Source organism: Amblyomma mixtum, chromosome 4 (assembly GCF_055824585.1).
Source record: "Amblyomma mixtum isolate Tamu chromosome 4, ASM5582458v1, whole genome shotgun sequence".
Classification (NCBI taxonomy): Eukaryota; Metazoa; Arthropoda; class Arachnida; order Ixodida; family Ixodidae; genus Amblyomma; species Amblyomma mixtum.
Genome location: NC_143015.1, coordinates 11073980 through 11197471, shown reverse-complemented (window position 1 = coordinate 11197471; position 123492 = coordinate 11073980). Strand labels below are relative to the sequence as shown.

General features: G+C 48.7%; 1 protein-coding gene across 6 annotated transcripts; it reads left to right on the top strand.

The window, feature by feature from the left end:
* Positions 1 to 8623: 8623 nt before the first annotated feature.
* On the top strand, positions 8624 to 117763 carry LOC149345690 (protein 5NUC-like). Of its 6 annotated transcripts, XM_089586195.1 has the most exons (11): positions 8624 to 8939; positions 9329 to 9405; positions 27979 to 28304; positions 49562 to 49699; positions 83666 to 83891; positions 93888 to 94073; positions 96528 to 96728; positions 97988 to 98248; positions 101428 to 101586; positions 110451 to 110648; positions 117513 to 117763. In XM_089586195.1, the coding sequence occupies exons 3-11, from the start codon at positions 28080 to 28082 to the stop codon at positions 117713 to 117715; spliced, it is 1797 nt and encodes a 598-aa protein (XP_089442321.1). In that variant the 5' UTR covers positions 8624 to 8939; positions 9329 to 9405; positions 27979 to 28079; the 3' UTR covers positions 117716 to 117763. The 6 variants fall into 6 exon arrangements, with proteins under 6 accessions (XP_089442321.1, XP_089442320.1, XP_089442319.1 ...); XM_089586194.1 differs by lacking the exon at positions 9329 to 9405 and having other exon boundaries at positions 27984 to 28304; XM_089586193.1 differs by lacking the exon at positions 9329 to 9405.
* The last annotated feature ends 5729 nt before the right edge of the window (positions 117764 to 123492 follow it).

Genomic DNA, 123492 nt, shown 5'->3' with positions numbered 1-123492 from the left:
TGGCTACTGGGTGCGGCCCATCTTCTTCAGTGACCACTGTATGGTGTCTCTTCAGATAGGGAGGTACACTCGGCATGTACTTTACCCTCGATGGGAGTTGCTGAAGATGAATAACTGTCTGCTCTCAGACGAAATCTTTCAGCGTGCTGTACCTACTTGTTTGAAGGACGTATGGTCACGCCGTGATCTGTCCGTTTTTCAAAAGTGGGACTTGTTTAAACAGGAGATCAAAAACTTGGCAATTGAGGCCTCAGCAAGAATCGCTTTCCTGAAGAGACACCACCTTCGTGAGCTTGGGCGCACCCTAACGGAGCTACATGAGCTAGAGAGGATAAGCCCGGGTGCCTATCTCGAAGAGATTAATAACGTAAATGCAGAGCTTCAACAATTTGCGACAGAAAGATATAAGGGGGCCTTGATACGATCTAGGTCCCGAAGGTTTCTTGATGAGTAACCTTCTCGTCGGGCCCTGAGTGATGAAAGAGAGAACGCTCTTGCAAAGGAAATATTGGAAATTCAGTATGGTGATTGCACATACAGCGATGCGCCTGGTATTCTTGCTGCTTTCTTCGACTATTATCGGAAGCTGTTTGGCAGTTGCGAAGATCCAAATCAGGGTTTCGATTACAGTTCCTTACTCGGAAACTTCCCTCGACTTGACGATGAGAAGTGAAGGGACCTATCACTTTGGATGAAATTCAATCAGCCATTTCTGCTCTGCAGAGCCAGAAATCTCCTGGGCCAGATGGTATTACTAGCGAATTCTATAAAACATTTTCGCCTTGCCTAGTGCCTGTTTTGATGGAAGTTGTCCAAGCATCTTATGATGTGGGTGTCCTGCCTCGCACTTTCTATTCTGGGCACACAATATTAATTCCCAAAAGCAAAGATACTAATCGGTCGAAAACTGTTCAGGGATATCGTCCAATTTCCCTCTGCAATGTTGATTACAAAATTTTTGCCAAGGTTCTTAGCAGTCGTCTGCAGCTCGTCATTATGGACTTGATAGGTTCGCATCAGGTCTGTGGTATTAGAGGCCGCAGTATTCAAACACATATACATATTGCAGGTTCAGTATTAGAGACAGTATCAGATGAGACAGGCCAAGTAGCTCTGATTCAAATTAACTTGGCGAAGGCGTTTGATAAAGTTCGGCACGATTTCTTGTTCGCGGTCTTGGAGTATGCAAATATTGGTGACGTCTTGCTCAAAGGCATAAGGCTGTGCTATAAGAACTCCTATACAAGGGTTATTGTTAATCAGGAGCTAACGAAACCAATACCACTAGAAGCATCTGTTCGTCAAGGATGTCCACTGTCTCCATTGTTGTTTGCCCTATATCTGGAACCCCTCTGTCTCAGTATTATTAACAGCGCAGCTGTCCGCGGTTTCTCTCTGGCTCAATGTGAAGTTAAAGTTTTAGCCTACGCTGATGATGTCGCCCTCTTTTGTTCTGACAAAAAGAGTGTACTTGACTAAACAGTTCTCTAAACTTGACTAAACAGTTCTGCGATGTATCAGGCGCGGCTCTTAATTTAGAGAAATCCAAAGGCTTTTGGTTGGGTTATTGGGGAACTAGGCCAAGCCATTTCGGTGGCATATGCTGGGGCTGTAGCCCTCTTGAGTACCAAGGCGTTCCGCTGCACCAAGTTCGCAACAGTACAGCCTACTGGGATTCACAAATTGTAACTCTACGGCGGCAAACACAGGCTTGGATGGGTAGGGAACTCTCAGTGTTTGCGAGGGCACAGGTCTGTAACATATTTTTGTTTGCAAAGCTCGCGTATGTCCTTCAAGTCCTGCATTGTGCGAGGAGGAAGGTGGAAGCAATACACAGAATATTTGCAACATTCGTTTGGCGCTCTCAATGGGAGCCCATGAGGCGTGACAACTTGTTCCTTCCCTTTGTTACGTCTGGCCTTCGTCGTGGGGAAGACAACGACATGGCAGCAGCGAAACGCCGACAAACCCCGAGACGCGCGTTGGGTGAACGCCTGGATTGCCACGGAAGCCGCGTCCGTCTGCCCGGTTGAGGGAGCGTTTCCCGTACACCGAGTGTGAACGCGCGTTCGAAATGCGCGCGAACGCCGCTCATGGACATTTCGGCGTCTGCGCTACGTGGTTGGCATCGTTCCCCTCTCCCAGCGCGTGACAACGGCGTGATCTCTCGGGAGTGAGTGAGTGCGTGCGTGTCTGTGATTGGTGCCAGTGAAACCCGGCCCCCATCTAGGGACCCTAGGGAAGAGAACTCTTAAAAAGCCGGCAGCGGCACGGCCGAAGAGCTTTTTGTCATCATGGTCTCCTGTTGAGCTGTCGTGATGCAGCGTTCCTGCAGCTCACTTGTAAATATTCCTGTATAAAGTCCTCTAATTGTCTTTTCCCAGCGGCCTCGTCTCAGACGTCCCTCATTCACTCTCCGGCACAGCGCCATGCTACCCCGTCCTTAACAAACTGGTGGCAGCGGTGGGGTGCTGCTACCTCGTCCCTAACAAACTGGTTGGCAGCGGTGGGACGCGAAACATCGGACGCCGGCGGAGAGTTGCGGACAACGGGACGCTGAGCAGCAGAACGGCGAGTCGGGGGCAGTGCAACAGCCCTTTGTGATGACTGGTTGCCTGCAGCGGACCGACTGCGCTGGATTCTTGGCTGCGAGGTTTGGTGAGTGCGGGACTTTCTTCTGCTGAGTTTTGCCAGGCTTTTGTTAGTGTCAGGAACAGAGCTGGTAATTGGGTTGTCGTTGCTGCTGGGTTAGTTGCAGCAAGACAATAGCGGGCAGTAGAGAAGCAGCACTCGGAGCAGCCATGGATTTGAAGACGCTGCGCAAACCAAAGTTACTGGAGCTTGCGAAAGAGTTGGGTCTGGAGGTATCAGACAAACTCAGAAAACCAGAACTGCTGAAGGCTATTCTTGCGTTAGAGGCTGAAGATGACGAGCTTGCGGAATGCCTTGAGACCATTGAGGAGAGGGAATTGGCAAAAAGAGAACAAGAGGAACGCGAACGTAAAGAAAAACAAGAGAAAGAGGAACGCGAGCGTCAATACGCTATGGAAATGGAGCGTCTCGACATAGAGATGGAACGCGAAAGAAAGCTGCGGGAACAGGAATACGAAAGAGAGATGCAGGAACTCACGCGTGAACTTAACACGCTCAGAAGTATTAGAACGCGATCTCGCTTAAGTGTTTTCAGAAAAGGCGAAAATTTCAAAACTTTTCTGGAAAATTTTGAAAGAATTTGCATGGAGGAGCAGCTAGACGAGGATTATTGGCCACTTGTGTTGATGGGATTCCTCCCATGTGAACCTTGTAATGTCTGGGCGAGGTTGTCTGACGAGGATGCCCACAACTATGCAATAACCAAAAGTGCGCTCCTCCGATACTTTCGTATTCCCGCGGAGGCAGATTTGGAAGGCCAAATTGACGGTGGTAAGCTACACCGCGATAGTGTCAGGGACCGAGTTAGAAGCTCCGCTCAGTCGCCGGATGACACGCGTGCTGTGCAGAAGTGGCGGCATAGGACAGGTTTGGTCCAGGAAAGAAAGGCCACTTCGGCAGCGAGGACCGAGGAGTTCGGTCAAGCAGCTAGCGAAGAGTGCAGATCCATAAGCCGCGAGGGCTCGGGGGATAATGTATGCACTAAGGCTAGCAATGAGGAAGAGTGCAGATCCGCCAGCCGTGAGGGCTCGGGCGATAATGTAGGCACTGCTAAAAATAAGGAAAGGGGCAATGCGTTGGTTTTGAGCCCAGAGAAGCACGCACTTTCCGGGACGGAGGCGGATTCCTGTGGTCGGGAGGGTAATACCCAGGAGAAAGACGCCGAAGGTCTCCGTGACCAGGGAAAAGTAGTCCTTGGGTTATTTGAGGAAAGTCATGATGAAAGTTCTGTGAAGGCCGAGTTTAATGGGAATGAAGAGCAAACTGTGAGTTGCAGGATTCCCACCGAAAACAAAGCCGAGCGATCTGCTTCGTTAGTGAGCACAGACAACGCTAATAAGGGAGAAGCGACCGTCTCTAGCCCTGAGGCAAAACCTGCTTTGACAAGCGAGATTGATGCTTCTGCTCAGGAAGAAACTAGTGAGCTTGCGGGCCAGAGCAGTCAAGGAATCAAGGGAGACCCTCCTTCGATGCGGCTGGCGAACCTTAGTAGCCAAGTTTTGGACACAGCGCTTTGCTGTAAGGAGAGCGGCTGCGAGTCACCCGAGTGCACCGCTAAAACCCAAGGGCAGATCGCAACCATCGAGTGTGGTTTAGATCAAGTTGCAGGCCAGGGAGTTAGGGTCGCAGGGTCGATTAGCAAGCCTCGGGAGAGCAAGTTATGCTCAGCAGGAGATAAAGTGCTGTCGGAACAGCTGGCTACTGCGACCTGCGGTGACTCACCGAAAGCACGAGCCGATAATTCGAACTTAAGGGGGAAATACGGCTCGGTGCTGCGTCAGCGAGAAGATGCGGAGGGTGAGGACACAGCGAGAAAGGGAGGCGCGCAGGGCCGTTCTGCGAAGGCAGTTTTTGGAAAGCGGCCGCGCTCAGAGAGAGCCAAGCCAAGGGGTAGACCGCGGAAAAAGGACGAAGGAAGGGCCCAAAACATTGTAGGGGTTTTAAGGCCGGTCAACAACGTAATCGTCGGATACTGCCACCGCGGTACTCCAGATGCGATAGGCGCCGAAAAAGGGCCAGGGTAACTAGACGCGTTCAGACAAAGCGGAAGCTACCTGACCCATCGCGGCGACCCCGCGGTAGTTCTTGCAGGACGGGGGAACCTCACAGCGGGTCGCAGAGAAGCACGCCCAGCTACCGCATGAAAGAAAGCCGCAATACGGGCTCCAGTCGAAGAACATTGCTGAATCGAGAAAGGAGTTCTCGTGGGCGTTTCTTTCATACGCGACCGTCAACCCCTCGCATACAAATGTTCAGACGCTGCTCGGGTGTTGATGACGCGCGGCCGTGGCGCGGAACAAATCGTAGTTGCATGGCGTCTGAGGCTCGCAGGTGTCGAAGAGCAGTTGATTTTTGTCGATTGTCGGCTGCTAAAGCCACTGTTGGTGTGCGACCGCGCAGGGCGCGGTTGAAGAATAGGCGACCCCTTTGAGCCGCGGCGCGGCTCGTTAGCAGCGGATTCCGAGGATGTCTCTGCTGTTTTAAACCATTCCTGCAGAAAAAGCGTTTTGCAGAAAAAAAAAAAGTGAAAAAAAGAAGTTTTGAGCAGGAATAGGTTTCGGACGCGTTGGTTACATTGGAAGCGTTCCTTTTGGACAAAGATTGTTTCGAAAAATGCACTAGTGGTGCCCATGTGTAGCAGCGTCCGTTAAAACGCGAAGTGCTAGCCAGACGGGCCATTTAGGCCACTAGCATAAGCGCCTGGAGTCGCTTGATTTTTTTTTGGAATTTGGGAAATTAAGGTGACTTTGGCTCCGATGTTGAGCGAATCTTTGCGGGGATATACAAGGTGACGGTAGTATGCTGCTATGCAGAATGAATTGTCGGGGTCATTACGAATCGGAATACATCACAAAAAGGGGAGTCTCAAAGGTAATGCCGATAGCTTAAGTTGAGGTCCCTAGCGCAAGAATCAGCATCATAGTTGCGGTTTGCTGGTCTTTTTCTTCCTGATGTAGGATTTTGAACCGATTGGTTTTGTTTGTTTTTAAAATTGAGATGCGCTTTGTGGTGTAATGTGCCGATTTGTGGGCATTTTCACAGTGCTGCGGAACTACTCCCAGGGATTGATTGGGTTTGTAAGAGGGAAAGAGCCTGGCATCGCTTAGTGGGGATTGTGTCGTGCTTGCGGACTGAGCGGTCGGGTTTTCGGCGTGGTTCTAACGCTAGCGGAGCACGAGTCACTTTGCAGTGCCCTTTGGGAACCTGCACCTGCAAAGGAAGACTTCGGGGTGCGCTGAGCTCCAGAACCGCCGAGAGAGAACCGACTCCGGTTGAGACCAGCCTCAAGCGACATCCCTCCGGACAGCGGATGCTGTCCCCTGTCCATCGGGATCTCCTTCCCCCGGCGGGGCAGTCTGTTACGTCTGGCCTTCGTCGTGGGGAAGACAACGACATGGCAGCAGCGAAACGCCGACAAACCCCGAGACGCGCGTTGGGTGAACGCCTGAATTGCCACGGAAGCCGCGTCCGTCTGCCCGGTTGAGCGAGCGTTTCCCGTACACCGAGTGTGAACGCGCGTTCGAAATGCGCGCGAACGCCGCTCATGGACATTTCGGCGTCTGCGCTACGTGGTTGGCATCGTTCCCCTCTCCCAGCGCGTGACAACGGCGTGATCTCTCGGGAGTGAGTGAGTGCGTGCGTGTCTGTGATTGGTGCCAGTGAAACCCGGCCCCCATCTAGGGACCCTAGGGAAGAGAACTCTTAAAAAGCCGGCAGCGGCACGGCCGAAGAGCTTTTTGTCATCATGGTCTCCTGTTGAGCTCTCGTGATGCAGCGTTCCTGCAGCTCACTTGTAAATATTCCTGTATAAAGTCCTCTAATTGTCTTTTCCCAGCGGCCTCGTCTCAGACGTCCCTCATTCACTCTCCGGCACAGCGCCATGCTACCCCGTCCTTAACAAACTGGTGGCAGCGGTGGGGTGCTGCTACCTCGTTTCTAACACCTTAGAGGGTGGTGGAGTGGGCCTTGTTCATCTGTTCGTGCATCAACTTGTTTCCCGTTTTTTCTTTTTCAAATCGGCAAACCACCCGTTTCTGGTAGCTGTGCTCATTAGGCGGCTTAGTTTTCATTTGCCTTTCTTATTCGCACCGACTGTGCAGGCTCGTGAGGGGACTTTATGGGGATTCCTTAAGGAGGTTGCTGACACTTTCAATTTCCTCACTGTGCGCTTCTCTTTAGATTACCTGTATAGCCTCTCGAGAAAACAGATGACCCAGGCTCTCACTGAGTCTTTGTTCCCTACACCATTGTATCGGCAGCCTTATCTGGGGTCTTTGGACATCAGTGTTCTAAAGCGTGTCAGGCGGATGTGCATTCAGGCAGCCGCTAAAACGTTCTTTTTCAAACTACACACAGCGACGCTGCCTGTCAAAACATTTCTTAATTACAAGGGGATGTTTGTACCCTGGAATGTGAATTGCCGTCTGTGTAACGTGCCTGAGACAATTGATCATTGCTTCATCCTGTGCCGTGATGCCATGTTCTTTTGGGACATACTACAACGAACTCTTAAAAAGGACATTGAAATTACACCATACACTATTAGATTTCTGCCTGTTGACAAAAACTCTGTTGTGCCTTATGATCTGTTTATGTTGATGGGACTATTCAGTCTTTGGAAAAGCCGTATGATGGACAGACATGCCGAGCCACCAAGATCGTCCAAATCTGTGTTTCGTGAACAGTGTGCTTTGGTGAGGAGTGTATATGCTGCACGCGAAGAACCTCCACGCTGGCTGCCGTGCCTAGATGCATGTGTGTGCCTCCCTGGATTTTGATGTTTTGATGGGTGGGAATGCAGTGTTGAGTTAGGGCTATGGCGGGCTCCTATTAAGCAGCCCGGTAACTTGAGACGCGAACCAGTCTGATTGAAGTTTTCCTCCTTTCTACGGCAGTTCTTCCATGCAATAAAGAAAAAAAGAGCCTTCGTGGCGGAGTGGTAGCGTCTCCACTTCAAGGCCCTGGCTCGATTGCCAGCCTCGACGTAGTTTTTTTTTTTTAAGGAGTGACGCCGAAACGCGGACACATTTGCTAACATTCCTTGGTCACGACAGTATGAGGCATTAAAGGCTTTCGTCTTAAAATGAAAGCCGCAGAACCAAAAGCAGTCGCGCGGCTGTGGGCCGGGCGAGGCGACGGCGACGGCGACGGCTATTGGTCGGTTCAGGCCGTGTTCGCGTTTCGAAGGCATTCCAAAGTCTGAATTGTCTCCTCGGACCTCCGTCAACTGGAATGTCATCTGAGCCCAATGCCGTTGAAAAACTTCGTGTAGCAGTGTAAGCCCGACAGTCGAGTCGAATGACATTCAGTTGGAAGGCATTCGAAATGCCCTTGTAGCTGAGGCATAAAGCTCCTTGCCAGGATGGCAACACACTTCCTGCGCAGACGCACAGCGTTGATGCGAGGTCGCTGCATTCGAGAAAACGAAAGTAAAACAAGACATATGTAATGAACGAGCCGGCTGCCTCTACAAATTCTTTGCATAAAAACAGCGCAGCAGACGCAGCGCCCGTGTTTGTGTCTTCTTTTCTTGGTCCCGTCTGCTGCACTGTTTTTATGCAAAGAATGTGCCAACAAGGCCGGCTTATTCCTCTCTACAAATTCGTCTGGGCCTCGCGCTGAATAGCAAACAAACGGTACGTGCGACGCAGCACAGCGCTTAGCCAAGAGGCTCCGAGATCAACACCTCATGAAAGCAAGAGCAAAAACCTCGAGTACACGCATGCGCACACGATGATCTCAGAAACCCTCGGCTTGCAATGTGCGCAACACCTGTTCCATTTTGCTATCTGGCCGGGACGTGCCGGATATTCAGACATTGTTTACGATCGCTTCATGACCCCCTACATTTCCGCAGTTTATCCTTTTTCTTGCAGAGTGAGAAAAAAAAGAAAACTTTTCAAAAATACCAACTGCCATGAGATATACGTATTGAGCGTTGTTCTGCTGCACTGGCACAATCCAATGCTTGCCAGCGTATGTGTCTAGTCGCAAAATTGATTGCGTTTTTGTATTTAGGATCCAGCGAGTGAAAAAAAGCCATAGCTGATACGGCGTACGCTGCAGCGCTGTCAACACTTCGTACGCTGGTCGGCATGCGGATTGAAGGGCGGGCGCTACTCAGTATTATCCGGCACCCAGGCTGAGCTCCATCGTTAGTACAGACGGGAAGACTTCCAATTGGAACAAAAATAGGCTGAGACGACCGGCAGACTAACATGTGCGGCCGGATGCCTTCAGTTTGACGTTGGTACTCAACTACATCACCATCATTGTCGTCAAGCCTGGTATGTACGCTGCTGGACAACAGCCTCCCATTTCTCGTCAGCTGCCCTGTCCTGAGCCAGGTGCGGCCACCCTATCCCCGCAAACTTCTTAGCCTCATCTACACACCGAACTTTCTGTCACGCCTTGCTGCGCTTGCCTTCTGCTGGAATCCACTCGGTTAGCTTTAAGGACCCGTGGTTATTTTCCCTTTGCATTACATGCCCTGCCCATGCATATTTATTCTTCTTGGTTTCAGCTAGAATATCCTGAAATACCATTCCTTCCCTCACCCAGTCTGCCCGCTTCCGGTCCCTCAACGCCACGCCTATAATTTCCCTTTTCATAGCTCGCTGCGTTGTCCTTAACTTGCATCATCCTTTTCATTAGGCTCCATCTTTCTGTCTCACAGGTGAGTGCCTGCAAGATACAGCTGTTGTATACTTTCCTCTCGAAGGATATCGGTGGACTGCTGTTCATCAACTGAGGGTACGCTCTACCCCATTCATATTTTACTCCTCAATCGACTCCGGCGGTTCGGACCTGCGGTCACTACATATGACCTGGATACATACCCAGCCAGCGCCACACTTGTGTAGAACAGCAGTACATGTATAGCAGGCAATGAAAAGCGAAATTAGATGGTTCTTAGCGAAACCTTACTTTTGTCCTCCTGGCTTTTATGTGTGGCTTTCATGCAAGCATTGCCTCTAGAAACTTCCAGCTGCACAGGACTCTCGCTTTCTATGTAAGGAAGCGCGCCTTACAAGTGTAACTTAGTCACTACGTCTTTACAAACTGCTGCTCCTTTCACAGACTGTGTAGCATTAACTTTATTCAACTAATTTCAAATCCCATCTGTATCCTTTTAGTATCTAGATTCTGACACATGCGCAGCGATTTCTCCTCTGAGTTATTAGCAGAGTGATGTCATCAACGAATCGCAGATTACTAAGTTGTTCTTCATGAGCAATGGACGCAAGGTAATCGGTTTATAATTTCCTAAGTCTAACATCTTTTTTATTGTGCACAATATATTAGTTTTCGAGCGCAATAACTTCTCATCGCTCATTTTCTTTTGCGCTATAAAAGTGCTGTTAAGGTCACGTGCTCAATATGCAACCATCTGCAACGAGTGTTTTTTCTTCTAAAAGTTTTGCTTTGAAGTGGACCATTCATAACTGCCTTTTATGTCATATACCTTCTCAGCAGCGTAGTATAGGGGAACGCTTGATTCAGCCGTGTAAGACTTCATTTGTGTATTTGACAGTGCATAAAAAACCGAAACACATACGAATGAACAGCTGGCAGTCTGCACGCTTTTACTGAGGAGATTTTTTTTTTCTAAGCAGGAATAATTTATACAGGAAAGCCAAAATTAAAACAATGAGGCCAAAGGAAGCAGTAGCACATTAGAGATTGTTCATGCAGAGCTAACAGCCGCAGCAAGCGATTAAGAAAATCCAATTAATCTCATAACATGACATGACGGAGGACTGACTAGGAAAGCAGCGTGCATTCCAAGCTCCAGATTATGCGCTATGCTGCCTCTGCGTGGATCGGAACTTGATGAAGGAGGTTAAATAAGTTAAATATCGAGCTGCGAAAATCCAAATCTGCCTGCCAATCACGTTACCTCGATAGCAGTAAGGGCCGGAAAGTATTTCGTAAACATTTAAATTATTTGTTCCTTAATAAGAGCAAGAATCCGCGATCGGGTCAGATTGTGACGGAGGGCTTTCCCTATTCTTGTTCTGTTCTGGAAGATAAATTCAGCGATTTTTTTTTACAACCTTTAGAGCCAGTGGTTGCCTCGGTGAAGCTCTTGGTCCCGTTCCGAACACAGGGTTGGAAACTTCTGCTTTCCATTTATCGGACTCTGAGGAAGTTTTAATGTCAAAATGGGCCTACAATCAATACGTGTTTTTGTTTTTGAAGGCTTACAAATAAACCAGTTAACATTGTTGCGGATTTTAGCGCCATTTTTAAGCAATATCTTTAACCTATCAGCCACATCGGGTATTGTTCCTGCAAACATAAAAGAATAAAACATAAAGAAGTGCCCGTTATTTTCAAAGGAAGGAACAAGTTGACAAGTTATGGACCGACGGATATTCTATGTTTTCAAAGGCTCTCAAGAAAGCAATGATGGGTTTTTCTTCAAATATTCATCATTAACTGAAACTCAGTTGGTGTTTAGAAACGGGAAGTCTTCTTAATCAGATTTAGTCTTGCTAAAGAAAATTTTCATGAAGCAAAATGCTATACACTCTTATGTTAACCCCATCCCTTATGTAATCCCCAGAAAAAGGAAGTCTTTAAGAAAATTTAACAAAACTTCTGTTTGGGCTAGATGGTGCATAGCTTATTTTGAAATGAATTCAAGCGCACAACAACACGCACTCAAGAGAGGAAAGACACAGGACAGGCGCTAACTTCATCCGATTTATTCGCAGGTAAGAGAGCAAACATATACATAAATGGAGACATGCGCAGTAAAGAAACACATCGTCAGTTCACAATGCGGGCTCGAGATACCTGTACTCTGCGTGCAAAAGATTAACAGACGTGTCACTCACACAGTCATGCCCCCTCTTCCTGATGTGAAATGCTTCTAATAGTTCACGTGCCGTCTTATCACCGCCTCTGCCAAGTATCTTTATCTCTTTCAGCCGCGGATCGCACGCTCTGCAGTTCGCACAATGCTCTGCCAAATGTGTCCCTCCGCTCCTTAAAGCCCGCAAATGTTCCCCCGCCCGGTCTGGCCTATGTAAGCCCTCCCGCAGGTCAACGGTATCTCGTAAACGACACCGGTACAGCAGTCGACATACTTCTTTGAGTGCTTCTTCCTGCAGCCACTCTTCTTTTCCGCGCACGAAATACGTGAGCAAAGTTGGGCAAGTTTCTTCGGTGCGGAGAGCACCACAGGAACGCCGTGTCGGCCTGCCACTTTTTTCACATGATGGGCAACCTTGTGAATATACGGTACCACTACCGGTTTAACCGAGTGCCTTTCCAGTGTTTTCGCTCTGCCGAACATGACCTGCTTGGTTTTCCTACTTCGGAAAACCGATAGTGGTACCGTGTATTCACAATGTTGCCCATCATGTTAACCGTGTTAACTAAACCGTGCATTCAGTTCTGTGTTCACGCAAGAACCTGCTAACAATTTACCAGATTTTCCCCATTACGATCACACTGTTATGCCTGAGATCACTTTTAATCCTCCCGGTATTGTGAAAATCATGGACTCATTAAGGCTTTCATCTTCTGCAGGTGTCGATGGCATTAACACCAAGGTACTAAAACATACGAAAGACACTGTCAGTGTGATTTTATGCCATATTTTTGAGCAATCATTGTCATCAGGAGTGGTGCCGGAAGACTGGAAAGTAGGCAAGGTTGTTCCAGTCCCGAAAAAAGGCCCTCCATCTTTATGTTCTAGTTATCGTCCCATTTCACTAACTAGTGTTTGTTCAAAACTAATCGAGCATGTGCTTTACTCTCACATAGTAAAATTCCTGATATCTGTCACTTTTTTTCATCCTAATCAGCATGGGTTTCGCAAAGGGCTATCATGTGATACTCAACTAGCTTTATTCCTTAACGACATAAGCTCTAATCTCCTTTTAAACATTCCGGTGGACGCTCTCTTTTTGGATTTTGAAAAGGCATTCGACAAGGTTCCCCATCAAAGACTCCTACTTAAACTTTCAAGCTTACACATTAACCCCCTTGTATTAGATTGGATACGCAATTTTCTCACTAACCGGAAACAATTTGTGTATGCTAATAAACTTTCGTCATCTTGCTCCCCGGTCCTTTCCGGTGTCCCCCAAGGCACTGTGCTTGTACCTTTGCTTTTTCTAATCTATATTAACGACCTGCTCAATAATATCACTTCTCATATCCGCCTATTTGCAGACGACTGTGTAATCTACCGCCCCATCCATAACACCTCTGACTCTCGCTTACTTCAAGACGACCTTAAACGTGTTGAAGCATGGTGCAACACTTGGTTAATGTCCTTAAACACTAATAAAACGTCATTGCTTTCTTTCCATCGGCGCCAAAACTATCAACCCTTCAAGTATGAAAAAAGTGCATCTGAAATAGCATCTGTCCAATCGTATAAATATCTCGGTATAACATTTTCTAACACACTTAATTAATCAGCGCACATAACAAACATAACAAACGAAGCCAATCGCACTCTTGGCTTCCTCCGTAGGAACCTACGACTCGCTTCTGCTCCAATTAAAACATTAACATACCTCACATTTGTCCGGCCAAAGTTGGAGTACGCATGCTCAGTCTGGGACCCTCATCAATCTAACCTTTCGAACACCCTCGAATCAGTTCAGAATCGCGCAGGTAGATTTATTTTTTCGGACTACTCGTATCACACCAGCGTCACTGCACTTAAATCTAAGGCTAATCTTACTAATCTGGAGTCCAGACGTTGCATCTTTAGGCTCTGCCTCTTTCATAAATTTTACCACAGCCAACTTGATGTTTCAGCTATCTTGCCAGCTCATCGCTTATCAAGCCGTACCAACCATCCCAAAGCAGTCTACCCTCCCCCAGCACAGACTACAGCTCATCTTCGCTCATTCTTCGTGCAAACTGGTCGAGACTGGAACGGCCTGCCAATCGACTCCGTGCACCACTCCGATCCACTGCACTTCAAGGTTGCCATCCAATCTCTCATTAGTGCAACATTCAGCCCATCCCTCATGTAATACCCCATTCCTGGGGCATTTGAGGTATTGATAATAAATAGATAATAAATAAATAAAAAAGTGACAGGCCGACACGGCGTTCCTGTGGTGCTCTCCGCACCGAAGAAACTTGCCCAACTATGCTCACGTATTTCGTGCGCGTAAAAGTAGAGTGGCTGCAGGAAGAAGCACTCAAAGAAGTATGTCGACTGCTGTACCGGTGTCGTTTACGAGATACCGTTGACCTGCGGGAGGGCTTACATAGGCCAGACCGGGCGGGGGAACATTTGCGGGCTTTAAGGAGCGGAGGGACACATTTGGCAGAGCATTGTGCGAACTGCAGAGTGTGCGATCCGCGGCTGAAAGAGATAAAGATACTTGGCAGAGGCGGTGATAAGACGGCACGTGAACTATTAGAAGCATTTCACATCAGGAAGAGGGGGCATGACTGTGTGAGTGACACGTCTGTTAATCTTTTGCACGCAGAGTACAGGTATCTCGAGCACGTATTGTGAACTGACGATGTGTTTCTTTACTGCGCATGTCTCCATTTATGTATATGTTTGCTCTCTTACCTGCGAATAAATCGGATGAAGTTAGCGCCTGTCCTGTGTCTTTCCTCTCTTGTGTGCGTGTAGTTGTGCGCTTGAATTCATTTCAAAATAAGTCTTTAAGAAAATAAAAATGAAAATGACATGAAGTTATTTTAGGGAATATTGAAGTTCCAAACTTGACGCTCGGTATTTTCGTCGATTTTACCGAAAAGCTTTCTAAATCTGTAGGCTTCCTCTCTAGATGTCGCAATAAGTTTTCCCCGATGCATAAGCTTGCAATTCACCTCGCATTATTTCAATCGTACATAATTTACTGTCACCTCGTTTGGGGCACTATATTTAAAACAAACCTAAATATAATACTCGCCCTCCAAAAAAGAAAGCAATTAGACTTATCACTTATTTCAACAGTATGTGTACATATACTATACATGTCGCGTACATGTCACGTTTGAGTATCGCTTACTGCATTGCCTTCGGTTCTCGCCGCAATGCATATCCGACTTTATGAAGATTCTTGCTATACGTAAGCTTAAAGAAAAACACTTCTTCACCGCAAGCAGACACGAATGGGACGTTTCTAGAGTGCGGACAACATACGGCCCCCAGAGCCTTCTGTTCACTTTACCATCCGCGCTAAATAAGCATTGTTAAGCAACGCAATCATTTTTACAGCAGCCATAGAGGACTTTAATTTGTATTTCTTTCATGCAGCTCTGTATTTCTTTTCTTTGCATAGGGGAGCATTACGTTGAGTACTCAATTTCCCAAGGTTTATGTCACGAAGTTTTGCATACTGTTCGACAGTCTTTGGTGGCTTACTACTTTCCTTGTTTTTGATTTCCTTGTTTCCTGAGCGGAAATTTCGTGACTCTGTACTATGTAACGACGCGCTTGATGTATTTGTCTGTGTGTTGGTGAGCCCATGCTCTGCGTTTTTATTTTTTTAACTTGCCCTACTGGGTCTCAGACACCTCTCAAGCTTCTTTCGTAGCTCTTCGTCCGAGGCCATTCCCTCTATTTCACTCAAAATCAATTCAATTCAATTTAATAGATCGGGTATCGGCTTTGATGGACGCATCTGCCTATTTGGCCTGATCACTTTGTCATGATGGCCTGACTACTTCCTTTAATTGAGCTAGGTAGAATGAATCAGGTTTTGACGTTTTGTTCGCTTCATCCTAGTATTCTTTCTGAGAAACTTCGGTATTTCCTACGTTTTGTAGCTGTCAGGTACGATGCGCAGTATGAGTTCAATTTGAGAGAACAATTGCCGTTGTGGTACATTAAGCATTCGAAGTATTTTTGGGGCAATATACTGACGCTAGCGCTACAGAAGACGACGACGTGAGGACTGTAAGAGAGAGGACAACGAAGTTCTTCTCCGTCGGTGTCGGCCGTGGACGTTCTTGGAAGCCTTCCCAGCCACCTAGTGCGTTAGTGCGTCTTCACACCGATGTGACATCTGGTGGAGGTACGGTGTAGATCTTTCGTGTACCGGACGCCCCCATCAAGTCGCGATTCAAGCATAGGTCGACCACCCCAAGTCGACACGCCTGTTCACCAGGACAGCCGCCGACTACAAGGCCTATCTCCTGAGTTCGGGCTGCTCCCCAACCTCAAGTCAACACAATGAATCCTCCAGCATCAACGGCGCCAGTCCTTCTAGACCACCAACGGGATCCGCCGCGTTTCCACAGCCTACCTCATGAGGACGCCGAGGACTGGCTGGACCAGTTCGACCGGGTGGCCACATTCAATTCTTTGGACGGGGACTCAAAGATGCGCCATGTCTATTTTGCTCTGGAAGACTCTGCAAGGACAGGGTACGTAAACCATGAATCTGGCCTCCGAACTTGGGAGATATTCAAAACAGAATTTCTCCAGGCGTTCACCAATGCGTTTCGCAAGGAGAAGGCCGACCTTCTTCGGCAGAATCGCATCCATCTTCCGAACGAGAGCGTGATGGTGTACGTGGAAGAGATGACACGCCTCTTCCGTCGCGCAGACCCAAGCATGTCGGAGGAAAAGAAGGTGTGGTTGCTGACGAAGCGTGTAAAGGAGTAGCTTTTTGCAGGCCTGGTTCGAAGTCCACCCGCAACAGTAAATGACTTCGTGAAGGAAGCAACATCTACCAAGAAATCGCTCGACATGCGGGCACGGCAGTACGAGTGCACCAACGTATCGATGCTCTGCGCCCGTGCTCAGGGAACCTCTATAACCTCAGCAGAATCACTGCGTGAGGTCATTCGAGCCAGTGTACGGAAAGAGCTGGCGAAGACTTTGCGGCAGACGCCTGTTAAGCCGCAGATTGCTTCATTTACGGATGTCATTCGCGAGGAGGTCCAACAAGCATTTGGTACGTCGCAGCTTCCGGCAGCCACTCCACCGCCGCCACGAACATTAAATTATGCTGCCGCCGCAAGCCTTTCATTCCGGCCTCGACCCCATGATACGAAGCCCCTAAGCCGGCCGCTCCTCAGCTTCCACCGTCCCAGTCGAACATTGTCCAGTGACCTAGGCCTCGCAGAACTGACGTCTGGAGAACCCCGGACCACCGACCGTTGTGCTACCATTGCGGGGAACCTGGGCACATCTGGCGCCGCTGTCCATACAAGAAGATGGGTCTTCGAGGGTTCTCCTTCTTCTCCCCGTCCGCTGCTTGGAGAGCGACCACGGGAGATCGCAGATTACATCTTCCACTTGGACTCCGGCCAGCGCCGAATTTCCCGATCACCATCTCCGCGCCGCTACAGTTCTCCGGGATCCAGCGATCAGGGCCAGTCTAGAAGTCCCCGTAGGGGAAACCAGACGCGGCAGCCTCTGGAGGTGCGGCTGCTCGACGACAAGAACAAGACCCTCCAACGCCGCCAGACACATCGCCAATGCCGTGCAACACACCGTCCTCCACGACCCACGAACGACAGCGTGTTAAGACAAGCCGACAACCCGCCGCACTTCTTCGTAACCATGACGCTTCTCTTAGACGCCGCATCCCTTCGACGCACCAAAGCCGCGATCGGACTCCTCGACTGTGCCGCAAGACGCCACCACCGGCCGATTTAGACGTTTCAGTAGACGGCACCACCGTACCTGCTTTAGTTGACACTGGCGCCAATTATTCTGTACTCAGTAGACAATTCGCCGCTGTGCTCAGCAGGTTTATGACAGCTTGGGACGGCCCGCAACGTACCGCTGGAGGACATTTGATTACGCCGATAGGAACGTGCACGGCGAGGGTCACGCTACAAGGGCAAACCTTCCCAGCAAAGTTTGTTGTCCTAGCTGCTTGCTTTCGTGATGTTCTGCTGGGTATGGACTTCCTAATGGACAACGGCGCCATCATCGACCTGCAGTCCCAGTCCATCCAGTTTTCGACGGAGAATGCCGTTGACACCACAGATGCCCTCCCATCGGCGCTCCATTTTCTTGACGAGCAAGTGACCGTGCCTCCCCGCTCCAGTATACTGGTGACTGTCGGTTCACATACCATTCCAGACACTGAAGGTATAGTCGAGGGTAAACAGCTTTTGCTTCTCGACCGGGGTATTGCAGTACCTCGGGTGGTAGTGTCTCTGGAAGACGGCGAAGTTGATGTACTCCTGACTAATTTCAGCAATGAGCACCAGCACCTGAACAAGAAGACGACTCTCGCTTGCATAGATTCCGTCACTGATACTAAGTGCGCACAAAGCTTGACTCGTGCTTCACGAACAGAACCAGAGGACATCGTTGACGTCAAGTACGGCATTAATCAGACATTGCCGCAACAACAACAAGGCATGCTGCGCGACCTGCTCAGTCGCTACAGACACACATTTGCATTGTCTCCGCGTGTCGGCAGGACACACCTTGCTACATATCGCATTATTACGGACGACAAGGCGCAACCACTGCAACAGTCACACTACCGTGTTTCCTCCAGAGAACGCACCGCCATCAGCCCTCAAGTAAAGGAAATGCTTGATAACGACGACATTCGACCGTCTCAGAGCCCATGGGCCGCACCTGTCGTGCTCGTAAAGAAAAAGGACGGAACATTGCGGTTCTGCGTTGATTACCAGCGACTGAATAACATCACTAAAAAGGACGTTTACACTCTACCCAGAATCGACGACGCTTTGGATCGTTTATGCAACGCCAAGTATTTCTCCACCATGGATTTGAAGTCTGGGTACTGGCAAATAGAGGTTGACGAGAGGGACCGCGAGAAGACGGCATTCATCACTCCAGACGGGTTGTACGAGTTCTAGGTCATGCCATTTGGTCTTTGCTCCGCCCCAGCGACCTTTCAGAGGCGCTTATGGACACAGTACTCGTGGACCTGAAATGGCACACTTGCCTCGTATACCTGGACGGTGTGATCGTATTCGCCCCAACTTTTGACGTGGCAATACATGGAAAAACAAGCGACTTCCAAATTTTGGCACAGAGGAAGGTGGAAAAAAACATTGAGGCCAGCACTAAGCCCTATTGAGGAAGAGCGCTTTCTCCGCCAAGGCCCGCTGATGATCTGCCAAGCCCGAGTGAAGCCAAGCACGCCAGAAAGGATGGGGGAGGGTAAGGGAAATAAGAAGAATTAATGATAGTGTTATATCGGCGGAGAATGTTTTCTGTGTCTGCCTTGATTTCTGGAGAGTTGGGACAGTGAACTGTGTCAAGCCAACCGAAGCTGTATAGCATTAGTGGGGTGCGCTTCGTTTTGAATTACGTGTGAAGTTGGTGTAAAATTGTGCGATTTTCTCTGGTGTTCTGGTTCTGTTCAGATATCCGTCGTTTTTATGTTGCCCACTGACGTTGGATATGGCCAGGAGATCGAAGGCGACGGAAGCTCCCATAAGCAGAGGAAGCTTTTTCTTTTGTGGCTTTTTTTCCACGTCAAGTAACAAGCGTGGCCTCCAGAACGTTGGAATAGTGAAGTCAACCAGAAAGAATAATATTACAACAAAGTAGACAACAAGTTAAGAGGAACAAAAATGTTGCAGAAACGACTATGTTGGTTGTCTATTAAGTGCGAGACAATTCGTTACGATACTTACGACAGCGCGCAATGTCAACTCCACGACGGAGTTTGTTGATTTTGAGTAAATTTTATTCGCCCGCACTTTCGACATAGTCTTAGCGGCTTCGCGAGATTGCCCTGGTCACGTCGCTTCCCGCGTTTCTTGTGGGCGGCGACGTTTTCTTTCGAAGAGCTCCCCTGCTGTGATTGGTGGTCACTGGCGAAATGCATGCTCGTGCGCGCCGCATCACTCGTCTGCCGCGACACTCGAGGGATGAGGCCCACGCTCGGCGAGCCTTGATGGATGGATTCATGCATCGCGAGGTTGAGAAATGATGCGCTTCGATGGATCCAGCTGCGGCGAACGCGCGGCCGCGCACCAACTGACCCCGCGGAAAGCGTTCGGTGAGGGAACTCGTGAATGCAGACATGCATCGCGAAATAGGGGTGAGATCGCCTAAGAATGCTTCGTATTTTTATTCTAATACTAGCACCAGTTATAGGGACGTGTTAACAATGGGAGTAATAATCAACAAAACCTCAAAACCTTACCCACTTCACTGACTGGCTGCTACGGTTGCAAATCCCTGCTGAAAAGTTGTATGATGCAATAAGCTGATTGAGGCTTCATCATAGAATATCATACAATTTGTATGATATATCATATAACTTGTATGATATTCTAGGACATCTCTATGATGACAGAATGATTTTACAGAAATTTATGAGATTTGTATGATAATTTTCTATGATTTTAAATGATGAGTCTACGACATTTGTATGATAAACTGTATGAGTTTATTACATCATACAACTTTTTTCAGCAGGGATGATTTGCACAAATATATGGCTTGCTATGATTTCGCCAGTTTAAGCCTTACTCGTCTGCTGGAGTCCCTAGAAATGTACCGCCGCGTACGTTCAAAGGCGCAGAGTCCCTTCCCTGCGAAACGCGGCGACGTTCACGGGCGGAAACCTACATGATATTGTTACGAGGTAGCAAGCCTAGGAGAAGGACGACATGATGACAGATGCCAATATGGTTTAATGGCTGTGGGCCTAGAGCGAGCGCTCCGTCCCGCGCCACTGCCCTCTTCTTCACAAAGATATCAACGCTCCAGGGACATCTTCTCTGCCGCTCCTCGCACGACCACGTGACCTGCGGGAAGGTGGACTTCCGCTTTCTCTTGCGCAATACCCCCCCACCTTTCTCTGGGCCTACCACATGCTAGCCGTCCCGGTTAGCTCGGTTGGTAGAGTGACTGCCCCGTTGAAGCCGTGGTTACGGGTTCGAACCCCTGCCAAGGACGAATTTTCTTCAGCTCTATGAAGTTTCTGTGGATGCTCTATACCTTTCCTTCGTAGCCGTAAGGATGCGCTTGGCTGGATTTCAGCGCGTAATTACTCCCTCCTTGCAAATTCTGCTCCGCCTTGGTGGGTTCCCCTAAGCGTATGACCAGGGTTTTGAAATGAGGTGCGAAAACGTTACCTCTAGGGCCAGTTGGTGCATGCTGAACTTGAAAAAGGGGCTACCAGCGGAAGGCACAAAGACGCGTACACAAGAGGCGTTTGACACTGACAGACGCTCGACTTTCAACTGTGCTTTATTAAGGCGAAAGCCTTTAATGCCTCATACTGTCGTGACCAAGACGTGTTAGCAAATGTGTCCGCGTTTCGGATGCAGGCCTTATATGGGCATATGTCAATCAATAGCCAATCGACACTTTATCGGGTGAAATCGAAAGACATCGGAACATGATATAAAGGGATTTCGTGATTATTTCATTGTACATAATGAATAATTGGTAATTAGTACTAGTTAAGAAGTGGCATGTGGGACTGTGCACTGCACCTGTTCCTTAACTAACATTAATTAATCAGTGTACTAGTTAAGGTCACGCTAACTAGACGAATAGCTACAGCGGCCGGACAACAACCAAAAACGCGGCACTCTTCAATCACGCACAAGACTTGAACTTAAAGGGGTACAGACACAAAAATTTCGAACGCAAACGAAAGATATAGTTCGATCGTTTCATGGTGGTCTCGTGTGCATCACTTGATCGAGAGTTTCGTGAAGAACACTGCGATCTCAAGGTTTCTCTAAAATATTTCAACACCAAATTCGAGGAAATGACAAGTCATTGCTCGCAATTGACGCAAGACAATCTGGAACTTAAAACCAAAAACGAACTACTCGCATAGGAATGCTCACAGCTGGAAAAAAAAGAACAAGTAAAGGCGAACTGTTCATCATGAACAGTGCTCCCGGAACACAAACTTTGAATTGAAGAATATTTCAGACGCGCGAAATGAAAGCCTAAATGACATCCTTCAAAGCCTAAGCGAGGCAGTACATGAACCCATTACGCCAGGTGATACTGATATGTGTCACCCTGGCCCTTCAAAAAATATTGCCTGTTCCCACACTGTTGTCCAGTGTCATACAAGGTCGAAGCGGGACGCTGTCCTCGCAAAATGCGCTCGACACAAACCGATGTCGGTAAATCCGGCACCAGCCCCGTCTATGTGAATGAGCATCGGTTCCTGAACCTAAAAAAGCTATCATCAATGAACATTGAAAGAAAGGAGAAGAAGGAATGGTGCTATGCGTGCTCTCGAGACGGGAAGGTTTTTGTTCGCAAAACCGAAACTTCTTCTGAACTTCACATAAGGTCGGCCACCGATGTTGACAAGACAGACTAACTTGTCTGACATGTCTAACTTGACTAAAATCGCATTCCTTAAATTGTTGCCGTAAGAGGGATGGTGGTGTCATGCTACTGTAAAGAGATATCCTAGGCTGTGAAGTTGTTGAATCCTTCCCAAAAAGTGCTGCAGATTTTGAAATTTTGAAATACTGACCAAAGAAAGTAACGAGTTCGTCATCTCTGTTATGTATAGACCACCGGGAGGAAAATTTTCTACCTTCTTTTCTTTCCTTGGCTCATATTTTGACTGGATTAATTGGAACCACTACCGTTTAACCCTAGGAGGGGGTTTCAATATAGATCTTTTGAGCGCTAGCCCGCAACGAGATGAACTTTACGAGCTGGTAGAGACTAACGCTATTATAAATGTAATTAACCAAGCGATACACGTACACCTGGCCTCATCGGCATTATCTGACTTTTAATTACAAACTCAAACAACACTCCAGTTGCCTCTGGCGTTTTGCACATTCATATCAGTGACCATTCTCTAATATTTCTGTCGCTTGCTTGCAAAGGCTTTAAATCTCAAGCTCCGCAAATCTTTCTATTAGGCATCAAAACATAAATGATCATACCCTGCAGAACTTTGCTAGTGCAATATCTACAGCACATTGGGAAAATGTGTTGCTCAACGATAGTGCCGATACAGCATGTGAAGCCTTCATTGAAAAGTTTAAAAGCATTTATTTCCGCTGCTTTCCCTACGTAGAACAACGCCTCCTCTGTAAGGCCTGCAAGGCATGGCCTGCAAGGCAGAGCCTTCACAAACGTTAACAAAACAACAAACGCGAAATTGATTAAGCGACCGAAAAAAGCATGTCGCAACCTATCTTCCATTCATGAAACTGTACTCTTTTGCCGTGAACCTGAGAGAACTGTAACGACCGTATGAGGCAGCACCGCACTTCGCTGCAGCCACGCAACACAGCAAATCTGCCAAGACATTGCAACCACTGCAAAGACTGCACCCCTCTGTTCCATAATGTTAGAATCATCGGCCGCGGCAACACGCAGATAGAACGAGAAATCTTAGAAGTCTTCAAAATCAAGCAGTTAGGAACTGAATGCGTCAGCGACAGCTCTGTTAGGTTCACGGCAAAAGAGTAGTTTCATGAATGGGACATAGGCTGCCACATGCTTTCTTCGGTTGCTTAATCAATTTCGTGTTGGTTGTTTTGTTAACGTTTGTGGTTTCTCTCGCGCATGTGCGCCCTGTTCTGATGTTGGCGATTCACCAAGCAAAGAATTTTCAGTTGTGTTTCCAGCGTTGTCCTGTGTACTTTTCCTCCTTGAGAAAGCGTCCTTTCCGCTGGTTTTCTATTTACATCACACAAAGCACACATTTGAAAGTAGTCAGCCTAAGCTATATCCCTGAAAGCATATATGTCAACCATTAAAGCTCTAATTAAGAATGAATCAAAGAAAAACGTCATTACTTCTATATTATGCTAGCTAATGTACCCACACTGATAAGCCAATGTCAATATTTTGATATCGCCGGTAAAGTATGAGAAATTGGCGTATCGCAAGTTAGCCACAATTAGCATGTGCTCCATTTTGAACAGCAAGTGCTAGTTCTGCGAAAGGCCGAATCGTAGACCTATAATCGACTCGAATGCTCAAAATAAGAAGACTAGTTTTTATCGAATAAATGCATGGAGCAAAAGTTGTCAGAAGCTGAGGAAGGCGGTATTGCTGCACGCCAGCTGGAAGTCGCGCACTCGCATCTGCTTGTTCTTCAAACAGCTTGTTCGAAGTATCACCAAGCATTCCGAGCGGAAAGGTCAGCTATGTTAAGAACATGTCGACATGAAAGTACGCATACAAGCTGCATACATGCATGCATGAAAGTATGCATGTAAGGAGTACGAAGCGTGCAAACCGAACGGTATGAATTCGCGACATTCGGCAATAAAGGGGCTCTGAAACATCTTCTGAGGTGAGTACAGGGGCAATAGAAAGAAACGGGAACAAAGCGGAGCCTAGGTGCTAATTATTCACAACAGCGCACGAAACAAAAATAAAAGAGGAGAATGGACAAAACAAGCGCTGTTTACAGCGCTTGTTTTGTATATTCTCCCCTTTTGTCCTGGTTTCATGCGTTGTTGTGAATAGTGAATATGTACCAACTCGCCCAACTTTTTTCACTCATCGAGCTTAGGTGTTCCGCTGTTCACATTTCTTTAAAACACGCGTTTACTTCGATGGCGGCAAAAAGACGCCAGAGTCGTATGTGAAACATTCTATGACGACACTGACGTCTTTTTCTTATCACTCAGTCAAAAGCTTGATGAACGAACGTGTAGGCACCATGTAGCGTGTAAGCACCACGTTGTTCGTGTTTCTTTCCATCGCAGTAGCACATAAATTCGCTAAATTATTGCATTCTGTCGTCACGAAAACTGAGCCAAATAATACATATCTACTTGCAGCAGAAAACCCGTAATAGCGCGGGAAAGTTGGGCGACTTTTTCTTGTTTGTGCCCTCCTCCGTCTCACGCTCATGCTTAGTTCTTTTTAGAGATCGCGATTGCTTCCATTTTTGCAGAGGTCAAGCAGATATTACACTGTTAGAAAAAAACCACCCAAAAGGGAGTAAATGGCTTCTCCTCTAACGCACACCCAAAAGGAGGTTTGTTTTTACTCCATTTGTATGGTGTTTTTTATTTTCTCCCTTATATAAGGGAGAAGCCAACAGCCACAGAAACCAAGGGGCACAGGGGATTTTTTTAATTCATTTATTTATTTTGTGGTGTTGATCAATTTAGAATATTACTGAATATGTCATCGCTTAAAGCAAATTGATTAGAAAAGCAGAAGAAAAAACAACCACATGCCGCCGGTGGGATCCGAACCCACGACCTCCGAATTACGCGTCCGGTGCTCTACCACTGAGCTACGGCGACGGCTGTCAAACCTTCTGCTTTCGGGGGTATTTATGTTTACAAATAACCTAACCTTGGGAGTGTTCACCAGCGCCACCCACGTTCCTAAGCGGCGGACGCAGAACGTCCTGAGTTACCGCAGGTGTGACGTAGAACGTCATCGAACGGAGCGGGTGGAAGCGGTGTGAGAACTCTCTTATGCTTCCTATGGCATCAAGGCTGCCAGAATCGAGGCCCTCGCTAAGCAATTAAGCAAACAAGGAAGGGGAATGAGGGGCTCGTTGTAAATATGACAGAAGCCAACAGCCAGAGAAACCAAGGGGCACAGGGGATTTTTTTTTTAATTCATTTATTTATTTTGTGGTGTTGATCAATTTAGAATATTACTGAATATGTCATCGCTTAAAGCAAATTGATTAGAAAAGCAGAAGAAAAAACAACCACATGCCGCCGGTGGGATCCGAACCCACGACTTCCGAATTACGCGTCCGGTGCTCTACCACTGAGCTACGGCGACGGCTGTCAAACCTTCTGCTTTCGGGGGTATTTATGTTTACAAATAACCTAACCTTGGGAGTGTTCACCAGCGCCACCCACGTTCCTAAGCGGCGGACGCAGAACGTTCTCACACAGCTTCCACCCGCTCCGTTCGATGACGTTCTACGTCACACCTGCGGTAACTCAGGACGTTCTGAACGTTCCCAAGGTTAGACGTGAACACTCCCAAGGTTAGGTTATTTGTAAACATAAATACCCCCGAAAGCAGAAGGTTTGACAGCCGTCGCCGTAGCTCAGTGGTAGAGCACCGGACGCGTAATTCGGAGGTCGTGGGTTCGGATCCCACCGGCGGCATGTGGTTGTTTTTTCTTCTGCTTTTCTAATCAATTTGCTTTAAGCGATGACATATTCAGTAATATTCTAAATTGATCAACACCACAAAATAAATAAATGAATTTAAAAAAAAAATCCCCTGTGCCCCTTAGTTTCTGTGGCTGTTGGCTTCTGTCATATTTACAACGAGCCCCTCATTCCCCTTCCTTGTTTGCTTAATTGCTTAGCGAGGGCCTCGATTCTGGCAGCCTTGATGCCATAGGAAGCATAAGAGGGTTCTCACACAGCTTCCACCCGCTCCGTTCGATGACGTTTACGTCACACCTGCGGTAACTCAGGACGTTCTGCGTCCGCCGCTTAGGAACGTAGGTGGCGCTGGTGAACACTCCCAAGGTTAGGTTATTTGTAAACATAAATACCCCCGAAAGCAGAAGGTTTGACAGCCGTCGCCGTAGCTCAGTGGTAGAGCACCGGACGCGTAATTCGGAGGTCGTGGGTTCGGATCCCACCGGCGGCATGTGGTTGTTTTTTCTTCTGCTTTTCTAATCAATTTGCTTTAAGCGATGACATATTCAGTAATATTCTAAATTGATCAACACCACAAAATAAATAAATGAATTAAAAAAAAATCCCCTGTGCCCCTTGGTTTCTGTGGCGGTTGGGTTCTGTCTTATATAAGGGAGTTATTTTGGAGTATATGGGAGTACATTTTTACTCCCCACTGAAATGGAGCCCAAAAATGGCGTCATGTTTATTTAGTCTCATTCGGGCTCATTTTAACAGCAGTGACAGCGGCGGAAACGGCCAGTAGCTCTGCAGGCCGCCGGCAACCAAACTTGGGAAACTGCACTGGCCTAATGTGACCCCGCGTCGCGCATTCTTTTCGCCTCCACAAACCAAGCTGCGGCGTACGCGGCAGGAGTCGTCTGCTTGTCGTCTCCTTTTGCTGTACGAGCTCGTTTCGTTGGCCATGTTCGTAGATAAAGGGATGTAACATTATAACCAATAGTTCGAAACTGAAAAGGAGACGCTGGGTAGTTTTCACGGTCATGCGCCGCGCTATATTTGACTAAAAACTAGAGCAGAAAAGATTAAAACACCCCTGATAGTATAGTTTGGAATGGCAGAGATTGCCTTCATATTCGCCTCATTAAGGCTTGGCTTTTCAATACGACTGAGGTAATCTGCTGCAACACATCGCGAGAACCACGCTGAAAAAAGCCTGTGAAATTAATCCTAAGCAGGGGCTGTAACGGGGTGGCGACACTCACAAAAGAAGGTCAGGTATGGTTAGAGCACTGGAGGCTTCACAGGAGCAATTCAATTATGTAACGTACTGCAGCGGAAAATGGCGACAAGCCGATGTCTTGTACCGCGGCAGGCGCCCGTGAAGGCGCAGAAGTGAGCAGATCCAGCGACGATGGTAACCAAGCGGTCGTCCCTCACCGCCGTTATCAGACGACTGACCAGAAGCAGACGAGACGCTAGGCGGGGCGGATTGCACAAAATGGTGTTTTTTTTTACTCCGTTGAGGACTTGGGGTGCACTGAGACCAAGAAACTTCAGTTAGAAATGGGAGTTATAAGGAGGAGAATCCTCTTTATACCTCATTACTGAGTGCAGGGAGTAAAATAGGTCATTTAGCACATTTTTACTCCATATTGATGGAGTTAATGTTTCCGTATATGGAGTTTAAAGGTGGACGCCAACCATTTGAACTCCCATTTGTGTTGATTTTTGTTTACAGTGCTCTACACAGCGCGTTCAAAAATTTTTCTTGGAAGCCTATTCTTTAAGTGGTGTCCTTTAACACTTCAGGAATGCAGCACCTTTAGTGAGATCCCCGTTCAGAGCCCCTGAAAGGGTTTAAGCAATTAATGAAAAGTACATTAAATCAGTGCCTAGTGCAGTCAAGCGCAGCATAGTTTCAGTATTCGTCCCCCTAATTTTTATGCCATCGGTATTTTCGTGCAATTTTTTAAAAGTGACAGGACCTTTAACAAATAGACATGGTATTCCTGAAACCACTTTTCTCGGACGGCAAATGAAATGGAGCGTCAGCGACGCGGACAATCGTGCAAGTTGTCGGCGGATCGTCGCGGTGAAAAGGTCAAGTGTCAAAAGTGGATAGCCGGCATGAGTCAGTCGCTGTGAGAAATAAAGAGCCTAGTCGTACTTTATAGATGAGGGCAGGGACGAGCCAACAACAATGACACTGCCCTTCAGAAGTAGCGAGAAGAACTAGGTCTTAATTTTATTTGGAATTTTTTCTAGTCGTATCCAGAAAATATATATTTTATTTTCTTGCATTGCGGTCGCTATTTGAAAGCGTTTTAAATGTCACGCTTTGCGCAGCTTAGGTCTGGCCAATATCGGATAAAAGACGACAGCAGACGACGAAAACTTGGATTTAGTACGTGGCTCTCGCCAGGCCTCTGTTTCATGTGGGCACGATCATGGTGCATCTCGTGTGCATCGCACTTGTTGTCGCCACATGGATGCATCCAAGCAGCGCCGATGGAGTGCAGCCAAGCGACGATGACACTTTCAACATGACCATACTGCACACCAACGACATCCACTCCAGGATCCTCGAGAGTGACAAGAGGGGCTTCGAATGCACCGAAAAAAAGCGCAATGAAAGCAAGTGCTACGGTGGCGTCGCCAGAATTACAGCAGCGGTGAGTTGCATGCGCAGCGCGTGATGCTGTCTATTACTGCCGCATCTGCATATCTAAACATTGCAGTCGAGATTTTTCTGAAAAATTCAAAGAACAAAGAAAGGGAGCTTTCATGCTGCTATGCCCAATAAAATCCAGTGGGCTGTATAGAATTCATCTACACTTTGTGTTGACAAAATAGAACACTAATACATGTATAAGTACGCAACTTTCAGCCAGTAGCCTAAGCAATTGGTAGCCCCGAAAATATAGGTACGCATATCCAGTGATGCGCATATAAAAAAAAACAATAACCTTGTGATTTGCACAATGACATTAGAAAATAGGGGCACCGAAAAAAATCATCATCATCATCATCGCTATCATCAGGCTGACTAAGCCCACTGCAGGGCAAAAGCCTCTCCCATGCCAACCCTGTCCTTTCCCAGTTGCGGCCGCCCTATCCCCGCCTACTTCCTAATCTGACCCGCCCACCTAACTTTCTGCCCCCCCCTGCTACGCCTGCCTTCTCTTGGAATCCACTCCGTTACCCTTAGGGACCAGCGGTTATCCTGCCTTCGCATTACATGCCCTGCCCAAGCCCTTCTTTTCCTCTTGATTTCGACTAGGATGTCATTAACCCGCGTTTGTTCCCTCATCCATTCTGCCCGCTTCCGGTCTCTTAACGTTACATCTATCATTTTCCTTTCCATAGCTCGCTGCGTTGTCCTTAACTTAAGCTGAACCCTTTTTGTGAGCCTTTACGTTTCTGCCCCGTATGCGAGTACGGTATAATCTAATGAAGCTACTTTACAAAGAGAGAACACTTATCGAGGTACGGCTCTCGAATGCATATACCGCAGGTTTTTAATGCACGAGCGTTAGAGGGGACATGTAGCAGAGAAAGTGACGCCCTAGATGAAGCCCTAGGAGTGGACCCTGTCCATCGGATTGTGAGCAAACTGCCCAACGTGGGAAATGGCAGTTAATTTAATGATTGTTCGCGTGAGGTTGCCCGGGAAGAGTAACCTCGATTGCACTATCAACACCTGCTATCGCAAGGCACTGGCACATAGCTTAACCGCTGCACCGCCACACCAAGAATGGTAAGAGGACTCCCAGGGATCCATGAATGTTAGGAAATGACTGACGTATTGGCGTTAAAAGAAGACGAAAACGAATACGCTAAGAACAAAAAGTAAAAGAAATTAAACAGAGTTTGGTGTGTGGTCAATGAGCGCTATTCGTAATGACTACCGCGCAAGCATTTCCGTCGTGTCGCCTAAGCGAGCACCGCTGAGTTTTTTCCGTGCTTAAGAGCATTCTTCTTTATACGCTCATTATTGACTCCAAGTGAGTTAAAATATGGGAGGCCGTTATTCTCGGCAATCCGTGAGGCGGCAACGGAAAAAGAAAAGTGAGTCATATCTGGCACGAAAAGGTTGAAATATGTCCTTGTCTCAAGAAGGATGCCAAGGGCTTGATGCGCATATGCAACGATATTTAGGGCATATAGGTCAGCGTTTACTCTAGAGGTCTTTGCCCTGCAGTGGGCCTAGTTAGGCTGGTGATTACAAAAAACATAACCAAGCAATGGGGACGATGCCAGTAGAAAACACTGCTGCTGATAAATGTTCTTAATTGCTTAACAAGACCTCAGTTTTGGGCATAGGTACATACCTCATGCCATAGGTAGCATAAGAGAGTTGTCGCACAGCTTCCACCCTCACCGTTCGACCCCGTCCCACGTGACATTCACGGTAATGCAGGACGTGCTACATCCGTCGCTGTATACGAGGGTAGCACTGGTGAACACTGCCAAGGTTAGGCTTGGTTTATTGGTTTATTGGGGTTTAACGTCTCAGAGCAACTCAGGCTATGAGGGACGCTGTAATGAAGGGCTCCGGAAATTTCTACCAACTGGGGTTCTTTAACGTGCACTGGCATCGCACAGTACACGGGCCTCTAGAATTTCGCCTTCATCGAAATCCGGCCACCGCGGCCGGGATCGAACCCGCGTCTTTCGGGTCAGCAACCGAGCGCCGTAACCACTGAGCCACCGCGGCAGGTACTGTCAAGGTTAGATTACCCGCAGCGTAAATAACCGCGAAGGTAGAATGGACAGCCGCTGCCGTACGTAGCTGAGTTGGTAGAGCAACGGACGCAAAATTCGGAGGTTGCGGGTTTGGATCCAACCGGCGTCATGTTATTATTTTTTTCTATTCTGCAATAGCATTCAGCGATAAAACAATTACCCTGTTCACTTGCTGTTGATCAACACTACAAATAAGAAAAATAACAGAAAACTTTCCCCTGCGCTCCTTGATTTCGGGGTCTATTGGATTCTTTCATATGCATGTACGTCACGAGTGTATTCCGACGAGTACAACAGCAAGTCTCTGCGACAATGACGAAAAGGCAGCGAAATGCCCCATGCCCGTTTCAACCACCAAAATTTGACACTTGCTCAGAATGCATGTCAAAGCAGAAGCAGCATCAATACAGCACACAAAGCACAGTTCATGAAACATCTTCAACATGTTACTTCAAACAGCACATTACGTGCACCGTAATGTGTGCACCGAAAGCATAAGGCACCGGGAATAAAACACAAACAAATATGCACAAGACAAATTTAATCCTTCATATAACACTATGATAATATTTATACTTGCAACGACCATAAACATCAAAAATTTTAGTCTTAAATCCTGTGGCAGATGTATTTTTTGTAGTAGTTGTCTGAGGTAAGGATGTTTGTTTAACAACTGAGGAATTTGATAAGATGGTCTTTGGACGCCGTAATCTGTTCGCAGTTTTTCTTTCCTACATGTATTATTTCGCAAGTCATGAATGTGGCATTTATCAGTGTATTTCTTCAAGAAGGCTGCAGGGTTAATTTTTCTCTTTTAATGTATTGTGAAGGCTAGTTTTCTATGCAATATACTGCGAATGATTAGGAGGTGATGGTTCCTAAAGAGCGGTGCACTATGACAAAGCCAGGACGGTCGTTCTATAAATCTCAATGCAGTTTTCTGCAGCTTATGGACCCTGTCTAATTGATTTTTGTCGTAGTCCCCCATATAAGCAAGCAGCATTGAATATGTGATTGTACTAATGAGCACTAAAGCTGTTTTTAGCCAAATCAGAATTAATGGCATTAATTTACAAATATACCAAGCGAACCTGATATTTTACTAATGGCATGGTTGCTCTGAATAGACCAATCAATGCTTTCGTGAAAATGAACTCCTAGAAATTTTTAGACATAACTCGATGACAGACTTGTCCTTCAGAGCAAACAGGTTTTTCCATCTGTAATTGCCTTGTTAGGAGGCCGAAAAATAAAATGCTTTCTTTTAGTTGCATTAAACTCCATTTTGTTTGCTCTCAGCCAGTGATGTAAGTTTACCAACCATATTTTCACACAGTTTTGAAGATGATGTAGTTAAGATAAGTTTGTGTCGTCCGCGAACAAGATTATATCTGGTGTGAGTGGTATGCTTGTGATGTCATTAATGCACAGGCTTTGTCAAAAGTAACCAGGCTGCACGTCGTTCTTCTCAGTCGTATATTAAAGCTATTATGCCAGCCCTCAAGCTATAAATCTCTGTATTTATTTATTTATTTGTTTATTGTACCCTCAGGGCCAAAGGCATTAAAGAGGGGAGTGGGTTAATTAGGATAAAGAACAATGAATATAATACAGTGAAAACAGGTAGTACAAAATAAATTTTCTCCAGATTAAAACAAACAACATTAACAAAGCGTAAATAACATAAAATCAATGTACATAACACAGTGGAAACAGATATAACACATGATCAACTTCTTTCAGAATAAAAAATGTTAGCTATTGCGTCGTGAAAGGTTTCGTTATCTGCAATGGCTGCAATATCGGGGGGAAGGCGGTTCCATTCCACAGATGTGCGAGGAAGATATGACTGAAAAGAAGATTTGGTGTGGCATGTTGGGATGCCAACCTTGTGGCGGTGATCGATGCGACGTGAAATGTATTCTGGGGGTGATATGAAATAGTCGTGAAGCGTAGCGTGATGATATAGCTTGTGAAATAGTGTTAGGCGACCAATTTTACGGCGAGATTGTAACGGTGGGAGTGACACGTTAGATTTCATGGCTGTGATGTTTGCCGTACAGTTGTAATTTGAAAGAATGAAGCGAACGGAATTATTTTGGACTAGTTCCAAGGAATATACAAGGTTATCATGTGTAGGTTATCATAGTAAGAACCCCCGTTCTCACCTTCAAATAACTTTTTGATCTTTAGGGAAGCCGTGCGGGCTCTGTTATACGAATGAGAAGCAAACCATGCAGCCTGGTTACTTTTGGCAAAGACTGTACATCAGAAAAGGAAGTGGTGTTATGGAGCCTTGCGGGACGCCGTGCATGATTCCGCTTTTGTAAACGTTTGTGTACTGATGGCGATTTTGCAGGTAGCTCTGTATTAGGTGTCATGGTACTCTATTCTGTATCAGTAAAGTTTTTGAAGTATAATTATAACGTAATCAAAAGCTTTCTTAAAGTCGATGAACACTTATTATAATCAGATTTCGTTCAAAGATTTCAATTATTTTGTCTTTGTTATTGAGTAATTCTATTTCCGTGGACTTTTGCTTTTGAAATTTGTAGTTTACCTTTTTACAGCATCGTGTTTTTGGAAAAAGTTTCTGAATCGCACATTTATAACTTCTTCGACAACCCTGAAAAAATATTGGGAGAACAGACATTGACCTGTAATTATTAAAGTCTTCTGTGTTATCACGTTTCACGATATGGACGAGTGAGGAGCATTCTCTGGATTCCTTAAGGTGCGCTGCTTGGTGTGAAGTATAATTTCTCCTTAGGGGCAACCGATGTTCCCAGAGCCCTTCCTTTAGAAAGCGCCCCGTTTGGCCTACGTAGGATCGGCCACAGCTCAGGGTTGTTTTGTTAACCATGCCTCTTGCGCATAGTAAAAATTTGAAGGCACTTTTTTCGGACATTCTATACTTTTTTAGTGCATTCAGGTTTATCAAATAAGGCACATTCGAGTTCACCTCTGCGCTCAGTGCAGGCAACTTGCAAAGTACCATGAATACAACGTCCATCTTGAACTTGGACGCTATAGGACAGGAGCGCATGCATGCTTCCTTGTCTGGGTGGAAGGCCAAGGACTCCCACCAACACCCAGACAACCCCACATCGTACGTTTAGCGATAGCATACGCAACATAACGGCGACTCGTCCTCGCCTCTTATCTCTGGTTCGCCTTGACGCTTCGCGCGTTCGGGTTCAGGCTTGGGCCGTCGCAACTTGAGGCCTGCCTGTTGGTTCCGCCGCATACGCTCAACGTCCTTCACAGTCGTTGCGGGAACCCACTGTCGAGCTTGGCGTTTTACTGCTAGATCACGTTCATTCAGCGAAGGATTCTCACGAGACCGTCGCTTCCGTACCTTACCCGTCGTGCACTTCTCCGCTAGTGTCAGATCCCGCGACGTATAGTTGTCTCAAGTTCCATGACACGTCCACACGCACCCAAGGTCAGAGGAAGTCTGGCAAGAGCGCGCGTTCCGCGCGCCTATTGGTTCCGAGTGGACCCGACCAGTTTCGTGTGGCTTTGAGCGGCTCCGAGTATGCTCCGAATGGCTCTGAGGGATAACGGCGTTTCGTGACGACACACGTCATGATTTTTTTTTAGACAGAAATGGTAATAGCGCTACAGCAAGACGTACACAAGAAAGACTGACACAGGACGTGCGCTAACTGCTTCTCAGTTTATTAACTGCAAAGCCAGCAAATATATAGAAAATTTGAGGCAAGCGTAAGAAAAACGGTAGCGCACGTCCTGTGTCAGTCTTTCTTGCTGTAGCGCTATTACCATTTCTGCCTCAAGTAATGCACCATCTAGCCCAGATTGACGTTCTTCTAAAAACACCTCATCATGCACACGACGTCACAATCTCTGACACACCACACTCTCCGCGTGCTCCGGCCGCTCCGGCAGCGAGACTTCAAACGGCCGCCAACATCGACGCTGGGCAATTTTTTTTCCGACAGGGAGCTACTAACGCTCTCGCGTCAGAAATGCCCCAGCACACAACCGTCAGGTGGATGCATTTGCTGCTTGGCTTGTCAGAGCAGGAAGACAGGACTGGTTGGTCGTATTAATTCCAATCTATTTTTTCAGTGTAAATTTGGACAGAACATAGCAGAGGCAGGAGATACGCTGAACTTCAACTGAGGGATGGGCGCTTTTTTCGCCATAGTATTGTCAGCAGCATAGCATACGTACATCAGAATACAGCTAAGACGTGCTGGCTAGTACGCTTCTTAACTAAGAATGAATAATTAACTTTTGTAACTATAACCGTTAGGCTCCCTAGTTACAGAGAGGCGTGTGACCCAGCGTAAGTGATATCCATATCAATTTTTAGAATTTCGAAAACGCGGTTACTCTCGCCGCTGTGGCCAGGCAAAGCAATCCCGGCAGTGAACGTAGCTTGTCGATATAGTTAAAATTTGTTTGGCCACAGCACTGACGGTAACCACGTTTTCGAAATTCTGTCCGCTGTAGCGTTTCGCGCAAGATAGAACAATCTTGTATACTTGCAAGGGTGGAAGAGCGGGCTAGTTGGCAGTTCATCTTGGGGAAAAAACACAGCGCACTCCTAAGACAAGGACGAAGAAAGACAAGACGATACAGCGCTGACTTCAACTGAATATTTTATTGTGGAGCGACATATATATATATATATATATCAATGTTTGAAAAGTGGGCGGGAAGAAATGGGTAACAGCTGCTGAGTCTGCACGCGGCCGAAAGATAACATACTAAAATTGAAGACACACATAACGGCAAGGGTGACCCTTGGATGGGAACAAAAAATGAAAACTAAACATGATTAAAAAGACAAGTGGAGGGGCGATAAAAAGGATGACGCGAACAGGCAGTACAGGAAAAACAAAGAGACACTGCGAGATGACAAGTGAACAAAATGAACTAAAAGGCCTAAAAGACCATTAAAAATAGGAAGAAATTTAAAAGCGATAAAAGAACCAAAAGGGGCATTAAAAGTAGAAGACAGAAAACAACCTAGTCCGAAAGATCAAAAAGGGTTAACGGACGTATTTCGGAATCCTACACATTAAAGTTACTCTGTAGACGAAAATCCTGTAGACGACCCCCGTTCTGCAACCGACGAAGCAGGTTTCGTGCTTATCCGTGCTGGCGTTATGGACATATTTATGCCCGTTTATTTTGGGGCAGAGCTGAGCTAGTTTTTCAGTGGCAGAGAACACGACCGATTAGCTACGTGCCGTCAAGTAATAAATGGGATCACCACCCTCGTGTAGCTCTCGGGGAAAAAATTCGGGCCCCAAATAAACGTTTTAACAATCCAATCGGGGGTTACCTCTGCTCTGCCTAATGGGCACCAAGCGATCGCAATAATGGGTCTCTTCAGCGACCCTCATTGGTCGCTGAAGACCAATCGCTGAAGATCGCTTCAGTGGTCCTCATTGTATATCAGTTCGCAGATACGGACACTTTTCTTTATTTTATTTTAATGCATTAGCATTACAGGCGTTAATGCAAACAGAAATTGCGACTGCCGTGACACGCGGCTACGTTTCCGTCACGCGTTGCCAACTCGGATATTACGAGTTGCACTTCCCGAGCAGCCTCTCGGGACCAATCATGTAGCTCCAAGCCACGGTGGACAGTTTCCTCGCAATAAGATGAACAGGTTTATTTATTTATTTATTTATTCATGATACCTTACAGGGCCCAGAAGGGCATTGAGTAAGGAGGGCAAAGAACGACAAAATGTGCAAAAGAAACTAATTAATACAACATGAGATACAAGAGATTAAGTAAACAGAAACTAATGTACAAAGCAAAACTTAAAGGCGAAATTATACATAGGATACAAGGTACTTATAAGTAGCATGAATGCCGGACATACGGCCAAAACAAAACGTAATGGCAGCGAAGGAACAAAAGTACACTGCGACAAAGAAAATCAAAAAGCGATGTCATGTAAGATATCTACGTAGCTGATCCTGGAATGGTTTATGGTTGCCGATGGATTCGATATTGTCAGGAAGATCATTCCAAAGAGCGATGGCACGTGGAAGTGCAGATGAATTAAAAGCGGTCTGATTCGACGCATAGCTATGCGCTCTGGCGCAGCGCGTTTTGATACTGCCCGTCAGCTCGTGCGCTCCATCCTTCAGCGTCGGATAGTGTACCAGGCGCAATTTCATCGCCTCACCCGCCGACAGTGGGACTCCCTTGAATCAGTCAATCGGGAGGCTATGCGCGCCATAACTTATCTTCCTCGTATCACACCCATACCCATTCTGCAAGAGTACGCTCAACTTAATACATTGAGTGAACTTATCGACCAGCGTAAGGCAAACAGAGCACGCAAGATGTCGCTTCAGCTTCATCGTTTACAGACTTCCTCCATGGTCATACTGTCAGATCACAGACAATCGCCCCTCTGCATCGACGCCGATATCAGCCGCCTATCTTCCTTCAGGGTGCATAATATACACCGATGCATCACACACAGCAGTGCAGGGAGTTACTGCAGTTTACAGTCCCTCCCATCCTCATCTCAACTCCCGCGCTACATATAGCGCGGATACTTGCTCCCTCTTGCCTTGGAGCTTCAGGCGATACACAATGCCATTGCTTCCCTTCCACTCGTACCCACTTTCGATATTGTTCACATTTACACCGACTCCCTTGCCTCCCTTAAGCAGCTTAAGGCTGTCCGGCGCACATTCCAAGTCACACAATCCATTCATCAACTTTGCACAAAATACCCCTGTCCTGTGCGTATACATTGGATTCGCGGGCATGCCTAGGATCCGCATAATATTCATGTGGATGCAATGACACACCTTGACACATCCGATATCCCGCCACCTTCCCCTCTTCCCTCAGATCCGTTTATGTCCCAAGTTTCCGAGAAACAGGCTTTGCGTCAGCGAACACGCGCTCTAATTCCTCCGTATTCGTACCCTCTCCCCCGGAGTCTCACTCGGGAGGAGGAGGTATGGTGGTGGTAGTGGTTTATTTAAAAAAAAATAAATAAAAAGTGAAGCAAAAGAGTGTTGCCGGCCGCGGCAATTGCTATCTAATATCTTAAGCACCCGAGCTGCAGCCGGCGGAAACGAAAGGGAAAGGGAGAGGATAGTGAGGAGAAGTATAGAGGGGAGCGACAGCAAGAAAGGACAGGGGAGAGCTTTGTACACTATTTACAAAATACAAAAGTAATCAAGTTCGCGCCGCTCGCGCGCTAATGTCCAAGCATTGTCCGAAAATAAGTGCGCGCGAGCGGCCACTGCGCACAATCACTTACACAAGAAGTAAACTGTATGTACATAGCCGCGCGCACGTAGCGTCCTGTCTCGGACTAATCGCGCGCGCGGCACACTGCACTAGCGGCCGGGGTGGGGCGCCCGACCGCGTATACCGTCCGAGGTAGCACCCACGGAGCGTTCGTGTCACGGGTGCACTACCTGGCGTAGAGCAAGCGGGAAGTCAAATCCGCCTGCTCGATGAACGCACAGAGGCTCACCATTGTTCTGTCACGGGTGCGCGCACTGCCGCGCGGCCACAGGAGCGCTTCGAGACTGTCCGGGATGATTCCCAGCGCCCTGTAGGCCGCGAGCATCTCGCGACGCGGCACTGCAGAAGCGGTACAGCGAAGGAGCATGTGCTCCAATGTCTCTACTGCGCCGCAGTCAGCGCACGCGTCGCTCGACGAAAGTCCGTGGCGCACCCGTCTTTCCCCGGGCCACACGCAGCCGACGCGCACTCGGATGATCATCGCCCGCTGGAGGCGCGACAGTGAGCGCGCGCCGACGAGAGAAATGCGCTCTCCTCGCGCGATGCGAGGGTCCGGGTGTTGCTGACGGAGGTGGTCATAGATCACCGCACGCACGTCTTCCAGGGCGAGCGGTTCGTCGCTGGGAGGAAGCTGATGTGCGGCGGTGGCGAGCTCGTCGGCTTGCTCGTTGCCGCGGATGCCGCAGTGACCGGGCACCCACTGCACGCGAATACTGCATCTGCGCTCCGCGAGGCGCTCAATGCGCTCGCGTAACGCGCACAGCAACGGGGTGCCACGGCCGGGAGTCTGCAGGCGGCTAAGGGCGGCACGGGAATCACACAGCAGAGCACATCTGGGTGGCGGCGGAGTAAGGGTGAGCACCAGGTCCAAGCCCAGGCGAAGACCCAGTAGCTCCGCCGTGGTCGAAGAGCCTAGGTAAGCCACTCTTTGCAGGCGGTGCAGCTGCAGGGCGTGGATGGTGGCCGCTGCGGCGAGCGAGCAGTTTTCGCTCACCACGGAGCCGTCAGTGAACACCAGCAGATGGTCGCGCAGTTGCTCATAGATGACGGCTCCGGCTAGCTGCTGCACTGCACATAGTGGTGTGCTGCGTTTTCCCGCGATGCCGACGATCTCTCGCTGTACCTCCGTCGTGAGGGGCCAGGGGGAGCAGAGGCCGTAGGGGGGCGTGGCGCGCGTCAGCTGGTCATATTCCTGCAGTGCCGCGCCCATTCTTGAGCGCGGGTATTGACGAAGGCGCTGCAGGAGTTCCGCGCCGTCTGGTGCGCGGTGAAGGCAGTCAATGTGGTGCAGCGAGCGCTGCGTGGCCTGTAGCTGCAGCGGCCACGCGCCCGCCTCGGCCAGTGTCGCCTCGCATTGCGAGTTTCCGGGTAGACCGAGGCAGGTCCGCAGCGCTTTGCGATGCTGCACCTCCAGTGCCTTCCATGATGGTCTGCGCACCGTGACGAGGGGCAGCGCGTAGAGTATCGCCCCTAAGGCTGCGGCGTTGTAGAGGCGCAGCGCAGCCTGCTGAGAAATCCCCTGGCCCCGGGCGGTGAGCTTGTGCACGGCGGCTGTAGTCCTCTTCATCTGCTGGCAGGCCCTGGTCGCCGCGGGGCGGAAGGAGAGGCGCTGGTCGATTTCCAGGCCGAGGTACCCCACGGAGCTCTTCCACGGCAGCGGCGTCCCAGCCAACGTCAGCGGCGCCAGACGGGCGCATCTGCGAGCTCCGCAGGCCATGGCTGCAGTCTTCTCCGCGCAAAGCGCCAGGCCGAGGCCCCGCAACCGGTCGCCGATAGCGTCAAGGGACCCCTGGAGACAGTCTCTCACGCGGGAAGCCTCGCCCGGAGGTCCCAAGCACCACAGAGCGATGTCGTCCGCGTATATGGAGATGTACACGCGGTGCCGGTTGCCTGTGGGCAGACAGCCCGGCACCGCCGACATCGCCACATTGAACAGGAACGGGGACAACACCGACCCCTGCGGCACGCCTAGATCCACCGGGCGGGGCTGAGAGAGAGCCGCTCCCACGCGCACGCGAATAGTGCGCGCGTTGAGGAACCCCTGCACATAACGCAACAGACGACCGGCCACGCCCGCCTCTTCCAGCCTCGCGAGAATTACCGCACGGTGGACGTTGTCAAACGCACTCGACACGTCGAGCAGCAAGAGCAGTGCTACCTGCCGTGCCGCCACGGCGTGCTCGAGTGCGGAGACAACGTCCGCGATTGAATCTGCCGCGCAGCGCATCCCGCGAAACCCTGTCTGACGCTCGTCGAACAAGTCCGCCTCCACGGCCCGCGCATGCAGGCGTTGGAGCGCCATATGCTCCATCAGCTTGCACGCCCCCGACGTTAGCGCCACTGGCCGGTATCCGCTGAGCTCCGTGGGTGGGCGGCCTGGCTTCGGTATCGGGCAGACGACCGCTGTGCGCCACTCCTCAGGTAGCACCCCGCGTTCCCACACCAGGTTGAGCTGCCGCAGGAGGACTTGACGTTGCTCCGCGTCCAGATTGCGCAGCATCTGGTACGTAACCCCGTCTGGTCCGGGCGCTGAGCGGCGGGTGCAGTGGTGCAGCGCGTCGTTCAGTTCCGCCACTGGGAAGAGCGCGTTGCACGGGCCGTCATCCGGGGTGGGGGAAGAGTACCTGGCGTCAAAACTGGGGCCCGATGTCGTCACTGCACTGCTCGCGGGGCGCTGTGGCGCAAATCGGTCAGCGAACTGCTCAGCCAGCTGTTGGTTTGTTTGGCCGCCCGAGATGGCGAGAGCGGCCAGGGGCTGAGGGTTCGCCTGAGGTGTAGTGATGCGCCGCAGGGTGGTGAAGAGCCGCCGCGAGCTGCGATCCTTCTCCATCGTGTTGCAGAGAGAAGCCCACTGCCGTCGATAGAGCTTGTTGGAGTGACGTCTTGCCGCTGCGTCTAGCCGATTGTAGACCGTCCAGTCTTCTGGCTTGTCCGTCCGTCGCGCCCTGCGCTCCGCCTTGTCCCTTTTGTCGCGCAGATCGAGCAGCTTATTGTCGGGTGTTGGCTGACCTGCCCGCACCTCTGCGCGACGCGTGGCTGCGAGGGCGCTCCGGACAAGACTGGTGAAGTAATCGGCGCCGGACGCAGCGGCGGCGTCCACCTCTTGGCGGAAGCGGCCCCAATTCACGATTGCGTACCTACGCATGGGGCGCGCCTCTTTAGCAGTGGGCTCTATGGTGATGGAGAAGTGATCCGAGCCCCAGAGTGATGGTGCACGACGCCAGGTCGCCTCGATGCCGCTGGACGCGAACGCAACGTCGATGCAGGAGCCTGACGATCCACGCCGTCGGAAGGTGGGCTGGCTAGTGTTGAGGGGAGTGAGTCCCAGCTGCGTTGCTGTGTCATGCAGGTCGTCGACGCGCCGGTCGTTGCGCTCACTGCCCCACGCACAATGATGGGCATTGAAGTCACCAACTATGAGCTGGCGCGGGGCACAACACGACGACACTGCACGAAAACACAGCGCGTTCCACGCCACAGCTGGGCGCATATAAACACTGGCCACTGATGTGTCAACACCCCCGACGCGCACTGTCACTGCCACGCACTCCTGAACGTCACTTGTCGCCGCCGCCGTGCCGACGAGCGCGTGCTGGACGTCGCGCCGCACATAAATGGAGGCCCGCGATTTTCCGGGTCGATGGGCTGGGTCGCCGCAGGGGATTGATGCACATGACTCCTCCTCACACTTCGTTGGTGAATGGTAGCCGATGTAGCCGGGCAGCCGCCTTTGGGGCTCCCCATCCCGCAGCCGGACGTAAGTTTCCTGCAGCGCGATCACCTCTGGTTGTTCGGATGTTATGCGTGAGCGGAGCTCAGCGTATCGCGCTGCAAGGGAGCGGACGTTCCATTGCAGGACTGTGGGAATGCGGGGTACTGCCCGCGACTAGCCATGTTGTTGGCTGTTTAGTGCAGGAGGGCATGTCGCTTCCTCACAGATGCGGCGACCCTCGGAGCCCTCTGGCAGGAGCACGCTTAGTGCTCGCAGCGCGGCCTGCAGGCGCTCGATTAAGACGTCGCGTGCGTCCAGAGGGGAGCCACCGGAGGTAGTCGGTGCGGGCCTCACTGGTGCGGTGCGGGAACCGGCCTGCTGCGTGGGATGCTGCCCCCGCTGCTTCTGAGGCCGGAGCTGCTGAGAAGGCTGCTGCTGCTGCTTGCTGTGGCCCGCAACCTGCGCATAGCTGCGCTTGCTTGGTTGCTGCTGTGCAGCCTGCGGAGCCGTTTCCTCACGTACAGCCGCGCGAACGGCACGTCGTGAGAGAGGCACCTCTGACGAAGCCAAAATCGTGGCGACATGCCTCTCTCGTTGCCAGTGGGGACATGAAGGGTCCGTGGCACGGTGTCGACCGCCGCAGTTTGAGCAGCGCGATTTTTCGCTGGTGCACGCTCCAGTGTCGTGTGGTGCACCGCAGCGGGCACAGCGGGCAGCAGCTCTGCAGGCCTCGGTGGCATGGCCCAGGCTGGAACAGCGTGAACACTGCAGTGGGAGCGGGCGGCAGGGCCGGACAGCGAGGCGCCGCCTGTAAATGTACACATGCGGCGGCGGGATCGGCGCCTCAAATCGGAGAAGCAACGTGCTTCCCGACAGCGACGCCGACGTCACTGCCACCGCCGACTCCACTGCGGCAAGCAGCTGGTCCGCTGAGCGGCGCGCGTCCACGCCGAACACGAGCCCACTGGACTGGTTGCGAGGAGCTGGCTCCCTGGCGCACACAGCCAGGCCACGGATGACAGTCGTGGCCAGAAGCGAGCCGAAGGTAGCTGCGCAGCCGGTGTCCACCGCCACCACGTTCCGCCGCGTGTTAACGCGAACCGCCAGCACGCCTGGGCGCGGGCCCAGCTCCTCAGCAATCTCCCAGCCCTGTTCCCTGCTTATGGCCACGCCGCGTTCCGCTGGCCGGAACAGGACTGTCCAGTGGAGCTCCTCATGGACCGCCACAGCAGCAGCAGCTCTCTGCAGGGCAGCCTTTCGCCTTCGCTGTGCTCGGGTTGAAGCCTGGCGCCAGGGGATCAGGCTGGCGGTCTCCAGTGAGCATGAGGATGCCAGGGGGGCGTGGCGTTCGTTGCTGTCAGGCACGCTGGCAGTGTGCGCCGCGGTCGGTCTGAGAGCCGCAGCTGCGGCCTCTGGGTCACGTGCTGGGTTTGCTGGCTTCTGCGCCGCGTCAGCCGATGTCGTCACCGGCAGCTGGTCCCTCAGGGTGGGGGCTTGCGTTCCGGCGAGAGCAGGGGGAAAGCAGCCAGCACTGGCAGACACGCCATTGTCGGCTGTCACCTCCCTGGCTCTTTGTCCTGTGGTCGCTCCCTCTGGACTCGGAGGGGGAGGTGAGACAGGTGCAGTGAGCTGCAGCGCTTCGCGCTTAGCAGCAGATTCCTCGCCCCCGCTGCCTTTGTTCCCCTCCCCCTCTTCAGAGTGGGTGGAACGGCGCCGCTTGCGATGGGTGCTTTGATCCATGGCGTCGTCCGCCTCTTGCTCTTCTACAGCTGCTTCCACCGCTGCTGGAATGTAGCCGCCGCCGAGTGGTGGCTGGTGGACCGGGCTGGAAATGGCGGCTCCCACGTGTTGGTCCGCGCGCGCCGCCATCGCAGCAGCACGTGGCGGAAGGGCCAAGGTGCGTAGCGTTGCCTTCGCCGTCTCCGGAGTCAGGGCAGCGCGCTGTGTTGCGCGCTGCACGCACTCTATCCACCTCTCTAGCAGCGGAGATGATTCGAGAGACCGGTCGCGGCGTGCGCTCTGCGAACGAGGTCCGTCCGGCACAGTCCTAGGCTTGCGCAGTCCGCGGCCGCGGGCCTCCTGGTGGGGCTCCATGGCCGAGGGACCACGGGAGGCGGTTATCCTAGGTCCAGGTCCGTTGCCTGCGGGTCGTACGTGCAGGCGATGCGGGCCCAACCCGGTTGCTGCAAGGCGTAGCTAGGCCCGGCCGAAGTCGAAGGAGCGTCAAAAAACACGTCCGACTCGGTCAAAGGTCAGAACCGGTCTCCAGGAGGAGGTATCTGTGCGCCGGATTCGGGCAGGAGCGGCTCTGACTCCTTCTGTGCGTCATCAGTGGCGTGGCAAGCGTTACGAAGTGACAGACAAGTGTCCCCATTGTGATGCTGCGCCTGACCAGTGTGATGAAAAACGCTTGCTGTGGACTTGCCCGGCTACAGCTTCCGTGAGACGACGTTTCCTAAGAAAGGTTGGCCTGCGATGGGACGTTGCAGACGACTATCGCAAGTTGACTCAAGATAATCGCTTTATCGCGAACTTTTGCTGCTTTTTAAGCGAGGCTTGTTTGCATTCCGTTTTATAACTTTCTTTCCTTTTTCATTATGCCTAATGGCAAACAGCTCGAATAATAAAAAAAAAGCGAGGGTTCTTCCGTGAATGCGTTTTATGCTATTCTGGTTGTGTAGGCGGCGTGAAATGCCTGCTGGCGTTTCAAGAGGTAATAGAGATGGCCTTGTGCTGTAAAGATATTTATGAAATAAGCACAAAAGCGCAATGGAACGGCGAATGTCTAATGGCTCGAGGCCGATAGAAAGTTTTATGGCTGTTATGCTGCAGTGAGGGCTGTATTTGCGTGTAATGAATCGAGCGGCTCTGTTGTGGATGGATTATAACATGCCGATTAAGTATTTTTGATATGGAGACCATGTTCGAGCAGCGGGCATTCCTAGTTCGAGACCATGTAGGTGATGCAAATTCAAGTTGCGGCGAATTCAAGTTGCGATTGTGAGATATGCCAGTTTTCTTACGCTGTTAGGGGAGGTTAGTAAATCCCGACGCAGGTACCTCAGTAACCTAGGTTTCCGCCTTCCCGGGAGCCCCGGTATAGGGGAGGAGTGACATGGGTCTCACCATCCCCCTGGTGGCAGTGCTGGAAACAGCCACCCACTGGGGCAGTGGCGCTTCCCTTAATCGCTACACTACTACTACAGGAGTGGTGTGATATATAAAAGTACAGTATAGAATGAGCAATTCTACATATACATACCTCGGCACCTATAGAGGTAGCTCAATCACACTCACACTCACGGCCACTCGCACTCACATCCACTCATTCACACTCACACTCATGTCCACTCACACTCGCAACCACTCACTCACATTCCCACTCATGACCACTCGCACTCACAACCACTCACTCACATTCACACTCATGACTACTCGCACTCACAACCACTCACTCACACTCACACTCATGACCACTCGCACCCACAACCACTCACTCACACTTGCACTCATGTCCACTCACACTCACAACCACTCATTCACACTCGCACTCATGTCCACTCACTCACACTCACAACCACTCACTCACACTCGCACTCATGACCACTCGCTCTCACAACCACTCACTCACACTCATGAGCACTCGCACTCCCAACCACTCACTCACACTCACAACCACTCACACTGATGTCCGCTCACTTTCATTCACGTTCACTCACTCTTTCCTTGTTTGCTAACAACGGAGGGGTTGAGAGATTTACTGCCGCAGCCGACTGCCCTCATGGCTCCCCTAGCATAGCCTGTGTCGCAAAGATGGGGTGCTGAGTGGCCCAGGCTTTGTCGGGCTATTTTGCCAATTTTCACAGCTTCACTGCTCGATGAAAGTGGTCACTGATCACGCATATTCCATGCACTGAATGGTACGCACGTGCGCTTCCGGGCTTGCTGCTGAGACGATGAGTGCCTGTTCAGCATCAGCTAAGATCCTTAGAGAAGTTTTTGAACGGTGTCCATAGGCGTGCGCAGGGTTCTCCATGAAAATGAGCCATACTTCAGCGCAGTGCCCCCCCCCCCCCCCCCACCCCACCCCCAACGTTCTCTCATAGGCCCTTACGGCCAGAACGGAGCGCAAAGGTGAGGAATGATTATAGAACATTTTTTCCATGCGATGTAATTTCAAAATATACAAGATATTATTCAGCAGTAGAGTTAAAAGGAAATGGTCGGAATATGGCCGGTTGGTCTGATCGTACGTTGGTCAGCGGTACTTCGTCCGCTCGTCCGGCGACACGTTGCCGGTTGGGGCAGCAATTCCAAACTTCTTGAGAAGCAAAACTGATTTATTCGAGACGTAGGAAAACAAGAACTTGGAGAAAAAGGCGGGCTAAAAAAAGGCTGTTAAAAAAAAGGCTGCAGAAAAGCGGCCGAGACTGGGACTCGGCGCGCTCGTCCATGCTCTTTGTTCGCAGCGGGTTTTATCCCCTCGATAATTGGGCGGAGCTTTAATAAACCGGCTCTCGCCCAATTCCAACCAATACTGCTGCAGTGGCTCTGCACATACAAGTAGGCGGAGCCCAGTGCTCGCCAGAGCCCGACTCTGGAGGCGCCAGTAAGTCCACTGCTTAGCTATTTCTGAAGTCGCCGACCTCACTGACTCCCCAGAATCTCCTTTAAACGGGACAAGGTCGTCGTCCCCCTGCGGCCCCGACAGGGCTGTTCGCTTACTCCCCGTTTCCCGCGGCTTGCACAGCGTCCGATAAACGCGACGCACTGTCGCCGTTCCCAACCCCTCCAGACGGACACGGTAGGGGGAAATTAGCTACTGGCGCCATAGCGTCTAGCTTAACAAGTAGTTTTTATTTTAATATGTAACATCGGCAGAGGAATATATGGTATAGAGAGGATAAGCCGCTGGTTCCTTCACACTCAAAATGTGAACGAAGGGAAGGGAAAGGCTCAGGGTGCTTGCCAGAGTTTCCACAAGAGGTCTTGTCTTCATCCTGGCTAACACAGTCCTCTTGTTGAAACGTTCGCAAGCACACTGAGGCTTTCGGCTCCCTTGTTCACCACGTGAGTACCGGCAGAGGAAGGCATGTCACTGCGTCGCTGAAGTATCAATGTAACATCCCGCTTCCAGAGTAATTTCCATTCTCTCTAAACCCCAGCAAATGTGACAGATTTGTATTTTTTTTTTCACTGTCACAGCAAAAGAAACCCTGAAAAGCTTGCCTCAAAATGACCCGGACAGTAAACAGTTCTTGAACGCAACATCATGGGTCTTCGGCCACTAAAAAACCTTACTGGACATAGCACTGCCCTGTAAACTGTGACGGAACAGGTCCGACAAATAATTGTATGAGGCAGACTTGGCGATTAGGGGGCTTAGACGATTGAGGGGGGGGGCACCTCCCTCTCTTGTGCGCGCGCCTATGACGGTGTCTAAGTAAAAATAATGAATTTGTCTTGGGAATAGTATTGGATGGTGTCTAATTACCAATATTTGGTCTTGCTTGACAATGACGTTCCGTGACTCTGCATGAACACATTGGAGTCAAATGGCAACTATGAATATTCTTCGCGGCATGGAAAATGGAGCGTGCTTTTCAAACGATCGAGTGATTTCCTCACGCAAAGGAAAATAGCTGGAATGGGCCGCAAGTAGAGGATTTCCCCGCGTAATAACGATGCTAGGGGTACTTGCCATTATCAGTCCATTTACAAAACCTCCTAACCTACTAAGTGTGACCGATCTGTGGACATGTCTGCAGTGCAGAACGTTTTCTGCATTGCTCATAGTCCCTGTCTGAAAGAGGTTTTACAAACCAGCGCGATGTTTTTGAGGCTAGTGCGTGCAGAGACCACGTGCGCATCCGCGTGGTGATAGGGGGCGCTTACATTTCACCTGATTATTCTTCAACGTCGTTCGCGGAAGAATGCGTATGCAGGTAACTTGTGAGCCATTTTGTTGCGCGCGCCTTACTTCACTGAAAACACGAAAAATAAACACAATCGCATTTCACAAGCTTCTTTCGATTTCACTCCCCTAGTGATAAAGCTTAGGCGCCAAGTAGGTCAGGTTTTCGCATGGGTCCGGCCCAATCAACAAATTACAGCCAGAGCAAAGCTCTGCAATGCACACACCTGGGCACACAAAAAAAAAACCTAAGAGTACACTGCAGCCCTCGTGATCCCATCTTACGGTAGTTATTGCCTAGAAGCGGACCGTCGTTTCAGCAGTAAGCATCGTAACTCTTGTGTATATGAAATCGAGCAGTGCGGGGAGCGTGGCAAGATACACTGTCTATATTTTCAGGACTGGCAATGCGAAATTCGATAAAGGATCTCACAAAACTTGTAGCGGCACATTGCATTCGCGAAGGGTCTGCGCCCGTGCCAATGGTGAACTACAAATGCAACGAAATATTGCCGTTCCTGTGCCAGCGGAATCCTCTGCTTCGGCTGTCCAAAGACACGAGCATGATGCCTTATGCTGCCTCGAGCGCCTTCAGTAGTCAATATTTGCTTCCCTCGGCTGTCAACAACATGAAAATAGCTAAGCGGGTATAGTCGTCGCGAAACATACGCGACAGACTTCGCTGTCGCGTCCACCCACCACTCACATCCATTCATTGCCACTCACCTCCACTGACAACCACTCATTGCCACTCACGTCCACTCACAACCACTCATTGCCACTCACGTCCACTCACAACCACTCATTGCCACTCAGGTCCACTCACAACCACTCATAGTCACTCACAACCACTCATTTCCAGTCATGTCCACTCACATCTACTCATCAAACATGTCCACTCACCACTCACCTCTACTCACGCTCACATCCACTCACTCGCACTCACACACATCTCCACTTACACTCACATTCACTCACTCACACTCACACTCATGGCCACCCATGCTGACATCCACTCACTCGCACTCCCACTCATGACCACCGGCACTCATATCCACTCACTCGCACTCACACTCGGGTCTACTCAAACTCACAACCACTCACTCGCACTCACACTCGTGACCGCCCTCACTCACATCCACTCACTCGCACTCACACTCACGTCCACTCACAATCACGACCACTCACTCACACTCACACTCACCGACGTGAGTGTGAGTGTGAGTGAGGCGATATGAGTGCACTCATGAGTGAGTGTGCCGACCTATGTACATATATGGGCACTATAGTTGAATACAACTTAAGTCTGCAGTGAAGCTCCCACCTACATTCAAACTCCGCGCACAGAATTCCTCCACGACGAAAAAGTAGTCTGCTGCTTATACCTTCCTTGTTACCTAAAAAAGATGCTTATCACAAGAAAAAAAATTATGAGCTCTAGAACTTTGATACGTGGATTATTTTATATAGTCAAACATTAAAAGCTGACTTCGTTTACAGTTGCGATTGACCAGCGGAGTTATACAGGACGCCCCGGACCGCGGCCCAGTGTTGGCAACTGCTGTTTTTTTTTAAAGTTGTATCCTATCATAGCTACAACAGAATCAGCAGCAACAGAAAATGTTAACGATCGATAAGCCGAGGATGCCGAAGAGGTTTTTTTTAGGTTTTGTTTCGCGCAAAACACGCAAGGCCTCACTTTATCGAAGTCGATCTAGCGTTCCTCACATGCAAACTTCGCGGCATGAAATACCAAAACAGAGAATAACGGGACAACTTGCATGTGATTTAAAGGCAAAAAAGGCTCAACTGAGCAAGCAAGAACCTGCTAAAACTGATTGAAACAACAGATGGAGCGAGAAAAATGATCTCACTAAGAGGAGAGTAAAAAAAAAAAACATGGAGAATGGCTAAAAAAATCTGAGAAAAAGTACAAAAGAGCAACTAGCCCAACTAAAAGTGTTCTTGAAAGGCTTCATGGACCCATACGTACCTTGATGATGATGATGATGTTGATGTCCTCAGGCTTAATGGTCCATACCTTTTGCTATCATCGGCACTTCGTTGTTTTCTTTGCTAACATTTTCTTTTTAATTCGAACACAGTTCACTCCTAGATCCTGCGTCTGTCAGCCTTTTGTGGCCGCCACAACGTGTGAAGTGGTAAAAAAAAGTTGAAATAATTTACACTTCGTTAAATAGAAGTTGTTCTTCCAAACGTTGTTGCGTTTTTAAAAGGTTATCTTTCGTAAATGCGTAACGCTAACGCTGCCTATTCTACTTCAACTACAGGTGAAGCAGCTGAAATGCAATACCACGAACCCTCTGTTCCTCAACGCCGGAGACTTCTACCAAGGAACGCTGTGGTACTCCATCCTCAAATACAACATTGTCTCGGCTGTAATGGCCAATATGTCATATGACTCTGTGGTGAGTACTGCTTCCTTCAGTGAAGCTGAGAAAGAAATATCTTACTTTCACGGCGAATAAAGCGTCTAGACTATGTCATACAAGCCGCAGGGAGTATGTTTTATCACCTGGGGTTCGTGTTTTTTGTTGTTTATTTTCACTTTCCTTTCTGCGAACCTTCTCAACACACGCGAATCTTGACAACGGCTTTGTCTTAGGCCTTCTTATTCCAGGAGAGCGAGCCCGTTGTCCTCATAGCGCACTAATGGAAATAAAGTAAGATTCTCCTTGCTAAAGCAGTAGAGCAACAAAAAGACAAGGGCTGCAAATTCACCTGTGCGAACTGCGAAATCCGAAAACTCCCCAAGTTTTCACATAGCTTGCGAAGAAGACCTAGCAATACAGCCGAACGCGGATATGTCGAATTCGAAGAAGATCGCGAAACAGTTCGATATCCATAATTCGATATATAAAAAGTGGCCTCACGAAAGCTTTTGTACAAAACCCAGGTGCAAGAAGAATACATTGCAGTCACGATCGGTGCATTCTTTCAGCGACGTCCTGCTTGGTGGTGTGCTGGCACTCCAAAACCTAGCTAGGCGTTTGTACGCCTAACCTGCTTCGCATCGAATCTGCTGCGGAAGATGATGATGATAGTGAATTTTTGTGGCACAAAAGCATCTGCGGCCAAAGAGCGTCATTGCACAAGGTTGTTTTCCTTCTACTCAAGGTGGGGTCAAAGACCCATTTCCCGAGCATTTAACGCTGAATAAGCCGAGAAACAGGCCAGGGGAAGCTTGTACCCATTGTATCACCGGTGGGTATACCCGGCGACACTGGGGAGCGAACCCCGCATCTCCCACATGCGAGACAGATGCTCGACCACTTTTCCAGCGCTGCGGTCTGCAGCGGTAGGTGATTTGGAAATAGGCACTGCCTAAGATGTCAGGCCCTGTTACTGGTAAACTATAAATACAATACTACCATTAAGACGAAGGTGCGGTTGCTTTCGGCAGCAAAGTGTGCCAGGCGCCGCAAGGTATTGGTTAGGTTGGTTTCACCGCAAGAGAATGATGCGGCATGGAAAATGAATACAAGAGACCGCAGGTCACCCTAAAACTCTCCTCATCTTCACTTCGACACGCTGTTTCACAGCGCAAGCACTGCCAACAGCTGCCCAAGGCTGCGCAGTCAAATCGTCTCCGTTCGTGAAAAGGCTTCGAAGAGCTCCGTTAGAATTGAAGCATAGCTTGATGGGCCACTTGGTGCATGGTGACGGAAAAAAACCGGCAGAAAAGGACGCGTCCTCAAGAAGGAGTGCACAGGACGACGCTCGAAACACAATTGAATTTAACTCGGTGACATTTATCACATCAGGCGGGTGCACATGTGCGTGAGCAACAACTATGAAATGTCTTTTTTTGTTGTTTTTCTGTTATGATTCGCAGGCGTTATTGCTTCTGCGCATGTGCACCCGGCAGTTGTGACAAATTTCACCGAGTAAAATTCAGTTGTGTTTTCCAGCGTCGCCTTGTCCAGCCTTCCTCCTTGCGAACGCGTTCATTTCTGCAGGTTTTTTCCGTGATCGTGCTCCGTTAGAAGGGGAACTTCTGTTCAACGCGAGTTCGATACGCGCGAACAATAGTACTGTATTTTTGCATGGGGATTTTCAAAGGATCGTTCTGAGGGTTTAGTTTCGCCGCAACGCTTTGTAATACACACACACACACACACACACACACACACACACACACACACACACACACACACACACATATATATATATATATATATATATATATAGAAGGTTCAGCAACAAAGAGGGTTCAGCTTAAGTTAAGAACAACGCAGCGAGCTATGGAAAGGAAAATGATAGGTGTAACGTTAGATCGGAAGAGGGCGGAGTGGGGGAGGGAACAAACGCGGGTTAATGACATCTTAGTTGAAATCAAGAAGAAGAAATGGGCTTGGGCAGGGCATGTAATGCGAAGGCAAGATAACCGCTGGTCCTTAAGGGTAACGGAGTGGATTCCAAGAGAAAGCAAACGTAGCAGGGGACGGCAGAAAGTTAGGTGGGCGGATGAGATTAAGAAGTTTGCGGGGATACAGTGGCGGCAACTGACAAAGGACAGGGTTATTTGGAGAGACATGGGAGAGGCCTTTGCCCTGCAGTGGGTGTAGTCGGGCTGATGATGATGATGATGATATATATATATATATATATATTCTAGCCGCCGCGGCCGGGATCGAACCCGCGCCTTTCGGGTCAGCAGCCGAGCACCATAACCAGTGAGCCACCGCGGCGGCATATAAATATATATATATATATATATATATATATATATATATATATATATATATATATATATATATATATATATATATATATATATATATATTGGTGTTCAAGGCCTCCAGCATGCGGCTTTATCATTTGTTTGTGACGCGGGGTAAGATTAAATTTATCTCGAACGTCAACAAGTGCGCAATCGATTCTACGCTATTGTAGGCTGCTGTGGCTACTTTGCACCCTATATCTCTAAATTGCGCTGTCAGCTTTAAATTCTTCACGGCCGAGAGCAACGGGCATTTCTGTTCGACGACCGCCAAACTCGCCTGTTGCTGTCGCCGCCGCCGAGTCATTCAGCTCTTTGTGGGTCCAAGGCAGCCCAATAAACAGTTTTTTTTTAAGCAGCCCTTTCGCTTTCTTCCTAACTGCCAAACTACCGTCACCGCTACGTGACATCTGGTGGAGGTGCGGGGTACCAGTCCATGTACCACAGACCTCCTGCGAGCTCTGTCATTTCTCACCAGAACACCTTTTAGCAGTCCATTGATCTAGCCGACATCGTTTAGGGGAGCTACTCGACAGAGGAAAGAAGTTTTAACGTCCAACATGAGCTCCACACAACCAGCGAGATCGATCATCCTGCCGCAGCCGCGGGTGCCGCCAACTTTAAGCGGCTCCCCAGACGAGGACTCCGAGGAACGGCTGGATCAATTTAGGATCGCGGCACCATCACCATCACCAGCCAGACTACGCCCACTGCACAGTGCAGGCCTCTTCCACGTCTCTCCAATTAACCCTGTCTTTTGACAGTTGCGGCCATGGTATCCCCCCGAAAACTTCTTAATCTCATCCGCCCACCAAGCTTTCTCCACCCCCTGCTATGTTTGTTTCTCTTGCAATCCACTCCGTTACCCTTAAGGACCAGCGGTTATCTTGCCTTCGCATTACATGCCCTGCCCAAGCCCTTTTCTTCGTCTTGAATTCGACTAGGATGCCATTAACCCGCGTTCGTTCCCTCACCCACTCCGCCCGGTTCCGATCTCTTAACGTTACACCGATATTTTTTCTTTCCATAGCGCGCTGCGTTGTCCTTAACTTAAGCTGAACCCTCTTTGTTAACCTCCACGTTTCTTCCCCTTAGGTGAGTACCGGTAAGATACAGCTGTTGTATACTTTTCTCTTGAGGGACAGTGGTAAACTGGGATTCATGATAGATTTTTTTTTGTTGCGGCTCAGGCCCGAGCCTACTTAGTCACTTCTTTGATGGTTAATGTGTTGTGGTAGGGGCGGCGTTGTGACAGACGTCCCTAGCACTTTGCGAATGTGGGAGATGAGTCCAGTGAAAAGGCTGTGGAGGGCTTGCCTCAGCGGTGCACCGGGTCCACGTCAGATGACGATGAGGAGCTGCATTGAAGTACGTTGCTGGGCGAGTTGCTTCCGTCACATTTATTTGCGCTGCATTCTTTCACAGTGATGGCAGGGGTACACGAGATGTGAAGAATGTATGGTGGCGGATTTAGAGGTCCGGGGACATAGGCGGTACATTTGAATGTTGGAATGATGCGCACCACAAAGAGACAGACGAGGTGGCCACGGTTGCGAAGGATTCAGTCGGAGTACATTTCGCAGGGAAGCGAATTGTTTCAGTGCCTGCCGAATCAGTAGCGTCGGGACGGGACTAGGAATATGAGGCGAGGATGGTGGGCGTTCACGCAGCTGCACTGAACGCAGACGGGCATGGGCCCTCGCGATAACGCGAGTACGCAATTTTTCCGTGCCATAGAGAAAGCTGGTACAAGGGAACTGGTTCCGTCTCCGCTTCCGACCACCTTAGCGTTTTTTCAGGAAGTCGTGCTTCATGCGGCGTGCATGTGTGGCTCGACGATAGTCGTCTCCTTGAAACTTGTGCTCCTCGGAAGAAGTGAGTGAGTGAGTGAAGAAACTTTATTTCCGCCAGAAGAAGACCCGTGCCCCTCCGGGTCCGCACGCAGGCGTCCGGGGAGGGGCAGCGTCGCAGCTGGAAGACTAGCAACGATATAGTCGCGCAGCTTCTGCTGCCAGGCGGGTAGCGTATCGTTGTATGCTAAGGTCGGCACTTCTGAGTATGGTCTCCCATTCCTCTGCATTATTAGTTCTGTCATATCCTGGGGTAGTGGGGCATCTCCATAGTATGTGTTCGAGTGTAGCGGTACGCCCGCAGAACTCGCACACCTCCGCATCCTCCCTCGTGTCACCTCCTGTCCAGCTCCTCCAGAGCGGGGATGCGAAGTTTCTAGCTTGGAGTCTTCTCCAGTCATAGGCCTCAGCCGAGCTAAGCGATCTATCCGGAGGAGGATAGATCCTTTTGTTCTTTTTCTGATTGTCTGTGATGGTATTAAAGGTATTGGTTTCCTCTTTAGTACTGAATTCGTATGAGGTGTCCACGGCTCCCCGGGCTAAAGAGGAGCGGGCGAGCCTGTGGGCGGCCTCGTTTCCAACCATACCCGAGTGGGCTGGGGTCCAGATGATTAGAATATTGTGGGCTGGGATAAAGTCTTTTAGATATTTAGCCGCCATTTCGTGGATGCGTCCCTTGCTGTAATTTCTAATTGCTGCTTTGCAGTCGCTTACTACGTATTTGGTACCTGGCTGAGTTAGAGTGATCGCTATTGCAACCTCCTCCGCCACAACGGGTTTTAAGTCAAGGTGTCGTACAACGCCTAACGTTCTGCCTGTGTCCCCGACGGCTACGGAGACGGTGTCTCCTAGTGTGCCCATTGTTGCATCAGTGTAGGTCACGGTTCCCAGTGGAATCTTGCCTAGCTTAGCAGCCAGCTGTGCGACCCTGCTTTTCCTTCTGCCTTTGTCGTGGATGGGATGCATGTTTCTAAGTATGGGAGCGATAATAAGATGCTCTCTTATTTCTCTTCCCAGATCTGTTCTGGTGTTCACTCTGCTATCTACGTGTACCCATTTCGCTAGCTCTAGATATTTCCTTCCTGCGGGTGTGGATGTTAGCCGTTCGATTTGCGATGTTCTAACCGCTTCAGTCAGTTCTCTCCAATTGTTATGCAGGCCCATTTTCTCCAGTATATCATTGGACGTGGAAATGGGCAGCCCTAGCGCTCGTTTGACACATTTTCTGATGATTGTGTCTAATACCTTTTCTTCGGTTTTTTTTTTCAGGAATGGGGTTGCGTAGAATATCCTGCTAACGATGAAGGCCTGCGTGAGTCTTAGTTAGCTGGACTCTGAGAGTCCTTTCCCCCTTCTAGATACCTTTCTGAAGGCTCTGACGACAAGTTCAGCTTGCGCTTTGAGCTTGTCCAGCGTACTTTTGTTTTTCCCTTTTCTGTTAATATTGCCACACTCTACCGGCGCCCCCGTGCGGTCTGTCTTCGACCTTTGTCGCGCGCCGGACTTCGTCCTCTTCTGCTCGGTGCTAGGGTCGGCCGGCTGCGCTCCGCCCAGTGCTCGCCAGGGATAGAACGTACTACCGGCGCCCGTGACATTTTGGTGGAGGTGCTGGGTACGATCCATGTAGGAAGAGGTCCCAGGAACCTCCAGCGCTCCGCCACACCCCCTGGACACGACACCTGTCCACAAGTCAAGCCGCCGCTTGAAAGGCTTAGCCCCCGAGTACAAACCCCTCACCGCGCCATCCCGCACGATGACCTCTACGGTGGCCAGCCAGACCTTCCAGCCATCTGTGAGTTCGCCACCGCTACTTCTTCATACGCCTCGCACCCCTGCGTCGTTTCATGGTGACAAGTTTGAGGATGTGGAGGACTGGTTGGACGGGTATGACAGGGTCGCTGAATTTAATCTGTGGGACGAAGACCGCAAGCTTCGGAACGTCTACTTTGCCCTCCAGGACGCCGCCAAGACGTGGTTCGAAAACCACGAGTCCGCCATCCACACCTGGCAAGACTTCCGGCGGCAGTTGCTGGATACCTTCAGCAGCAACGAACGGAGGGAGCGTGCTGAATTGGCCTTGCAATCGAGAGCGCAGCAGCCAAACGAGAGCGTGGCGATGTTCGCGGAGGACATGACCCGGCTTTTCAACCGCGCTGATCCTTCGATGTCGGAAGCTAATAAGGTGCGCCATTTGATGCGGGGAGTGAAGGAGCAATTGTTCGTTGGGCTCGTGCGCGATCCTCCGGCTACAGTCGCCGATTTTTCAAAGGAAGCGGCAGGCATGGAGCGCGCCCTGCAACAGCGGTTTGCGCACTACGGCCGTCCATCAAACATCACTGCTGTGGAGTGCCACATGCCGAAGCCCGGGGATGAGAACACCTCCCTCCGAGAGCTCATCAGGAGCATCGTTCGCGAAGAGCTGCAGAAGCTTCGCTCTGTGGAGCAGCCTCCTAGTGTGACCGCCATCTAGGATGCTGTCCGTGACGAGATACGCCGCACGGTGCAGCCCATTCCACCTCCCCAACCGCCTGCGCCCTATGTGATGACATACAGCGAGGCATTGCGAAGTTCTGCGCCACCACCGCCGGCGTTCTACTCTCCTGCCCCTACCGCGCCGTCCCGCCGATTCCCGTATACGGCAGCCGCACGCTGTCACGGTCCGAGGCAAATTACTCAACCACTAAAAAGGAGTGCCTAGCTGTTGTGTGGGCGATAACGAAGTTCCGGCCCTACTTGTATGGTCGCCCGTTTCGGGTCGTGAGTGACCACCACTCACTGTGTTGGCTCGCGAATCTTAAAGACCCCTGGGCCGGCTAGCTCGTTGGAGCCTTCGCTTGCAAGAATTTGACGTTACAGTTGTCTACAAGTCGGGCAACAAACACAGTGATGCAGACTGCTTGTCCCGTGCTCCTATTCCGTCCAGCTCTGATGACCTCGAAGATGACCCTCTATTTATTGGTGCTCTGACTACGTCCGCCCTCGCTCAACAACAGAGAGACGACATGGAATTGCGCCCACTCATCGATTATCTCGAGGGTACCGCCTCGTTACCACCTCGTCTATTCGCGCGTGGCTTGTCGTCGTTTTGCTTGCGAGATGGCGTCCTCTACAAACGAAATTACGGCCTGACGGACTCTGGTTACCTGCTCGTGGTTCCAGCGGCGCTCCGCACTGACGTTTTGCAGGCGTGCCACGACGAGCTTCCTTCCGGCCACCTCGGATTTTCTCGAACGATGGCACGAGTTCATCACCGTTATTACTGACCCAGGCTTTCTGCGGCTGTCAAGCGTTATGTGCGCACTTGCCGCGAGTGTCAACGTGGGAAGAAACCACCTTTCAAGCCGGCTGGCTTGCTCCAACCCATTGCTCCGCCGAGAATTCCTTTCCACCAAGTCGGCATGGACTTACTAGGCCCATTTCCCACGTCATCATTGGGTAACCGGTATATTGTGGTTGCCACCGACTACCTCACCCGGTATTGTGAGACGAAAGCCCTTCCCCGCGGTACTGCTGCTGAAATTGCTGACTTTTTCATCATCGGCATAGTCCTCCGCCATGGCGCACCTTCTGTTGTTTTAACTGACCGAGGCACAGCGTTCACGTCCACGCTTACTCAGGAAGTTATGCGGCTCAGTGGCACAAGTCATCGTAAGACCACAGCTTACCATCCTCAAACCAACGGCCTAACCGAGCGCCTCAATAAGACTATCGCTGATATGATTTCTATGTACGTCGACGATGACCACAAGACCTGGGACGCAATACTTCCGTACGTCACGTTTGCCTACAACACTGCCCTTCAAGAGACGACGGGGTTCACGCCATTTCGTTTGGTACACGGTCGTGAAGTCGTGACTATGTTGGACATGATGTTGTTGCCCGATATTGCGCACCCATCCGTTGCCGACGCTGATGCATTCGTTCGCCATGCAGAAGCTGCCCGCCGGCTGGCTCGGCAACGAACCTGCGTGCGGCAAGAAGTCGATGCTCACCGCTATAACCTTCGTCATCGCGAAGTAATTTTCCAGCCTGGCGATCAAGTGTGGGTTTGGAGCCCTATCCGTGTGCGCGGTCGCTCCGAGAAGCTTTTGCGCCGTTACTTCGGCCCCTACGACGTACTCCGCAAACTCCGCGACGTTACGTATGAAGTGCGCCCGCAAGGGAGTGTTCGTTCTTCAAGACGCCCGCCGACATCCGAAATTGTGCACGTCGCAAGACTCAAGCCATACCATGCCCGCCAGAACAACTCTCACCACGTTCAGTGCCTGGGACTCTGTTCACGCACACACGTGGCTCCCCCTCAATCTCAGCCATCGAGTCGATGCCTTTCCAGAGGGGAGGGGCAATGCCACACTCTGCCGGCGCCCCCGTGCGGTCTGTCTTCGACTTTGTCGCGCGCCGGACTTCGTCCTCTTCTGCTCGGTGCTAGGGTCGGCCGGCTGCGCTCCGCCCAGTGCTCGCCAAGGATAGAACGTTCTACCGGCGCCCGTGACAACATGCATGCCTAGGATTCTTATTTCCTCGACAATTGGTATCGTTCTATTTTCAAGTGTAACCTCGATTGCCGGTATCCTTTGACTACGCTTGCTCATTGCTACAAATAGCTCCAACAGTTAGTTGTACTTTCTGCAGCGTTGCGTTTTGAGGAGGTACAGAAAACTGAGCTTCACTGTTGTAACGGAGATCTAAACAAGGCGAGCTTACAGTCTCAACTTAAGTGTTCAATTTTCATAGGTTCTCAAGTTGTCTTCATGGCCGGCAAAATTTGTCGACATCGAGCGTGGCATGCGCATTGAGAAAGACAAAGGCCACCCGACTTTTCTCATTTCCCCGCGTTGAAAACGTAGGAAACGTAGGTCTGCCTCTCTGTCTCTTCTCCCATCTGGATCATACGTATTGCCATTGATGCCCCATTAATGAGGTCCATCCGGACGTCACTGTCATGTGTAGCATTAGAACGCGAGAATTCTTGATAACGCCGTAGTACCCTCTCGCCACTGTACAGGAAGAAATTCCTTTATACATCTACAGAAAAAACAGGGTCCTTTAAGTCTGCATAGACGTGTGCTTTTCACAATGACATCGATCTGAATGCCTAAAGGCGTCTGTTTTTGCAGGCAGCGTACTTTAGAACTTGTTTCAAGAAGAGCAACGCGACATAGACAAGGCCTAAAGGAAGATACACATAGACAGGCGCTTACTTGCAACTAAATGTTTATTGCTGGGAATGTAGAAATAAATAGATCAGGCTCCAAACAACAAAAAGAAAACATAGGGGTGATACACACTTGTCCATGCACACGAAAAAACCAAAATGATACAGCAGCATTACTTCCCTGCAGATAGAAACTCTAATTATTTTGTTGACAACGCTAAGGAGGGACTGCTGATACATGCGTCCTTTAGTCAGGCGATTTAAGCGGCTTCAATAACTTCTCGAGTTAGCGTGTTGGGGTGTCTACTCAGCACTTTTGTTTGTTCGAAGTATGGCTGGCAAGTTTTGCTTTCGCAATCTCGGCAGTGGGTGCCAAGATGCCCTTTAACTGTGTTGTGAACATTGTTATTGTGTTCTCTCAGGCGCTCGTTCAGGCATCTGCCCGTCTTGACGGCGGACTGTTTTCCGCAAGAAAATGGAATGGTGCAAATGACACTTTCTTGGCGTGCAACAAAATGATTCTTGGCATGCAACAAAAGCATGAGAATCATTTTGTTGCACGCCAAGAAGGTGTCATTTACTACATTCCTTTTCGTGCGGAAAACAGTACGCCGGCCAGACGGGCAGATGCCTGAACAAGCGCCTGAGAGAACACAATAACAATGTTTGCAATACAGTTAAAGGGCATCTCGGCATCTACTTCTGAGATTGTGAAAGCAAAACTTGCCAGCCATACTTCCAACAAACAAAAGTGTTGAGTACATCTCAACCCGCGAACTCAAGAAATTATTGAAGCCGCTGAAATCGCCTGGTTAAGGGACGCATGTGTCAGCAGTCCACCTTTTAGCGTTGTCAACAAAATAATTAGAATTGCTATCTGCAGGGAAGTAATGCTGGAGTATCATTTTGTTTTTTTCGTGTGCATGGACAAGTGTGTATACCTCTATGTTTTCTTTTTGTTGTTTGAAGCCTGATCTGTTTATTTCCACGTTCCGAGCAATAAACCTTTCGTTGCAAGTCAGCGCATGTCAGTGTGCATATTCCTTTAGTCCATGTCTATTTCGCGCTGTGCTCCTTGAAAATGGCATACCAACTCGCCCAAGCATCAATCCTAAAGAGTTTCATTTCCAGTACATCGGGTCCTATCAACTGTTGGCCAATCCACCCATGTGTTCTTGTCACCTACGTCGCCTTGGCTGTGTGCCAAGCTCGAACCCTGGCTTTTGTCGGAAGAGAAGAACACTTTCCGAGACAACTTCTGCACTTGTTTTGTGGTTTCCAGCCATGGCAGAGTCACTGCTCGAGAATCTGCCAGATCCTGAAAGCCGAATGACAAGCCGAACAGACAATCCCGGTTCTACCGGCACTGCCTTTGACTCCAACTTCACGACGTCTGGGCTCCACATCATGCAAGAAAGAAATGGAAAGAATTCTCTGATCTGGCAAACTGCACTGCTGACTCTAGTAACGGAGTGATCCGTTCGGCGTTTTAATCACTCGCCACCACACACATTCCTTTTCTACAACACAACAACCACCATTTATTACATGGAGTCGAAGAGGCGGTACACTACATCACCGACCACGGCAAGTCCACCACCACACACACTGACCGCCTGACAACCCCGTCTCCGTCCCGACTGCGACCGTCCCGACCCTTTCCCAGAAAGGGCATATAATCCCTCCGAGGTCGTCGTGCGGGGAGGTTCGGCGCGTTCGGCCGGCGCCCACTGGTCTCAAGGTAAGAGGGTAATGCCCTGTGCGGCTACCACCGTCCGTTCTAACACTGACTTCCTCTGGCAACAGGCACTTCTTGAGCTCCGCGCCTCACAGCCTGAGAAGAAACGCATGGCGGAGAATGTCATCCACACAGCTGGGACGTTTCACTGCCCACTGAAGTGCGTTGCATTCTTTCCCAGGCATCGAGGTACACCGCCGAACTCAAGAAGTCCCGGCCAGAACTTCTGGGTATTGTGAGACAAGTATCCAGGCTAGCACCCGTCGCCGATTCAGACAGGTGTGTGTCCGAAGGAGTCAATGCTTTGCTACGCTGTAAGGCACCAGGGAATTCCGGTCCAGTTGAGAGAACTGTGTCTTATCTGAAGGAACATTCACTGCGTTTACTTGCGGCGGACAAGGAAGGAGTCTTCTCAGTGCTACCGTCTCATCCAAATGTAACTAAGCGTCTAGAAGCCATTCTTTCGTCCTTTAATCGAGCAGAGAAGGTTTCCTTGGCTAAGATCAAGGCAAAAGCCAAGAAAACGTGTAAAAAGCATAACCCTGATGTCTTGACAAATTAAAATGACAAATATCAAGGACTCAGTTTACAGCTCTTTCAGCACAAGCCGGATTGTCCCTTCTGTGCAATCGTATCTGTGAACTGCCCGTGGCAAAAAACAGCAGCTATATTTCTAAAGCAGATGTTAAATTCATTGACCCTAGACGATCCCTTTCTGGTTAAAAAAATCGCAGGATGTAATTCAGGTTTTAGAAACCCATAAGAACAAAGGTCTCATGGCTTGCTCATTTGATGTTAAAAACCTTTATTATTCACTGCCACATGATGAGCTGTTTTCTTGAATCGAAGAATGCATCAACAAACATGACGTTGTTGCCTTCCAAAATGAGGCAGGCCTCTCCGTCGCAGCGTTCTTAGAACTACTTGAAGTGTATTTAAAGTCAACATAAGCTCTCTGGGATAGTAAACTTTACCTGCAGGCTGCAGAAAAAAGGAGTCTGCATCGGTTCATGCATAGCGCCCGTGCTTAGTGATCTGTTGCTCGCATGAAAAGACAGAAGGCTCCAACGACAGTTAGAAGGGTCAGAAGCTTTGCACTGTTTTCGGTTTGTTGACAATTTCTTTGTTCTGTTAGACACCGATGTCCATAATTTTGAACCAGTCAAGCAAGAGATTCAAGACATTTTTGTGCAGTGCCTTCATCCACTCACATTGACTTCTGAAGTTCCTCAAAATAACACGATTAGGTTTCTTGACCTTATACTGAGTTTTACGCCAAATCATGCTTGCTGGTCGTATGAACCGCGAAGCAACAAGCCTCTACTTCCATTCGAATCGTCACATTCCAAGCTGGTTAAACGCGCCGTGGCTAAGTAATGCTATAACGACGTTCTAAATAAATCATACATTCACTCTCAACAAGGTAGTTTCAACCACCAAACTGATAATCTTGTGGAGGCAGGATATCTCAAGCAACTGCTCGTGTCCGTATCTAAATCGATGCTCGCAAAGTTAAACAAAAACAAAAAGAACGAACTGACAGAGTCCGCCAAGACAAAAGAAAATACAATAGTTGTTCATTAACTTTCTCACAAACTAAAGAAGACAGGCAACCGAGCTCACGTAAGAAGTGCTCCATAGAAGTGCTCCGCAGTGCACCACAGGAGTGCTCCATAAAGCATGAGAATCATTTTGTTGCCTGCTAAGAAGGTGTCATCTGCTAAAAAAAAAGTATGTCGGCCAGACGGGCAGATGCCTGAGCGAGCGCCTGAGAGAACATAGTAACAATGTTCACAATACACTTAAAGGGCATCTCGGCATCCACTGGCGAGATTGTGAAAGCAAAACTTGCCAGCCATACTTCCAACAAACAAAAGTGTTGAGTAGAGTCCCGAATACGCTGACTCGAGAGATTATTGAAGCCGCTGAAATCGCCTGGCTAAAGGACGCATGTGTCAGCAGCCCCTCCTTAGCGTTGCCAACAAAAGAATTAGAATTTCTATCTACATGGAAATAATGCTGCTGTATCATTTTGGTTTTTCTGTGTGCATGGACCACTGTGTATCACCCCTACGTTTCCTTTTGGTTGTTTGGAGCCTCATCTATTTATTTCCATGTTCCGAGCAATAAACGTTTAGTCGCCAGTCAGCGCCTGTCTGTGTGCATCTTCCTTCAGTCCTTGTCTATTTTGCGTTGCTCTTCTTGAAGATGACATACCAACTCGCCAAGCATCAATCCTAGCATGTAGAACCTGTTTACTTCAAACTCGATATTAGAGCGAAAAAATTACCAGTGGTGGTACCCGGCTGCACCTAGTAGGAACGCAAGCACGCACCACACGCTTTTATAAAACGAACGGAGCGTCACGCGATTTCCGGCAGTTGCGGGAGTGCCTCCGCATACGCAGCTCTGGCGGGAACCAGCGGGTCACGTGATTCGATAGTTGTGAGGCGAGCGAGTGCCGTCGGCTCACTGCGCCCAGCTGTGGCGAGGCGTGGCGAGTAACGTGGCATGACGTCAGAGCCAGGCCTCCGCTTCTCCTGGTTTCAAGGTCAAATTCCATAGCCACATGACCTTCAATTTTGTAGGGGAGAAGTACAGCTTTCGCTTTAAAACTGGCAAACGTCGAATGCATCTACAATTTATCTCTGTCCTTGAGGCGCTCCAACACCCACCATCAGCAGCCCACGCTGGCCCTACTTGCCTTTCAGATGCCATTCACATTTTTGGGGACAGTAGATGCCTACGTCGTCAGTGTCCGTAGGTTCGTTACAAAAGGTAACGAAGCTTGTCCGCGTATGTTTTGCGCAGCTATCAGAGTGTGAACTGCAGGGCAGTGGCGCATTCACTACCAGCGCTTCAGACCTATCCAGGCATCACCAAACGTATTTACAAAACTTTTTTAGCAGCATCACATTCGCGGCCTAGCAGTTCGGTCGGTTGAAGCTTGTCCGATAACTGAAAATGGTGCTTAAATGGCTGCATAAAGGAAAAGGTGGTGTGCTTTAAAGGGACCCTGAAGGAATTTTTTTTAAAATCGGGCTGGTACGGGCGTCCCATAGTTTTTCCTGCTGTATACTGGAATATCGCATGCAAATAAGGCAAAAACAAGCGCGAATTGCCATTTTTACCAGAAATATGCGGCCTCAGCCGCGGGGCTCACCGCGCGGCGTGTCGCCGCCTGTGATTAGTCAAGAGGTCGTGACGATGGAAGTGAAGCAGCACAAAGCTGATGTCAAAATGAGCGAAGCGCAGTGCCCCAGCACTGCGAGGCATGTGACCACAGGATAGTGACGCAATCATTGTGCGCTGGAAACCAAGCCAAATACGCGCACAAGGCTGGTGCTTCAGGCGTGGTGTGTTCAGCAGATGCCGGGGAATATTAATCGTTGCGTCGCAAACATTCGCCCCTCCTAGATCTGCAGTTTATGTTCAGTGACCTGGTGGTCAACTATACGTGTGTTTTGGTCTATTACCACCCTTCTTCCCGCGTCTCACTCGCCCTTTTGTCTTTCTACAACCCCCCTGTAACCTCCTCTTTATTTTCTGCCCTGGGCAAGTTCCTTCACTCTCTTCCTTATAACTCCCATCTCCTCTTTGGTGGTGACTTTAATGCCCCTCACACACTCTGGGGCTACCCTCAAACCCGGCCGCCTCCTCCACTGTCTGGCCCAGGAACGCCACCTCACCCTTTTCAATACTCCTGGCTCCCATACTCGAGCGGGCACTGCCTCACAGCGCCCCACGACACCCGATCTCACTTTCTCTCGGGGTTCACTTTCATTTCACTGGCAAGTGACAGCCGAAACTCTTCTCAGTGACCACTATCTCGTCCACATTTCCACCTCTCTTTCCCACATCCCTCGATGACATCCGGTCGCTCATACTGACTGGCACGCCTTCCGCGCTAATCTCGCCTCTGACTCCTTTCAATCCTACGACGACTGGACGTCGCACATCACTGCAGCGCTCACCTCCAGTAGCCGTCGTGTTCGCTCTTGTCACCCAGTCCCAGACCCAGATCCTCACCTACTCCGTTTATAGCGTTGCCGTAAACGTCTTCAACGCTCCTTTCGCTGCCAACCCCACAATGCCCAACTTTCCTCCCGGATCACTGCTCTGCGGGCCGAGATCGTCGCCCACTGCGCCTCACTCGAGCACTCTCGTTGGAGTGCTCTTTGTGACCGTCTTGACTCTGCATTGCACTCGCGATCCACATGGTCTCTCTTCAAATCCCTCCTTGGCACTAAGCCTGCCCTTGCTCCCACTCTAGCTAAAGCCCTCACTCAAGGAACTCCCTCCGATGTTTTTGATCAGCTCGCCTCTCTCTATCTCCCGCCCCCTCTGGCACCCTCCTACCCAGTGTACTGCGGTGGACCTAACCCCGATCTGGACCAATCCTTCACTCTCCGGGAGCTCGAATCGGCTCTGGCTGCTAATGCTACACGCTCGGCTCCCGGTTAGGATGCCATTACATACACCACACTTCGCAACCTTCCTGACTGCGCCAAAGAATTCCTCCTTAAAACCTACAATGATGCATGGGACAGCGGCTGCCTGCCCAGCTCCTGGACCTCCTCCCTAATTTCTATGATTCCAAAGCCGGGCAAGCCTCCATCTCTCTCTAACCTCCGCCCAATCTCCCTGACATCATGTGTTGGTAAGACCCTTGAGCGAATGGCCCTGACTCGCCTCTCTAATTTTCTCCAGACGAGGGAGTTCTTCCCTCATTCTCTCATCGGCTTCCGACGCCACGTCTGTGCACAGGACATGTTTATGGTTCTCCAGCACACGTTTCTGTCACCTACCCCCACTCAAATTCACGCACTTGTGACCGTCGATGTTCGCAAGGCCTTCGACGGTGTTTTCCACGACCACATCCTTTCCCAACTCGCCTCCCTAGACTGTGGCTCCTGCATGTACTGTTATATGCGCTCATTCCTCTCTAAACGTGTCGCTCGCTTGCGAGTCAACACCTATCTGTCCGACCCCCACAACCTCACCCGAGGCACTCCTCAAGGTGCTGTTCTCTCTCCTACCCTTTTCAATCTTGCTATGGCCCCTCTCGCCTCCCAGCTAGCTGAAATTCCCGACCTGCATCATATATTTTACGCCGCTGACATCACTCTCTGGTGTTCGCCTGGCTCTCCCGGTCACGTACAGGACACCCTGCAACGTGGCCTAGATCTCATCGACTCCTTTCTCACCACTGCTGGCCTCTCTCCTGCTCCTGAAAAATCCGAGCTCCTTCTCCTCAACCATTCCTCATACCAGCGCTCACACAACCACTTCGTCTCTCTCCACCTTTCTGGCTCTCCCATTCCTGTCGTCATGGAGTGCAAAGTTCTTGGCTTCCCTTTGCATGCAGCCAAGAACGTGCAAGCCCTCCACCACGCTGTCACCACCTGCCACTCCGTAACTCACCTCCTGCGGCGCGTGGTCGCTCGGCGCTCAGGTCTCCACGAGGCTCATGCGTGCCGAGTTGCCCACGCGCTGGCCCTCAACAAGGTCTTGTACTTTGCACCCTACGTTTCCTTCAATCAGACTCAACTCAACGCTCTTGAGACTGCCCTTGTGGGCCTCTACAAGGCAGCCCTCAACCTCCCTATCACTACCTCTACTGCAAAGATCTTTGCAACAGGCCTCTTTCATCCTCTCCGTTCTCTGCTCTCTCTCCATCATGACTCGCAGCTTGCCCGGCTTTCCCTTACCCGTCAGGGTCAGTGGTTACTGACTCAAGCGGGTATCTCGCCCATTCCCTGCGCCCCGTTTACCTCTCCTATTCCCACCCCGGCTCCCAATCTTCGGATCCTCCCCCTTCCGTCCAACATGTCCCCCGTTCTGCACGCCGGCCGTCGTCATGCGGCCGCACAGCACCATTCCCCTCTCTTTGATACCCAGGGTGTAGCTTACACGGATGCCTCCTTCGTGGCTCCTCGAGGTTCCTGCAGCTACGCCCTGTACCACCCCCACCTCCCCGATCCTGAAACTCACACCAGCGGGCCGTTTCTACGCCCTCCGGATGCATTGTCCCTCGAGGTCCTCGCCATTGCGCATGCCCTCCAGTCATTTGCCCTCCTTCCCTCTCTTCAAGAGTACGCAGTCTATTCAGACTCACAAGCCGCTATACACCACATACAGAAACGCACCCTAACCCCTTCTCTTCAACAGGAGGTCGAACGAGCGGTCCCCGCATTGCAGCCTTCCATCGTTTTTCTCCGCTGGGTCCCTGGGCATTCAGGGATTGACGGCAATGAGCTGGCTCATCAGCTCGCCCGTGACACACTTTTCCGGGCACCGTTGATCCCCTGGCCCAAGCCCTCGGAGGACAGTGGGAGACTCACCCTTAGCCGCACCATAAAAGAGGTCTACCTCGAGCTCCGCCTCGACAAACGCCTTTACCCTCCCCCTCATCCATCACATACAGTGCCGGTGGCTCGCCTTCTTCGGCACGTTCAAATGAATGCAGTCATCACCCCGTCTCGCCTCTTTCTCTATCGCTATCGATCGGACCCTTCCTGTCCCAACTGCCTCTGTATCTATGCGGACCTTGCCCATTGCCTCTTCTATTGCCCGGCTGCTCAGCAGTCGGGTTCCTACCCCCCACCTTCTTTATCCATCACCACCTGGCTCGACTGGCTTGGCGCTGAAGGGGAGGAAGAACAGCGACTTCTGGTCGCCCAGGCGGTCGACATGCTCGGCCTGTAAATTTTGGCCGAATAAACGTCTTCTACTACTACTACTACGTGTGTTTAAAAGCCAAGCTCAACTCGCACGCTGCCACAACTTAATGAAGAAACCGACTAAGGTTGCGAAACATCGTGCTCTTTTTTTTTCCAGAAACTTGGTTGGCGTTCATTTCCCTCTTAAATTTGCAACCGAAATCAGACATACCTTTGTCGAACGCTTTCATTTTAATCGCTAAGCTGCGATTCAACGAGATGCCGCATATGAATAGCTTCGATGCTTGCTTGCTTGCTTGCTTTGCTTGCTTTGCGTTGTGTTGTGTTGCGTTGTGTTGCGTTGCGTTGCGTTGCGTTGCGTTACGTTACGTTGCGTTGCGTTGCGTTGCGTGGCGTGGCGTTGCTTTGCGTTGCGTTGCGTTGCGTTGCGTTTCGTTTCGTTTCGTTGCGTTGCGTTTCGTTTCGTTGCGTTTCGTTGCGCTGCGATGCTTTGCGTTGCGTTGCGTTGCGTTGCGTTTCGTTTCGTTGCGTTGCGTTGCGTTGCGTTTCGTTTCGTTTCGTTTCATTGCGTTGCGTTGCGTTGCGTTTCGTTTCGTTTCGTTTCGTTGCGTTGCGTTGCGTTGCGTTGCGTTGCGTTTCGTTTCGTTTCGTTTCGTTTCGTTGCGTTGCGTTGCGTTGCGTTGCGTTGCGTTGCGTTGCGTTGCGTTGCGTTTCGTTTCGTTGCGTTTCGTTGCGTTTCGTTGCGTTTCGTTGCGTTGCGTTGCGTTGCGTTGCGTTGCGTTGCGTTGCTTGCTTGCTTGCTTGCTTGCTTGCTTGCTTGCTTGCTTGCTTGCTTGCTTGCTTGCTTTCTTGCTTGGACGCGTCGAACCGAGCCTAAAGTCGCTAACCGAGCCTTGCTGAGTACGCCTCAGGTGGTCTGGCCGCGCCTGAGCTGAGAATAGCGACACATGTTTAAGCCTCTATAAAGGTTCTGCAGGGGCTAAGCGAGCATGTTTCTACTTTTAGAAGAGGCGCTTCGTGGCTATAGTGACACGCATCTCATATGCGAGAAAATCGAGGGAACTGTGTAATGGTTCAGCAATGCCTTTTTGAGAAAAACCTCTAGAGATCGCATAAGTACAAGCTCTGCATGCAGGCGCTCTGATGAAAGTGCTTCGAGCAGAGTACGATTTTATTTATTTATTTCCACAATCCTGCAGGCTCTCATTTGGGTCCAGGCAGGGAGGGAAGAAAAATACATTCTCTCCATACAAGAGCACCTACATCGGAAAACACAGAGAACAATAAAATTCTCTTATGTAGCACATATAAAACCTAAAATAGCTCACAAAGTGCCTTGTCAAAATCAACAGCATATATCACTCGTAGAGGCAGGGCGTTCCATCCGTCAATCGTTCTTGGAGAAAAAGAAAATATAAAATTAGTATGCACGGAGTATGGTGCTAAAGTGTGGTTATGATGACGACGAGTTCTGCGCATTTCTGAAAACTGCACTTCTTTTCTTCTGCACTGTATTTTGACCGATCGTTGGAGAGATATCCCAACGTGAGGACACCATTGGCGTTATTTTGTGATGTCCTTTCGTTCTTATTTTTGTACTGCAGTTTTTCCTCATAAATGGGGGCTCTAAATCGTATACGCTTGTGGAGCGTATGCGAGCTCCGTAATTTGTTTCAACGAACACAATGCAAAGATCAACGGAGTGTAGATTCTACTAATAGAAACCGTATTATGCGTTAAATATTTCAGGCTCAAACGTCATTGTACATGATATGAATGTTTCGCTTTATATTCGCTTCATTAATAAGTGAAGAAAATATACGAGGGGCGTTCAATAAAGATTTCCCCTGACCCACTTCCTTTGGACGGAGAGCAACGAAACTTTGCAGATTTATTAGTCCTTCTCTACATAGGTGCCACCCAGGGACACACAGTTCTCCCGTCTTTTTATGCAACTGTAAACACCTGGCTTGTAGAAGTCGACAGGTTGCTCCAAATGCCATGTTGTGATTTCAGAAATCAGAGTCTCATAATCTGGAAAATGCTTGTTCTTCAAATATTCTCAAAAGAAAACATTCGACAGAAGTCTGTCTGGTTGGGAAATTTAATGTTAGGAGAAGGTAAGTGACGCCAACCAAGTAAAATACAGGAAAAAACACGACGTTTCGGGACCGGCTCGGCCCCTTCTTCACGGTGTGACTACGGGCGAGCGCAGCTTGGCTTTTTAAGCCCCTGTGTGGAGGACCTGTTGGAAAGAGGGGGAAGTACGATGGTGCGAGGTCGGGTGAATAAGCGGGATACGGCAGAATTTGAAAGCCGCAGCAGCGTACTTCCATCTGGGGAACATGTGAGCTGTGAACTTGGGCGTTGTCTTGCAGAAGGTGGACACCTTTGGTGAGCATGCCACGCCTCTTGCTTTTGATGGCCTCCCGCTAATTCCACAGGAGTGAAGCACAGTATGCCCCAGTAATCGTGGTACCCTTTGCTAGAAAATCCATCATGACTATTTTGTGCTGGTTCCAAAAGACTGTGAGCATGACCTTGCCCGCCGAGGGCTGGGCGCGTGCCTTCTTTGGAGGCGGTGAGTCCAAGTGCTTCTCTTGCATCGTCTAGACTTTAGTCTCTGGATAATCGTGATGGGCCTAGATTTCATCCTGTGTAATCAGACTGTGGAAAAAGTCTTCCTGGTTTCCATGGCATAGAGTCAAAAGATCCTGGGAACATTCGACTCGTTCCTGCTTTTTGAAAGGGGTGGGCAGCTGGGGAACCCAGTGAGCGGATATCTTGCGCAGATGAAGATGGTCCTAAATGATTGTTTCCATGAATCCCACACTAATCTTGACATTTTCGGCTAGGTATCCAACGGTTACTGGGCGATTTTCTAAAATGGCGGACTCCACTTGCTGGATAGTGTGTTCATCGATAGCGGAGTGGGGTCGTCCTGCAATCGGAGCCGTTTCCACCGAACTCCGACCATATTTGAATTGACGATGCCAGTACTTCACTTCATCATATGATGTGAAATCATCCCCATAAACCTCTTTCATCTCATCAAAAGTATCCTTGGAGTGCGGCCTTTCAAGTACAGGAACTTGATGACTGCTCTCTATTCAACTGCATCCATTATCACACCTCACACCACTTTAGCACCTATAAAAGTAACACCGTTATTACTTAAGGGTTGCAAATTGGCACGTGACCTATAGTGACTTCAGTCATTACATATGAGCAGTTTCAGCATCCTGCAATAAGTAGAAGTGAGTCAGGGGAAATCTTTATTGAACACCCCTCGTATACCTGACGCTTTCGAGATGCTTGCCTCATGTCCAAAACCGGCCAGGTGTTAACAGAAACTCTTCGGAAACTAATGCGAATCTTGCCGAGTTCTACTATTGAGCAGACTATTGTCACGTTGTAGTGACGGCAGTCCAGCGTTGAGGAAGACAGCAACAAAGACTTTCAAACGAAGCTCTTTATTTGGGCTGACTTGCGCCCTCAAAAGAACTGAATCACTCGACGGCGGCGTAAGCAACAGGCGTGCTCGGCGGTCGTCGAACCACGAATGTCCGCCGCTCGCGGCATCGCTCACTTTAAAGCCGGAAAGGAAACTTCTAGATAGCAGGACAAGATCATCTACAGTAATCTGGAAAAACCTAGATGCAGCCTTTCAAGGCTGCGATCAATCGAGATTAGACTGGTCGCTTCTCGCGTCACGAACAAAAATGATAACAGCCGTTTCCTGCAGCCTTGAGCGTGAACGAAAAAACACTGCAATGATACGTGGCATTACCCCCTTCCAAAGAAGCATCGTCTCGATGCTTTAAAATGAAAATAAACACGGAGAATAAAAACTTCGAGTCCTTTAGCGTTCATAATATGGCTTCAGGCGTACGACATGTACGACTTCCGGGCGTGGGCGGCGTCGCTGAGATGCTGTCGTGCCGTCGGGGATGACTTCATAGTCGAGGTCACCGATGCGACGGAGAACCCTGTACGGGCCAAAGTAGCGTCGCAGCAACTTTTCGCTCAATCCACGGCGGCGAACTGGAGTCCATATCCAAACACGATCACCAGGCTTGTAATGCATGTCTCGTCGGCGCAGATTGTAGCGTCGGGCGTCGGTGTGCTGCTGGTCTTGAATGCGAAGCCGCGCAAGTCTTCGGGCGTCCTCGGCGCGATGAAGGTAGGCGGCGACGTCGAGGTTGTCTTCGTCGGAAACGTGGGGGAGCATTGCGTCGAGTGTTGTCGAGGGCTTCCTGCCGTATACCAGCTGGAATGGGGTAAACCTGGTCGTCTCCTGGACGGCAGTATTATAAGCGAAGATCACGTAGGGCAGAATGGAGTCCCACGTCTTGTATTCGGCGTCGATGTACATGGAGAGCATGTCTGCGATGGTCTTGTTCAGACGCTCTGTGAGTCCGTTGGTTTGTGGATCATAGGCAATGGTCCTCCGATGGCTTGTCTGGCTGTAGTTTAAAATGGCTTCCGTCAGCTCCGCTGTAAACGCCGTTCCTCTGTCTGTGATGAGCACTTCGGGGGCGACGTGTCGCAGGAGAATTTGTTCGACAAAGAATTTTGCAACTTCTGTTGCGGTACCACTAGGCAACGCTTTTGCTTCGGCGTAGCGGGTCATGTAGTCGGTGGCCACGATGATCCACTTGTTACCTGATGATGAAGTTACTTGTTACCTTGTTACCTCCTCGGCCCCTTGGCCGAGGAGGTCCATCCCCATTTGCTGAAAGGGCTTAGTTGGCGGTGAAATGGGGTTCAGGAGTCCGGCTGGTCTACTCGGAGGCGTTTTGCGTCGCTGACACTCACGGCACGTTTTCACGTAATGGGAAACGTCGGTAGCTAGCCGTGGCCAATAGTACTTCTCCTGGATGCGGTGCAACGTGCGAGCAATCCCGAGATGCCCTGCAGTCAGCTCATCATGACATGCCTGCATAATTTCTTGCCTGAGAATTTTGGGCACGACAAGAAGATGCACTGTCCTGTTGGGCGCGAAGTTCTTCTTCAGGAGGACATTATTGTGAAGGACGAAGGACGACAGTTGGCGCTTGAACCCCCGGGGAGGCGATGCGGTCTTGCCTTTCAAATAATCAACTAGGCTTTGCAACTCAGGATCCGAGCGCTGCTGCGGCGCGAAACTGCTGGCGCTTACCGGTCCTAAGAAAGCGTCGTCGTCTTCCTCTTCCGGAGCTGCGTCTACGGGGGTTCGCGATAGGCAGTCTGCATCGGAATGCTTGCGGCCAGATTTGTAGACTACAGTTCTGTCGAATTCTTGAAGACGCAGGCTCCAACGAGCAAGGCGGCCGGAGGGGTCTTTCAAATTGGCCAGCCAGCACAGAGCATGGTGATCACTCACAACCTTGAATGGTCGTCCGTATAGGTAATGGCGAAATTTGGACGTGGCCCAAATAATGGCGAGGCATTCTTTCTCTGTCGTCGAATAGTTGGCTTCGGCTCTCGACAGTGAACGGCTAGCGTACGCGATAACTTTCTCCTGTCTGCCATTTTTCTGAACGAGGACCGCTCCTAAGCCCACGCTGCTTACATCGGTATGAACTTCGGTTTCGGCGTTTTCATCAAAGTGCCCGAGCACAGGAGGGGACTGTAAGCGGCGCTTCAGCTCGTTGAAAGCTTCCTCTTGGGGCCTTTCCCATTTAAAAGGCACGTCAGCCTTGGTAAGTTGTATCAAAGGTTCAGCGATGCGCGAAAAGTTCTTGACGAATCGCCGGTAATACGCGCACAATCCAAGGAATCAGCGTATAGCTTTCTTGTCATTAGGCTGTGGAAACTCTGCGATCGCAGCCGTCTTCTGAGGGTCTGGGCGAACTCCATCCTTGCTTACGACGTGACCAAGGAACAGCAGCTCCTCGTAGGCGAAGTGGCACTTCTCTGGTTTCAGTGTTAGTCCTGAAGACTTGATTGTTTCCAGCACTATCTGAAGCCTTCTGAGATGGTCTTCAAAGCTTGAGGAGAAGGCAACAACGTCATCAAAGTAGACTAGACAAATTTGCCACTTCAAGCCTGCGAGCACCGTATCCATAACTCGCTGGAACGTCGCTGGGGCAGAGCAGAGGCCGAAGGGCATCACCTTGAACTCGAAGAGTCCGTCTGGCGTGATGAACGCAGTCTTCTCGCGATCTCTTTCGTCGACTTCAATTTGCCAGTAGCCGCTCTTCAGGTCCATCGATGAGTTGAGGCATGGTCTTGAGTACTCGTCGATGGAGGATCTTTATCATTGCGCTTAGAAGCAACCTCACCTCCAGAGGCTGCTTTATTTAGTTTAACCTTCGTGGGCTGGGGGAGCGTCCACGCATGGCGTAACCTCGGCTAGGAGATACAAAGCGCGGGGACGATGGCGACGGGGAACGTGATAGGCGGCTCGGCGATGAGTATTATTCCCGACGCAAAAACTCCTCGATTTCGGCTGGTCGCTGGCCGGGTCGGGGTCGTGGAGCGTCGTAAGAGAACCCTCGGATGCCCAGTGTTCTGTATGGGCAGTGCCTAAGGACGTGACCGGCTTCTCCGCAGTGGAAGCATAGTGGGCGGCGCTGGTCGGGAGTTCTCCACTCGTCGCATTTCCTCGGCTGTGTGCGACGCTCGTAGGACGGGCGGGTTGGGGCGAGTGGGCGGCGGTCGAACGCAGCTGGGTGAGGGCGATAGGGGCTTGGGTCCCGTAGTCGAGGGGCAGGACGGCGCACAGCTGCGGCGTAAGTCATGGCTGGGGGCTGCAGAGGCTGCGTGGGTGTCGGCGTCACACCCAAGGCCTGTTGAACCTCGTCCCGGACGACGTCAGTGAGCGATGAAAGCGGTGGCTGCGTTCCCGTTGGCAGCAATCGTTGGAGCTCTTCTCGCAAAACTTGACGGATAACCTCCCGCAGGTTATCGTTGTTAACGGTGTCCAGGCAGTTTGCTGAGAAGACGCGCTGCTGGCGGTCATATTAGAGGGCTCGGGCGTCAAGGGTTTTTTCCATTGTCGATGCCTCTTCTACGAATTCCGCGACGGTTTTCGGTGGGTTGCGGACGAGGCCAGCAAAGAGTTGCTCTTTAACTCCTCGCATAAGCAAGTTCACCTTCTCTTCTTCCTTCATGTTCATGTCGGCACGCCGGAAGAGACGCTTCATCTCCTCAGTATACACTGCAACGGTCTCGTTTGAAGTTTGAAGTTTGAAGTTTATTTCCATTTCAGTAAGAAATGAGGGACCCGAGACAAAAAGTGAACATTGATTCACTTGACGGCGCTCGGGCCCCATTACATGGCAAGACAGCGAGATGTCGGTATTAACAGTTGTACGAGTACATTTACAGACATTGTAGCTTTTACTAACATAGTTCAGTTTTTGTGTGTGTGTTAAAGGCAAAGACACAATGAGAAGGATAAACATAATCAGCAAATAACAGCAATTGTGAATGGTAGCAAACCCAAAAAATACAAAAAAGACATAAGAGGAAACACACTGCAGGAAACCAGAAAAAATTACATTTGTGAGAGAAAGAATGAATGTATTGTTTTCTTATTAACATTTTCAATATTAGCATTACTTTGGCGAAAATAGTTTAACAGAGTGGGGAGAGTATGTGCGAGCATTTGCTGGCCAAACGTCGTTCGTACGAAAGGTACCGTCCAGTTATGAGCAGAGCGCGAAGAATTTGTTCGTGTAAGTGTTGTTAAACTGGCGATAGACAGCATTGCACTCTCAGAGGTAGTTATGTGCTGTTTGTAGCGAACTGCATGCTAAGTTATACGAGTAGAGATAGTGTACTGACATTACTTTAAAATTCTTAAAAAGCGGCGCGGTATGAGTGTAGTAGTCTTTCCCAGCTATATGGCGAATAGCCTTTTTTTGTAGTGTATATATTCGATTTAAATTGGTTTTTGTAGTTGTACCCCATACAAGGAAACAATAGTTTAGTTGAGACAAGAATAACGAGTTATAGATATGTAGCTTAATTTTCGGCGGTACGAAGAAATGGAGTTTTGCTAAAATACCTACTGTTTTTGCCAGGCGTGCCAGGCACATAATTACTTCATTTATGTGCCTATCCCAGGACATATTCTTGTGGAAATAAACGCCTAGGGTTTTCATTTCATCAACAACTTCGATAGGAGCGTGACCAAAAATTAGGTTATGGTTTGAGGGCATGGTAGGCATTGGAGACAGCCTTGTGGAAAAAAAACACTGCTTTTGTTTTGTTTACATTTATCTCCAGTGAATTCAATTTGCTCCAAGCGTTTAAATCATCTAATGATTGGTTTATGTTATTTACAAGCTGGCTGTGATCATTGTATCGAAATAAAAGTGTTGTGTCATCAGCGTATATTACATATTCTGGCCTTTTACTAATGTTTACAATGTCATTTACATAAAAATTAAACAATAGGGGCCGTAGGATGCTTCCTTGAGGTACGCCTGTAGTAACACGCTGAGAAGAAGAAAGATTTTCGCCTATTACAACTCTTTGTGTGCGATGCTCCAGGTACGAACGTATTAAGTCCAAGGGTATACTTCGAATTCCATATGTTTCTAACTTTTTTAGTAGAGTCTGATGATTTAAACGGTCGAACGCTTTGGAGTAGTCAATGTATACACCAGCGACCATCTCTTTGTTTTCAAAGCCTTTCAGGATAAATTCTTTCTGTGCCAGGAGGGCCAGTTCAGAGGATCGGCCTCTACGAAAACCGTATTGTGCGGAATTAATTAGATTACATTTTTCTGCAAACTTAATGATTCTAGATTGTATTAATTTTTCTAAGGCCTTAGAAAAAACAGGTAGGATAGATATCGGACGGTAGTTCGACAAGTTGTTTTTATCACCCCCCTTGTACAGAACGACTACTTTTGATGCCTGCATTTTGTGAGGAAACTTTCCTGTGGAAAGAACCAAATTATATATAAATGAAAGAGGTGGTAAGATTAGATCTAAAACATATTTCACCGGCTTAATTTGTATATCATCAATATCACGAACCGTGTTATTGTTCAAAGAGATGAATGCTGTATGAATCTCTGTCTCATTTGTGGGACTCAAGTAGAAACTCTCACTGTTCCTATTGATTCCATTTGTAGCCTCGGGATGATATGAACTCGAAACTAAACTTACAAAATGGTTATTGAAAGCCTCCGCCAACTCAATGTCAGAAACCAGGGAATTGTTTATTGTTAATTCACCAACGCTATGATCTGTAAAAGAACGGTTTAAGATTTTATTTATGTTTTTCCAGAGAACATCCGGTTTAGAGTTGCACTCTGGCTGAAAAAGGTCGTAAAGGTACTCTCGCTTCTTATTCCGTATAAAAGCATTGGTTTGTATGCGAGACTGTAGCAGCTGCTGGGCTCTCTCCTTTCGCACGACGTTTGTGAAGGTCTTCAGAAGCTGTTCTCTTGCTGGTCCCTCCAGGGTGAAGAAGACGTACCAAATATTCACGGCATCGTCCCAGTTGTTAAAGACAGCCACACGGTCGAACTGTTCCAGCCATTCTTCGGGGTCGGCGCCTGGCGAAGCGTCGAAGGTTGGTGGCACCCGGGGCTGCTGAAGAATGATTGGAGTCATTGTCTGGGGCAAGGTCGTGGTGGACGTGTCTGCTGGCTTCCGCTTCCGGGTAGGGTCCGGCAGAATCCCGAACTCTGGTGCGTCCCCTTGCAGGAGTCGGCTTGCGCGGTGGACTGGAATCAGGTCCTGCGGCAGATGACTCAGAGGGCTGGCGTCACGACTTGAAGGGGGTGTCCGGAACATGAAAGGCTACCCAGCACCTCCACCAGATGTCACGTTGTAGTGACAGCAGTCCAGCGTTGAGGAAGACAGCAACAAAGACTTTCAAACGAAGCTCTTTATTTGGGCTGACTTGCGCCCTCAAAAGAACTGAATCACTCGGCGGCGGCGTAAGCAACAGGCGTGCTCGGCGGTCGTCGAACTACGAATGTCCGCCGCTCGCGGCATCGCTCACTTTAAAGCCGGAAAGGAAACTTCTAGATAGCAGGACAAGATCATCTACAGTAATCTGGAAAAACCTAGATGCAGCCTTTCATGGCTGCGATCAAACGAGATTAGACTGGTCGCTTCTCGCGTCACGACCAAAAATGATAACAGCCCTTTCCTGCAGCCTTGAGCGTGAACGAACAAACACTGCAATGATACGTGGCACTATAATCAGCCAGGAGCACGTGCATGTAATTTGCCATTTCAAAAGCCTGAGAGAAATTTTGATTACGCGCCATTTTCTATTCAAGAAGGACTCTAGTTTGGGCTAGTTGGTTCATGATTCAGGAGGAAAACGGCGCAAAAAAACGGGGACAAAAGAGACAAACACGACAGGACCAGCGCCAACTTGCAACTGAATTTTATGTCGCACCAAACCTGCCTTTATGTAAGCCAACACGCTGTAGCATCCGTGTAATCACGTACAGGCAGTAGAAAAGATCACTAAGATGTCTAACACATGAAGAGCGATAGCAAGCACGTAACATACTATCATAGCTAAAAAAAAAATCCAACATATGTATAGTAAACAACACTAAAGCGGTCAAGGCCAAGCAACTCTTAAACACCAAGAAATGATACACACTCATGAGTGATACGAGATGACCAGCAAGAAACGTGGAAAAAAAGTGAAGAATGAAGTGCTAAGAGCAAAGTAGTGTCAAAGGTAAAAAAAGCTTGAAATGGATGAAGAGTGGAAACCTTAAAATTGGAAACGAACAGCCAGCAGCCACATGAATGATAACCGATGACCAACCAGAAACATGAAAAAGGATGAATGCGGAGCTCAGACCAAGGTCAGCGTCAAAGGTGTAAAAAACGAGAACAAAAACCGCGCAAAAACCGCACATCGTCACAAAATCGTCAAAAATTGCAACCAATGCCAAAGGAAAGAGCGTGCACAACCAAACAAAACGAAGAGCCTACAGAAAACTTTCTAGAAAAGTGTACTCCTCGTTGCTAAGCGTAATGGATGGCTTGCTGACGCATCTGCTCCCTTCTTTCCTGATGTAAAAGGCTTCGACCACCTCTCTCTCAAATCTGTCCTTCCCACCCCTCAAAAAAATAGTTTTCTCGAACTCCGGACGGCAACCCCTGCAGGCTTTGCAATGATCCACTAGAAAGCTTCCTTCGTTATTCCGCAGATTCCGGCAGTGTTCGCTGGCTCGCTCATTAAAACATCGACCAGTTTGGCCAATGTAGCTGAGCCCGCAACTTAAGGGAATCTGGTAAACAACCCGCGTCCTGCACCGTGTGAACTTGTTTTGATGTTTCACAGTACAAGTTTTTTTAGTGGGGGACTTTTAATCTTCCAGGAGTTAACTGGGAACATTGTTGTGGTGAATTTAGCACTCATGTTAATTATATGCGTGAAATAATCTTATGCCACAATTTGCACCAAGTTGTCAACTTACCAACGCGAGCGCATGGTTCTTCATCATCAATGCTTGATCTTGTCTTCGTGAGCAAAACAATCGAGCATTTTTCAGTATTAATTGAACATGGAATATCTGATCATAGGATGGTGTACTATTCGTGTCAATTAAAAAAATGTACCGCTAAGAAGGCAAAAACTGTACAAGTGAAGGACTTCACACGTGCCAGAGACGAAAGCGTGCCAGAGACGGAAGCAATGTAGAAGAACTTTGGGACAAGTTAAAAAAAATCTGCACTCATTGCATCGAAAATTTCGTTCCAACGAAAACAAAGAAAACAGGAAATGAAAACCCTTGGATAACGCGTGAAGTCATTCACTTGAAAAGAAAAATAAAACGCTTAAGACGACGGAATGCCTCACGAACTACACTACAGAACTTACAAGCTACGTTGAGCTCGTCAATTGGGCATGCCAAACGGCATTATTATAATAACACTTTGCCGCACTTTATTCGTACAGCTCCAGAAAAATTCTGGAAATTTCTGAGTAAAAAGAACAAGGCAGTGGATCAAATAATAAAAGATGGCATTCCCGTTGTCGAAAAGCAAAGTATCGCCGAACACTTTAATGCATTCTTCCACAGTGTGTTTATTAACTCAGAAGAGCTTGCACTTCCCTTTTCACCTTTATCAAATGTATCTCCTGAATTTGTATACGCCCAAGGTGTGCTTTCTATGATCCTTAATCTAAAAACAAAATCTACCCCAGGACCGGATAACATACCGAATGTTTTTCTGCGCCGATACGCGGAAATGCTGTCACACTTTCTGGTAATAATTTTCTGTGCGTCACTGTCCACTGCAGCCCTTCCCCCTAACTGGCGAACGGCACGTGTATTACCAGTGCCTAAGAAGGGAGACCCCACAATGATTCCTAACTACCGACCAATTTCGCTAACATCATCTTGTTGTAAGATGCTTGAACACGTCATAGCCAACTTCATCAGAGATTTTCTGGAGGATAACAATATACTTTCACCTGCGCAGCATGGTTTTCGTAAAGGATTTTCTACGGTGACACAATTAACAACGGTAATCCATTCCCTTGCTAGAATTTTAGACAAATTCGGCCAGGTGGACGTTATTTGTTTAGACTTCAGGAAAGCCTTTGACCTTGTTTCACACTCTAAGCTTATCGAAAAACTTAAAATGATTAACCTTCCTCCTTTCATTATTAACTGGGTTGCTGCTTATGTCACTGATCGTAGACAGTTTGTTAATATTGATACTTACTACTCCCATGAACTTCCAGTTACTTCCGGCGTCCCTCAGGGCAGTGTGCTAGGACCATTGTTGTTTTTAATATATATTAATGACATTGTGAGCGTTATTACCGTACCCGTCCAAATACGATTGTTTGCAGACGACTGTATGCTGTTCAGGGAAGTGTCAAGCGAAGATGACCAGATAACTCTTAATAATAATCTACAAAACATTCTTTCCTGGTGTCGCTGTTGGTATATGCAGTTGAACGCTGACAAGACAGTGTATATGAAAATAACCAAGAAACTTAATAACCTTTCTTTTCCCTACACCCTCGGGACAGAACCATTAACTGAAGTCAGCGAGTATAAATATCTTGGCGTCACACTAACAGACAGCCTAAACTGGAACACTCACATAACTAACGTATGTGACACAGCTTTTCGGAAACTTTGCCTTCTCCGTCATAAATTGAAGCACGCCCCCGCCGAAACTAAACTTTTAGCTTATACATCATTAATAAGACCAAAACTTGAATATGCATGCGTAGTATGGGACCCTTATACCAAAACTAACGTTGACGCTCTCGAAAGAATCCAGCGTAAGGCAGTCATGTTTATTTTTTCGAAGTACCGTACAACTGATTCCCCGACAGCACTAATGAAACAACATGGAATACCGACACTGGAACTGAGAAGAAAAATTCAGCGCTTAAAATTTATGTTCCTTCTTAAAAATAACCTTCTTGCTCTAACTCCTGATCCGTACATAACACCACTTACGGCACACCGAACACGGCATCGACACGATGACTCTCTAACGCCGTACAGCACCAGAACTAATGTTTTTAAATATTCGTTTTTTCCTCGCACGATAACAGATTGGAACAACTTACCTCTGCCTCTTCTAAACAGCATTGATTCAACTGAAACCTTGAATTGCTCTTGAATATTTTTCTTGTCTGCTTTTTGGTTGCCCTAACTGATCGTGTTTTTGCCTTGCTGTAAGTTTGACATTTCATTTTTGCATATTTCATTCATTGGCTTACTTCTGTTTGTTTATGTTTGACTTTCCCAAATGAGGAGCTCGGTTTGCATTTCGTTTAGTCCTTGTTTTTCTCATGTTCTATTGCCCATAGAACAAGTGTTTTGAAATTATTATTTGCTATCTTCGTTCTATACGCTGATGTCATTTGTATGCCCCTCCTGCCTGGGCCGTAAAGGCCTGCAGTATTGCATAAAAAAAAAGAAATAAGCCGGTTGTTTTTTTACACCTTTGACGCCGACCTTGGTCTGAGCTCCGCGTTCACCCTTTTTCATGTTTCTTGTTGGTCATCGGTTATCATTCATATGGCTGCTGGTTGTTCGTTTCCAATTTTAAGGTTTCCACTCTTCATCCATTTCGAGCTTTTTTTACCTTTGACACTACTTTGGTCTTAGCGCTTCATTCTTCACTTTTTTTTTTCACGTTTCTGGTTGGTCATCTCGTATCACTCATGAGTGTGTATCATTTCTTGGTGTTTAAGAGTTGCTTGGCCATGACCGCTTTAGTGTTGTTTACTATACATATGTTGGATTTTTTTTAGCCATGATAGCATGTTACGTGGTTGCTATCGCTCTTCATGTGTTAGATATCTTAGTGATCTTTTCTACTGCCTGTGCGTGATTACACGGATGCTACAGCGTGTTGGCTTACATAAAGGCAGGTTTGGTGCGACATAAAATTCAGTTGTAAGTTGGCGCTGGTCCTGTCGTGCTTGTCTCTTTTGTCCCCGTTTTTTTTGCGCCGTTTTCCTCCTGAATTTTCTATTCCCCCGTCCTGTATTAGGAATTATAACAGTGGGCTAGCCACAAACGGTCCCTTTCATTCATCGCGACGACAACGCGCTGAAAGCAGAAATCTTTACTTCTCGAGAGCTCCATGAGAGAGAGTTAAGAAGAACTCCTTGTTGGGCAAGTTGGTGCTTACTGTTGTAGGTACGAATTGCGCACAAAAGACACACAAAGGAAAAAATTACCGACGATTACGTTACTTCCTAATGCGAAATTTGAGCGCAGCAAATAAGCTGTTTCACCTTTTCGATAGTGAGTCAACCCCAGCTGCGGAGTTGGTTTCAGGGACAACGCCGCCGATGCCGACACAAACAATATGATACCCTCGCTTCCGCAGCGCTAAGAACCAGGTCTAGCCGTGGGAAGGTGGTCACGTATTCGTCGACGTGCCGGGGCCCGGGCCCGGGGCCTATGTGAAATAACCGGCGCGTCGGCAACTGAAGAGCACCCTATCCGCCACACAAGAACAGGGGGGGGGGGGGGGGGGGACCCTTTCCTTTTCTTTCTGCATGGCGGCGACGGTGTTCTATGCAGTCACGTTATCTTGACTCTCTAGCGGCGTCAGCGGCATCCAGCGGTATCAGTCGGTCGCTGCTAGCGCTGGGGGGATGAAAGGGGGGCGGAGCTGGTTACGAGGCCGACGACAACGCCGACGACGACGCGAAACCCAGGAACGGACGCCAAAGAGCTGCGCTCTAAAACAAGAGGGAGACTGAAAGAGCGCAAACGATCAACTGGTGTTTATTCGATTCAGTGCCGCTTTATAGGCAGTGTGCACACGTGCCTACAAAGAGGGTTGTACAACGCGGAAATGAATTTTTTGGAACGTTCTTGATGGATTGTCGCGCAGGGTTTGGTTTGCCTCCTTATCCTCTCCTTCCCCTCTATGTAAGCACGTGTGCACAGTGCCTATAAAGCGGCACTGAATCGAATAAACACCAGTTGATTGCGCTCTTTTAGTCTCCCTCTTGTTTTTCCTGTGTGTGTCTTTTGTGCGCAATCCGTACCTACAACATGAGAGAGAGAGAGACTCTTTAATGAAATACAGAGAATTAAGCCGCCGTTTAAAAATCGCTGGCATGCTACTCTGCGTAGGGAGGGGAATTTGGGAGATAGACATAAGGAGAGGAGTGTGGAAAAAGTTAAAAAAAAAAACGAGGATAAAATGTTACCTTCATGCATTCTTCATGCAGTGAACTTCGTCAGCCCACTTTTCGGACTATGCACTCCATCATTCCATAGGTTACATCAATATTCGCCGTTGCATCCTTTTTATTATTATTTATAAATACTGCTGTCTCTGAGGAGAGACATAGCAGGAGTGGGTAAATACATGAGTAAAAACAAATAACATGGGTAGCATAGAAATAGATAACACAGAAGTATTAAAAACAGATCAACGGGTCAAATTGTCAGGCAACTGAACAACAAACTCTTCAATTGGCAATGAACGAAGTGAGCCGTCCAATCCATTCCAAATTTCAACGGTTAGAGGGAAAAAAGAAAATTTAAGACAATCGATATGTGGTTTGAAGGTACCCATTAGTACCCATTTCATGTAGTACCCAATTAGTACCCATTTCATGGCGGCCCCATGTTTAACACATGTTCAATCGGCTCACACGCAGTAGCAAGGCGAGAAAAATCGAACATCGCACAGCCAAGCACTCTCTCCGCCATTATCATCATTTTCACCCGCACCTGCTTATTTCCGCCTCGTACCGTGTAAAGATTCTCCCTTGAAATGAATGAATACTTGTCTCCTACAGTGTCTTGGAAATCACGAATTTGACGATGGGCCGGAAGGATTGGTGCCATACCTCCTCAAAATGAAGGAAGCAAACGTCACTGTCCTAGGAACTAACCTGAACACTTCCACGGAGCCGCTCTTCGAAAACATCACACTGCCTAAGCACATAGTGTACAACATATCAGGGATGCAAGTGGCTTTGCTAGGAGTCGTCACCACGGAAACCAATACCATTGCTAGGCCAGGTAAGGTCCGACTCACTGATGAGACGGGATAATTTGTTTTTCCTCACACGACTGTCGTCACGTAGCAACTACTGAACAGCCATTGCAGAACTATTTGCAACGCGTGCCGACATCAACAATGAAGGGATATTTCGACATGTGGTGTCACGAGACAGGGAACTGAACATGCAAAGCAAAAAAAACTATTTCAGTTTTCTTGCCCACCTAGTGACCATTAAACTGCAGCTTTGCGGAAACACTCAGAGCTTCATATATTCGTCGCTGTGAAGCATGAGCGCAGTGAACTCTGTTTTGCTCCCGCTATACGCATGCTTTCGCTAAGCCTAATAATCCATGCCCTCTTTATCAGCTGCTGCTGTTGGCTAGAAACGGCGCCCATCTTATCCGCTTACTTTTTTAAATCGCAAAAGGTTTGCAAGCTCTATCGTGCTCTATGACATTCTCATATTTCATTACTGGATTTGTATTCTTTCATTTTTTTGTTAGAAAGTTAGGTTTAATTGGTCCCCACAAAATTATACAAAAGATCATAAATGTACAGACGAGGGTCCCAAAGTCAAAGACTGCACCGGGACCCTCGATAAACCAATAACACAAGAAATGATTACAGCACAGTTTGGGGATAGTTATAAACTATAGAAAATATCAAATGAATACTTCACCACAAAAGCAGAGTAAAAAATCACAATAACGCAGGTAGTATAGATGAAAAGAGAATAACACATTAGCATTCCAACAAAAATACCTTGAGCACATCTTTGAATGCAGGCAAGAAAATTGTTGTTTTTAGAGTGGGGGACAATGTACTCCAAAATTAAATTCCTTGAAGAGACGACATCGATTTACCGTAATTCCTATGGACTTTGGGGAGCAGAAATTTGTTTCTTGCTGCAGATCTAGTAGGGTTCTGATTGATCAGCAGAATGGGGTCTACAAACTGAAAATGTAGGGCGCCATGTAGTAATCTAAAGAGCATGATTGCAAGGTGATACTGGAAAAGCTGGTGGACTGGTAAAATATTGTGATCATGCAATAAAGAACGAGCATTAGTTGAGAAAGGGCTACGGGTAATAATGTGGATGCCCTGGTTTTGAAAGTGTTGCAGAGGCGATAAATAGCAATGATAAGTATTTCCTCATGCAATAATCCCATAAGTGATATGACTATGTATGAAGGCATAATGCAAAGATAGGAGTAGGTTGCATGGAAAATATGGACGCGCCTTAATTAGCGCTCATTGAAGCTTTCGCTTCAAAATGCGCCCCAATCTGGGAGGCTTAGGCTGGCTGCTGAGTGTGGTGCAGGTATACTCGTCCAGCTCTCGCAGCAACGGCGTTGGGCGTGTCTACGGCATACAGTGTTGCTACAGCGGTATTTGACCCCGTATGCTGGATTGTGCATTGACCTCTGTGCCCTTCACGACTGCATAGGGCAATGAGTTTGAGCAGCTTAAGGTATTTGAGAAAGAGATGGTAATAGCGCTACAGCAAGACGTACACAAGAAAGACTGACACAGGACATGCGCATGTCCTGTGTCAGTCTTTCTTGTGTACGTCTTGCTGTAGCGCTATTACCATTTCTGTCTTAAATAATGTCCCATCTAGACCAAATTGACGTTCTTCTAAAGCTTAAGATAAGAGATGGAAGTGCCCAATGGAACACTACAAGTTCCGGTGGGCAGTGGGTGACGGCAGTTCAGTTCGGAGAGAAAAAGGACATGTGTGAAGAAATCACTCTCAGAGTGGATGGAAGCGGAAAGTTGGCGGAAGTGTGACCATTTCACCACCTGATAGGTTCTTGTAAAGGTGTATTACAAATGGGGTGGTTTAGAAGGATAGGAAAGTGATCTAAGCCCCAAGAATCTGGTTGGCGTGCCCATTCATAGTGTTGTGAGCCCGAAACGATGGCGATGTAATTGGTCGTAGGGGGAAAAAATCGGTTCTTGTGAAAGCGTGGGAGCCAGTGTTTAAGGGCATGGAGGTCAAAGGTGGATATTATGTCATGTAGGCCTCTATGGCTTGGAGCAAGGATGCGGAGTCCCAAGAAGTATGTTGTAAGTGGCGCTGACAAGCTTAGACAGGACATTTGACCCCCATGAGATGTAAGGGTGAATGTAGATAAAAGCGATGCACGTGTGAACACGGGGCATTCGAACGCTGAGATAGACGCACTCGGTGTTTCCATGGGGAATGCGGTCTACGAGGGGGGCTGCAGGGCCCTTCGACCGAAAAGTGCAGTGCAAGGTGCGCCTTCGGGGTGAGCGTCGTCGCGGCATGGTGCTGTGGAGCAGTCAGTGTGGATGCACATGTCGACAGAGGCACGAAATGCTGCCATAGAGAAGGGATCGTACAAAGAAATGTAGGCATCTTGGAAGGGAAGGAAATAACTTCCTAGTTGTTCCGACGGAGTAATTCGTTCAGTTCGTCGCGGCGGGGATGAAAAGAGTTAATGTTCCACTGCAGTATGGAGGAAAACTGGGCCTCCAATATTTGTTCGCCTCGTTCGTTAAAAGGGGTTCGATTGCAACAGTTATGAGAAGACCAGTTGGCGGACGGGAAAGCCGGACGGGAAAATGAGCCATAGAGAGGAAATTGTCCCTTCGTTGCTATGCCGAGGTGGAGGGGGGGGGGGGGAGAGTAGAGCGCTGCAGCGAGTTTCCTCTCGTGTTGTAACTTGGTGCAATGGGAGCTAGTTGTTGGTGAGGCCCCTGCAATGAAGACAACCAGGGGCTTTGGCCAGGTGGTTGCTTGTGCGGGCAGTGGCGCCGTATTTCTGACAGCACTGGAGTACAGGATGACAGAGATAGGTCTTGTGGTTGTGCATTCCACATTTCCTGTACTGCATAGGCTCTGGTCGGAAGGGGCGACCCTTGTATTTGATTCCATGGGCAATGATATCCGTGAGAGAAGTTTTGTAGACTTCCTCTACGGGTTCCTTCAGCTTCTCGTCCTCTGCGAAGGCACTGGATTGGGACGGAAGATTTCACTGCCTGCGCAATGACGTTGAAGGTATGCAGGGATCGACTCCTGGGATGCTGCCTACGGAGTCATGACCCTTGGTGGACAGGACAGGACGGGAGGGACATAGGAACCATATATGTTGTCTAAGGTGAGGCGTGATCAGCACCTTATGAGCGTGAAGGTCTGCAGCGGTAACATTCCGCTGTATGTTTGCACGCACCTGAGAGACATGGGGCTTTGCGTAAAGAAAATAGATGATGTCCCGTTTCATGGCGTGATGTAGGTCCGCCCCTTTTGTAAATAAGAAGACTCGGCCACAGAGAGGATCCGCTTGTGTAGAGGAGGGTATGGTTTTGGTACATTGGCACCCATGCGTTCTGCCGAGGCGGGTTTGTGCGAGGGTGTGGTGAGAGTTTGGTCGCACTTCAGGAAGGCGTAAGGGCAACATCGGTGTCACTGAGGTGTTAGCAGGAATCAATCAACTTATATTCGTCGAAAAAGTCATCCATGGCGAAATCAAGGGACAGGAGAAAGAAAGCTGCACCGCAGCAGTTTGACAAGGCTCGAACCATCCAGGAAACCATGGCAAGGTGTTCGTTTAATATTTTAATCTCTAGTACACTCTAGTCTTTTAATCTCTAGTCTATTAATGACTACTACACACTGGCTCACAATGAAAACAAGAAAAAAAGATTAAAATAGAAATAGTGTCTTTTAATCTGTTTAACAAATGATTTCTGCTGCTAGGAAAGTAGATAATCGCTTTGCAAAAACAGCTCAAGTTGCAGTGTCATCGCAGCATGCTTCCAGCACTTCAATACTCCAAGCTGTCCTTGAACCCACCTGTCTTGCCAACTCTGCAGTGTGGTCCCAGCTTCGGCGAACATTTAGAAGAATTAGCATTCGTCGGACCGACGGCTGAAGTGCAGGCGAGGCACCCAAAAGGGTCAGAAGTAGAATTTACCACACCAGGTGGATTTAAGTTGTTTGACAGCTGAATGAATCACTCACCCGTAAACGCAACAGTGTGGGCCACGACCCATTTTCAAGCACTTCACCCCAGAAAAGCCGAGAACAATTCCGGAGGAAATCTTGTACTTATTAGAAAACCGGTATTTATACCTACCCAGCCCCTCCCGTTTGCAAGTAGGATGATCCACCTCGAGACCACCACTTCGGCTTTCAGTAGGATAAGCGTCTCTTGCGCCTTTGGATCTGATGGGCAGGCGGATGGAGCTGACAGTGGAATATCAATGCTCCTGTAATTCTCCCATATAAAGGGTTGGTTTCCTCAACCACAGCAAAGGAGTGTTGAAGGCTGAGCTCAGGAACCGGGCCATTATCCTTGTGGGGACGAGAGATGAGGTCCTTTAAGGGAGAAGGAGCTAGATCAGCCCTTAGGCCTCTGAGGGGACGGCAGCGATTCGGCTTCGGGGATTAGCGGCTCCCGGAGGGGGGGGGGGGGGGGGGGGAGGGGGGGAGCTCATAGGACTAGGAGAAGGCGCATGCTCAGAAAGAAATCCGGGCTGAGTAGACTGAGAAACTGGGGGGAAGGTGTCGACGGAGCACGTGAGACTGTGGTAGCCAGCTGAGTTGACGCCTGGGAGGCGTAGATAACGCGCGGAGCTGCTCTAAATGGTTTACGATACCGCTGGCGTCTTTCAGGAATTTTTAAGCGTGAAATACTAGTATTTCGCAAGGCCTGGAGCTGGAAAGGACAGGGTTAATTGGAGAGAGACATGGGGAGGCCTCTGCCCTGCAGTGGGCGTAGTCAGGCTGGTGATGATGATGATTTCGCTCTCCATGGCAGCGTCTGATACTGGATGCTGCGACCGTAAGCACGTCCGCAACTGTTGGTGCGTCTGTGGCCCCAACTTGCGTGCCTGTTACCATGAGTCAGGCTAAAGGGGACATGATTGGAGCGGATGATAGGCCGCGGAGTGCACAGCAGGAGTATGTCTACGGGCCGATGGGAAATCTGAATGCGAAAATAGGCGAATGAAACCGAAAGATAAGGGGGGGTGGCAAAACGGTCATACGCTCTCGAAAGACAACTGTGTGAAACATGTGAATGCAGTGTTATTAAAAAGGTGGCGGGTAGCGAACAGAAGGTGATATGAGAGTAATCTAAACTTCGAAGTGGTGGTAGAATGTAATCAAATTGGAAGTGCGCTAGAATGGAGGATTGATCGCAGTTGAATGGCCCCGCAGTCTGAGCTCCAGGAAGCAGCGGTTCTCAAGTGACAGTGGAGTGAAGAGTCCAGGGTGCGCTGGACCACTGGAAAGAGCCGTCAAGGCGACTTTGACCAGGAAGGCTCGAGAAAGCTTGGCGCGAAGGGAGACCGAAGACAGAGAAAGTGATAATCCGTCTTCGGGGCAAAAGGGAAGAATTCCGGTGTGTATGCGTGCGCCGAAAATGAGGAGATCACTGGCGGAGGAGTGCAGGATGCGGCCGGAGGCAGCGTTAAAAGCGTGGCAGGAAGATATGCACTCTCTCTCTCTACAGGTTTAATTATTTACCCGCGTAGCGCGTTGCCGTTGGAATTGCCGCCTGTCGTCTTTTCTTGTTTCGATTGGAAGTCGAACATTTCGGTAGAGCACTGCCACCCGTGACAGCTTGTATAATCGTGTCACATACAAAACACACCCGCAAAAGTAAATCGGTCCAAAGCTTCTTTCGATCAGTGTATGTGCATGACTTTCGGGACGTCGCAAAATTCGCCTCCGCCAACTCGTGATGCCCTATTGTCGCCACCCTACCCATAAGAGGTGCGCAGCGGCCACTCCCTTTTCCCTAGCAATGGAAGTAGGCAAATAAGAAGGTAGAAGGTTAAAAAGCGCGTCTCTTGCTCCCACTCAGCTGACCCTGAAGATGGTGCCGATCAGCGCTGAAACGTCGGTTCCCTCACGAGCCCTTGGCCGGAGTGGTCTTTTAGTGCGCAACAACTACAGCCCCCGCTGCCGATTTCAACGATATCTGTTCGGTCCCTGCGGCCTTGAAGAGCTGAGTGGCTGGGTGACATCCGCCTGGGTGCCCGGTGGGCCACACAGGTCACGTGACGCTGTGATGTCATCATAACCTGCCCACCGGATTGTGAGCGAACTGTCTACAATGACAAGTGCCAGTTAAAATAATTAAACACGAGAGGTTGCGCCGGAAGAGCAGCCTGGGTCTCACAAGTCTCAACCGCGGCAGCAACTGCCATCGCAGGGCAGTGATGCATCGGTTAACCACTGCGCCAGTACTGTTCTAAGGACTCCCATAGATCTACGAATGTCAAGTAGAGCATGATCAGTTCCGCATATATAGGCATTAAGCCATTAAGGCTATCCCGTCATAACCATAAGGTGGAGCTTAAAAGAAAGTGTGTGTTTTATATGCACTTTTTACTGTTGGTTTGACAGGCAGCTTCGCAAAAATTTTAATGATAGGCCACGAAATCCACAGCAAGGCAGCTTCCTTGATAATAATTGATGCTGAACCATATCAGATGCTTTGTTTAGGTCTAATAATATGCCAATAACTGTTTCTCTGCTATATAAAGCATTATAAGTCTTATTTACAATACATGTAGCGGCTGTGTTGTTGAGGGCAGAGACCTAAAAAACGTTTACCATTAAGAGTCGGAGTAGCCTGAGTGTAATTATTTATTTGTATCTGAAAACTGGCCAATTTGAAGACAGGTGTTCTAGGAAAGAGATGGTTAAAAAGAAAAGAAAGATAGACTAAACCGAGTGGCACCGACAACCACACAGTTTCAAACGACGCTCTTAGCAACCACTCACCGTCCTGTCGACGCCCGTGCTTTCCTGTTTGAAAGTTTACATGGTGCAGAGCATGAAAATTTTGAAATGAGCTCAAAACAAACTGCCTGCCTCGGCACCGAATAAAGCTAAATATTTCGATGTACCTAACATAAGTACCTAAAAGTTTTACATCGTTAGCTGTTTAGCGAAGCAGCCCAGGTCATCCGTTGAGTGGCAGCAGCTGTCAACATCGCGTGTCCACGATCACGTGACCACCACTTGCACGCAGCCCGTTCCTCGCGCCTCGGTCTAACTTCGTCGTCGTCAGGTGGGGCGCGGACGCTACGCGGCACCTCCAAACCCTTTCAAACGCCTACCAAGAAAACACCCCAAGGTCACTGAATGGAAAGTTATCCAATGTGCCTGCGCGGCGGCAGCCGCAGCAGGTATGATAAAGCTGTCAGCCGCCGCGTTTACATGAAAGCGACAGACGTCGACTGCAGACCACCTTTTGAGGGACGATGCAAAAACGTCGAGGAAGAGAGTAGAGGACCAGTCACACTTTTCTTTATGAAAACCTGCTTTCTCCCTCAAAAAGGGGATTGGAGTCGACTTCCGTCGCATTCATGAGACCACGGCTAGCGGCGACAAGTCATGACACTCTTGCTTCAGTCGTGTGGAACCCGTACACGAAAAGGGACATAATGGTCCTTGAAAAAGTCAAAAGGAAAGCGGTTAGGTTTACATACGAAAAATACAAAAAGGAACACTCTCCCTCGCAGTTAATTATAACAAATAACATTCCCACACTAGAAATCCGCAGAGAGATTAATAGATTCGTATTCTTGTTTAATTGGTTAACCGGAAAAAATAAACTGAAGCTTCCGGAGTGCATTAAGCGTCCTCTAGTGAGAAGGACTCGGCGCGTTCATGAGCATTCACTTACTCCCCTTTTCGCCAAAACTAACAGTTTTTAATAGTTTTTCCCTAGAGCAGTGCAAGATTGGAATTCGTTACCGGCATCTGTTTTTTCCTCGCAAAATTTTTGTGATGCGTTATATTGCTTACTTACCTGCTAATATTGCTTATATGCATGTTTTGTATGTCCGTGTGCTGCTAATATTGTACGGTTTTATTCTTTTGGTTATGTAACAATGTAAATTCACTCCTGCTTGGGCCAAGAAGTGGCCTGCAGTATTCTGAAATAAATAAATAAATAAGTGGAAGGGCCACGAAGTGCAGCTCAGGCGAAGCGTCGTGCTCTGAACACTGCACGTATGTGGGAGGATGGAGCAAAAACGTGCGCCGGGCAGAACACATGACAGACGCTATCGGGACGCTGCCCGCAAAAGTGCTGCGCGACAAGACACTCAAGTTCGTGCCAGCATATTTTAATGCGAAGGCATTACTAGTCTCATGAAGAGCGGCGGCGTGTGTGTTAGTATGTGCACTCTGAGATTGTACAGAAAATCCCAACGATGGCAAGAAATATAGGGTGACGTCATCAAGCGGCCGCATGACGCAAACAGCTACCCGAGCACCGCCACATCACGCAGTCCTATAAATGCCATTTGTCTATATATACTCGCCACCGGCCAACCTCATGTGGCATCAGTTTTCCCGACATTCGTACCAAAATCGTAAAGCCACCGTTTGCCTTGCAGCTTTCCGGGTGCAGTCATGCGATTTTTTTGTTGCATTGGCTAACACATGCTTATCAAGTTGGACGCTAGCTTGAGACAGGGATTAGAATTGGAGACATATGCGCCTTCGATCGTGTGCCTTCCCAGACTTTCGAATCAAAATTTTGATGCAACGGTTCGTCGTACAGCATTCTGGGTGGCTCTCACGTGCAGTGCACAGTGATCAATCAGCGCTTTCGCATTCCCACACGCCATCATCATCATCATCAGCCTGACTACGTCCACTGCAGGGCAAATGCCTCCCCCATGTCTCTCCAGTTAACCCTGTCCTTCGCCAGCTGCGGCCACCACATTCCCGCAAACTTCTTAATCTCATCCGCCCACCTAACTTTCTGCCGCCCCCTGCTATGCCTGCCTTCTCTTGGAATCCACTCCGTTACCCTTAAAAAGACCAGCGGTTATCTTGCCTTCGCATTACATGCCCTGCCCAAGCCCACACGAGAGCAGTCTTAAGTGTCTCTGCCTAATTTTTTTTATCACACCATAAAGCAATCGCCGAACCCGTGCTAAAAACGAACGCAATCCCTACACACTTATGCATTGAGGAAGCTTTCAATGCAAATATAATAACTGCGAAGCTACGGGTGGGGCAGCTAGCGCTGACCACGGGTCAGTTACCACGCAGTTACACGGATGCAATCACCCTATAAGTTTTTGGTGTTCACCAGTGCAGTTTCTTACAGCGTGGGGAGACCCCCAGGATGCTTAGTAGCTGCGGAAAAAAGTTCTTCGCGGAGCAGAGACATCATAAAATCTTCATAAAACTTCTTTTTAGGAGATATGGTACATTTTGATATTGTAAAATGCTTAGGCGTCTTTCCGGTGGTTTACCTCTGTTTCAGGGCCCAGACAACAGCGCGAAAATTATGTTGTGAGCAATACCTTAGGCTGAAAGGAAAGCGATGGGAGGAACCTTTCGACAATAAAATCTGAGCCCCTTGCACCACTTTTTGTGATACTAATTTGGTGTTTTGCACTGAATAATTAAGTGCAGGCGTTAATTTCAAGGCAGCGTGTTTCCGGTCATTCGAGTTAATATTTCCTTCTTCCTTGGCATTGTTTATTCCTGGCATGTACAACTGTGGAAATTATTCAGCTCGTTATTAGCCGGCGATCTATTTTTCTCGTTTATCATTTTTCTCATACTCGGCGGTCTCTCAAAAATATTTTTTTTTTACCACTTGGCTGTCCGCGCCTTCAATTTCGCTTTTTTGTCTTCCTTACACTTTTATTCTTGGAAAAAGATCTTTTCGGGCGATCTTTGTAACCCCTCAACACCTTTATGTTCTTCACGTGCATGTGAAGGTCTTTGTGACGGGTGTTTTTATTCGCTGGAATTATGCGTTTTTTCTAGGCTCTTCTTGTTATCTTCCCCACTCTGCATGGCTCTCGTATTCGAGTATTTTTTAAATAGATAAATAAAAATAAAATAATACTTAATTTATAACCTTGGTTCCTCATAGTGAATCCTATTCGGTTCACTGTATTTGAGGCTCTCTAAGCAATGTTAATTCCTATGTGTCCGGTACGCACTGATTTCCAAAGAACACAACACTCTTACGGAGCATTGTTTTTTTTTTTTTTAGGTGGAGTCCAGATACTGCCCGAGGCGAAGAGCATCAATGACGAGATCAATGAACTCAAGAAGAAAAACATTAGTGTTTTTATTCTGGTGAGCCATGTTGGCTTCGACGTTGACCAAAAGCTTGCGGAGGAGTGTCCAGACCTGGACCTCATTGTCGGTGGGCACACCAACACTTTTCTGTACACAGGTAACCATTTTTTTCGTATTTAACAACCATTGGCAACTGTGATCCAGTGGCTATGGTACTCTCCTGCTGAGCTCATGGCCGAGGGATTGACTCCCGTCCGTGATGACCCCGTTTCTGTAGGGGCAAAACGTAATCAGGCTCATGTACTCTGTACCAGCGTACATTACAGACACAAGGCTTGCACAAATTACTTCGGGCGCCTCCACTACGGGGCACCTCAAGAACGACGTCGATCGCTATGAATATCAAGCAGGGGTGTAATTTTGCATTAGCATCCACCCCAGCGCGGCCTTACGGCTACAGATGAAAGCTATACAGCAATCATGGAAACCTCTTAACTCAAGAAAAATTCTGACTGACTTCACCTACGCGCTGTCTGGTAAAGCTGCTCTCCTTTGATTTGTTTTCGGATGGTTGCGTTTGGGTTGACGCTAATGAGCAATTACCTCCTTTGTTCAAATAGTTCTACGCGCCTGCGGTGTTTCCCCTAAGTACATTAGGCTGTTACAGCTCATTCAGCAGTATGATATGAAGTAGATGCCAACGACTAACAGTTTTTTTTAATCCTGTGGGCTGTTTGCTCCCCGGAGGCTCTGGAAATTCTGTATTACTCGGCTGGCTTGAAACAGCGGGTGGGCGCCCTGTGTAGGCCAAGTCGGCTGCAGATCGAGGTCCCCCTCTACCCCTTCCACCGAAGCTCAATAGCAAGTTCTTGTGGGGATAAATAGTACGGGCCTACATTGAGAAACAAAGACCCTACGCTACGTTCCTCTCTTTCCTCACGCTCTTCACTTTTCAACAACACAAGAAAGTCTGCTCAACCCCTCTAAAAATCCTAACCGTAAAAGTGTTCGCTCACTCCGCGAAGAAATTTTTCTGGTTAACACGGGATAACTAAGCGGTAGTTTAAAACAGGCATAACACGAGGCAATGCGCATACCATTCCTATAAACAAAGGCCTCATTGCATTTGGAGAAACAAACACTCGCCAAGTTAAAATGAAGAAAAACGTAAACACGAGTGTCTTATTCACATCCAGACTTTTCCTCGCCAGGCGGCTTTCCGTCGAGCCATGAATATAAAGACATGATTGCTACAATCAACATGACTAGAAGGCAACAAAAGATAAACCTTTCCAAGAAATTCTCGGTTGGTTAACCTGTCGAGTTCTAAAAAGTTAATAGCGTCGAGAGTGCCGTGGACTTGGCATTCGACGACCTCGAGGCACCCTACGACTCTTCTGTTTTGACGTCCCCGTAGGTCGCAAGGATTTCTCCTTGGCTCCGCGAGATATTGTAAAGAAGGATATTGCCACTCGTCCTCTGGAATTTCCGTCACTGTGCATAGCGTTGCGATCTGGCTGCTCTGTGTTTACTACATTAACTTCCTTCCTTTAACTTTAAATACCGCGTTTTAAAGGGAAGTTTAGGGGACGCCTTACTTTACACGTTGAGAATTTGAGAACATCAAAGTCTGAAGACTGCGTTTTTCACAGCTCCAATTATCGCAGTGTTACTAAATTAACGTCCTTCCTTTAATAGTAAATACCGCGTTTTAAAGGAAAGTTTAGGGGAAGGTTAATTACGTTACGAGCAGAGAATGTGAGAACATTTAAGTCTGAAGTCCGCTTGGCCTGCATCTCCTCCCCTGTCATTGCTGCTCGCCGCATTACTGAATCTGAGCAGCCGCTGACACTCCATCTTCAAAGGCATACTTCCGTGGTAGCCCTCTGCGCTTTGTGGGATTTTCAACTGCGATAGAAACACGCGACGTTGCTTCTGACTCCATTCCAACTTGTTACGCGGAGCTACCTAAACACGTCTGCACACAACCAAGCACACCTGACAACTGATGGGGAGTCCGCCACCATACTTATTCATGTCATGTGGCCAGCGCACCTGCCAACTGCCAGCCAACCTGCCATCTCGGCCACGTTATGTGGTCTCATGACCACACACCCCGTCGACCAATCAGCGAATTTTATGACAGATGACGCCAGACGCTGACCCATCTACTTTTTGATGAGGCTTCTAATGCTATTGGATTAAAAACTCGCGTTCAAGACGTATAGTAGGATACAACTTAAAAAAACAGCAGCTGCTAACACTGGGCAGCGGTCCGCGGCGTTCTGTATTACTCCGCTGGCCAATCGCAACAGTAAGAGAAATGAGCTTTTTAATGTTTGACTATATCGAACAATCCAGGTGTCAAAATTATAGAGCTGATAATCTTTTTCTTGTGGTAAGCTTCTTGCTTACGTAACAAGAAACGTTTAACCAGCGAACTACTTTTTCGTCGTGGAGGGATTCTGTGCGTGGAGGCTGATTGTGGGCGGAGCTTCACTGCAGACTTAAGTTGTATCCGACTTTAGTACTAGCACTGTGATCGCCATGTTACTACTACTCATCGTGCAAAGAAGCTAACTGCACCTGCGTGTCTCTCTCATTCTTGCAGGGACGCCACCTGTGGACGACGAACCCGAAGGGCCCTACCCTTTCATTTACAATCGAACGAGAACGAACACCTCCTGTTTGATAGTTCAAGATTACCGCTTTGGGAAATACCTCGGTTTTCTGGAACTCAAGATCAACCGAAAAGGAGATATAATTGCATGGTCTGGCAATCCCATCTTGCTCAGCCAGAACTGGACAGAAGGTAATGGTTTTTTGCCATATTTGCACTTGCGGTGCCTATTTGGGGTCGTCGGGCTGCTGCCTCAGTCGTATGCACTTTTTTTGCGTTTGCTTTTCGAGCAACAAGTTGTTGGTAAGATAATTACTGAAATGTTTCATGAAACAACGTCTTTCCGGCATTTTTTCTACAAATACTTCCTAAAGTTATGTTAACTTGTGTTGGAATAGCGCATAACATCAAGAATTCCTTTTGATACAGACACGTGTCTTTCAGTACTCTTTTCTGCGAGTTAAATGCTCTGCAGCTGCTTTCTACGCATGATTTGGAGCGGGGCAAACGTGGAGGCTAACGAAGAGGGTTCAGCTTAAGTTAAGGACAACGCAGCGAACTATGGAAAGAAAAATGATAGGCGTAACGTTAAGAGATCGGAAGAGGGCGGAGTGGGTGAGGGAACAAACGCGGGTTAATCACATCCTAGTCGAAATCAAGAGGAAGAAGCGGGCTTGGGCAGGGCATGTGATGCGAAGGCAAGATAACCACTGGTCCTTAAGGGTAACGGAGTGGATTCCAAGAGAAGGCAAGCGTAGCAGGGGGCGGAAGAAAGTTAGGTGGGCGGATGAGATTAAGAAAGTAGCGGGAATACGGTGGCCGCAACTGGCGAAGGACAGGGTTAATTGCAGAGACATGGGAGAGGCCATTGCCCTGCATTGGGTGTAGTCATGCTGATGATGACGATGATGAGCGCAAGAGAAAGAAGGACATGACAGCGGCGTAGAACGAGAGCTAACCTACCCTTGAAAGAACTGGAAACAAAATGACGTGCTCGAGAAATCCTGTGTCCTGTCCTGAGTCCTTGTTTCTCTCGAGCTAAGCCCCTTCAAATCATGCTTTACCTGCTAGCCCAAACTTCCCCTTTGCTTTGTTTTTACGATATGCGATGCGATTTAAATTTAATTTTGTGCATTTTACAGCTTTTAATATACAACTTGAGTGTCGGCAACCATAAGCAGCTTACAGTCAATAGTTCTTGTAACGGCCTATTATGTTACATGAAAACTAGCTCAAGCTGTTCAATGCTATTCGCCGTAACCCTGTACAAGAAGCCGTGCTGCAAGAGTGATATAAATTAATTTCTCTTCGCTTTCGATCGCACCGCGTGTTAGCAGGAATGGAAACATATTTGAATGACCCGGTTTACCAAGAACATCATCGAAGGCAGACGGAAATGTGCAAAGGTGAATTACTCATAAGTGTTCATTTTTCTCTGACATATTTGGCAGACCCAGAGATGCTGGAAAACTTGAAGCCATACAAGGCAATAGTGGACGCTGCGGTGAACGAAGTCGTAGGCTCGTCGAAAGTCCTGTTGGAGGCTGACGGAAAACTGTGCCGGTACAAGGAGTGCAACTCAGCCAGCCTCATGGCCGACTCGTTCTTCGACTACTATGCCAACAGGAACAGCCCCGTAGAAGACGCATGGTCCATTGTGAACGCCGCTATTATCAACGGAGGCATCGCGAGGGACTCCATCAAACAGAAACGTGAGTGCGCTTCGGCGACATCATTTTGCATGACTCGATGCTGAAATGTAGAACTTCTTGCTGGGCGAGCCGGTGCATACCTTTCTTGGGATGGCGTTGCGCACACGAACAAACATGCACAGGAAGGAGCAGGAGACAGATAAAGCGCAATAATTTATTTTTACACAAATCAAGATTTTTGCAAAGCGCTGAAGCCTTGCTCTTGATCCTAGTGGCACTTGGTTTGACGCGTACAAAGTTCTCAGCGATAGCTTGTGCCGCTTTCTCGTTGAACACATCTTCTTTCAGGACGACCAATCCTCCATTCTTGTTGGCCTCAAGTAACCTCAGGTGGTTGTTTGCGCTTTATCTGTCTTCTGCTCTTTGCTGTGTATGTTTTTTTCGTGTGCGCAACGCCATCCCAAGAAATCGATGCTGAAAGCGACATGAATCGCACTGAGCAGTGCATCGGTGAATAAGACACTTTCAACCACTTGGCAAAAAGGGGTGTACGCATGCCACATTTCCTCCCTTAACATCCAAGGTTCAAGTGCTGCATAATATCTCCGGGGTATACTATCAGGCCAGAAAAAAAAACGAAATCGGTGGAGCCGCAGTGTGCTATGCCGGCCTGAGTAGGAAAGACGGCCTACTAAATGTGAGGCGCAGCGGTCGATGTGGCCCGGCATAGGCGCACGTGGCCACACCGAACCGGCTGAATGGCGGTAGTGCGGTATCACTTTTACGGCGAAAGTTGTTACTGACAGCCTCTCTAAGCCGTTGAAGCCTAACTGATAACAGTTTGTGGCGCTTTGGCTACTTGCAATCTCAATTTGAAGTACGTTTTTAAATGAAATTTTGATTTTTAATTTAAATTTACTATATGTTAAACTTTTCAAAACTGAGTATAGAAACTTGTTACTTTTATTTAAAACTTTGTGTTAAATGAGAAATAAATGGAAATTTCAAATTGAATACGACATTTTAAACAAGGCTGGTTACTTTAAATAAAGTTACATTTCATAACATTTAAAATTAAGTACAATAAAATGCATGCATATTCAAAAGCATGCAACATCAATTGTGCATCGCAGCTTTTTCGACTCGCAGGCTGCGTCACGCTCAGCAAGAACAACGCACGACGCACGCGAAGTCATACGAATGCGACGCCTGAATCGAGCAACACATGTTGTTGGGGCTAGTTGGTACGATCCGATGCTTGCAGAACTGAGCGCACAGAAAAACGAAGCCCAAGAACAAGGAGTATCAGACCTCCGCCCTGTCGTCCTTCTTGCTCTGCTTCGCTTTTGTGCGCTGAGTGCTGCAAGCCTCAATCCAAACTCCCGAAAATGTGGCTGGACTGGATGCGGCGGCGCCACGCTTCGCTGCGAGGTTATCTGGTATTACCCTTAGCTTAACATTTGAAAAAGAATACAGCTTTAGCCGCTGCTCTGAACCGCTTCCACGGGGAGCTAACTGCGCATGCGAAGATGGTCCAGAGGAGCACACGCCTGCCACTGCGCAGGCGCAGCTGTGTCCCCGCGGAAGCCGATGGCGGTTGCGGATCGCGCTGCTCTACAAATCTGTAATAAAGCGATTTTTTCGCTTTTAGACACAGATTTTTTTTTCTTTCACAGATTGTTGATGGCGTGTCGTGGCGCGTCGCTTTTGCCTCATATAAGTAGCACCGTAATATAAGACACATCGGCGGAAAATAGAGAAAGAAGAACGCACCTTATACGCCGGAAAATACGGTACTGGTGACGTAAAAGCATAAATATCAAAATTTCACGACCTGCCACAAAACTAGAAATAATATAGCTTGACACATAGTAAGAAAATATCTTCGAATGCCAAAGAATCAGATTAGCACCATACTTTTCAAACAAAGCGCAAAGCACCCAATAAATAAAACAGCCACTTTAATTTACTATACAAGGTGGCCTTCGCCATCACCTCGACCCAAAGGGGACGTCAATAACATCTATCTACATCTATCTAGCTATCTATCCTATAGATAGTGCGGACAGAGGGCGCCAGCTTGTTCAGTTCGATGGAAAAGAAACTGGCTATGAAAACCCACATAGAAAAGAGAAATCAATAAGAAACCATTCGATAATAATCAAAAAGGCACTGCCTTATTGATAGAATGCGACGAGGATGCCTTAGAACGCGCAGCAATGGAAAGAAATGAGCCCAAAATTATAATTCGTGTGGAAACCTCCAATAGAAGAAACAAGGCCATATTTTATTACAATTTGGGAGAGTTGGTCATATGATTAGGGGAATCTCCCAAGGTGGAGTAAATTTGTAATAAGGGAGTAATTACTCATTGGCATCCACCCAAGCGCAGCCATACGGCTACAAAGGAAAGCTATACAGCTTTCTCAGAAACTTCGTAATTCAAGAAAAATTCGTCCTAGTCTGGGGTTTGAACCCGGGACCACCGCTTCACCGGAGCAGTCGCTCTACCAATTGAGCTAACCAGGACGGCAAGCTTATGGTAGGGCGAGAGCGAAATGATCAATAACTCGAAGTGGGAACAGAGTTGGTCAAATGTTTAGGGGAGTCCCCCAAGGTGGAGTAAATTTGTAATAAGGGAGTAATTACTCATTGGCATCCATCCTTTCCTTTGTAGCCGTATGGCAGCGCTTGGGTGGATGCCAATGAGTAATTACTCGCTTATTACAAATTTGGGACAGTAAATTCACGTTTCAAAGCAGGCACTTTAAGTATCGCAGATGTCCTCGGGCCCAGAGAAAACGAAAGAATGCGAATGCAACTGAGGTAGAGGTTATTAAGAAAGCTTAGACTGCAATGTTAGCAACAATTTTAAGTCAAGTAAAGGAAAGGCTTCCGCTACTTCCTGCTATGATCATTGCGTCGCCGTCAAGCCGTCCAACCATCTGAGCCACCACGTGATTTGATTTATCGCGAGAATATATGCAGCAGACTGTAGTCGGCACACTGCAGTCAGTGTTGCCCCGTGTTGTACAGGACATCGCTGACCAGTTTGAATTGCATGCGTTAGTTAATCCTAGCAGTTCACGCGAACGCATGTGCTGCGGAGGCCTACAATACAAAAGCACTGGTTAGGGTCAGGAGGTTCCCAGACGTCAATTTTTGTGCCATTAATTTTCCTATACCTGTGATCCACAAAGCCAGGATGAATAACCTTCGCATGCTTTTCCTCCGTACAGCCAATGTGACACTCGGCGACCTCTTGGGGGCCATGCCTTACGACAGCGACCTTGCGATCATGAATATAAGTGGTTACCATTTGCAACAAATGTTCGAGTACAGCGTGGTAAACTTTACCTGGTGGCCGGACCTCAATGGGAAATTTCTACAAGTATCAGGTACGTACGCAGTTTCGTTCTAAAAATAATGACAGGCCCCGAAGAAAACAAAATTGAGGAACACCCATGTTGTGGATACGCGCAAAAAAGAGGAAGAAGTGGTTATCAGGTTCAATCAAAGTCCTGACGATGTTCTTCCGCTAAGCGGACCGGCGCGAACTGGCCGACCTTAGCCCCCCAAGCCAGCTTTGAAGCCAGTGGGGAGGAGAAGGTCTTGGCCCGCCTGTTCCTGCTGGCAGTTTTCACTAAATCGCCCTGAGCAGTGCCGTGAACTCTTCCATGGAGGATCTGCGCGTGTGGAATCGCGTTAACCATGTCTATTCCACCATTGCGGGAGTGGTTCGAAGGCACGTTAATACGCTTCTGTTAGAGTTTTCCGGTAAAGGGAATTTTATAAGGGCTCTTTTTGAAAAGAAATCTCTGAAGATCTACTAGTTTCATAGCATCCGTTGCCTGCTTTCAGCGACACAGATAGCTTAGGGAAAAAAATGTTTCCACGCTACAATGGAAAAGTGCAGGGCTTTTATCGAGACAACATGGTATGCCACGGATTACTTCAGTTTAGTTTGTTTTCGCAGATGACCTTATTTTCAAATATTCATCTCCATTATCGGTGTCACACTGGGCCGCGCCTTCGCTTTTCGCAACGCAGGCTAGCCGCGAGTCGCAAGCGGGTCAAGCATGCGGAGTACTGAGACCTTAATTAAAGAAACATTCGATATTGATTAAAAAAGGTGTTGCTTGCCATAGCAACCCATCACCCGGTCCAAAAATAACCAACTAGGTTTCTGACATCTGGTGGTGGGTACCGTGCCGACTAACGAGTGAAGCCAGAACTTTGTCCTCTAAACAATCACGTGGGACAAAGATTGTAGGTTGAGGTCGGTAGAAGAAGACCTCGCCCGCACAACTCACAAAGCAGAGTTTACGTGGAGCTTACCCTGCCTACTCAACTAGAGAATATATGTATCTTGCACACCCTTATTCTCTTGTGCGCAGTCACAGCGCCGTGGTGTCTCAGCAACTGCCGCATTCTTAAAATTAACATGAGGTCACGGGTTGCATTTCAATAGCGGAGGCCGCGAAACCGTGTACGCGGGATAAAAAAAGCGGTCGAGCACCAAAAGCCTCGTGTTCTTATATTTCGTTGGTTCTTACAAAACCCAAGGTTAATAAGGAATCTCGCACTGCAGCGTCCTAAAAGCCTTCTAGCGTCACAAAAGGCAAGCAGCCTGAAGTTTTCCCTCCCTTGTTTACTTCGTGGTTATCAAGAACCATCTAACCATCCTCTCTCTACCATGGACTAAAAGCCTCTACGCAAGCACTTTTCGAAAGTAAAAATTGATTACACGCACACACCTTGACCACGCCGTTCTTGTCAGGCACTGAGCTGTGTTTAGAAAAAAATTTAATTACATATGTACACATGCGAACGTTACCAGATACATTCACATTTACAAGAACACATGACATTAAGTATGTAAGGCGAGACAATTAAAGAGGTACCATAAACATCTCTAAGTAACTAACAGGAATGGGCGATGTAAAACAGAATAGCATATATACCTATTGACAGAAGAGCGAAAAGGCAATAATTTGACATTGAAACATTTAAAAGGAGACCTTAGCGCCAGTTTGGCCTAAAAACCGGGACAAGACGACCGTTATTTACAGAAATGAATGGGCATGACCATTGCCGGAGAAACTCTTCCTCACCCAAGAAACAGAGTTCCTCGGACAAAAAACTGATCAGCTCCCGTCGGAGAACGACCGAGAATTGGCCACACAGCGCGGCGTCGAAAGCCACTAGCGACCGCGGCGCATCGACTGCGCCATAAACTAAAAATACCTGCAACTATTAACAGGCGAGCAAAACGGCCGCTGGGGAAGCGGCCGCGGGAGTCGAAGCACGAAATGCCCTGCCCACGGAATCCCGCATGAACCGCGCGCCAAAAGACACGCGCTACAACACAGGTGACTGTAGCGTGGCGATTAGACTCCGGGAGCGCGCAATTAATTTATAGAAGCATGATTTTCCGGAACAAGAAGGGACTGGGTAAACACGAGGCGCTGTGTTTACGTGTAAATAATCACTCCTGGGAACAGGTGACTAACGGGCACATACCAAGAGCATACAGTTTTGTGCATAACTATCTCCGTGGTGATAGACCTTGTCACTCTTGTGTGATCGAATGTCGCTCCTTGTTATCTAAGGAAGATGGCAGGGGAGCGCATAGAGATTTAGTTCGCGCTCTATTGCATTCGTGTTCTCTTCGCCGTTCGTTCACTCGGCCGGGGTACCCGCGTTCCAACTCAGCTGCGGCGGCCGCGTTTCGATGGAAGCGAAACACCAAAGGGGCCCGTGTAGTGCACTGCACGGGCTCGGGCCGGCCCGCGGGCCGGGCCGGGCCGGGACATGATTTGGTTTGCCGGGCCTGGGCGGGCCCGGGCCTGAAGTTGCGGGTCCGGGCCGGGCTCGGGCTTAAAGCTGCGGACCCGAGTCGGCCTTGGGTCCGTACAGAAACCGCTGACGTCCGACTATTCATTCACTATTGCAGAGTGAAGTACGTAACTGCGGCATTGGAGCAGCGACACGGATGAGCTATCAGTTACAGTACGTGCTGAGAAAAAAACTAAGCTTTATTTATTGACTTATTTATTTCCCTATTTCCACGCCGCGGTGGCTTAGGTCTTGCTCCTAGCCTAGACGGCTCGTTGAATAAGCCCAGGCTGTCGAAATCATCGGAGCCCTTTGCTTCGGTATCTCTCTGTCGTGTCCGGTCGCTGTGTTGAATGCAGCGAAAGACGCACACGGTACTTTTAGACTTCGTTTATTTACAGCCGATGAGGGTGCGACCAGCGTCGACCGAGGCAGGAGCCGAACTGGCCGCCCGAAGAAAGGAGGGAGTGGAGAAGCGTCCACGGCAGGGAGTGGCTTCCCAGAACAGGAGGAGGGTGCGGGGGCGCACCGTGGGGGGGCATCCGGCGACAGCGTGCGACGAGGGGCAAGCGGTCGTTAGGAGGAGGATTGAGTGGTCGTTAGGAGGAGGATGCGAACTGTCGTTAGGAGGGGAATGCGAGTGGTCGTTAGGAGGGGGCGCACACACACAAAAGCAACAAGGGAACACAACACTTCCTTCCCCCTTAGAAAGTTGCCTGGTATCGTGCAGGGGGTCGGCGCTCACGCGTGGAGGCGCGCTGGCTTTGTGCGCTCGGGGGAGAAACACTTGTAGGCTGGCTGTTGTTCGCTGTGTCTCCTAGGTCTGTCCTGGGCGAAGTCTCTTCTTCCGGGAAGAGGTGCCAGGCTATGTGGGAAGATGGTGCACGTGTTTTCTCCGCTGGCGGACAGCTCTCAGACGGCGTCGTAAATCTACGCAGCTGGTTGAGATGTCGGCGTGCTACTGTGCCATGTATGTTGACGAGCCAAGAGCGCAGGCCTATGCGTCTGACAATTGTAGCTTCCTCCCAGCGTGGCTTTTTCAGAAACTGTCGGGCGAGGACGCGCTGCCCCTCATTAAGCGTGCCGCAGCGCGGAATTGCTTTTTCTTCCCGGAACGTCTCTGCCTTTGGCTCGGGGAGGATGGCTGTGAGCTGGGTTCGCATTTCACGCTCGAACATCATTTTCGAGGGGGTCTCGCCTGTTGTGCTCTGAACCGTCGTGTGCTGCTTGAAGAGAAAGCGCGCAAGGCGGCGCTGCAGCGAGCCTGTCTGATCTCTTTCAAGGGCGCGTTTTAGCTCGGCTACGTAGCGCTCGGCTTGTCCGTTTGTCGCTGGGTGGTAGGGGGCCGATGTAACTGATGAGATCCCGTTGTCGCGATAAAACTTGAGGATCTCCGCAGACACAAACGGTGTTCCGTTGTCCGACACTACCTTGCGCGGCAGGCCGAACGTTGCAAATAGTGATCGGAGGTTGTCAATGACTGCTGCCGAAGTCGTCTGTCCCATTTGCCTTATCTCAAGCCACTTTGTGTAGGCATCTACGACCACAAGGAAAGTGCAGCCCTCAATTGGTCCTGCAAAATCAATGTGCAGTGTGTGCCATGGTGTGTCTGGCTTTTCCCATTCTGGGACAGGAGCTTTCGGCGGGGCGCTCCGGCTGCTCTGGCAAGGCTTGCATTCTCGCACCACTGTTTCGATGTCGTTGTCAATGCCAGGCCACCACATGTAGCTTCTGGCACACTTTTTCATTGCAACGATGCCCCGATGTCCGGCGTGGATGAGAGACATAGCTTGTGCGCGTAGTTCTCTCGGCATCACAACTCGGGACCCAAATATGATGCAGCCGCGATGGGTGCTCAACTCTGTAGCTCGCCTGCGGTAAGCGTCGAAGTTGTCCCCTTTGAGTTTATGCACGTTGCCTTGTTGAACAGCTGTGTAAACTAGCCGGAGAGCTGCGCACTTCTGCGTAGATGCTGCAACTGTGCCTGCTGTAAGCGGAGGTTCTGGCAGTGCTTCGAACATCAGAACGTCTCCTGGTGGAAATGGTTCGTCAACAGTTGCGTCTAGTGGCAGACGGCTTAGCGCATCGGCGTTTTGATGTTTACTCCCATTGCGGTAGACCAGAGCGTAGTCGTACGCTGAGAGTTTGATGCACCAACGTGTCATTCGCGGAGACAAAGTTGGTGGCATAGGCCTTTGTGGTCCCAGAATGCCCAATAGCGGTCGGTGATCGGTTATAAAGGTCACCTTCCGGCCGGCAATGTACTGGTGAAAATGTGTCGCCGCGTAGACGATGGCTAGCCCTTCTTTGTCAAGTTGCGCGTAGTTGCGTTCTGCTTGCGACAACGTACGTGAGGCGAAGGCGATGGGAGCTTCCCTTCCTTGCTCGTCAGTTTGCGATAGAACCGCGCCGACTCCGTACGGTGATGCGTCGCAAGCCAAAAGCAGAGGCTTCCTTTCGTCGTAGTGGCGGAGGACTGTACATCTTCGAATCAGGTCTTTCAGGGCATCGAATGACTGCTGATGGCGTGGCGACCATGTCCATGTCACATCTTTCCGAAGGAGTTGGTATAAGTCGTTGGCCACGGTAGCTCTTTGTTCCAAGAACCGGTCGTAGAACGTCAAGAGTCCGAGAAAAGCCTGTAGCTCCTGCTTGTTTGTTGGAGCTCGTGCTTCTGTGATCGCTCGCACTTTGTCCTCGGTAGGGTGAATGCCTTCCGCATTAATTCGGTGTCCCAGAAATTGCACCTCTGGCACCGCAAAACAGCACTTCGATTTGCTTATGCACAAATTAGCGTTTGCTAGCCTTTCGAGAACGAGCTCTAGGCGCACTGCATGCTCTTCAGTGGAAGTGCCACTGATGATGACATCGTCAAGGTAGACACAAACTCCTGGGATGCCCTGAAGCACTGTCTCCATGAATTTTTGAAATATGGCCGGGGCTGCAGCTACGCCAAAAGGCAGTCGCTTGACTTTGTACAAGCCTTTCAGTGTGTTAATTGCCAATAATTCAGCAGTTGACTCGCTCACCTTCAGCTGCTGATACGCCTGGGTGAGGTCCAATGTGCTGAAGACTCTTGCGCCACGCAGTACACTGAATACTTCTTCAGGTGTCGGTAGCGGGTAAGAGGACGCTTTAGTCGCAAGATTGACGGTGCTCCGGTAGTCTCCGCAGAGGCGTATGGTTCCGTTCTTCTTGCGAACTACGACAAGTGGTGTGGCCCATTCTGAATGCTGCGTCGGCTCGATGACACCTTGCTGCTCCAGTTTGTCCAACTCTTTTTCAACTGAATCTCGGAGAGCAAACGGCACCGGCCTGGCCTTCAGAAATTTGGGTTGCGCGTTGTCCAACAACTCCAGTGTGACCGGGGGCCCTTCGTTTCCTGGAATCTCTTCCGAGAATACTCTTTCGTATTTCTCTTGGAGTTGCTCAACCATGTTCTGGCTCGGCGTCTGGTGTATGCCGCATATCATCACGCCTAGTGGAGAAAACCAGTTTCTCCCTAGAAGGCTTGATCCTGTGCCCTTCACAACAAGCAGAGGTAGCGTATGGGTCTGGCCGTTGTAGTTAACCTGCACGTTGGCAGAGCCCAATAGTGGCAGATTCTGTCCTGACCACGTTCGCAGGTGCGTGTCGTCTTGTTGCAGGGCGGGTGCGTCAGATGGCCATGAAGTTCGGAACGTGTCCTCACTGATCAGAGTACAGGCTGCGCCGGAGTCCACCTCGAACTTAATCAGCTGGTGATGTACGCTTACTTCTGTAAAAATCTTCGGTCGCGTGCCGAGATTCATGGTGTTCAGGTCGTACAACACAGATGGTGTTGCTGATGTTGTTCCATGGAGATCAGATAGCGGCGTATTCTCTGAGGCGTTGACGCTGTGATTAGGCTGGGAAGGTGACTTTATCTTGGCAAGTCTCCGTTTCGTAATGCATGCTCTTTCGATATGCCCTCACTTGTGGCAAAAATTACACGTGGCTGACTGGAATCGACATCCCTGGGGGTTGTGTTGGTCGTCACACCGCCAGCAGCGTTGTGCCTTTTTGACCGGTTTTATAACAACAGAAGGCTTGCGCACCTGGTTGCTTGTCTGGTGTACCGGCTCGGTGTTCCGGCGAATCCCTCTCTGCTGGTGACCGGCGCTCTCCGCTCGAACGGCGATGTCGTAAGCTTTGCTGAATGTGAGGTCCTTCTCAGCGAACAGGCGCTGCTGCAGTGACTCGTCACTCAGTCCGCACACAAATCTGTCGCGTAACATCACGTCCAAGGGAAGCATGGTGGTGTTAGCAGAAGAAGCTGCGTCTCCCTCCTGCCCGGTAGCTGTTGTCGACAGCGTTCCAAAATTGCAGTCGGCAGCGAGCTTCTTGAGCGCGGCTACGTAGGCGCTCACAGTTTCTCCTCCCAGTTGATCTCGTCGTTGGAAGCGAGCCCGGCTGTAGACCTCGGATGGCCTTGGGTCGTAGTGCTTTTGCAGCGCTTTTACGATGTCGTCGTAAGACACTGCCGCTGGTGTGCTTGGCTGAATAAGGGCGCAGACAGTATCGTAGGTCTGCTCCCCGCACAGCGTCAGCAGGTTGGCCCTCTTCAAGGCTGGGTCTGTGATGTTGTTAGCTTCAAAGTAGAACTGAAGGCGTCCAACCCACGATGACCACGATGAGCCGTTGAACTCTGGTATCTGATTGGGAAACCCTCGCGTAGCCATGGCTTGTCAATAGCGTTGCGTAGCGCGGGTCGAATCCACTTTCTCGTCGCCACTGTCGTGTCCGGTCGCTGTGTTGAATGCAGCGAAAGACGCACACGGTACTTTTAGACTTCGTTTATTTACAGCCGATGAGGGTGCGACCAGCGTCGACCGAGGCAGGAGCCGAACTGGCCGCCCGAAGAAAGGAGGGAGTGGAGAAGCGTCCACGGCAGGGAGTGGCTTCCCAGAACAGGAGGAGGGTGCGGGGGCGCACCGTGGGGGGGCATCCGGCGACAGCGTGCGACGAGGGGCAAGCGGTCGTTAGGAGGAGGATTGAGTGGTCGTTAGGAGGAGGATGCGAACTGTCGTTAGGAGGGGAATGCGAGTGGTCGTTAGGAGGGGGCGCACACACACAAAAGCAACAAGGGAACACAACACTCTCACAGCCTGACTCCCCTTGGGCCCTTAATCCCCAAAAACATAGCTTTTATTTTTTAGCTATATTTTTCTCATGACAGAAATTTCACAAACTAAAGCGCGTTTGGTTTTCTTTTTGATCAGCTGACCGGAACATCTCGTAAATGAAATAGCCACAAAAGCTCGCGAGAGTTTGTAAATCTCATCTCATAACCACATCTATATCCTTCCTTGCTTCTTCAGCCTGGTTGTCATCGCAAGTGTTTTGCCCTGTAAGTTATCACGTGGTTCGAGCGTTATCTTCTGCTCCACCAGTAAGAGTGAAATTCAACCAGCCTTAATTGTCCTCGTTCGTCATCCGAAAACATACCTATACACTATTAGAAATGCATTGAGGAAGAACATATAAGTTAAAGACGCTTATAGTCTTCAAACACACACCGTGAAATACTCAAGCCTTTTAGCTTTTTGTTTCTGCTGAAAGGCGACCATTTCGGCTATGAGTTCAACCTGAGAGATCGCGTTCACTAAAAAAATGTCATCCCACAGCTTGCTATGCAGCTTTAATGTGTATATTTCGTGGGCGGCAAAATATAACTAATTAAAATCGTGGGGAAATGAAAAGTAGTCTATTACGCTCGTATGCAGCCCTTTTTATTTGGCTCTCGGAACTTCCGAGTTTATCTTTGCGCACATACACGAGATCACTGTCCACAAGACGGGCCTGGCGAGCACTACTTTCAATCACTTCCTTCTGGGTTAAAAAGAACCAACTTTCTGCCAGCCACACTGTGGTTTCAGAACCTTTGTTGGCCAGTTCCTTATCGGTCTAGTAGCAGTCTACTTGCTGAGAGTGAGCAGTATACCTCAAGCGTTACGGTGAAACGGGCCGGGCCGGGCCCGGGCCTCACTACGGGATTCACGGGCCGGGCCGGGCTCGCTAGAGCGATAGTTTAGCGGGCCTGGGCCGGGCCCGGGCTTGAAGCCACGGGCCTGGGCCGGGCTTGGGCTTCAGGTCTCGGGCTCGGGCCGGGCTTGGGCCTCATATTAAGGCCCGTGCAGTGCTCTAGGCCCGTGTGCTGGGCGATGTTAGTGCACGTTAAAGATCCTCAGGTTGGTCGAAATTATTCCGGAGACCTCCACTACGTCACCTCTTTCTCTCTTTCTTTTTTCACTGCTACCTTCTTCCCTCCCCTTACGACGCTGTTGAGGTGTCCACCGGGATGTGAGAGAGTTGACCCGCATTTTGGCTAATTTTACTCGATGCTTTCCTTGTTTAACAGTGATTTCAGAAGCAGTCCGTTTTATTCTCTTTCTGTCTTCTCTAGGGGCACGTGTAGTCTACAACTTCAGCCTGCCTAACGGGTGTCGCGTCGTGTCGCTCAAAGTTCTGTGCGCCAACTGCAGTGTGCCAGTGTACGAGGACGTCAGCGACAACAAGACCTACAGCATTGTGACCACCATGTTCATCGCGAACGGAGGCGACGGATTCAAATTCGATAAATCTGTTACCAAACGCACCGAAGGTAAACTGTTTTTTACCCTGCTTTTTTCGAGACGATGTTCCTGATGTCTTAATTATAACCTTTGTTCTGTTTTTAAAAAATCACTTTACTCCCATCGTTACGTTCAAGCCCCGCTGGCTCTTCCATTTCAGCACTTCACATGAGTTACCGATTAATGAATCTCGACCTCACCCGGTTAACAAAGCCCACTTCCATATCTCTAGTGGAGCTTTCTGGATGTTGGGCAATACAATAAGTGCTTGTGGAAAAGCGGCGTACTAAGGAGCTGCGCGCAGATACGCGCGCATCTAGTCAAGCCGACCACCCGCTAACTAAAACACAGCTACTTAAATACGAAATAGCATAGTTTCAAAATGTTAAAGGCCGAAATTAAAACGCTTCCAAATGAAAACCTCAACGCTCTGTTCTAACACTGTACGATTCGATATTTTTTTTATAGAGGCGAACTGCTAGAGGCCCGTGCACTGTAAATGTCAGTGCACGTTAAAGAACCCCGGGTGGTCGAAATTATCGAGAGCTCTCCACTACGGTGTCCCTCATTGACTGAATCGCTTTGAGACGTTAAACAACATAAGCCATAAGCCAAGCTATTAAAAAAAATTATTAGTGTGATTGTTATCAAAGGGAACTGAAGAAGAATAAGAACCCTCAAAAGAGAAAGAAAGAGAAGCCCTTTAATTGAAAAGCAGAGAATTTTGCCTGCTTCTAAAGATAGCTGGCATACAATGCGTGGGGAGGGGAATTTCAAAAAAAAAGACGGAAAGATAGCGGTGCAGAAAAGTTAGTTATATTGGGTTTTATGGGGCCAAAACAACAAAGGTTATGATCCCCCAAACACAGGGTTACAGGTAATGAAAAGGTTAAATGAAACAATAACGGCAGAAGTATAAATGCGGCCATTAAATCCGCACTAAGGTGCATCGGCGAGTAATGATGTTACATGTGAAATGAAGAAGTACATAGTCCGACATATGAGCTGACAAAGTTCACTGCGAGAAGAATGGCTGAGGATAACAAGCAAGGTGAAATTAGAGCTTGTCAAGGAGTCCAATGTCTTTTAAATATTCAAACAAAAAATTTATTGAATGTCTTTGTTGCCTAGGGCAGGCTAAGAGACCTAAAACACTGCCCATTGTTAGAGGCACTAGAGAGAGCTTCTCCATGCAATATTCATAGTACGCACGCTTATCAGCATATGCAGGGCACTCAAGAAGGATATTTTGAACGTCTCTGTGAACGTCTGTGTGTCCCTTACTTCGTCCCTTGTCCGTTTTTTTTTTTTGCGCTGAATTCTATTTAACATGCTTCACCAACTAGCCCGGCAGCTTGCTCTCCTGAAGAAGGATAGGTTCCACAGTTTTGATCGAGCCACAGGTGTCACAAAGCGGATTGTTCATTTGACTAAAATGGTATCGCAAGCCGTTTGTAAATGCAGTGTTTAGGCGAACTCGGTTATAAAGTGTTTCCATATGGCGAGAAATTTTGGGTGGGAGTCTTGATCTAAGATGTGGGTCGACTGTGTACTGAAACTGGTAGTGTTGTGCCGGCAAGCTCCAGAACCGGCACGCTTCTGAAGCAAATCTCTTAGCCATTTGAGACGCATCAAATTTCGTGAAGTGAGCTAGAATCTATCTCCGATGTTGGTGTCCTTTGCGGGCTGCTGCTTCTGCTTTTTCATTGGCCATAATGCCACGATGTGCTGGTATCCACTGAAATGTTATGCAATGGCCTGCAACAACAGCCAAATGATGAAGATACCCGATGTCAAGGGAAACGGCAGGTGATTGGTGTTCTTCAGCAGGTTGGACAGGATCTGCAGAGATGCTTCGGAATCCGTAAAGATAGCCCATGCATCGGCCGGGGGCTCGACGCAGGATATAGGAAACAGCTTTCTTAATGCCGTAAAGGTCAGCTGTGGTAAAGGATGTCCTCCGCTGCTGCCGGTAAGAAAAGACATGGCTTGTTGAGGGCACATAAAGGCCACAGGAAGAGTTTTCTTTAGTAGTTGAACCGTCGGTGAAGATGTGGGTGTGCTGCGTATATTCCTCGGTTAAGTAGGCTGGCGTAGCTTGCAGAAGCGCTGCCTGTGGCGTGCGGCTCTTTGCATTTACAACTGGAATAAACTGCCTCACCTTTAGAGGTAATATTGTCCAGGGGGGAAATACAGTGGCAATAGTTTCTGTGGCTGATTAATAGTGGGGAGGGGTAGGAGCTGCACAGCTTGGCCAAAGACAGTGTTGCAGTGAGTTAGGTGGACACGGTGTAGGAAGTGCTTCTTCCTTTGGATGACGTGGCGGAGGTGGGTACGCAGGGTTTCCCGGGCGGCAATCACATCTAGCGGGAGACAGCCTGCTTCCGCTACTGTTCCTGATGCAGAGGAACCCTTCGGGAGGCCAAGGCATATCCTCAGGCAGTTGTCCCGCGCGTCCTCGAGAATCCTCTTGCCTGTTGGAGATTACCTTTGAAGCACCAGTGACAGTAGCGTAAGGTACCTTCCACGAGGAGTGCGCATAACAATCGATAGAGATGACATCTGCATCTGGAAAGCATCACGTTCGCGCCGTATTACTCAGCAGCGTCTTCAGAGAGCGCTACTGCACATCGCAATGTACTACCAGCAGCGAATGAAACACGAACAAGAAATCTGAGGTGGCAACACAAAAACAGCAGCATATTAGCTCCTGGGGAGTAATGGCAGGCGAGGTTGATTAGCACTTCCGAAAAAGGGTCCTTGCGCTTTCGAAGTGAAGTTGCTATCGGTAAGTATTGAACTTTCCCTGGCTAAGAGCTCCTCACTTAGCTGTTCGTGGCTGTGTTGTTTGTTCGCGTTTTATTTCTTGCTGATAGTACCTAGCTGGTCCCCCGAGGTCTTCGTCTCTCGCCGTAAAAAAGTGTTGCCATGGCTTTTACAAGAAAAACGATCACTCAATATCCGCTGCTCCTAGCTGGACGGTCACTGCCTTATGTATGAACTCAGCGATTCCTAGATGTTGTGATAGACGGCAATTTCTCGTGGTCACCTGAGATCAACCAACTTCACGAGAGGATTAGTGCAGCATCGCAAGTTTTCAGATTAATGGCGGGAACATGGTGGGGCAGCAAGGGCCGTTCAGTGGTTCTGCTTGAAGAACCGTCAAGTTTTTAACGTGCCAGCTAAGCGTATAGGTAAAGAAAAAGTCGCAACACAGGTGGAGAGAACCGCAATGTCTTCAAGGAAGCAAAACATTGGTCGAAACGTGCTCTCCTGCAATGCGCCGCGGTGATTCGGTAGAATGGCATTAGGTACAGAGCAGGAAGACGCAGCTACGAACTAGGCCAAGGTATCCATATATAGGCAGCGCGAAATTGCAAAAAGTTAGTTTAGCTTATTTGTTTACTGGGATTTAACGTCCCAAAGGAACTCAGGCTATGAGGGACGCCGTAGTGGAGGGCTCTGGAAATTTCGACCACCTGGGGTTCTTTAACGTGCACTGACATCGCACAGCAGACGGGCCTCTAGAATTTCGCGTTCATCGAAATTCGGCTGCCGCGACCGGGATCGAACCCGAGTCTTTCGGGTCAGCAGCCAAGCGCCGTAACCACTGAGCCACCGCGGTGGGGCAAATTGCAAAAAGCCCCCGTGCAGTAGGGGTACAGGACACGTCGAAGAACCCCAGCTGATTGACGTTAACACTGACATCTCCGTTACGGCGTTACGAGTTGTGTCCCACTTGTATTCTCATGCCCCGCATTCTTGCTTGCCGCCTAAGTAGCGCTCGCGAATTACGACTGATGCTCTCGACTTCGAGATTCCCTGTCCGGATTTCGGGAAGCAGCGGGCACTCATTTAAGAAGCAGCCATGCTGTCCTGGAGAGTACTAAGTGAAAAGTTGCTCCTGACTGCTGCGAGACTAAGGTGCCCTATAGGATACCACAGCGATCTCTGCCGTCAGTGTGTGTCGAGGTGCTCATGACAGCTTGGCTGACACCCGGTGGCTAATTTTACATAAGAGGGATGAACGTTTATTACACCTCGGCTCCTTACTGTGCACGGACAAACCAATACAATTAATCATGTTTTCCGCGAACTATCAAACACCTCTCCAGTACCTGGAGAGGGAGTCGAAAATCAAATTTTCGGAAATGCGCTTGCCAACGTGGTGTAATCCAATCTTTCTATTGATGTTTCGATGCTCTGCCTACATCTAGATTTTGTGACCACCCTTTGCATTTTATTGAATGGTGTTGCTGTTTATCGGTGTTACGAATACTGCTTGCGTACAGTTTTCTGTCCATCCAGCTTGGATCATATGATGTCAACAGTATAGTTTAAATAAACGTGAAACTTTCTGGAGTTGCGGGGGGGGGGGGGGGGGGGCGAGGGCGAGGGTGGCGGGTGCGGGTGCGAAAGGTTCCGTGCGGTATGAGGAGTCTCCCGGGTGGGACTCCGTTTAGCTGATTTCGCTGTAAGATGGGAGCCGTTATTAATGTGGCAGAGCTTTTGTGCTGAGCGCTTTTAAACCGCCGGGCAAATAACAGCACCAAAATTTTTCAGCCCCGCACATGATACGCGCTATTCAGGGCTTGCTTGCTCAAGTCGGTTACTCACTCTAGTTGATCTGTTCAAAAACAAGCCACGCCAGTCAGTGTAGTAAGGAATACTGCACCTCTGCATGGGACGCCCTGAATTCGCCACAGCTTTAAATGAACTCGCGAGAAGCTTCTGAGTGAAGGAAAGCATCCCAGAACGACGCATGCGGTAATCTTTGCGCATACCCGTGACGCAAAGTTGTATATGCCAGTGAAAAAATGCTTCAGATATTTTCAACTAACTACTAAAAGCTCATATAACCATCACCGTGCCCCGAAACGAAGAAGGGAGGGTAGCTCTATAGCACCAGAGGTGATGTTTGTTGGGCGAGTTAGTGATTCATGGTGGTCAGAACCGCGCGTAACAAGACGGCACAAAGAAGATATACACGACGACACGAGCCCTCGGGACGTCGTGTGTTCCTTCTTGGGCCCGTCTTGTTACGTGCGGTTCGTGCCATCCACAGCACTGCGCCGCGCATTCCTCAGTACAAGCAACCTCACGGGCTACCGGATCCCAGCGTCAGATACTTGAGACCGGCTCATATTAGTATTCGCGTTAATCGGATAGCCCCCCAGCATTAGGGTTAGAAACAGTAACCACGTTAACGGCTTCATAGGCGGCATGCCGGAATCTGCTACTCATAATGATGGTTCAAAATCGCAAACACACACAGACCAAGAAGAAGACGAGACACACACACCAGAGCTGAACTTACAACTGATTTTTTTATAGGGAAGAAGCGCGTCATAATATACACACACGGAAAAAAACAGCTCACATGCGCGAAGTCAACAACAATCTCCTAGCGCTGGAAAAGGTAAAACCGCTTTAAAAGCACGTGTGTATCCTCAGAACCGCTATCCACATACACACGTGCTTTTAAAGCGGTTTTACCTTTTACCAGAACAACGATATAGTTGACATTGCGCATGTGAGCTGTTTTTTCGTGTGTGTATATTATTATGTGCATCTTTCCAATAAAAAATCAGTTGTAAGTTCAGCGCTGGTCTGTGTGTGTGTTTGCGCTGTTGAACCATCATTATGAAGCTACACCAACTTGCCCAATCTGCAGTTCTTCTGCTACTCAACCGTCAACATCCACACACCGCACAATTGCTCGAGAAACCTCAATAGCGTGAGCGTCTAGTTTTTCGCTTTTGCGTCACCCGCTACAGTGCCACACTACACTGACACCTATTAAAAATAAAGAGGCACCGACCAAAAAGGTGTAGTCAATATGACAGACGTTGACTGACAGACACCTACTTCCCTTCTCCTCGCCGATGACGCACCGCCAGCTCACCAACCGCATCTCCCGTCACCACAACTCTAGCTGCGGTTGAAGCTGCGGTTGACGGTACCGGCACGGCTGCTGCGATAATCCTAAGACACTTGTTTTTCCTTGATCTAGTCTGACTTCGATAGCTCGTGGGCGTTGCGCGCGTTCGGCACTTCACTTGTGCGTGGGTGTGCGTAGATGTTGCCTGTTTCTTCCCGAGGCCCCAGAACGCACCTGGACCCTTTTTTACCCCCGTAAGCACTCCATTCACTAGTGGCATACTTTGCCGTATTCCGAATCAACTTCGTTCACTCACTGCGGCCGCTTTTTGTTGCTCACTTCGTTATAGCTAAGGTGCAGCCGGGAAACACTGTCTTTGGGCAGCGTGTGGACAGTGCAGTTTTTGATAGAGGCATACTAAGGCGCTAGTGGATACTTTCACACTACCGCTAACACTCTGATCAGGAGTGGCTACCCTGACACATGCTGTTAAGCAAAAAAAAATCCTGTCGTGTAATGTTAACAGTCTACTGCTTACAGCCCACTCAGAGATGAAAGTCATGCTCAATTAGTCAATTACTTCGCATGAAATAAAACGGCATGCGTACTTTAAAAGCCATAAGCTAGAAACAACGCCTCGCTCAAGAAGAACGTGGGTACTGTGTGGGCAGAAATTAAATTGTTAAAACTGTTTTCGCGTACCACTGCTCCCGTACGTATTTCACTCAAGAGGATGTTTGCATCCACTTGGGAATCCTATGTTCATATACTAATTCCTGCAGGTATCGAACTATTATGTTATTCTTCATGTAGTAGCAACAGCGCACAAGGAACACGAGGGTCGGAAAGAAAACGACGCAGACAAGTGCTTGTCTGCGTCGTTTTCTTTCCGACCCTCGTGGTCCTTGTGCGCTATTGTTACATCATGAACGTTATCCAACTTGCCCAACTTTCGGCTTTGCTTAATGTGATGTTATCCTATTCTAAAACGCTCCCATCTCCATTTTTTCAGGTGTCAGCGCCTTTGACGTGTTCACTAAATACGTAACCAAGATTTCTCCACTTAAAACTCCCGAGGAAGGCAGAGTAGTCGTAAGAGACCTTCTACCACGACCAAACATCACTACCACGCCTGCTCCAACAACCACGGTTGCAACGCCAGTAGTAATGGCCCGCGAGGACTGGAGGTCCATGCGTCGGAATTTCCTTTGGTGATGGCGAAGCTCCTGAATCGAATAAATCTCCGCATTATGGAGCAAACTCACACAATGCTCTTGAACTGGTTGATATTATACGATGCCAAGCTTGGCGGGAGTTAACGCGATAGATTACTTGACTTGCCTCGCCATTTATGACATTTTCAGCCTAAGAAGTAAACTACTTCCATTAGCCCTAACTTAAGCCGCTCTTTAAATCTCGCTGCTTAGAAGAGAAATCTATATATTGAGACCAAACCCTTGTCTCTTTTTTCCTCACATAAAATGCCTTCTGCTTGCATTCTCGGCAAACTCAGAAGAACATCGTGTGGAAACCGCGGCGAGCCTGAAACTTAACAGGACGGCGAACTTCGAGCGGAACTTAAAGCCCAACCTAAGGCTGGGCCTCTCAAAGTGTTCCGAAATATTCCTTCCGAATGATATTCAGCACCAAAAGCACCTGGATACCATAGTCCTCAGCGAGGTTCGAACAAGCGCCAGCTTAAGCAGGAAAGCATCATTTCGCGATGCCGCTGACCCCACTCGGTCATCCCGACAATCTCTAGAGGTGTGTTTTAGAATTTGTAGCCTTGCACGCTACGTATTCTAAATCGCCGTCTTCATCATCTATCATATGTTGGTGCTGTGTTTCGGGCTCCTCGGTGCCAGTAGTCGTTCCCCCGTGGCCATGTAGTGGAGAGCCGGATCAGTCTAGAGAAAGAAAGGCTTGCCTATGGATATACGTCGCCATAGATGGGTCTGATATTTTCACCTCGGCGGTCTTATGCGTCGCTGAAGCTGAAGGACAGTGACCGAGCGCTATCGCGCGTCAAGCAGTGAAAGTTCGGCTTTGGTTACAGGCGCGAAAAAAGACAGAACACAAGACAGAGAGACGGGACGAAGCGCTTCATCCCGTCTTTCTGTCTTGTGTGGTGTCTTTTTTCGCGCCTGTAACCAAAGATGAACAATTACCAAATTGCCCAGTAAGACGTTCTTTTAAGCAGTGAAAGGAGCGAGGAACGTTGAGCGTGCTTCGTAGCTCGAAAGTGGCTAAAAGCGGCGGCACATAAACCACCAAAAGCGGCTAAGGCACCCGAGCGAGCCGGGAAGTTAAGAAAAGCAGCTGTTTGTGGAGGTTGAGCAATTAAAGCAGCAAGTGGTACCATAGATGCTGCCAATAGCTCTAAGAAAAGTGGTAGATTTTAAAGTAGTCGAGAAACACAAATTCAGTACATTGTTTTGCCTGGTGGTTGCATAGAATGAGTTATAGTGATGCAATTAGAATCGGTCTCAACGCATGTATTCAGGTTTCCAATAATTTAGTTCGATCACAAAAACAAATTTATGGCGCTGATGGTGTCACCACACAGCGGCGGTTTTCAGCAGTGAATATTACATCACTGGGAGGAATCAATCAATCAAATCAATCAAATCAATCAAATCTTTATTTACATCATCCAGATGTTAGGGGCGCAGACAAAAAGCTCTCACTGGAGCTTGATTGCGCGCCTGCGCCCCCGCACAAGGTTTCAAGGTTTGTTTGATTGCATATATTGGCAGCAACTAACAAAACAATTGCGTTTGAGGAAAAATAAGCGAGACACAACTGACTCGGAAAAAATAAATAAACAAGAGATAAAAACAAACAAAAACAGCACAAGAAATAAGATGCAAAAATACTGGTTTGTAAGACTAACACAAAGCATTTAGCAATAATGGTAAGTGGTAGCTGAGCATTTGACGTCCATAGTTAGTACGTATTTGGTTAATGAACCATTTATCGCGGTTTCTTATGGCATGAGTGTGTTCTCTAGGTGTTAGTTGAGACAAAGTTTCAAGGAAATTACGGTAGGTATTACTTCTCCTATATCGTTTTATTAAGTTGACATTATATAGATCGTGTATTGGAGTTATGTGGAAGGCATTAAAAAGGGGTTTTGTCGTACGTCGCGGGGGATGCTTGCAATGCTTCTTATGGCTCGTTTTTGGATTACATGTAACCTGTTTAAGTTTGAGAGTGTGGTAGTTCCCCATACCGTGAAACAGTAGCTTAAAACGGAAGCAACCATGGAATTATAAAGAATTAGTTTCACTTTTTGTGGCAGAAAATAGCGCAGTTTACTTAACACACCAGTTATTTTTGACAGCTTGTCCGCTGTTTTATCGACATGTGTTGACCACGCTTGGGGATTGAAGAAACAGTAAATATACTGCAAATTTTGTTAATAAATGACGGTGCGTTTCGTCACTTGTAGCATTTCGTATTAGATGAACAAAACCGATATGTTTGCCTTGCGTAAAAGCACTCCAAAGCAAGTAAAACAAAATAAAAACACCCCCAGAGGCTATGGCTATCGTTCTGCATCGAAGGACTGCAACTCTGCACTCATCTGTGACCTAGCACACAGCACTTACGGCTACTCTTTTTGTATCGGAGAACGGCTTGGCGGAATTTTTTTTTCATCATCATCGTCATTACATTCCTCAAGCGTTCATATTGGTCCCAAGGAAGGACGCGGAGAAAAAAGCCATTCGTTTCATATTTCCCAGTGCGCATCCCAATCAACCAGTGTACGTTCACTGGATGTCCGAAGTATGTCCTTCACTGGATATTCGGGTATCCGTGAGATCCACCGATGTCCAACGGCTCTCTCACGGACCTCCGACGGAGGTACAAATATAATTATTTAGACTGCCGACAGATACCCATGTCAGATATCCGCCGGCGGATCTTTTGAGGATATTCGTAGGTAATGCCTTCTTCGCTATTATGAGGCAAGCCATAACTACAGCCACCAATTAGTACATCTCGCAGGGTCCATGGGCTTATTAGAAGCCCGCAGAGTGTCTAAATCAGACACACGCCTTGCCGTATATCATATGCATGAATCTGTAAAGCAATCAAGGACCAAAATGGAAAGTATACCAAATTCAGGACGATTTTATTATGATATAAATGCCGTCTTCAGTCTTCACGAGAAATTCTTCAAGCGGGCCATACAGATGGTTAAGGCAGGAGGAAGGATACTGTACAGACCATGACGAATCTGTACCAAAACTTGGGATGTTTTCTGCAGAAAACAGTGCACACTAAGTAAGTTCAGAATGTCATAAAGCAAGCGAATTTGACAGACCACATTCACTTCTATGTAGTAATTCCACCGTGCCAAGTTAGTCATCTGTAGCTGAGAGAGCAAGTTTACATCTTGAACAACTCTTAAGTTGTAAGCAATGGAGGTGAGAATATTTCTTGAAATGCAAAATACTTAGCTTCTCCAAAAATACTGCAAAAACAAACCCCCCACTGCAGATTTCTGTACCAGTTCATGAAAAATGCGTTTACAGTGAAAAACACCACAGCAACTCCCACAGACAGTCACATCCAAGCTGAAGGCCTAAAAAATTCAAGTGTGAGAGTAGGGATCCATACCACACAGCTGCAAGCTAACTAATGACTTTGATTGGGCACAAGGTACTCCCGTAGAGAAAAGTTTGCGGGATGTGGATTTCCAGAAAAATATTTATTTTTGCATTGCCTCGCTAGGCAGTCAGCTGAAATCTGTTCAGTAAGATAGAGTATCCATGTCCCCTCACGATTCTAGGCTTTTGATTAAATTGCTTTGGCTAACAGCACAGAGATTAGTTTTTCCAATGAACTGTCATCACGCAAATTTTTATCCATCCCTGTACAAGTACGCTGCAATATAGCCAGATGCCCTCCACTGCACAGAGCAAAGAAAAAGAAAGTATCCATTATGTGAGTGGGGGAAACTTGCACTGTAGTTCAAACTTACCTGAAGGCTGCTGCTGTACACTACAGGTGCTAGCTTAGGTTAGTCACATACACACTGCATGGGCAAGAAAATAAAGCATGAGAGACAGCAACTTATACAGCACTTTGTCAACAATGCCGCAAAACACGATCTCTGTCAAAGCTACCGGGTTCACTGATGAATCACGCATCAGGGCACTGACAGCATGTTTGATGATCCACAGCTGCACAGGAGTAAGGAAGAGAGGTCTGCTCACAATCCAGGAACATGTAGCTATAGGAGTGCCATATATTTTCCTGCTATCTGGCTCAGCATCGAGCCCTGTGGTCATAAACATGTTTGACAAAGCTGCACCAACGCACTGCATGATCTAATTGACCTCTATGCTCAGTGATCGGGAAATAAGTGAGAAATGTATGACTGAAGTTCGCAAATCTAACACAACACTTAAGCTTTCCTAAGTGATATGACTGACGCCAGACGTGGACAACGAAAGAAGAACGTTTACTGAAAAGCACAAAGCAATATATAGGCTCGAGCGTCGTGATTAAAGTTCTCGTGTCTGAACCAGTCCGGTTTCCTGCGCATGCAAGTTCAGTTAAGCTCAGTTAAGTTTATTAGCTTAAAAGTCCCCCGTAGGGGCACTACATAAGGGGTAATGGACTCCTACGAAGCGGTGGTTCTTCCCCCGCAGTAGGTGGCGTCGGCTCCGATGCTGCCAGCTGCCCTGGGCTTTGCTGCGGTGACAGGTCTGCAGTAGCAGAGGTTGGCACTTAGTCATCCACTAGCGGAGGTTGAGGGTTGGTCAGATTCCTTTCTTCTGACACTTGCTCTAGTTGGGCCCCCTCATTACGCAGAGGACCGCTTAGTGGAGACAGTCTATTTGGTGCTTCTGTGGCGCATGGTTCAAGGTTCGTTTATTGCATATTTACGGTACAAGAATAAAAAAACACTGGAATACAGAAGGAGGTCCCAAAGTCAGAGTCTGTGAATGGAACCCCCTGTGAGAACAATTGTAAAAATGAATATAGAGACAGCAGATGCAAAAATTATAAAGATGTTGGCATCAGTAAAGAGCAGTAAGTGAAATACAAGAAAGAATGCAAACACTTATTTGAATGAAAAAGATTATACACCTAGAAGCGTACAGAACACTGAACAAAAATAATAGAGTGATATAAATGACTAGACTAGTACCATTTACCATAAGAAATACTGTTAGGGGGATTGTAAAAACTGACGAAGAGTGGATTTAAAGGCACGGATATTTGACGATTGCTTCATGGTAACAGGTAATGATTGAAGAAGCGTAATGAGTTCCATAAAGTGGTAGCGGAGAAACGAACTGTTTGTTCATCATAATTAGTGTTAGGTTTAGGGAGTAAAAAGTTATTGTAATCAGCAAAACGTGCGTCGTTGCGACGCGGAATTTGGTCACTGGTATAGTTAGCGAAAAAGGAAGTAGCTCTCTAACAGATTTGTACACAAAGGTACATAATTTGTATTTGATTATTTTGCGCACGGACCAAATATTGTGGGATAGGAGCAGACGAGGCGCATTTACAGAGTACTGGCTATAAATTATAATGCAAATTCCTTGGTTTTAGATAGTTTGCAGAGATGATAAATGCGAATGATATGTGTTTCCCCAAGATGAAATGCAATACTGAATGTGGGAGTGGATGAACGAATAATAGAGCGAAATGAGAATGGGCACATGAAAATACGGGCGAACTTTAATTAGTACTCTAATACCATACGCCATTTTTTGGGAAATGGATGGTGGCTCTGAGGTTGCCGCAGGATCAGCATAGTGTGGCCGTAGATGGCCAGCGTGGGTGAACCTAAGATGCCTCTGCCCTTTCACAACGTACGTCAAAGCACTCACAACTTGGTGCAGCACACCTTCCTCCCAAGAGGCATGTTCACAGCGCACTGTCTTCACGTACACGCGATCACCTTCGCGAAACACTTGCTCAGCACCACGCGACACATCACGCTTTACTTCCATGTCAACTTGTTT

Excerpts from the sequence above, each read along its gene's own strand:
- LOC149345690 (XM_089586194.1), top strand. The coding sequence starts at position 28,080 with ATGGTGCATCTCGTGTGCATCGCACTTGTTGTCGCCACATGGATGCAT. Across the intron at positions 28,305-49,561 it reads TCGCCAGAATTACAGCAGCG|GTGAAGCAGCTGAAATGCAA; the intron begins GTGAGTTGCATG and ends CTTCAACTACAG. Across the intron at positions 98,249-101,427 it reads GGACTCCATCAAACAGAAAC|CCAATGTGACACTCGGCGAC; the intron begins GTGAGTGCGCTT and ends TCCTCCGTACAG.